This window comes from Thamnophis sirtalis, unplaced genomic scaffold (assembly GCF_051295495.1).
Source record: "Thamnophis sirtalis isolate CommonGarterSnake01/CBP01778 unplaced genomic scaffold, rThaSir2_p1.2 scaffold_13, whole genome shotgun sequence".
NCBI lineage: Eukaryota > Metazoa > Chordata > Lepidosauria > Squamata > Natricidae > Thamnophis > Thamnophis sirtalis.
Genome location: NW_028261393.1, coordinates 55,983,726 through 56,126,104, shown reverse-complemented (window position 1 = coordinate 56,126,104; position 142,379 = coordinate 55,983,726). Strand labels below are relative to the sequence as shown.

Sequence of the window (142,379 nt, the reverse complement as noted above, 5' to 3'; positions counted from 1 at the left end):
TTGCTAATATTCTTCTAAGTAATAAGACAGAGCATGCCCAACTCAGAGAAAGATTGTCATAGGTGTGAATCCCACGTCAGGTATTTAAAAAAACAAAAACTCCAGTGCTTAAGACGCCGTAAGGAGAAGCAAAATGTTAAGCATGGGAAATAATTGTGGTCCCCTACATTTTGTCCTTCCAAGAATATATCTATTTCTTTCCTGAAAAGTTCAGCCGGCTCTTGCCAATTAAAGCCACTATATCCACCAGGTCAAACTCTCCAAATTAGCAGATCTTCCCTTGTTCGAAGCTTCACGAGGGAGGCAGTTTTTAATTTGCAGTTTTGAAGAGGGACATTATGAAACACAAGGAAACATTTCATCACTTGGAGCTTTGAATGGCCAAAAAAAGATAAAAATAAAATAAAATATGGACTCTGATCTAAATAGTAGGTTCTGGCGGGCAGATAATCCAAGCTTAGGTATCAAATCTTTTTTTTTTTTTTAAGATTGCAGAAGAGGAATCAATTGGAGGAGGAGGAGGAGGATAGAAATCGTGATTCAATGTATTATTTGAATGACCTGAGGCTATTTTATACTGGGGGGGGTGGAGTGGGAAGGAAAGAGGACATTTCTTTTTTTTTTAAATTGAAAATTTTGAAAAAAAACCTTTTACAAATATTTACCTCCCTCCCCCTCCCCTCCCCATCCAACCCCCCCCCCCAACCTTCCCCCCCCCCCAGCTTCCCAGAACCAATACAGGGTATAAATCTTTAACAAAGATATTCTAAAATAAACTTGAAAAAAAGTTAGTATCATCTTTCATTTGAGCTTTAACTCCTCTTTGCTAGGCTAGCTCTAAACAGATTATATCATTCCTTGTTTCTTCAGTCATAAACTATCTCGAATTTCTTAGTCCCATATTTATTTTGAGTACAGTCAATCCATCTTCTCCACTCCAGTTTATATCTCTCGTTTGAGTGGTCCTTGAGATATGCTGATATTTTAGCCATCTCTGCTAGGTTTGTGACTTTTAATGTCCATTCTTGAATAGTAGACAAATCTTCCTTCTTCCAGTATTGCGCTGGAAAGAGGACATTTCTGATCAATTTCTCCTTGCCAACACCCCAACCAGATATTTTCCTCAGGCCAAAATTCTCTCAATGTAAGGGCCTTATTTCACTGGAATATTTTGGGGGTCGTTTGTGAGTGTTTTGGGGGGAGATTGAGGCACAGAGGGCAATCTGGTTGTGATGTACTTGAGCTACACACAGCCTTTTTAATCTGGATTTCAAAGTGGAAAAAAAATCAGTGTAGGATGCCCCATACTGTATGTGAGGGAACACGAGAAGACAATTCTTCAAAAATATCTCCTACCTTACTATCTCAAGCAAGAATATTTCTACTTCTCTCCCTTCTCCAGGAAAGGAGAAATATCTGTGATTAGAAATCACAGATATAGCCGAGTTTTATTTCATTTTTTTTTGCTATGGCTAGCAGATGCATCGAGACACCTGCAAAGAATTAGGTAGCTGTGAGGCCCAGATCTCCTTCTTCTCACCCGGCTTAATTAGAGGTTGCAAGGGAAAACTTTTCTTTCTCCTTCTTTCTTTTTTTAAAAGACAAGCAATACCATACATATATATATAAAATCAACACTGCCTATCTCAACCGATCAATCATTTCTTTGCCGTTTTTAAAAAAATAAACATGCTGGGACTTTCTCCCTCGCTTTTCCATTTCCCCCACCACCACCACCACCAGAAATGATTAACACAGATACCCACTGTTGGGGTCTTAATCCATCTGCATCGTATTTAAGAGCTATTCTGCTTAGAGAATTTGCAACCTGGCCCCGTTTACAACGGTGGGGCTCTCTACATTTCTCATTTTCCGTCGCAAAAAATTGGAATATCTTTCCTTTTCTGGACGCCACCCTAACGTGTTCCAAATGCATCCCACACAGACGGTGTCTGCCTCTCTTGTTTACAATGGGTTCGGCCCGTTCCAGGAGCAGTTTAATAAATAACAGAACCACTATTTTCAGGTTATCTCTAGATTTGTAAAATAAGAACTAGTATTCTAACACTTCTTGTGCCATTTTTAAGCTTTTCGCTGCACGTGGGATCACATCCATTTCTACTTTCATATTACTTATTGAATTGTTGTAACCATTTTCACCTTCCCAGTTCTTTGTAGTTGCTGATGGCAAAAGTGTTGGTTTTACAAATGTTTAAAACAGTCCCAGTCATGTTTCTACAACATAAGAAGCAAAGGAATGGGGGAAGGATAGATTTGGAATGGAATCTGATCAGATATTTTTAACAGCGAAGCAAGACATTAAGATCTAAGGACATTTTGCTTTCCCCAGGTGAAACAAACTAAAAAATTCATTCCAACTGTCTGGCCTCATTTATAAGCTTGTTATATTCCAGAAAATAATCAAAAGACCACTTCTCAATTTCTCTACACTTGTAGGACATAGGGAGACATAACTTAAGTTTTACAGCCAGAAATGCTTTTTAAAAAAAACACCTTAAAAGCTCAGTTGGCCAGCTAGAATTTCTCCAACAGTTCAAACCAGAAAGAGATTTATAGTTCTTTGCCAAGTGGGGCTTTTTCACAGCAAATCTTATCTGAGAAAATAGCACAAAAGTCCTCCAGAATTTCACTACGTCTATTTAAGATCTGTAGATCTGTAGCGTCTTTTTATATCTCGCCTTCGATAGCTTAAAAGAGAAACGATGCAATCGGATTTTTCTTCCTGCGGGATTTGGATGAAATTTTCTTCCATATCAAAGGATTTTACAATCCTACTCATCAGATCGTGCCCTGAATTATTTGTAAGACAAGAGATTTAGGTGGGTAGCAAAGACATTTGCAGGGTGTGGGCCAAACAAATTCAAGATGGAGGCCAACAAGAACGTGGAAAATATGGAAAAGGTGGCATAACTTTGGTCACTCCGTGGTGGGCCCTATCTGTTTTGGATCATGCCCTGCAGATGCTCCCCATAAATAGGGAGATAGTTAAATATACAGTTAAGGGAGACGACAGAATTATGTCAGGTTTACACACCCCTTTAAATACTCTCCAGGAGGGTATATGATAGGTTTGATTTCTACAAAGCGATAAGGGGAAGGTGCATCCTGTTTTACCAGTGTAAGCAAAAATCTTTGGCTAAATTCAGGGTGGATAAAGGACAATTCAATATCATCTATCCTTTAAACTGCATTAAAACAGGCCCCGGATGCTACTCTTTGTGGGAGTATTTGCGTGAGAGGAGAGGTTTGAAATAATGAACCCATCATCTCCCATGGTTATAAAAAAAAAGAGGTTAGATTTAAAACAATGTTGCACTCTGAATCTGGCACCCTTTAATTCTTTAATAGTTTTTCAAACTATTTGTGCAAAGCAAAACTCCATAAGTGAAAACAGTAGACATACACATGCACACAGTCTCACACACATACAGAGAGTCCGAATGCTTTCTCTCCAAAGAAACGGATTTTTCGTAGTTCCTTACAAATATGAATTAAATGAATCTTACATTCACCTCCTGCAAAACACAATAGATTCCAGGATCAAAGAGAATGGGCATCCTCCTCCTGATGTTTTATGCCAAATGTCCAGCCAATCATGATTTATAACAGACTAGCTTGGTATATTCAAAGATTAAGACCAACAAACATTGTGTCTCTACGGTCTGGGTTTTATTTGAACTTTTGAATTTGGAATTCTTTGGAGTTGAGAATTGTTTTGAATTGTTGATCAATTGATCTTGCAGCCCTCTGTGATCAATCCTAACATACTCAGAAGTCTCAAATCGGTGATCCTAAGTCCCATTTTCCAAGATGGGTAGAGATCCCAAGATAATATTTAGAAAAAACAATTTCAGTAGCTTTCAGCTTTTTCCCCCCCCAGCTGGTTAACAATCTATAAGTATTTAGAATAAGGTGGAGCATAACAGAGAAATTAGCTTAAACACGTAATAATTATTTTTTTATGCCAACGGCACTTATATGAAATCAAAATTATTTAGCAATTATTTGCAAAGACATGACTTTCTGAAGCTACCTCAGAGAGCAGAATCAAAACATAACCTTTCCCTATTTTACACAAGTTTTAAAACAATCCATATTTTAAAAAAACATTTACTCGTTTCCTTCAAATAAGCAGATATAAATCATGAATCCCTTGAAAGCTATTCATTAACAGTTAACATTTTAAATATCAGAAACTATTTAATTGATACCCGGGTGAAACCAAACCAATAGCTACCTAAAATTAGCTGCTGTTATAAATAAAATAAGAAAAGAGCAAAGATTTCAATATTAAACAGTGAGCGAGAATATATATCATCAAACATATTTCGAAACCGTGTCTTATTTTGCAACTGAAATAAAAATACAAAGGGGAATGAGATCATGATTTTTGTGTGTGTGTGTGTCCAGATACAGAAAATCAGACAAAAAACACAGTTACAAAACCAGCTGCTTTTTTTTTAAAAAAAAGACCCTTTGATTCACAGTTAAAGCCAAAACACTTGTTTTAAAAATGGGGCTGAAATGAAGCTACAAGCGAGAACCAAATCTTTGCATCCATTAACAAAAGCCAGAGAGAGAGGGGGGAAATCCTTCGGAGGCCCTTCAGTGAAAGATTTCTTGCAAGTTTCAAATGAAGACATTGCCAAATAAAAAAAAGAAAGAAAGAAAGAATTCCCTAGGCCGGCTGCTTAAAATAGAAACAGGGTGCAAAATATTTCTGATGTTATCTAATGCTTGACTTGGAATAAGAGCTTCTAAGAGAGAGATGCCACAAGCATTTTGTATGTGAATTCGGGTGTATACCTAAGCAGAAACAAAATTTCTTCGGCAATCAATATTTTGTATTCAGGTGGCAGACAGAGCCCAAAATTGTCCATCTGGGCTTATCGTTCTGCTTCGAAACAAGAAATTACAAGCAATGGCACCTCTTTTTAAGAAGATGCTAATTCTTAAAAGAGAATTAAACAAACACACACAGACACACAGACACACAAAGAATCCCAAAGACACAGGCCCAGGGGAAAAAAAAGAAGGCTGGTCTTGCACAATTATGCATTTCTTGAAACTTTTACCAAGAAGGGCATTTCAAAGACCTTTTTATGGATTTCTGTTTATCCTTCCTTGAAGGTTAAATCAAGCCAAGACTTTCTGAACTTGTAACAAATGAAGACAATCACACAATAAAGCCACGTGTTTCCATCAAACGGGCTACTTCCAATCAGCCAGTTGTTTTGAACCAGGTATCTTTTTAATTTTCTAGAGATTTGTCTCCATTTCTACTTGTCATTCTTCAGTCAACCTCTTTTATAACTCGGCAAAAGAAACGAAAAGGCACAAATGAAATTTTAATTTCCCAGATTCACCACAAAGCAGTTAAGTTTCCTTCTTTCTTTCTTTCTTTCTTTCTTTTTTTCTCAATATCCTTCTGCCCCCTTTTGGTATGAAGACTTCAAGTCATTTCCTATATTTTTTTTAAAAAAAAATTAATAACATACAGTAGCATTTAATTGATGAAGTCTTAATTTAGGCTATTAGGGACTCGACTGTCCATTGCTGCCAGCTTTAAAGAAATCTGCCTTTAGCTCATCTTCAAGTTCAAAGAAAAAAAATCCCTTTTAGTGATTTTTTTTTTAAACTTTGCAAGAACAGGAATCCGTTCAGCCAAATTGGTAGAATCAAGCCTCCAAAACACCAGCCCAGCACATTTTGAAAACACCCTCCAATGCCACAAATACACACTTACACCCAGAAAAAATTAACACATCGTTTTCCTTTTCTGTTTTGTTGTTGTTGTTATTATTATTATTATTACTATTATTATTATTATTATTATTATTTTTACCTTGACTACAGTTCATTGCACAGGCCCCTTCTTGTTTCCCAGCGATCAGGTGTGGACATCCTCCAATTTACATGGAAGAAAGAGGGGAAGAAGAAAGGGGAAAAAAAACCCCAAACTTTTAAAAGTTTAAAGAAACCTTTCAAAGGTTGCCACGCTGAAACTTTAGCCAGTCTTGATGGGGCTGATGTTGGAAAAAGCAAATTTTAGCAAGTTAACGGGGGAGAAGAGGGAAGGAGGGGGTGGGGTGAGGGGGGGGGATGTCCCTGTGGGTAAGGCCAGAAAGAGGGGCTCCTCTAAACTTGAAACTCCGTCTTTTAAAGAACTGATAATTATGTCCACATCGAGTTACAAGCTCTTTCCACGTTCAACACCACCGCTGTTCGGAGGGGCAGAGAGAGACGTTACGTCCTGCGGGGTCTTTGAGCTGGGGACCCAATCAAGTGTGAAGTACAGTATAGTTTTAGCCTGGGCTGAATGGAAACGAGGGGCTTTGAGCATAGCAACTTTTATGGATTAGTTCAGATCCTATTCTGTTCCGCTGAATGGCCATCACAGCATGAAGAAAGTTTTCTGCACTCTACATTTAAAAAGCAGAGCAGCTGACTCAAAGCTTGCTTTTGGTCTCTATAGAAACAGGCCGGCCAAAATTTCAAGTTTTTCGGCTGCCTTGGCTTTGCCTTTCAGGAAAAAAAAAAAGAGAGAGAGATTCCATCCTGGATTTGAGAAAGGGCTGGGGGGGGGGTGTTTGGGGGAGGGTGGGGGAGCAGATCAAACATCTCTGTTTTGGTGGGGGGCAGCCGGTTTGTTGTCCTTGCTACCAGATTCTGAGTGAGTGGACGCCACTCGCCACCGAGCAGGAGGAAAAAAGGGGAGAGGATGTGTTTAGAAGTAGCAAAAATCAACAAGAGCAGAAAAACCACTGACTTCACCCAGGGAAGGACAGAAAGTAGGCCTTTTCGACTGAGTTCCCCCGAACGAACAACACAAGAGAAGAAGAAAACAGAATCCAAAAGCGAAGCTCTTCTGCAGCTTCCAAGATGCTACGCTTAAATAAAATAGCAGAATAAGCCCCATGAAGAATTGCAAATCTTTCCCTTGGCCCCTGCAGATCCCTGGCCCTACTTTGAGGCAACTATTTTTTTGATAGAGATAGATAGATAGATAGATAGATAGATAGATAGATAGATAGATAGATAGATAGATAGATAGATAGATAGATAGATAGATAGATAGATAGATAGATCGATCGATAGATCGATAGATAGATAGATAGATATGGTAGATAGATAGATATGGTAGATAGATAGATAGATAGATAGATAGATAGATAGATAGATAGATAGATAGATAGATAGATAGATAGATATGGTAGATAGATAGATATGGTAGATAGATAGATAGATAGATAGATAGATAGATAGATAGATAGATAGATAGATAGATGATAGATAGATAGATAGATAGATAGATAGATAGATAGATAGATAGATAGATAGATAGATAGATATAGATAGATATGGTAGATAGATAGATATGGTAGATAGATAGATAGATAGATAGATAGATAGATAGATAGATAGATAGATAGATAGATAGATAGATGATAGATAGATAGATAGATAGATAGATAGATAGATAGATAGATAGATAGATAGATATGGTAGATAGATAGATAGATAGATAGATAGATAGATAGATAGATAGATAGATAGATAGATAGATAGATAGATAGATAGATAGATAGGTAGATAGATAGATACATACATACATAGATAGATACATAGATACATAGATAGATAGATAGAGATAGATATGGATGATAGATAGATAGATAGATAGATAGATAGATAGATAGATAGATAGATAGATACATAGATACATAGATACATAGATACATAGATAGAGATAGATATGGATGATAGATAGATAGATAGATAGATAGATAGATAGATAGATAGATAGATAGATAGATAAATAGATACATACATAGATACATAGATACATAGATACATAGATACATAGATACATAGATACATAGATACATAGATACATAGATACATAGATACATAGATACATAGATACATAGATACATAGATACATAGATACATAGATACATAGATACATAGATACATAGATACATAGATACATAGATAGAGATAGATATGGATGATAGAGAGATAGATAGATAGATAGATAGATAGATAGATAGATAGATAGATAGATAGATAGATAGATAGATAGATAGATAGATAGATACATAGATACATAGATACATAGATACATAGATAGAGATAGATATGGATGATAGATAGAGATAGATAGATAGATAGATAGATAGATAGATAGATAGATAGATAGATAGATAGATAGATAGATAGATAGATAGATAGATAGATAGATATGGTAGATAGATAGATATGGATGATAGATAGATATGGATGATAGATAGATAGATAGATAGATGGATGGATGGATGGATGGACGGACGGACGGACGGACAGACAGACAGACAGACAGTGTTTGCTGAGGAATTCAAATGCTGGCTGGGGAATTCTGGGAATTGAAGTCCGGACATCTTCAAGTTGCCAAGGTTGAGAAACACTGGCCCAAATCCTTGACCAGTTTATTTATTTATTCATTCATTCTTTCGTTCATCGTATTTATATAGCTTCCCACCTCATAAGACCTGCCTCTACGTGGCATATATTATGATGTGATTTCTCACCTATCCTAAACCCAAGGAGCTGGATGGATGGATGGCCCCTCCCAGAGGAAATAAAAGAGGAGTGAAAGGGGAGTGGAGTTTGCAGGAGACAATTAGTTCGCTTCATTGGTTCGTGTCTCTGAGACTCCTTGCCAAGTTTTGCAAATATCAGCCCGTCAGATCTCTAAGCCAGATAAGGTCTGTGACCGTAAATCCTCCCTTGAAAGACTTTGCTGGGTGTGAAGGAGCGGAATTCACAGGAAATTAATAAAAGGTTTTTTTGTCGGGACAAGGAGTTTGCTTCAGGCTCTGGGGAAGCCTCAGCCAGAACAGAATGAATCATTTCTTCTGCGTTAGAATGGCGACTTTGAAGAGTGTTTGAAGGTCAGTAGGAAGAGTGTTTTTGAACTTCCATGTTGGAAAAGACTGCTGAATATTTGAATATGGTCATTGACGTCTCAAGGTTGGGTAGATTTTGGGTTGATTGTTCAGGATGTTGGACGATCTTCTCTAAGAAGACAGCCAAGAGAACAACACCGATGGATTTTGAAGAAATCAACCCACTGAACAATCAAATCAATGCAACTGGAGACAGAAACGATCATATTCCAAGGATCCTATTTGAGACACATTTGAAGGCTCAGCATTCTTCAGAAGGTGGTGATTCCAGAAAAGATGGGAGGAGGAGGACCACCGCCAGCCAAGGGGAAGGTCTCTCGGTTACAGTGGTGATAAGTTGGGAGACTTAAAAGAACAGGCTTAGGGAAAGATTCACCTGTAGAAAATCTACCTTGATGGTGAAGGTAGATTTCTAGATGACCTAGAAGTCAAAATCAAGGTGCTTTTTTCAAGAGGCTACTGGACTTTCTGTTTTTTTTTCCTTTGAAGAAGTTTTGCTTCTCATCCAAGATGCTTCTTTAGTTCTGAATAATCAGAACTTCAGAAACTTCGTGGATGAGAAGCAAAACATCTTTCAAGGGATCCAAAAGACCCCTGTTGTCTTTTGAAAAAAAGCATCTTTGAGACTGACAGAGAAATGTTCGGATTTCTCAACTTACATGTGAGGGAAATGGCTTTCTGATGCTAATATCCTTCACAGAACTACAGCTTGGACTCCAGATTTTCTGGCTGTTTTAATTTACGCGAGGGGGGGAATCAGAATATGGCCGGTCCTGCGTGGGTGAGATAAGCCGCCACTACCACACACATAAACACACAGACACACAAGCCGCCTTGATCCAGAATGCTACTTTTCTGGGTGGAAGGAACTGCCTCCCTGGGCCGCAGAAATATCTGTATCAACGCGGCTTGTAGAATAGTTAATTACAATTAGCCCGGAGGAAAGATATTGAACAGATAACATGATAGACACCTTCACACCCTGGAGAAAAGGGCTTGATAAATGGGGGGGGAAAAACATAAATGGGAGGAGATGGAAGAGTTGGTGTGAAGCCATCAGATAGTTCTTCTGCTATTAGGGGCCTCCTCACCCAACCATGGTGTAATTCATTCTCCCCATGAACACGTCAATGTTACTCCCCGGTTCCACTTTCGTCCTATTTGCGTGGGGTTTTTCTGAGTAGTCTTCCTCTCCTCTGGGCACAGCATGGGCCGAAAAGAAAGGCCGGGACGACCCAGCAAGAGGTTTCCTCTACGGCTGGAGTGCTTCCACCTTCATCGATCCAATCTCCAGGCCACCACAGTGGCATCAGACTCCCCCCCCCCAAAAAAAAATCCCTCGAGCTTCCCTTTGTTCTCCCACAAAAGCCCACCTGGCAAAAAAAAACCCTATTTTCGCTCTCGGAGACAAAGGGAGCCCCGTTTCCAGGAGTTGGATTCAGCCAATTCGGACGAACCGGTTGTTAAATTGCTGGCTGGCCTCGCCCCAACCCTCCAGGCCCCGCCCCTTCCAGGAGTCGTCTCCCCCCAATGCCTCGTTTTGTCTCCCAGGGAAATGCAGGGAGGACCACGAGGCCCAAAATGGGGCACGGGGGAGGAGGCACGCCTCCCCTCCACCACCACAGCCCATTTTCACTCCTGGGGGGGGGTGCAGGAGGCGGAGTGCTTCCTGGCCATGCCCATAATGGCCACGCCCCCCCAGCCGGTCATGAGGGCAGAGAACCGGTTGTTAAATTATTTGAATCCCACCCTTTCCATCTGAAGGGCATGAAGAGATGTCCTTTCTCTGATGGTTGATTGGAAGGATGTTGGGTTGATTGCACTGGTCTCCAGAACTTCATTCCTCCTGGTCAAATATCTGGAGACATTGGAGAATTTAAGAATTGGGGGGGCGGGGGTGAAGTGGGACATCTTTGCTTGTCTCTGACTCCTAAAATTAGAGCAGAGCATTTCACAAGAGGTCTCCACCCATCGTATTCAGAGGAGATTCTTTATTTTTTATTTTTTTTTATTTTTATTACATAAACAACACATACACACAAAAATAAAAAAAAACAAAAAGGAAAAAGGAAAAAAAAAAAGAACACACACAAAAGAAAAGAGAAAAAACCCATCATCGCATACAGCATGTCGTTTAGTTACAGGTATTTTAACATTTATCATTCTTGTACATTTATTATTTCATTTAATAGGTTATAATATACAGTTTGGGTTGCTTTGATTACCATCCCTTCCTTATTCTCCCTTTCTTTTCTCCCTCCCTCCCTTCTCTACTTTCTTCCTTCCTCCTCTCCTTTCCCTTCCTTCTTCCTGTACCTTTCTCCTACTCCTGCTCTTCCTCTTCCCCTTCCTACCCTCTCTCCTCCTCTTTCTCTCCTTTCCATCCTCCTCTCCTTACCTCTTTCTTTCCACCCTCTCTCCCTTCTCTACTTTCTTCCTTCCTCCTCTCCTTCCTCTTCCTTCTTCCCTTACCTCTCCTTTGCTCCTGCTCTTCCTCTTTCCCTTCCTACCCTCTCTCCTTCCTTTTCTCTCCCTTCCATCTTCCTTTCCTTTCCCTTTCCTTTCTCCCTCCCTCCCTTCTCTACTTTCCTCCTTCCTCCTCTCCTTTCCCTTCCTTCTTCCTGTACCTTTCTCCTACTCCTGCTCTTCCTCTTCCCCTTCCTACCCTCTTTCCTTCTCTTTCTCTCCTTTCCATCCTCCTCTCCTTACCTCTTTCTTTCCACCCTCTCTCCCTTCTCTGCTTCCTTCCTTCCTCCAGAGGAGATTCTTGAGATTTACACTACAGTAGTCCTCAGCTTACAACAGTCCATTTAGTGCCCATTCAAAGTTACAAACGGCACTGAAGAAAAGTGACTTATGACCGTTTTCAGAGTTGTGACCTTTGCTGCACCCCTGTGATCATGTGATCGGGGTTCAGAAGCGTGACAACTGACTCATATTTATTTATGACGGTTGCTGTGTCCCAAGGTCATGTGATCCTCTTTTTAGCGGCCTTCTGACAAGCCAGATTCATTTAACAACTGGAACAACTAACTTATGCAATGATTCACTTTCCTTCTTTCCTCTTCTTTTTTCCTTCTTTATTTTTTCTTTCTTTCTTCTTCTTTTCCTTCCTTTTCTTACTCTCTTCCTTCCTTCCCCTTCCTTCCTTTCTCCCTCCCCTTTTTCATTCCTTTTCTTACTCTCTCTTCCTTCCTTCCCCTTTATTCCTTTCTCCCTACCTTTTTTCCTTCCTTCCTTCCTCCTTCCCTTCTTTTTTTCCTTCCTTTTCTTTCTTTCTCTCTTCCTTCCTTTTCTTTCTCTCTTCCCTCCTTCCTTTTCTTCCCTTTCTTTCTCTCCTTCCCACAAAAGACAAGTGTAGAACAACTGAGTCACCCTTCCAAAATAAAAAACAACAACAAGAAGACGCAACTTTCTTTTTGAATGCACTACACACACTTGTAACATTCTCCCCAGCCCGGTCCATGAAGATATGTATATATTATTTATCTTTTGAAGTTGTCATCGGCCAACTGGCTCCCCGCTGGGCAGCAAGATTCTCTTGCTACTTAAGGGAGAATTACGTGATTAAATTGAGACTTGAAAAATCTCGCCCTTCTGAAGGCCCGTAATGAAGAGGGCCCAAGTCCTCCTTCGGCATCAACTAAGCCATAGTTTGTTTTCACTCTGGTTAATCACCCACCAAGGCTTCCGTGCGGACCACCAGTTTCCAATAAGCGATAAAAGGCAGATCGGGGGAAGTATTGTGCTTTTTCTACAGAGCTTAGCGCGGAGCAGATGAATGAGACCTGTTCAAAGTCAGGCCGGTCAAGGAGATGGGGAAGGGGGCCGCAGAACAAGGCAGAGGCAGAGGGACGGAGGGCAGGATCCTGAAAAGTAAATTAATGTCTTTGGACACAATTGATGGCAGGGCCAACAAAAAAGCCAGAGCTCATGCTGTCCTTGGAAATTAAAATATTGGCTACTGCAAGTCTTGGAGACAATCCAGGCAATGCCGAACAAGGCTGTGAATTCCTGAACAAGCTTTGCTTAAAGAGGCTGTTGTTGTTGTTTTTTGGGGGGGGCAAGGAAGAGTCTCCCAACCTCCCTACCCAACTTGTGAAAGAACAAGCCCAGAAACCACCATCCACGTCCTAGATTTGTTAATGTCTCGGTTAGTGTAGCAATAGCAATATAGCAATAGCAGTTAGACTTATATACCGCTTCATAGGGCTTTCAGCCCTCTCTAAGCGGTTTACAGAGTAGTAGTAGTAGTTTATTGGTCTTGTATGCCACCCACTCCCGAAGGACTCCGGGCGCCTTACAGGATTGCAAAGGCCAGCTCCTCACTTTGCCTCGTGCCAACACGAAGGAGTTCTGTGCGTGCAAATGTTTTCCTTTGATCTTAGAACTTTTAGAATAACTTTAATTCTCCCTTTGAATGTTCGCTAATCGGCATATGTCGAGATGAGATTTCATTGCAGCCAGCTCTCAAAGGGCCTCAAATATACACTGGCCAGCCTAGACCGCATACTAAAAAACAGAGACATCCCCCTGCCAACAAAAGTGTGTCTAGTCAAGGCTGTGGTTTTCCCAGTTGCAATGGATGGCTGTGAAAGTTGGACCATAAGGAAGGCTGAGCGCCAAAGAATGGAGGCCTTTGAACTCAGGTGCTGGAGAAGAAGACTCCTGCATTGAGTCCGTTGGACTGCAAGGCCATCCAACCGGTCAGCCCTAGAGGAGATCAACCCTGACTACCCTTTAGAAAGCCAGATCCTGAAGAGGAAACTCAAGTGCTTTGGTCACCTAATGAGAAGGAAGGAAGCCAAAGAATGGAGGTCTATGAGCTCAGGTGCTGGAGAAGACTCCTGCATTGAGTCCCTTGGACTGCAAGGCCATCCAACTGGCCAGTCCTAGAGGAGATCAACCCTGGCTGCTCTTTAGAAGGCCAGATCCTGAAGAGGAAACTCTTAAGATTTTGGCCACCTAATGAGAAGGAAGGAAGCCAAAGAATGGAGGCCTTTGAACTCTGGTGCTGGAGAAGAAGACTCCTGCATTGAGTCCCTTGGACTGCAAGGCCATCCAACCAGTCAGTCCTAGAGGAGATCAACCCTGGCTGCTCTTTAGAAGGCCGGATCCTGAAGAGGAAACTCAAAGCCTTTGACCACCTAAGGAGAAGGAAGGACTCCCTGGAGAAGAGCCTCATGCTGGGAACGATGGAGGGCAAAAGAAGAAGAAGGGGACGGCAGAGAAGGAGGTGGCTGGATGGAGACACGGAAGCAGCCTGGATGAGCTTCAATGGACTCCAGAGGATGGTAGAGGACAGGAAGGCCTGGAGGAACATGGTCCAAGAGGTCGTGATGGGTCGGGCACGACTTCTCAACTAACAACAACAAAACATGACAGAACAAATAAATAAATATAACATTACGCTTTTATCCACATATACGACATGGCAAAACAGCCTCATCCAGTTCGAATGTAATTCTTGTGTTCTTCCATTCACTTTTGGATCTTGGTCCTCCGTCTTGCACAACTTGAGTGCCAAAAGTTGGGAGTGCGACTCGTCCACGGAAATCTCTCCCGATTCAAGAGCCCGAGGAGATTCCCAACTCTGCTCTCTAGCTCTCTTTCCTCCCCACACCAGATTCTCCTCCCCCGCAGGTTTTCCCTTCTCCTTTTTCTTTTTGTTCTCACGAAAACATCAATTCCCTCGAAGACGTCCTTAATCCCACGTTCTCCAGCAACAATTGCCGGCTCGGACAGATTAAGAAGTGGGATGATGCGGCTGTCTTGTTTAATTCGACCCTATTCAGGTAACCGCCGTCGCTCGGGCTTTGTAGTGCCGGGTTCAAAACTTTCAGAGGGAGACCTTCTGGTATGGGGGCTGTCCTGGGGCGCCCACTTTGAATTAGGCCAGGCGGACAATCACTTAAGTCTTTGAGCTTGTCTTGGAGGCTTTGGGGGAGCTCTCTCTCTTCTTTTTCTCTTTCTTTTTCTCTCTTCTGTTCTTTTCTCTTTCCTTTCTTTCTTTCCTTTCTCTTTGTTCTTTCCTTTTTCTTTTCACTTTCCTTTCCTTTTTCTGTCTTATTCCTCCACCTTTTCTCTCTCTCTTTTTTTGCTTTTGCTTTTCCTTTTTTCCTTTCCTTTCTTATTTCTGTCTTATTCCTCTTCCACCGCCAACTCTTTTCTTTTTTGTTCCTTTCCTTTTTTTCTTCCCTTTCCTCTTTCCTTTTCTCTTTCCTTTTTTTCTTTCCTTTTTCCTTTCCTTTTCCTTTCCTTTTTCTGTCTTATTCCTCCACCTTTTCTCTCTCTTTTTTTTTGCTTTTCCTTTTCCTTTTTTCCTTTCCTTTCTTATTTCTGTCTTATTCCTCCTCCACCGCCAACTCTTTTCTTTTTTGTTCCTTTCCTTTTTTCTTCCCTTTCCTCTTTCCTTTCTTCTTTCCTTTTTTTCTTTCCTCTTTTTCTTTCCTTTTTCCTTTCCTTTTCCTTTCCTTTTTCTGTCTTATTCCTCCACCTTTTCTCTCTCTTTTTTTGCTTTTCCTTTTCCTTTCCTTTCTTATTTCTTTCTCATTCCTCCTCCACCGCCACCTCTTTTCTTCTTTTTCGTTCCTTTCCTTTTTTCCTTTCCTCTCTCCTCTTTCCTTTTCTCTTTTTTTCTTTCCTTTCCTTTTCCTTCTTATTCCTCCTTCGTTTTCCTTTTTTTATTCCTCTTTCAAAAAGCTATTTGAAAAAAACCCTTCATCTTGGGTAACACCAACTCACCACAAATCAAAGGCGAAAACAAAATGAAAGGAACGATGAAGTTGAGGTGCAGAAATGACTGGAGATGGTGGTGGTGGTGGTGGTGGGGTGTGTGTGTGTGTGTGTGTGTGTGTGTGTGTGTGTGTGTGTGTATCAGTGGTGGGTTCCGGCTGATACGGCCGGGTAGGGCCATACCGGTAGTAGCCGGGAGCTGTGGCCACCGTACCAGTACAGTGACTTATTTGGCTCACCCACCTGCCTGTGTTCCATACCTGTTTATAATGGGACCGGCCAATTGTGCATGCGTGCACGACTAGGACACCCGGCCCCATGCGCAGAGTACCGGTAGCAACGGGGAGCGGAATCCCCCACTGATATGTATGTATGTATACATACATACATACATATGTAGGTCTTTGGTTATTCAGGTTTTCTCCCGAGTAAAATTGGAGGTGTCTTGGCGACATATACATGAACATGTACATACACATGTACATACACATACACATACACATACACATACACATACACATACACATACACATACACATACACATACATACATACATACATATTAGATTTTTTACAACCCCCGGTATGCCCAAATATGGGAGGAAGATCACACTTCCATTCTCTGTCCTTCGGCTCGTCACAAGAGACCATCCAGGCAGAAACCCAATATTTTTTACTGTTGCCTTTTTGTTACATTTTGTTGTATTTGTGCTGATAAATAAATAAAGGGAGACTAGTATAGATCTATTTCAAGCTATTTAGCTCTCATCAGCTAGCCATAGCCAGGTTCAAATCCCAGTAAGGGTATGGCTAGCTGATGAGAGCTAAATAGCTTGAAATAGATCTATACTAGTCTCCCTTTATTTATTTATCAGCACATACAACAAAATACATACATATACATATACATATACATATACATATACATATACATATACATACACATACACATACACATACACATACATACACATACACTTACACATACAGATACACAGACACACAGACACACAGACACACACATACTTAAAAGTCCAATCTCTTCCCCCCACCCCACCCCACGCAACCAAAACAATCTTCGTAGTGGAGAACCTGTGAAAAAAAAATCCAGCCCTGTAGTATCTCCATGGCAACCAAAGATTAAGTTCATAGGGGCCTGGTGGGAGGGCGGGAGATGGTGGTGGGGGGTTTAAGATAAATGCCAAAATCATCCGCGATTTTATTTGGAGGGAGGACTTGATGGAAACAGATGGGGCGAGAGATGTTTGCGGGGGGAAATCTGTCAAATGCTTTGCAGCTCCAGGAAAGCAGAGGATGCTTCCTCAAAGCCTTGGTGGGTCACTTCTTCACTTTACGGCCAATTTCTTTTTTGGGGGGGGGGGGAGATTTCAAGCTTAGAAATGCTGCTTGGGACAAAGCATCCCAAAACTCAACCAACCGGCCAGTTGTAACTCAACACAACCACCTCTGAGATGTTCTTCAGCCAAGTCCTGAACCTCCACTTGACGTTGACCCAACTTGCGTCCTTCGTCAACATTCTCTGGCGCAATTTGTTTGGTTAAACCCTTCGGCTTTTTTCCCCCCCTTGGGTGATCAAAGTTGTTGTTGTTTCATTCGGCCGCAAACCCCCTTCGACTCCTTCCCTCTTCCTTGTTCTTAATTGCCCCGGCCCCCCTTCCATAATGACCAACATGGCCCCCCAAAAAAAAGAATGAATGGGGGAAAAAAGAAATCTAAATAACTGCGGAAGGCGACTCCGCCAAAGACTCTCCGACGACAACGTGTCCCACTCTTGTGCCTTTTCTGTGTCTCGAAAAGAAAGGGAACAAAAGCTGCCCCATTGAAAAAACCGGCCGGAGGGACAAACAACAGGGGCAGAAACGGCTCCCTCATCCGTGTCCGAGGTTAGGATGAAAGGACCCTGGTTCTTTTTCTTTCTTTTTCTGAGAAACAGGACATCACAAAAGAGACAGGAGGGCTGACAAAACTCTTCTCTTTCACGCCTTTCATGGAAGAGGAAAAGGGGAAGCCGTGGAGGAGAAAAAAGGATGACAGTGGCCGCGGGATGGCATCGGCCGTTGGGTTAATATTATAACATTATTATTCCAGGGATTCTGATCATTCCTGGGGGGCGCGTCATGGCGACGCGACGGGGCAGTTGAATCGAGAAGTGGCTGGTCTGAATCCCATCCACCCCGTCAGGTCAGAAGGTTAGAAGGGACCTTGGAGGTCTTCTAGTCCAACCCACTGCTCAAGCAGGTGGTTAAATGCAGCACTGCAGGCCACTTCAGCTGACTGCAGTTCTGCAGTTCGGCTGTTCAAATCTCACCGGCTCAGGGTTGACTCAGCCTTCCATCCTTCCGAGGTGGGTAAAATGAGAACCCGGATTGTTGTTGGGGGCAATATGCTGACTCTGTAAACCGCTTAGAGAGGGCTGAAAGCCCTAGGAAGCGGTATATAAGTCTAACTGCTATTGCTATAGTTCGATTCTCACCAGGCTCAGGGTTGACTCAGCCTTCCATCCTTCAGAGGTGGGTGAAATGAGGACCCGGATTGTTGTCGGGGGCGATATGCTGACTCTGTAAACTGCTTAGAGAGGGCTGAAAGCCCTATGAAGCGGTATATAAGTCTAACTGCTATTGCTATTGCTACCCTGTATTATTCCAAACCAATCTCTTCTTAAAAACCTCAAGGGATGGAGCATCCATAACTTCTGGAGGCAACTGGTTCTACTGATTAATTGTCCTTGCTGTCAGGAAATTTCTGCTTATTTCTAAGTTGCTTCTCTCCTTGATTGGTTTCCACCCATTGCTTCTTGTCCTGCCTTCAGGTGCTTTGTTTCAGTTTCAGTTTCAGTTTCACTTTATTTGTATGCCGCCCTTTTCCCTGGGGGGACTCAGGGCGGCTCACAGTTCAAAAGGGGGGGGGGAAAGGACAAACAATTTACAACATAAAAGCACTACATCATTTAAGAACTCAACAATCATACAATTCGAGTAGGGGTTAGAGTCTTTAACCCCAGGCCAGCCGGGATAGCCAGGTTTTAAGGGCTTTGTGGAAGGCCTGGAGGGTGGTGAGGGTTCGAATCTCCACGGGGAGTTCGTTCCAGAGGGTCGGAGCAGCCACCGAGAAGGCTCTCCTCCGGGTAGTCGCCAGTCGACACTGGCTGGCTGATGGGATTCGGAGGAGGCCTAATCTATGCGATCTTATCGGTCTAGTGGAGGTAATTGGAAAACAGGTTGGCCTACTCTTCGTTGTGACTGTTGATATTGGAAGACTTCGTTGTGACTGTTCGTTGATATTGGAAGACTGCTATCATGTCACCCCGTTCTTCTCTTCATTAGATTAGAGGCAATTCATGCAACTGTACTTCGAATGTTCTAGCTTCCAGATCCCTAATCCTCTTAGTTGTTCTTCTCTGCCCCCTTTCCCCCCCCCCAAAGTCTCAACATCTTTTTTGTAATGTGTTTTGCAAATTGCTGAGGCCTCTTGTGCTCGAGACCTCTGTGGAGAAAGGAAAGAGGCAAACAAGCCGTAGACCTAATTTTTCCTCTCTCCTTTCCATGCATGGATGGCCAACCTTCTCTACCAGAGATAAAACTCAGCCGAGTCCCATAACGGATCGGCAACCGGAGAATCAATATTTCAGCAACTTCAGGAGATCACAGGGGCCCTGGGGGACCTGACCAAGAGTAAGCAAATTGATTTTTCTTTCGAGGGGAAATTGCTCGGCAAAAAAAAAATAAGGGGAAGAAAAAGCATCTCTTCCGCCCCCTTTGAAGCAAGGGACCTCTTGGAGTTGTGTCATCCTGGGAGTCCCAACAGCTGTTCTGAGGAAAACAACAAAAATTAGGATGGCGTCGGAAAGTTTCAGGAGTTTATTGTGGCGTAAAAGTTTTGGGGCCCCCAGAATTTACTCAATCCAAGGTCTCAGCCCAGAGGTGGGTTCCTACCAGTTTGCACCCATTCGGTAGAACCGGTTCGTCAAATCTACTGAACCGGTTAGAAGAGGTTCCACCAGTGGACCCGGAAAGCAGGCCACACCTACAGAAGAGGCTCCAAAAGTTTTTTGAAACCCACCACTGGTCCTTGGATATGATTATCCTACACTATCATGCTCATGTTTATAAAACTCAGTGCCTCTGTGAAAGGTAAGGATGACTACTGCGTTTGTGGTGCAATCAGAACATTGTGTGTGTTGAAATTGTTTTAGTGCAAACCAAAGATGCCTTTTAAAAAACAAGTTGACATCATATTCTTATGCATGCCAGTGCTGTGTGAGAGGTAATTTAAGGTGGTTCTGACAAGTGTCGTCGGCATCTTCATATCCGGTCACATGGGCGGCAAGCCACTCCCATCCGGTCACATGGGTGGCAAGCCACTCCCACAAAGGAGGCCACACCCACAGGGTAGGTTCGAACAATGTTTGAAACCCACCACTGGTCTCAGCTATGAACGCTCTATTTTCCCAGTATGCTCCCCAGTTGGGCGTGGCCTGAAGGAACTCAACCCAATTTGAATTGTGCAAAGAATCAGGACTGTATGTTAAGCTGGAATTCGAAGATGGGTTGTCCAAGCCTATACACAAGAAATCTAGTCAACTAGATAAAGGTCAATGGGATTCAGGAGGGTCGGATTTGGACCATGGATATCAACAGAACAATGACACACTTAACTCCACCTCCAGCTCCACCTGTTCTTCTATAAATGGTCAGAAAATGCACACTCTTCAATTGTGGCATACCGAAGAAAATGCAAATATGGAGAAGCAGGTGACTGGCCTGTCCACCTTCGTAGCTCTCTCCTCCTTATTTAATGCCTGCACCAGCCTTTTTGGAGAATCCACCAAAGATGGACCAATGATTTTATTTCATTCACATTTCCACCAAGGCAGATTCATTGGAAATATGCTTCTTGTCCCCTGTGTGCGTCCTCATGTTCATTTTTTGGAATATCCTAGTTCAGGTGTTGAATTTATACCCTGCCTTTTCCCCCAAGGTTGTTCAGAATCAGATATTAAATATCCCTTCCTCTCTTATCTCCCCTCCCCAACAACAATTTTGTGAAGTAGGGAGGGCTGGGAGGCAGGCTAAGACCCCCGCCCCAGCGAGCTTCCTTGGTTAAGGCGAGATTTGAACCCAAATCTTCCTGATCCAAATCTGTTATTCTATCCATTGCCACACCTTGCTGTCAAAATTGCAACATATGCTCTACAATTCATTGAGATTGACCCCGTTTGGGTTGTTCGAACGGATCCAATTTTTTTAAAGAATCGGGTTTGATTCCACTGAGGTGTCTGAATCATCTCACAGCCTCGATTCAATCGAAGTTTTTGGGGATCAAGGGTGGAAAAACATCTTTTGGTGAGCCTGAAGAAAAGAAAGCATCCTCCATTCTGCTTTGTTCCTTCAAGGCTCTTAGCTTGCTTGCTTTGATTTGGAAGTTCAATGCCATCATGTCGAATTAGATCACCCAACGTATCTCATTATCTTCGCCTTCATCTTGGATGTGGGTTGTGTTATTAGTGGGAAGCAAATGGGTCACGTTAACTCGTCAGTTGCACCCGGTGGTAATTTCAAGAAGCACGCACATGTTCCGAGCGACACCTGCCTCATATTTGCTCGGAAAGCATCACTTGATCGGGGACAGGTGCAGTTCGATATTTGGGAGGAAAGGGAAAAAGAGGGACACGGGACTCCGATATTCCTTGAGAGCAACCGAGGGCCCGTTTGAAGGCCTGATCCATGAGCACGCCAATTCTGCTTGCATAAATTCTTCATCCTTTCATATGGATTGATTCAATGTCCATCTCAATTTTTTTTCTTTTGGCCTTTCCACTTAACTTTTACTGGATTGTGGTCCGCCCATATATTCGATTCTTTTTCTATCTCTGGTACATTTGCTCTTAATTACGGCAACATCTATATCACATCTATTCTCGACCATGATTGGTGTGTATTTGAATAAAATGTCTATTGATTTTTCTTGGGGTTTCTTCAGTGTTGAAATTCAATTTTTTTACTACCAGTTCTGTGGGCATGGCGTGGTGGGCGTGGTGTAGCTTATTGGGTGTGGCAGGGGAAGGATACTGCAAAATCTCCATTCCCATCCCACTCTAGGGGAAGGATACTGCAAAATCTCCATTCCCATACCACTCTAGGGGAAGGATACTGCAAAATCTCCATTCCCATCCCACTCTAGGGGAAGGATACTGCAAAATCTCCATTCCCACCTCACTCTAGGGGAAGGATACTGCAAAATCTCCATTCCCATCCCACTCTAGGGGAAGGATACTGCAAAATCTCCATTCTCATCCCACTCTAGGGGAAGGATACTGCAAAATCTCCATTCCCACCTCACTCTAGGGGAAGGATACTGCAAAATCTCCATTCCCATCCCACTCTAGGGGAAGGATACTGCAAAATCTCCATTCCCATCCCACTCTAGGGGAAGGATACTGCAAAATCTCCATTCCCATCCCACTCTAGGGGAAGGATACTGCAAAATCTCCATTCCCATCCCACTCTAGGGGAAGGATACTGCAAAATCTCCATTCCCACCCCACTGTAGGGGAAAGATACTGCAAAATCTCCATTCCCATCCCACTCTGGGGCCAGCCAGAGGTGGCATTTGCTGGGTCTCCAAACTACTCAAAATTTCCACTACCGTTTCTCCAGAACCTGGCAGAACCTGCTGGATTTCACCCCTGGGCTTATTTCTTCCCACGTATCTTGAATACACGCTTCTTCTGCCCTTTTAAAGAAACAGATACTTTGGGTAGCGATACGTGCACCAAATCATAAACAAGAAGACTTTTTACGAAAAAACGACGTAAGAATATTATAGAAATGGGCTACGAAAACATTTGCGTGGTAGGTGATTAATGGGGTAGGTGATTGCAATGCAATTGTAGGCGCAAAATGTGATTATAGAAGTGGTAAAATAAGCGAAAAGACAAGAAATCGTCCCCCCACGCCACCGCCAATTCTGGTGTGGTTGGAAACTGAACGAAACGTCTGGTTCCAAACCAAGGCCAGAGAAAGGTCAGCCGATGCCCCAGATGGCTTCTGCGCGTTTCCATTCCTGTCTCCTCCGGTGCTCTGAAGCTGGTGCCCACAAAGAGAAAGTCAATTGTCCGTTTGAATCAAATCCCCACCTGAATTTGCAGCACGGCATGCAGAGGCCTCGACAAGCTCCCAGCCCTTCCAAATGGGCTCGTGCAGATGTCTGCATTTGTCTCCATGCCCCAGCCAGGGGGGTGGGGGGGTGGCGGAGGAGTTGGGGTGGAAAACACAACCATGAAACGGTGAACGAGAAGGTCAACGGCACTCAAACAGCACTTGAACTCAGCTGTAACTCTTTTTTGCAGGAGGTAACGTAGCAAAATAAATTCCACAGGCTGGTGGTACCCTGAGAATCTCACTGAAACACACCACGAGTGGCTTGGTGTCTTCAGTAGCTCCAAAGAGGCCGCGTGTCAACCCTGAAGCTGACCTGGCCAAAGCCGTCTTGGCACTTCGTTGTTGCCACGCCGGAGCTGAGGGATAGGGAGGGAGGGACGAGAGATAGCTGGGGCCGTGTAGTCAAAATGAAATACTTTCCCCTGGGAACCAAGGACGTTCTCACTCCTGGGTGGAGAAAGGAGGAGCAATGTCATCAGACCAGTGGACGCTGCATTGATTGGACCATGTGACTGATTGTTTGGGACTGGGGGGGAAACTTTTACTTTTAATTAGGTGACAACCAAGGGGTCCTTCAGATTCGGTTTTCACCAGATCTGTGCCAATGTGATATTTCCAATAAAGCTGTTCTTTCAGGAATCCACCTGCCTCGGAGTTCTTGCTTGCAATAGATCTATTACTTGGAACCCTGAAATCTCGACCAGATCAGTCTTACCTGCCCCAAAACCACCTTGGAGGAACATTGGTCAATAAACATGCAGGTTTTATAGCATGTAAGTATAACAATTAGACATGTAAGGGAGAGATAGACAATATATTCCCGGATACGGTGGTGCAAAATGCTTCTTTGCTTTTGAATAGCTTCCAGGAAGTTGCGTGTCTTGAAGTAAATAGATTCACAACAAAGGCATGGGTGGATCAAACAGAAAGGAACTTTTATCTAAAATTACCTTAAATGAAATAGAAGTTAATGCGGTTTCCTCCATTCCTTACACTTCCTATTTCCCACCTTCTGTTCTAAGAAAAGCTTGCCTTTTCTTGCAATCTTGAAAGACCTCTTTTGGCCAAGATCTTCAAATATTGTATTCCTGTCCCAGGATCTCCAGGCAGGTTCCTTCGGCACCTTGAGAGTCAAATTGTCAGGTAAGGCACAGGTAAAAAGAGTTGGTTTGCAGTTTAGCATGGGGTACAAACTCACGTCAGTGAGGTTGGAGATCTAGCATAGGGAATGAACGCTAGCCAGATAGGGCTGAGCCGATGCAAATATAACTTAAGATGGTGTAAAATGCCAGCCAGGAGAACACTAGAGTGAAATTAAATAGCAACTCTTCAGAGGTTAATGTTGTGAGGTTTAAATCAGGAACTAAGAATAACGAAGTTGGAAGGGAGCTTGAAGGCCTTCAAATCCAACCTCCTGCTCAGACAGGAGACTCTGTTACAGTGGTCTCCAACCTTGACAACTTTAAGACCTGTGGACTTCAACTCCTAGAGTTCCTCAGCCAGCAAAGCTGGCTGAGGAACTCTAGAAGTTGAAATCCACAAGTCTTAAAGTTGCCAAGGTTGGAGACCACTGCTCTATAACATTTCAGACAAATGGCTGTCCAATCTCTTCTTAAACACCTCAAGTGATGGAGCACTCACAATTTTTGGAGGCAAGTTGTTCTACTGGTTATCCTCACGATCAGGAAATATCTCCTTAGTTCTAGTTGCTTTTCTCCTTGATTAATTTCCATCCATTGCTTGTTGTCCTGCCTTCAGGTGCTTTGGAGAATAGTTTGACTCCCTCTTCTTTGTGGCAGCCCCTGAGATATTGGAATACTGCTATCATGTCTCCCCTAGTCCTTCTTTTCATCGAACGAGACATATTCATATCCATCTGAGGAAATGAGATGATACTTCATATTCTTGATCGCCTCAAAAGCAATCTTACGAAGATGCTTGGTGTTACAAATGGGCTCTCACATTTAATCTCTTCTTCTTGAATCGGGTCTTCAAGGAAATGTTGCATGAATTATTGGCAAGGCCGTTGATTTTCTGGGTCCCCATCCTGCTTTTAAATCTGCCTTTATGTCCTGCGCTATCTTTCTTGATGCTTTCCAAAGAAAAGTGCACATTGTTGACCTTAATAACTTATTTACTATAATATTTATTATTATGCAGGCTTCGGCAGTTCAAATCCCATCTGGCTCAAGGTTGACTCGGTCTTCCATCCTTCTGAGGTTAGTAAATAAGGACCCTAATTGTTGAGGGCCATTGTTTACAGCCCTAAGTAAACCACTTAGAGAGGGCTGTAAAGCACTGTGAAGTGGCATATAAGTGTGATTGCTATTGAGTTATTTTCCTGCAGCTGAAGAGTGTAACCGAGCAAGGAATTTTCAATCCAAAAGATCCAATGTTTATTCCTACGATGGCCCTTGAGGCTCTCTTGCTAATCCATTGATAAAGGGGGTTGATGGATGGACATTTAACATAATTACGCTGGAAAGATCATAGCTTTTATAGCGGTTCCTCGCTTTTTGTTATCCTCTCCGCCCCCTCCCGCACAAATCTTCAAAATTAAAACATGTGTTTCTCTTTTCCACCACCCCCTCCCTCCAAAAACATCTGTCTCGGGGAGTGAGTGTGCCCGATTAAGCTTTCTTCTTAGCCAAAGCTGTCATGAGTTTATGGGTATTCATTAAAATCCCGTCCTAATTGCTCCCTCATCAGCTATGAATTTTAAGAAGCTTAGTTACTAAGTGTTTAAAGTCCATTTATTGACAGAAAACAGAAAATTCGCTAATGACTGCAGGGTGATGTCAGCATTGTCGCGCTGGAAGGCTTGTTTTACACAGCCGTACAAAGGAGGCCAGCTTCAAGATTTCACCCTTTCGGATGAAAGCCATCCCTCGTGGGAAGTCAGCGGGGCGCAGAAGGGACCCAGACTGTTTTCGCAGAGAGAGAGAGAGAGAGAGCAGACGGCGGCCGTTTCTGAAGCCTGAAAAGACTTTTTTGAAAGGGAGCAAGTCGGAATTAGCCGCGAGGGTGACCCTCTACTCTATCTAGAGTTGGTCACCTCCTTCAGAGACAGCACCGAGTTCTGGAGACCCCATTTCAAGAAGACTTGCGTCAACCAGGACAGGTCAAAGGAGACCAGGAAGAGGATGAAGGGTCAAGCTCAAACTTGGGGGAAGTAAAAAAAACAACAACAACAGGGAAATGTTAAGGAAAAGTTGCCCCCCCCCCAAAAAAAAGGCAACTGGATTTTCTGGGTTTTTTTTTCCTTGAAAACATTTCACTTTTCATCCAAGATCTGTCATGCCTGCAAACTATCGTTTCTTTTGGGACTTCAGACCCACCACTCTTTCTACCGTGGGAAAATGGCAGGGGGGGGGATTATATGGAGTTGGGTGATATGTAGGCATAACAACCTTCTTCTTAGAAAGCCAAGGTCATCTTTGTCTCTGCACCTGGCCGGATCTGGATGGGAGGAATCTGTCTTCGTGGCAGTGGGAAATTGGACCGTGTGATGAACTAGGGCAGGATTTTGAACTTTCAACTGGGTGGGAAAACCTGGAAGCTTTCTCCCAGATGTGCCAACATGGCTTTTTTTTTTTAATAAATTGGAACTTTGAGGAATCTCTTGCCTTGGCACTGATTAAATGATAGAAACAGCAGCTCTGCTGTTTGCAAACCTACCCACTTGAACCAACTGCTTTCGTTGGGAGAAACGTGGATTGTAGCTTTCATTAAACGAGGCAAAAAAGAACAACCACACAACAACACATCTCCGGCTGAATTTGTGCACGATTCTGAGCCAGGCGTGGTCGAGTTACATGACGCATTTATGGAGCAGCGACTTCCAAAAATATGAGCTACGAGAGGCCATCAATCTCTTTTGCATGCTGACCCTTTCGTTCTTCCTGAGTCAATGAAATATCTAAAGAGATGTGCAAAGTTGGTTTGGCTCATTTTTTTAAAAAAAAAATTGTGCCTGCTGAAGTTCTCCCAAAAGATGCATTTTATTTGAACATGTTTATGGAAGCTGGATCCATGCGCCGATAGCCTCAAAGCAGTGGTGAGGAATTTGGCTTTTTAAGCGACACGGAATACGTCATCGTGACAAGGCTGCATCACGCAGGAATCCAATTCTCACCCCAGATTCAAGTGGGGACAATGCCTTCTAGACTAGGGGGTCCCCAAACTTGGCAACTTTTAAGACTTGTGGATTTCTACTCCCAGAATTCTCCCAGCATGGCTGGCTGGGGAGTGAGTGTGCCCGATTAAGCTTTCTCCCAGCACAGCTGGCTGGAGAATTCTGGGAGTTGAAGTCCACAAGTCTTAAAGTTGCCAAGTTTGAAGACCTCTGTTCTAGATTCTTTAGATATTTAAAATGGGCATCCTTTACTCCAAAGAAATTCCCAGAAGTGTGGAGAAGAATTACACTGAAGTTTTTTCTTTCTGGACTTTCCCCCCCTCCCCAAAAAAGCTCTGAAACTTCTCCGGTTTGGACATTTTGACACCAGAAGGTGGATCAGGTTGTATCAGAATATACAAAATTGCAAGATTTCAAAATCTTTGTTGCTGCAACGGAATAATGTTATTTCTCCATCAAGATAATTTCTGTTTTTAAAACACAAGGAGCGCCCCCTGCTGGAAAAGAAAAGAAAAAAAACCCCACCAAATCCTTCAAGATTTTTATATATTGTGCCAGGAGACTTTCGAAGAAATCTGTCATTTTCACAAAGGTGGCCAGTTTAGAACTCCTCTCCTACACGGAAGATAAAGAAATAAATTGCTTATAGCTGTTGGTTTAAGCAAGCTCCACCACCCTTGGATTTCTACAGGGCCCTGAAATCCAACAGGTAGAGATGCCCTGAGTGAGAGGCAGGCAGGCAGGCGTTAATGGAGGAAGATTTGGACCAATTGTCTATTTCAGTTTTCTGCAGATCAACCGTTGCAAAATTTTATCGTAGACCAATGTTATCCAACCGTGGCAACTTTTAAGATAGACAGACCTCAACTCCCAGAATTCGCCAGCAAGCATGGGTGAATATCCCAACGAACTGTGGCCGAGGGAGCCCTTCCGTTCTCATTTTTGAGTGCGCTGGCTGTCTTTTCACATCTCACAGCCAACCAACCACAAATTCCTTATGTGGCGGAGCTACCATGGGTCAGAACACTGGAAAAACAGAGTTGGGGGGAACCTTGGAGGTCTCCTAGTCCAACCCCCTACTCAAGCAGGAGCCGAGGTGGCGCAGTGGTTAGAGAGCAGTACTGCAGGCCACTTCAGCTGACTGTTATCTGCAGTTCGGCGGTTCAAATCTCACCGGCTCAAGGTTGACTCAGCCTTCCATCCTTCCGAGGTGGGTGAAATGAGGACCCAGACTGTGGGGGCGATATGCTGGCTCTGTAAACCGCTTAGAAAGGGCTGAAAGCCCTATGAAGCGGTATATAAGTCTAATTGCTATTGCTATTGCTAAATTTTCTCTCCTTGAAAACCTTCAGTGTTGGACTATTTGCAACTTCTGAAAGCAAGTTGTTCTACTGATTAATAGTTCCCACTGTCAGGAAATTTCTCCTTAATTCTAGGTTGCTTCTCTCCTTCATTGGTTTTCATCCATTGCTTCTTCCTCTGTCTTCAGGTGCTTCGGGAAATAGCTTGACTCCGTCTTCTTCGGGGCAGCCCCTCAAATGCTGGAACGCTGACATCATGTCACCCCTAATTCTTTTCACTAGAGCTACCCAATTCCTGTAACCGTTTCTTTGTGTCGTAGCCTTCAGGCCCCCCCAAATCTGATGCTTTTCTCCATAATGTCTTTTTCCAACCTTAGGCTACCCAAGCAGAATCAAATCTTATCTAACCTGGTTTTTTTTTTCCTCCAGTTGCCCTCTATAAAAGGCGACGTAACCTGACCTGAACCCAGAGGCATGTATGGAAGGAGTCTTGTTATGGTAGTGGCCTTCTTGCAGTGAGATTTAGATCACTATGATTAGCCAGCAAAGGCTGAGTAATCTTCTTATGGGATCGCCCTGCCCTCTGCTAGTCATTAATTTTCAGAAAGCACCATGTTCAAAGAGCTGCGGATTCAGATCTACAGAGGAATGATGGGAGTCTGTCCTCTGCACCTCCGTAACTGTCTGGTTCGGCTCTGCAACCCAACAAGACAGACACGGACTTCAGAGGATAATCAGAACAGCAGAAAAAACAAGGGATGCCAACCTGCCTTCCATGGAGGACCTGTAACACTGCACGAGTCAAAAAGAGGGCTGTGAAAATATCTACAGACCCCTCGCATCCTGGACATAAATTGTTTCAACTTCTTACCCTCAAAACAATGGTATAGATAGAGCATTGCACACCAGAACAACTAGACACAAGGACAGTTTTTCCCCCCAAATGCCATCACTCCGCTAAACAACTATAGCAATAGCAATAGCAGTTAGACTTATATACCGCTTCATAGGGCTTTCAGCCCTCTCTAAGCGGTTTACAGAGTCAGCATATCGCCCCCACAGTCTGGGTCCTCATTTTACCCACCTCGGAAGGATGGAAGGCTGAGTCAACCCTGAGCCAGTGAGATTTGAACAGCCGAACTGCAGAACTGCAGTCAGCTGAAGTAGCCTGTAGTGTTGCATTTAACCACTGCACCACCTCGGCTCCTTCCCACGACACTCAATAATTTACTAAGACTGCGTTACTGTTATTCTTCTCATCCTTCCTAGTACTTATCTCTTCCCACTTACTCATCACCATGCTGCTTGTATCTTTACAATTTATAGTTTTTTCCTCTTGTGATTTGATTGCTTATTAGTAACCTATGACTATCACCAAGTGTTGTTATCTTACGATTCTTGATGGATGTATTCTATTTTATTTTTTTCTTTATGTACACTGAGAGCATCTGCACCAAAGACAAATTCCTTGTGTGTCCAACCATACTTGGCCAATAAAGAATTCTATTCTATTCCTTTCATTCTTATTTCCCTTCCCTTCAGTATTCTATTCTATTCTATTCTATTCTAATCATTTCCAGAAAGGATCCTGTTTCCAGCTGCAAGACTTAAAAGAGCTTTCCTCATCTTGCAACCCTTTTTGACAGAGAACTTCACGGATACCAGCCTCAAGACTCCCATTTCGCCTACCCACCCCCCAAAATGCAAAAAAAATATTTTTTGAGAGTTTGTTGTTCCCAGGAGAAGCCAAGATTTGAACTCGCAAAGGATTGCGATGGCATGAGCTCTATTAGGGAAACATTACAGTGAGAAATGGAACTCAACGGAGCGATCCCAAAGGTGCCTTTCCTGGAAGATGTTTCACTTCTCATCCAAAAAGCTTCTTCAGTTCTAAAGAAGTGGAGCTTCCTCGGTTCTTCCATTCATCTGCAAATGAACAAATGAAGCTTCTCGGATGAGAAGTGAAACGTCTTCAAGGGAAAGAGGGGGGGGGAAAGCATCCAGAAAGTCCAGCTGCCTTTTAAAAAATGTTTTTTAAAGCACCTTTGAGACAGCCATGACCTGGATGGCAGAGAATCCCCATGGATGTGAAACCCAGCAATGTAAATCTTGCTTGCTTTGCAAGAGAAGTTTTATACTCTCCATTTTTTTAAAATGCTTTATTCCTAACTTTTATGCCACTCTATAAATAATTCTCTCCGATGGGCGGAAAAGGATTTTTTTTTTTAAAAAAAAAAAGCGGAATGGAACACTTATTTTCAAATGAAAAAAAAAATGCCTGTAATTTGTGGATTCCCTTTGCTATTACGACAATATTTGCATTTCAATGAAAGCTTTTTTTCCCCTCCACAATCCCATTTCACCTTGACCCCCAACGCCGTAATCACTCTTTCTTTCTTTTTCTTTCTTTCTTTCTTTCCTTTTTTCTTTCTTTTTTTTCTTTCTCGCCTTGCTGAAAACACAGCAGGCCTGCCGCACAAAAGTATTGCAAATCCAACTGCTTGCAGGTGAAAACATGAAGCCGAATTCTGCCCTTGGTTTTTCCCTTTTCCCTTGTTAAGTCTTCATCAGAATTAAGACATTTTATTAGTTCCCGTTGAAAAAGAGAGGATTTGGGAGGGGAAAAGGCAGTGGGGATAAAGTGGAGGTTTGTTTTCTGCCTCTGGGAATGATATTGTTACGTCTCCAAAGTTTCCTTTCCAAAAAGAGGTGGCAGGAATTGGAAAACATTGAGCGGCGCTGTTCTGACCCAATCTTCCTTAAAAAGCAAGAAGCAGAGTCTTGGTCCAAGCAAAACCCCTTTTATTTACACGACTGTGAATTCCTTTCATTCACAGTCAGCAAGGCTTGGCAAACATTCTTTCAAAGGAATGTTTATCCATACGAACCTTATCTCGCTTGGAGAGCTGCCAGATAACTAGTTTCTGAACGCAGGGCAAGGCAAAACTTGACACAGAGTCTCTTATAGTCACAAACAGAACTTTCCACTCTTGAAATGATTGAAGGAACAAATTGTTTCCTGCAAAAGCCCCCTCCCCATTCGCTCCTCTTTTGTTTCCTCGGGGAGGGGCCAATCCCCTCCAAGGTGTGGCTTTTCTCCTAAGTCAATCTTTTCTTAGTTGTTCCATTCATTCACATTCCCCAAGGCCTGGCAAACAGTCCTTCAAAGGAATATTTATGACCACAGACCTTATCTATCCTGGAAAGCTGCCATATCAATATTTTCCAAATGAGGTGCTGTGCAAGGAAAGGCTGGGCACAGAGTCTCTGAGATTCACGGACAGATCTTCACACTCCTGGAATGAATCTAACGACCGAATGAACTAATTGTTTCCTGCAAAAGCCCCCTCCCCTTTCGCTCCTCTTTTAATTCTTATAGGTGGGGCCAATCACCTTCCACCTGTGGCTTTACTCCCAAGTCAACCCTGCTTTCTTAGTTGTTCTTGTCTTCTGGCAGCTCTGCGCATGTGCACACTGGGAACAGGCTCCAGCTGTTCCTCTGCCTCACTGCTGTCTAGCTCCCTCTCTGCCTCCGACGCAGAGCCCTCGTCTGAGCTTTCCTCGGCCCCCAGGACTGTCCCATGTTCCTCCCCAACCTCCTCAATGTCCAACTCTGCTGCCAGTTCCACTGGTCGCCGGCAGGCCACAACAAGTGCCAAGGTTTTTGGCAACACCTGAAATTTATTGTTGTTAAATAAATTATTTCTGGATCTGGGCATTTACATTACCCGAAGGTTTGATCCTTGAATACAAATCCTGCAGGCTTGTTCGGATGAACGATGGGAGACATACTGGAGGGTGCTTGAAAAACAATCTCGAATTGTGCTCGCTGTGCAAATTGTGTTGACTAATTGGGTAGAGTTACACGTTTGCACCAATAACACTGCAAATTTTGGGCCAGAGTAATCCAATCTTGCCAGAGTATCAGAATAATAGCCGTTGGAAGGGCAGATTTTCTGATCAAACAAGACTCCTCGCTTCCACATCTAGAACTGCGGGCTGTTGGAAACCGAATACAGGGAGATTCACACCTACAACTGCAGCTGATCCCAAAATCTCCGTTGCTAAGCAAGACACTCATTCAGTGAATTTTACGATCCGTTCTCGCCACCGCTGTTCCGTGAATCGTTCCTGTTCAGTTCGTAACCCGGTTGTTAAGCGAATCTGTCTTCCTCAGCGACTTTGCTTTCAAGAAAGTGGCCGTGTGCAACCATGGGATACTGCAACCGTCATTAATACGAAACCGGTTGCCACACCTGAAGATTTTGACCACAGGACCAGGTGGGGGTCGCACGTGTGAAAACAATCCAAGGTCACCTTTTTTTTCAGTGCTCTTGTTAACTTCAAAAAGTTACTAAATAAACAGTTGTAAGGTTGAAATTGATATTCAATTCATTGATATCCACCTACGGGTAAAATCCGACAATTGTTTTTTAAGCTTAAAAAAAAATAAAGGAAACGTTTACTTGTATATTAATAGGAACCGAAGTTTTGGCCAGTTTTGGCCATCTTAAGGAGCAGCCACATTCCTTCCTGACCATCTCAGGTGACAGTTGGAAGGCTTTCTGAAGTTGTGAAACATGACGGAGGCCGTTTTTCTGCGCAGCCGGTGCCAGAACTCTGTAGTAACAACATAATTTACTATCTGTTTGTAACCGGAGGAAAAACACTTAAGACGTTCTGGCTCGCCACATTGCAAACTTCCAAGATTTATAAGCCTCGGGGAAGGGCAGAGAGGCCCTCAGGTGGCTCTTTTCTTGCCGTAAAACCGCAAGATTAATCCGTTGTGCGCGCTGGCCATATTTTTGTGTTTTGTTTTACTTTTCCCTCTTGTGTTGCCTGTCGACAGGCCTCCTGATATATTGAGAGCCCGTGGAGCCATTGTTAAAATGCCTTGCGCTATATGGTGCAGAAATGGTATCCCTACTTATTTTTTTTTTAACCTCTCGGGAACAGCAAATAATAAGCAGATAAACTCATAAATGCAGTCCAAGGGCTGACTAAAATGGCATTTTTTTTTAAAATCACCTTAAAGTTGTAGAAAATGACACCATCAAAGCTAAAGCTGGTAATTTATGGACTGTAGCCCTCACATCGTCTTAAGGCAGGGCTGCCCAACCTTGGCAACTTTTTAAAGACCTGTGGGTTTCGACTCCCAGAATTTCCCAGCCGGCTTGGCAACATTAGGAATTCCACAAGTTTTAAAAGAGAAAAGCCACAAAGATGATTAAAGGAAGCTAAAACATACAAAAAAATGTTTGCAGGAATTCGGTGTCAGGCGTGCAATTATATTCCTTTTAGAATTTTGGCCTGCCACACTTTCTCTTATTTCATTAGGCTGTTTCATTAGTATAGTTGATGGGAGGGGGGAATAGACAGGAGTAGGATTGTGGAATGTATTGTTGTCATTCTTTTCTAGAAGCCAAGGTCATCTTTTGTCTCCGCACTTTTACACCTGACCGGAAGCAGCTGGGTGGAGACGCCAGCGTGGAAGAAGATTGGACCATGTGATGGATTGTGGGTGTGGGGACAAGATCATGAACTTTTAACTGGGTGGAATTCTGATGTCATTTCCAGAATTGGGATTCACACACATGTGCTAAGATGTCTGCTTTATTAAATTGGGACTTTTAAGGATCGTTTTGCCTTGGACTCTGATTTAACTCTACATGACACTTGGAATGCTGACATTCGGTATGTCTCGTTTAATGAAATGAAGGACTGTGGAGGTGGGGGGCATGATAGCTGTGCTCCGATATTGGAGGGGCTGCCACAGGAATTTACTTGGCAATGTGGAGGAAGGACTTGAGACTTTCTTTTCCAAATATACCATCCTTACACTTACCCAGAATATTATCTATTGTTAAGATCATATTCTCACTTCAACTGAGCAGTAATTTCTGGTGTTATTTCTTGAAAAAATAATAACTATCCGAGAACGCATGAAAATCTTAGCATGGATTTTGCTCTAACATTACGATGAGTTCAAAAAGAGGTGATTTTCAACAGAATTTTAATGAAATAGTAAAAATAAGGGCTCGGGTTAAAAGAGAATGTCCGGAGACCCTAATGGGGCATCACTATATTCAATATACAATTCTGCTCACAGCTTGTACTATCTGCCCATCCACTCAAAAACAGCTAAACATAAGAAACACAAGTTTGCCAAGTATAAATAGCAACAAAACTCCCTCACTCAAGGCTGACCATCTGCGGTCCAACATTCACCATGTGTTGGGACCAAAGTTTGTGCTGAAACAGTTATTATTTAGAACTATTTAAAGAACTAAAACCGGCTAGTGAGAAAATCTCCCGGAATGGGATCCGGCACGAGGCCAAAACCTCCAGTCTCGGGGACCGACCCAAATTGGATCATGCAACATTATTATCCTGGGATGTGTAGATTCGCTTTTATTTGTGAATTAAAAGTCCCTCTTTCACCTGGAGGCAAGGAAGCACGTGCAAAACTCAAATGCAATATGGTGGGCTGCGCCTGGTTCGCACTGGTTCAGGCAAACCGGCAGTTAAGGTTCTGCACAGTTCAGCGAACCGACAAATCCCACCACTGGCTGCCCCCCCCCCCCCCCTTGTTTTCTGGGCTATTTTTTTGGCTGTTTTGGCCCCCAAAAATGGCCTGGAAAATGGGCCGAAAAACCGACAGGGGCAGGGCGAGCCAGTGGTGGCGGGGCTGGGGTGTGATGAGTGATATCACCCACCCAGTCATATAACCAACCGGCTACGCCTATCCAGCCAGAGAACCGGTTGTTAAGTTATTCAAGTCCCACCACCGAATACGGGTCACGGTGCCTCAACTTGGGACCGCAATGATTTACGGCTATAATTCCAGGCTGTGTTTTGGTCGTAAGCCGAGGACTACGGTACTACTCAGAAACGCTCTTTCTACGTTACATAAACGACTTTGGTGATTGTATTATAAGCAGCCGCGTCCTCTTTGCCGACGATGTAAATCTATTTAACACCCCAGGCAATTCCACGACTCTACAGAACGACCTAGATTACGCATCTGAATGGTCAAACAATTGGCAACTCCAAATCTCTGCTAACAAATGCTGGGCGGAAACGATCTAAAAGGTGAGCCACACTCTGTTAAAGACCTCATTTAGAATTTTGTTAGTTCCTCCAACCTCCATGCCTTTGACCTTAAGCTGTCTACCGTGGACTTTATGCGGTCCCTAAGAGGGCGTGCATAAGCGCACCAGCGTGCCTACCATCCCTGTCCTACTGGTCCCCATTGATATGCACTCTTTTTATAGCAATAGCAATAGCAGTTAGACTTATATACCGCTTCATAGGGCTTTCAGCCCTCTCTAAGCGGTTTACAGTCAGCATATTTGCCCCCAACAACAATCCGGGTCCTCATTTTACCCACCTCGGAAGGATGGAAGGCTGAGTCAACCTTTGAGCCAGTGAGATTTGAACAGCCGAACTGCAGAACTGCAGTCAGCTGAAGTAGCCTGCAGTGCTGCATTTAACCACTGTGCCACCTCGGCTCTACATAGCAATAGCAGTTAGACTTATATACTGCTTCATAGGGCTTTTAGCCCTCTCTAAGTGGTTTACAGAGTCAGCATATTGCCCCCAACAACAATCCGGGTCCTCATTTCACCCACCTCGGAAGGATGGAAGGCTGAGTCAACCTTGAGCCGGTGAGATTTGAACAGCCGAACTGCAGAACTGCAGTCAGCTGAAGTAGCCTGCAGTGCTGCATTTAACCACTGTGCCACCTCGGCTCTACATAGCAATAGCAGTTAGACTTATATACTGCTTCATAGGGCTTTTAGCACTCTCTAAGTGGTTTACAGAGTCAGCATATTGCCCCCAACAATCCGGGTCCTCATTTTACCCACCTCGGAAGGATGGAAGACTGAGTCAACCTTTGAGCCGGTGAGATTTGAACAGCCGAACTGCAGAACTGCAGTCAGCTGAAGTAGCCTGCAGTGCTGCACCCTAACCACTGAGTCACCTCGGCTCTAATAATGTGTTCATGGCTACGTTTCGCTTATTTATATCCATTTATTTGTGCCATTTTTTTCATGTGTTTTTCATATTTGTTTCCTTGTGCCTGTTGAGAAATAAAATAAAATAAACTACGTGCCTTCCGTGAACGGGGGAAAAAAAATCCAAAAAGCTGTGTTAAACAGCAGAGCCAATAGCGGACGGGAATAGCCAAATTCAAGGCCTTCCCCGTGTCTTGAATTTGACGCTATCAATCACCAATGGATGAAAGAGAAACACGCCAAGGGTGCTGGAATCGGGTCGTTTTATTTAAAACAAGAGGAAAATGTTGGGGGTTTTTTCCTCCCACCCCTCAGAAATCTGCACAAGACATTGAACGGATGTCCTCTTGAATCAGGTGACAACCAACGGCGAAAAGAGACCCAACATTGATTTTAAACGTCACTTTTTGTTGTTGTTGTAAACCGGACAGCCCTCTTCCATGACAGAATAATCAGTTAACCATGTAGAAAACAAAAGATTTACGAGAATTCTCCACCGGGAGAGCCGAGTGACGGTCGAACATAATGCGTTTGGCTTTTGTTATTAAATCGGGTGTTGCAACCAACCAACCAAAAGGGGGGGAAAAAAATCATCTGGATGAAATGGTGTGTTTTTTTTTTTTTTGGAGGGGGGGAAAGCAAGTCAGGTTTTTCAGAAGGATCCTCGCTACTTACGTCCAATCCATTTAAAACCTGCCTTTTTGGTGCCAAGATAGAAGCTCTGGGTATATCTGAACTGTTTGAAGATGAAATTGCTTTTTGTGACTTTTGTACACGGTTTAACGCCTCGGGTCTCCGGCAACTCGAGACGCGCGTTCAAAAGGAAGACCCCGGGTTCCTTCAGTCTACTTTCACAACGCTGTAAATCTTACTGACGAACCAGAAGCAAGCGAAGAAACCGATTGTTCCTGCAAAACACGAATAAATCTTTTTTTTTAAAGACATGAAGAGGGTTAAACATTGAATGGGTCCCAGCCAGTGTAGAGAACAGAGAACAAGTAAATTGAATCTGGGTTTCTTTTTCTCTCCCCGGAAGTGAATACTTAGCAATAGCAATAGCAGTTAGACATATACCGCTTCATAGGGCTTTCATCCCTCTCTAAGCGGTTTACAGAGTCAGCATATCGCCCCCACAGTCTGGGTCCTCATTTCACCCACCTCGGAAAGATGGAAGGCTGAGTCAACCTTGAGCCGGTGAGATTTGAACCGCTGAACTGCAGATAACAGTCAGCTGAAGTGGCCTGCAGTGCTGCACCCTAACCACTGCGCCACCTCGGCTCCATTGCGCCATCTCTTGACTAAGAGAAAGTTTTGTTCTTAGCCTGAATGCACAAGATAACGCAAATACAGGCTTTTAACGGTTCACTTAGTGACCGTTTGAAGTCACAATGACCGCTTTTTTATGGTGGTTGCACCACGACCCATGGTCATGTGATCAAGATTCAGAGGCTTGGGAACTGGCATGCACTTACGACGGTTGCAGTTCTTTTGGGACTTTCTGACAAGCAAAGGCAAGGGGGGAAAGCCAGGTTTCACTTAACAACCGTGTGGCTAACTGAACAACCGCCATGGCAAGAAAGGACGTAAAACGGGGCAAAACTCGCTTAACGAATGTCTCGCTGGGCTCCACTTTGGTTGCCAGCCCATCTGTACGAAGGACAGCTGGATCAAACTTGGCCGCTTTTCCAGAGGTGTGGACTTCAAACTGTGGCCATAAAGTGAGGGACACCTGTAGCGTGGATGAATTACTAGCTTCTCCAGATGTTCCCCCATTTAAGGAAGAGAAGAAAACCGCAGCTTGGTTAAGCACCTAATTCCCCTCCCCCCCCCCCGCAGTCTGGGGAAAGTGATTATTCAATAGAACATTAATCAGGGGAAGATGTGCCCCAAGGCATTTACACAACGATCTCACACGTTATCCTGGTGATGCAAATAGCAGTGGCATCAAGGGACTGGTCTCGACAAAGAGAAAATCCTCATTTCTAAGGAATATATTTACAGAAGCTGCTTCTCTAATTACAGCCGGTCTGGGAAGCCATCGGCACATCTGATATACTGGATTTTAAAGCAATTTATCGACTGGGTTCAAAGGAGTTTTTGTTTCCTTGGGAAAGAAAGAAAGGAAGGAAGGAAGGAAGGAAGGAAGGAAGGAAGGAAGGAAGGAAGGAAGGAAGGAAGGAAGGAAGGAAGGAAATGTAGATAGAGAGATGTAGATAGACAGACATAATAGATAGGGATGAAAGAAGGAAAGAAAGAGATAGATCAGACAGGGTAGATAAGGATGATAGAAAGAGAGAGATGTAGATAGACAGACATGGTAGATAGATAGGGATGAAAGAAAGAAAGAAAGAAAGAAAGAAAGAAAGAAAGAAAGAAAGAAAGAAAGAAAGAAAGAAAGAAATGTAAATAAAGAGATGTAGATAGACAGACATAATAGATAGGGATGAAAGAAGGAAAGAAAGAAATAGATAGATCAGACAGGGTAGATAAGGATGATAGAAAGAGAGAGATGTAGATACACAGACATGGTAGATAGATAGGGATGAAAGAAAGAAAGAAAGAAAGAAAGAAAGAAAGAAAGAAAGAAAGAAAGAAAGAAAGAAAGAAAGAAAGAAATGTAGATAGATGTAGATAGAGAGTTGTAGCTTGACAGAAATAATAGATAGGGATGAAAGAAGGAAAGAAATAGATAGATCAGACAGGGTGGATAAGGATGATAGAAAGAGAGAGATGTAGATACACAGACATGGTAGATAGATAGGGATGAAAGAAAGAAAGAAAGAAAGAAAGAAAGAAAGAAAGAAAGAAAGAAAGAAAGAAATGTAGATAGATGTAGATAGAGAGTTGTAGCTTGACAGAAATAATAGATAGGGATGAAAGAAGGAAAGAAATAGATAGATCAGACAGGGTGGATAAGGATGATAGAAAGAGAGAGATGTAGATAGACAGACATGGTAGATAGATAGGGATGAAAGAAAGAAAGAAAGAAAGAAAGAAAGAAAGAAAGAAAGAAAGAAAGAAATGTAAATAAAGAGATGTAGATAGACAGACATAATAGATAGGGATGAAAGAAGGAAAGAAAGAAATAGATAGATCAGACAGGGTAGATAAGGATGATAGAAAGAGAGAGATGTAGATAGACAGACATGGTAGATAGATAGGGATGAAAGAAAGAAAGAAAGAAAGAAAGAAAGAAAGAAAGAAAGAAAGAAAGAAAGAAAGAAAGGCCATAACAAATCTCGATAGAAGAGCAAACTCTTGTCTTATTATTATTGTTGGGGTTATTCCCCCCCCCAGACAGGAGTGGCTTGGGTAACGTCGGAATGAACTCACCTGTGAAGAGGAAGAAAATCAAGACCATGATCATAGTATACCCGAAGTACAGGATGGTGCTAGCAATGCCAGTAATCTGGAGTTTGGAGAAGAAATAATGGATGGCGTAGATGAAGAGATAAACGGCGGTGAAGCTGCTGGTCAGGAAGGATCTCCACCACCAGTGATAATCCTAGGAACACAAACAGAGAAGCTGAAGGACAAAGAGCAAATACTGTATTTTTCGGAGTATAAGACGCACCTTTTCCCCTCAAAGAGGAGGGTGGAAATCTGGGTGCGTCTTATACACTGAATACAGCATTTTTGGCCTCCCGAAATCCCGCCCCCTTTGCAAAAATGGCTGTTTTTTGCTCATTTTTGCCCCCACCCCCAGGAGCACTCTACAAGCCTCCTAAAGGCTAGGCATGCCCTTTTTTTTTTGACAAAAAACAGGCCCGTTTTTGGGAGGTCTGCAGAGTGCAAAAACTTTTTTTTTTTTTAATTTGCCTCTTCAAAATCTTGGTGCGTCTTTTACTCCGGTGCATCTTATACTCCAAAAAATACGGTACATACGAGGCAGGGGGGAAAATTCCCCGATGTTAAGAGCCAGAAAGGAGATGGTTGTTTTGAATTAGAACTCCAAAGTCCACCAACTGGGGCCTGACGCAAAATGAGAAAAGGAAGCTAATTATTTTAAGAGTTTCTTGCACCAACATCTGGTTACATCTGGGGAACGTTTGCAAAAATTTGTCCCCAGAAAACCTAACCGTCTTCTGCTGCCTCTCTGACAGGCCTCCGTGTGTCTCAGGAGTGAATTTTGCACTATGGGGATATAATTGACCCAAACTCTGATCGAGAGATTTCCTGATTTCCAGGTTAATCCTGGCACATTCCCTAAATCTTTGCGTTCTTTCTCTCTTTCTTTTTTCTTCTCCTGCAAAAAAAGGGATAAAAACGCAATCGTGCACCACGCTTTTTTAATTCCTTTAACTCTCTGCAATTAGGACTGGCATGTCGGCTCCACGTTTTAATAGGGTTGTTTATTTAGCTGGGCATAAAACTCCCCAAAAAAACATTCTAGGAAATGCACTTTGGGGGAGCAGCCCTGCTTTTTATGCTCCATCTGGCTGGCAGATGCATTTTTTTTTTTAATGACGGGACGCCGAGAAGGCCAGCTGGGCACTGGGAACGGTCGCGGGCTCTGGGGCTGGCAAGAGCGAATAGAAAAACATTCCGTTTTTTCCTTCCCTTGGCCTTTTGCCACCATGTGTAAGTATTTTCCTTTATTGCCACTCTTAAAACAGTTGCAGATCCCCAGATGCTTATTATGGGGAAGGGACTCCTGGAGTTGCAGACAATGTGTCACCAGCGTCTCTTTCCAGGCAACGGCGCCTCACCCACCAGCAGCCCAGACACCCAGGAATCCCTCTGACACAGCTCCGTGCAGGAGAAGCCAGAAGCCACCAGTATTACCAGTTACTACTGGTCTGCTCTAACAATCCAGAGAGCCAGTTAGTGGTTAAGGCACTGGGCTAGAAAGCAGAGGCCGGGAGTTCCACTCCTGCCTTACCCATGAAAACCGGCTGCGTGACACTGGGCCAATCACCAGGAGATGGTGAGTTCTAGTCTCGCTTTAGGCATGAAAGCCAGCTGGGTGACTTTAGGCCAATTACCCAGGAGATGGTGAGTTCTAGTCTCATCTTAGGCATGAAAGCCAGCTGGGTGACAGTGGGCCAATCACTAGGAGACAGTGAGTTCTAGTCTCATCTTAGGCATGAAAGCCAGCTGGGTGACTTTAGGCCAATCACCAGGAGATGGTGAGTTCTAGTCCCACCTTAGGCATGAAAATTGGCTGGGGGGACTTTGAGCCAATCACCAGGAGATGGTGAGTTCTAGTATCACTTTAGGCATGAAAGTCAGCTGGATGACATTGGGCCAATCACCAGGAGATGGTGAGTTCTAGTCTCACCTTAGGCATGAAAGTCAGCTGGGTGACTTTGCGCCAATCACCAGGAGATGGTGAGTTCTAGTCCCACCTTAGGCATGAAAATTCGCTGGGGTTCTTTGAGCCAATCACTAGGAGACAGTGAGTTCTAGTCCAACTTTAGGCATGAAAGTCAGCTGGGTGACATTAGGCCAATCACTAGGAGACAGTGAGTTCTAGTCCCACTTTAGTGACTTTGGACCAGTCTGTCTCTCTGTGTCTGTCTCTCTGTCTGTCTCTCTCTCTCTCTCTCTCTCAACAAACCTCATAGGTTTGTTGTTGTGGGGGAAATAAGAAGAAGGTGTGTTAGATATGTTTACCCCCTTGAGTTATTTTCAACATAACAAAAGGCGGGATGCAACTTATTACAGTAAATAAGCAATAAACACATCTGGGTCTCAAACCGATTCCCCTGCTTACCTCAGCACACAGGTGAAAGTAACACAGCAGGACGGTGGCCTCCGAACAGGTAATCAGGAGAATGATGAAGACTAAGAACAAGAAGCCAAACATGTAGTACATTTGGTGAGACCTGAGATGGGGAGAAGAAAAAGGGGGAGAAAGAAAAAGGGCATTTGGGTCAGCCTAGAACCACAGCGATTCTCCTTCTTAAGGGCAGGTTTGGAGCACGGAAAATGGGGAACGGGGAACGGGGGGGGGGGGGGAAACCTCACCAAATGCTGTTCAGGATGAAAAAGAGCTGGATGAAGATGCACCCGAAGGGCAGGATGCCACCCATGATGATGCCCGGCAGAGGCTTGGTGAAAAAGGATTGCTCGGGGATCTGGCGAGGAATCTGATTCGTCCGGACGGGGTACTCGATGGGCTAACAAAAAGCAATTCAGGCAGTTAGAGCAGGGCTCACATTAACTATCACGCCTGGCGATGGGAAGATTCTTAAGGTGTGCATTGTCCGTGTGGGGGTTGCAAAGGGAGGTCTTTGCAACCCACTGATGGGTTGCCGATCAGTCTCCGGATACGCTTCAAAGTGCTAGTCGTAACTTATAAAGCCCTTCATGGTATTGGACCTGGGTACTTGAGAGACCGCCTGCTGCCAATTACCTCCCAAAGACCCATTAGATCTCACAGGGTTGGCCTCCTCCAGATGCCATCTACCAGCCAATGCCACCTGGCTATTACCCGGGGGGAGGGCCTTCTCTGTGGCAGCTCCGGCCCTCTGGAACGAACTCCCCGCAGGGATTCGGACCCTCACCTCTCTCCAGGCCTTCCGAAAAGCCGTCAAAACCTGGCTTTGCCGGCAGGCCTGGGGGTGATGAGTTCCCTCCCCTCTCGACATGTACGGTTGTGCGACTGTTGTCCACTTTTATTATTTGTATTTTGTCTTTTATGTTCCCCCTTTTTTCCCCTTTGAATTGTTCGCCGCCCTGAGTCCTCCCGGAGAAGGGCGGCATACAAATAATAAAATACCAATACCAATACCAAGGTCTGAGCCATCTCAACGGTGCCACGTTAGGGGAAAGCCAAGGGGCAAAGGAGGACAGCTTTACAACCTGCGGACTTTCAACTCCCAGGATCCCTGAGGCAGCATGGGATTCTGGGAGTTGAGGTCCACAGGGGGGGGGTAAAGTCTAGAGCTGCCCATCCTAATGCAGACAAACACAACTAAGAAAAACCGAAAAGCAGTGAGAAAATGCCAAAAAAAAAAAAGGTGTGAAAAAAAATACTGATTTGTTCGTAAGAAGTGCAAATGAAATATTCCGCCTAGCACGGAAAGAGCCATTCCTAACACAAAGGGAAAATGTGCCTGGCTGAAAATCCCCCCCCCCAAAAAAAACCACATGAATTCCAAGCCCCTAATTTGGAAGAGCCGTTTGCAAAATCCCTGAATAATCGGCTGGAATTTGAGATTTGCTTTTTTTCCACTGCTCTATGGAAATATTGTAAGAGCCGTGGTGGCGCAGTGGTTAGAGTGCAGTACTGCAGGCTACTTCTGCTGCCTGCAATTTGGCAGTTCGAGCCTGACCGGCTCAAGGTTGCCTCAGCCTTCCATCCTTCCGGGGTGGGTAAAATGAGGACCCCGATTGTTGGGGGGGCAAGAGGCTGACTCTGTAAACCGCTTAGAGAGGGCTGGAAAGCACTGTGAAGGCGGCATATAAGTCTAAGTGCTGTTGCTAACTCTGCCCGCTGCCAGGAGTTCAATTCTCACCGAATCAGTCTTCCATCCTTCCAAGATGGATAAAACAAGGACCCAGATTGTTGGGGGCAATTGGCTGACTCTGTAAACCGCTTGGAGAGGGCTGTAAAGCATTGTGAAGCGGTATATAAGTCTAAATGTTATTGCTATATTTCTCTTCTCCTTTTCCCAGCTCAGGACCCCCAAAAACAGGAGAGCTCCAGGTTGAAAATGGATGCTGAGATAACACCTCACCCCCAAAATAGGGTTGCATTAAGCAGCCTATGACCACACACAGAAACATTCCTCCCAAATTCTCTGGACTCAAATCAAATGTTCTAAATTCAGGGAAAAAAAAGACCGAAAGACTAAAATAGCATCTCTTGTTCCTCACTTACCTTCTCCTTGAACCCAAAATAGGCACCAACGAAGGTGAGAGGGACGGATATGCCGAACCACATGGCCAAGATGGCCACCAGGGTCCCGAAAGGTATCGCAGCTGAAGATCCCTTCACCCAGAGGATAAGGTTCATAATGAAGAAGTCGGCAAAGACGATTCTGGGGAGGGAGCAGGAGGAGAAGACACCCCAAGGAGGGCCAGGGTTAGCACAAAATGTTGGGGTTCAGATCAGGAGCATCTTCTGAGGATCTAGAGAATTCTCAGGAAAAAAACAGTCTGGGTATTCACAATGGTGAGTACCAAACCCTACCCTATAAAAGTAAAAGTTCCCCTTGCCCACATGTGCTAGTGGTTCCTGACTCTAGAGGGCGATGCTCATCTCCATTTCAAAGCCAAAGAGCCAGCGCTTTCCAAAGATGTCTCCGTGGTCATGTGGCCAGCATGACTCAACGCCAAAGGCGCACGGAACGCTGTTCCCTTCCCATCAAAGGTGGTTCCTATTTTTCTACTTGCATTTTTTACCTGCTTTCGAACTGCTATGTTGGCAGAAGCTGGGACAAGGAACGGGAGCTCACTCCATTAGTCGGCGCTAGGGATTCGAACCGCCAAACTGCCGACCTTTCTGATCGACAAGCTCAGCATCTTAGCCATTGAGTTCCCGCGTCCCTACTCTATGGAGATTTTCAATCATCCAAGACATGATTGTCCCGAAGGTGCTTTTTCCAAAAAGCAACTGGATTTTCTTGTTTTTTTTTCTGAAGAAGCTTCGGAAGAAGAACTGAAGAAGCTTTTTGGATGGGAAGTGAAACATTTTCAAGGGGGAAAAACCCCAAGTAAGTCCAGTTTTTGGAAAAAGCAGCTTTTGGGACTCCTCCAGCTACACAGATCCACAGGCCACCAAAGAGGGTTGATGCTACGCAAAAAATAACCTTCCGCTGGTTGCAAAGAGACAATCTTTTCTCTGAGTTGCATGTCACCCTTCTGATTTGGGGACCCATCATGCTAGATATTTTTTTTCTTTTCTTTTCAAAGAATTTTTTATTTTTTTATTATCTTAAATACCCCTTTAAGTATACATTCACATAATTGTTATTCTTCTTTACATTTGTCATTCTTATACATTTGTTATTTCATTTAATAGGTTATAATGTAGAGTTTGGGTTGCTTTATTTACCATCCCTTCCGCCTGTTGCAACACCACTTTATTTTCCCTTTCTTTTCTCCCTCCCTCCCTTCTCTACTTCCTTCCTCCTCTCCTTCCCTTCCTTCTTCCCTTTTCTTTCCTCTACTCCTACTCTTCCCCTTCCTACCCTCTTTCCTTCTCTTTCTCTCCCTTCCATCCTCCTCTCCTTCCCCTTCCTTCTTCCCTTCCTTTTCATCTATTCCTACTATTCCTCTTCTCCTTCCTACCCTCTCTCCTTCTCTTTCTCTCCCTTCCATCCTCCTCTCTTTCCCCTTCCTTCTTCCCTTCCTTTTCATCTATTCCTACTATTCCTCTTCTCCTTCCTACCCTCTCTCCTTCTCAAGAGCCAAGGTGGCGCAGTGGTTAAAAGCAGCACTGCAGGCTACTGCTAGATCAGCAGGTCAGCGGTTCAAATCTCACCGGCTCAGGGTTGACTCAGCCTTCCATCCTTCCGAGGTGGGTAAAATGAGGACCCAGATTGTTGGGGGCAATATGCTGACTCTCTGTAAACCGCTTAGAGAGGCCTGAAAGGCCTATGAAGCGGTATATAAGTCTACTGCTATTGCTATTGCTATCTTTCTCTCCCTTCCATCCTCCTCTCCTTCCCCTTCCTTCTTCCCTTCCTTTTCATCTATTCCTACTATTCCTCTTCCCCTTCCTACCTTCTCTCCTTCTCTTTCTCTCCCTTCCTTCCTCCTCTCCTTCCCTTCCTTCTTCCCTTTTCTTTCCTCTACTCCTACTCTTCCCCTTCCTACCCTCTTCAGTCCTGCTGTGGCTGCAACAGCCACGTGAAATCAATTGAATTTGGGAACCGTAAGCTGACCGTGTTCCTATAGCCCTTTTGCTCAGTAATGCGTGTGCAAAGTGGAAAAATATATTCTATTTATCAAAAAGGGGTGTGTGGTTACTAACCCAGGGCAGAAGAGAGCCGTCAGCAACACATTGGTCTTCCATTTTTCACCCCTAAAGGCTAAGAAAGAAAAGAAAGGAGGCAATTTAGCATTTCTGCATCATGCATCTCTGGAGATTCTCCCTCATCCAGGTCATGGTTGTCCCCAAGGTGCTTTCTTTGGAGGCACCTGGACTTTCTTTCTTTGTTCTTTGAAGGAGTTTCGCTTCTCATCCAAGAAGCTTCCTAGCTTCTTCACCTTCTCTCAGCACGGAAGCAGCTTCTTGGGTGAGAAGCGGAACGCCTTCAGAGAAAAACAAAGAAAGTCCGGTTGGAGGGAGAAAAAAAGCACCTTTGGGATATATCATTCTTCATTTATCATCTCTGGAAAATTAAAACCAACTTTGATTCGCTTAACGCCAGCCCGTTTTTAGTTTAATGAAATTTAGTTTAGTTTTAATGAAATTTGTATGCCCCCCACTCCCATTGGGACTCTGGGCGGCTCACAAGCAAGATAAAACCATTTTTAAGAATTTTAAAATAAGAAATACAATATTAAAATTAACACAACATCCATTCTGTCAGTAACACCAGGTTTACAGAAAGAAAGCAAATCACTTATCCAAGTGCCTCTCACAAACAAACCACGACCGATGAACGATGAACCATGAACGAACGACAAACGTTGACTTCTGCAACCAGGGTGTGGCACTATCAGTCCTTTTATCTCCAGAAAACAACACTAATGAGCCCCAGCTGCATTGTTATTCCTGCATCCCGACTCAACTCACAGCAAACTTCTGCAGAGTCACAACACAACAAGATACTCACTTTTGTACATTCGAGCTGATACGTAGCCCGCCGGGGTCCCCAGCAAAACCCAGAGCACCACAGCACATGTCATCAAAGCCCCCCGGTTGGCTGGTGAGAGGAAACCGAGGCAGGCGAGGACTGGAAGGAAGACAAAGAAGGAAGTGTCGGGAGAAGTGAGATCCCACGTCATTCAGGCACCCTTTTTCTTCCAGAACGAAACAAGGATCTGAGATCCCAGGTCTCTTTCCGGCTTTGGGTCAACCGCACCGATTGGAAAAAAAAACATTTTTCAGCGTTTCAAGAGGTCTATCCTAGCCTGGGGTAGGGAATTCTGGGAGTTGAAGTCCACAAGTCTTAAAAGTTGCCCAGGCTGGACATCCCTGCATTAAAGGCCTGCGTCTCCTACACCGACTCAGAATAATCTTCCCCCACCCTTCCCAAAGAAGCTGAGGGTTTCATTCCCGAGCTTTGGAGTAAAGCTGCCAAAACTTTCTCAAGATTCAGCAACCAACTTTGCAACTACCGTATTTTCCGGAGTATAAGATGCACCTTTTTCCCTCAAAAAAGAGGCTGAAAATCTGGGTGTGTCTTATACACTGAATACAGCATTTTTGGTCTCCCGAAGCCCCTTCCCCTTCACCAAAATGGCAGTGGATACCCTTATGGAGGCTTTCAGAGAACTCCTGGGGGCTGGGGAGGGCAGAAATGAGCAAAAAATGGGCCGATATTTGCTCAATTATCCCCCCCCTCCAATCCCCAGGAGCACTCTATAAGCTTCCTAAAGGCTATCTATGTCCTTTTTTAAAATGAAAAACGGGGGCGTTTTTGCTCATTTTTGCCCACCCCACCCCTCCAGGAGCACTCTGCAAGCTCCCTAAAAGCTATTCATGCCTTTGGGGGGAGGGGAAATGGGCCTGTTTTTGCGAAAAACAGGCCGTTTTGGGGAGGTTTGCAAAGTGCAAAAATCTTTTTTTTTTTAATTTGCCTCTTCAAAACCTTGGTGCGTCTTATACTCCGAAAAATACGGTATTTCTGATTTTCGATTTATTTGTTGTTGTTTGATTCTGATTATTATTTGATTTAACCTGAGAGAGCAATGTGGTGGCCTAGAGGTGGAACTCTTGCCTCCAGGTCAGTGATGGCAAACCTTTTCGGCACCGAGTGCCCAAATTAGAATGTGTGTTGTGTGCGTGTGTGCTTGCATGTGTGCGCGCTGGAGCATTGGAAACCCAAACACCAGATGGCTGGCGCATGCATGCCTATTTTTTGGCTGGTTTGGGGGCCGGTTTTTGGGCTGTTTTCAGGCCATTTTCCGGCGCTCTGGCATCCGCAAAGACCAGCTGTTTGGCACGCATATGCGCACCGGAAACCAAAAGAGCAGCTGGTAATGGCACGCATGCCCACAGAGAGGGCTCTGCGGGCCATAGGTTCGCCATCATGGCTCTAGGTTGTGAGTTCGATCCTAGGTAAAGCAGCAAATATTTCTCTCTCTGGGCGCAAAGGGGGAAAAAAAATCTGCTGTGAACTGCATGTAGGCGTCAGGAAGGGTATCCGGCCAGCAAATGCTCAGCTCCTTTCAGTCACCCTGATTTCCCCCCGCACCGATGCAAGGAATTGCAGGGTTATTAAAAGGGGGAAAAAATGGTTTAATCAAGCTAGGCTGTTCCACCTGCAGATGGCACCCTTCTAGAAAACCCTTGTCAAATATTTTTGCCAGCATCGCAACATTCCACCCCCCCTCCCCAATTTTAGCCCCTCAAGCGACACTTACATAAAGTAATGAACGTCATGATAAAAATCTGCGTCCCTTGGCCGAGGAAGACGGAGAGCAGCATGCCTTTCCGGGGCGGCCTGAACACGTCTCCATGGACCAGCTTCCACCCGAACTCCTCCTGCGCGTCTTCCTGTAATAACATCTTGATTAGAGGAGCCCCACGCAACAGGGAATTAGCACACGCCAGACGTGGAAGTTGCCTTGCCTGCCTGATTATCTTTCGCGGGGGGCGGGGGGGGTGTCGTTACTAAAAGGGTCTAATTTCATCGGCATCGTTAACATGCCGATTTTACAACTCCCCAAAGGCGAACCGAGAAGGGAGGGAAGGGGGGGGAGAGACACATAGAAAACACAGATTTATTAAGGCTCGCTTACGTTCGGAACGAGAAACAAGCATTAACAGACTTAGCTCAAAGGCTAAGAATTGTGGTTAATGTAAGCTATGCACAAGAGCAGCGTTTAATGTAATTTATCCTTGTCTTTTATTATCCAAATCATTTCAGATCTGAAGATATACTTGTGGGCCGTATTTTCCTGCTCTCCCCCCACATTAAAAGCAACGGAATGCTATTCACTAAATGGAAAACACAATTTCAAGTCCAGATGCTAAATGCCACTTAGCCTGTGCAGCTATCTCCCGAGTAACCCTGCCTCTATTTTACGAATGGTTTTGTCCCCAGCATCTTGATGGTGATGCAGTTCGATTCTTCCGAATTATTTTCCCTCTCCCTCTCTCTCCCCCCCTCTCTCTCCCGCCCCTCCTCTCCCTCTCTCTCTCTCTCTACCTACCTACCCACCTACCTACCTACCTACCTAGCAGAAATAGGATGCTTCACCAGAGCATTTTCATAGCCAGGTATGTAGTGAGGACACGAACATCAATGACACAGGAGAAAGCGGTGACTCCAGAACCTACATTTTCCTAGCGCCCCACCTACTCAGTCTGCAGATAACAGGATAACAGAGTTGGATGGGACCTTGGAGGTCTTCTAATCCAACCCCTCTGCTCAAGCAGGGGGCGCTATACCATTATAGACAAATGGCTGTCCGAGCTCTTCTTAAAACTCATCCAGTGGTTAAGTTGTGGTGGCGCAATGTTTAGAGTGCAGCATTGCACGGGAACTCTGCCCACTGCCAGGACTTCGATCCTGACCCGGCTCAAAAGCTGACTCAGCCTTCCAACCATCCGAGGTCATTAAAATGAGGACCCAGATGGTTGGGAGGCAATAAGCGGACACTGTAAACTGCTCGGAGTGCGCTGTAAAGCATTATGAAACGGTATATAAGTCTAAGCGCTATTGCTACCCCCCGTTTCAATGCAGCTCAACTGCCTGGTTTATTGAGGTAGTGATTCTTAGAGAGCTATATGCAACGAAATTTCACTTTAATATATACCTATTAGTGTACATTCAAAGTGACAGTAAAGTTATTGTTCTATTGTATTCTATTTTATTGTATTGTATTCTATTCTCTCCTATATCTATTCTATTCTATTCTCTCCTACATCTATTCTATTCTATTCTCTCCTACATCTATTCTATTCTATTCTCTCCTACATCTATTCTATTCTATTTTCTCCTATTCTATTTTATTCTATTAGCAAAAAAAAAAAAAAAGAAGCTTCTGTTTTTCCTAGCAATTGGAAGCTACATTCTAGCCTGCACTGGAAATGTGGCTGTACTAGGGAGGGAGGAAAGAAATCAAACTGTTAACTACAGCAGAGCTTTTGATTTCTTTCATATGAAGCCAGGCACTCTCCAATTTAAGGAAGCAGGGTTTCTACCAGCTTACTCATTACCTCCAAATGACCATTGATGGAAACCCGGCTTTTTTTGTTGTTTTTTTTGCAGACTTTCATTTTAATTAGTTAAGTAAATATGGACTATTGGGTTTCAGTTTTAACAGTTCTTCACTAAATCAGCCGCGGGAACTGTTTTCACAAGCGGACCACCTGGGGGGGGGGGGGGGGAGAGAGGAGAGATTCACCAAGCAAAGGGTCAGGACTGGAAATACAGATTTTACGTCCACTAGGCAGTGGGGGGCTGGTTTGAGTGTGAACCCAGCCAGCCGGTTTTAATCGTGGATTAGTGTCAAAGGACAAGCCAGGTATCTGAAGGAGCATGAGAACAACAATTGTAGATGGGCCGGGTACTCTGTCTTCTCTCTGTTCATTAGAAAGAAGCCAACCTTTTAATTAATGGAGGCTGCTCCCTTTCCAACATCCATCAAGGTTCTGAAGCCGTTAATTTCACCCGTGAAGAGCCGAGGTGGCGCAGTGGTTAGAGTGCAGTACTGCAGGCCACTTCAGCTGACTGCTATCTGCAGTTCAGCGGTTCTAATCTCACCGGCTCAAGGTTGACTCAGCCTTCCATCCTTCCGAGGTGGGTGAAATGAGGACCCAGACTGTGGGGGCGATATGCTGACTCTGTAAACCGCTTAGAGAGGGCTGAAAGCCCCATGAAGCGGTATATAAGTCTAACTGCTATTGCTATTTGGGTGGAAAATTAAAGATAATTTCTCTTTTAAATTTTGAGAGCTCCAAGGGCTCGGGATGACTCACCGAAGAATCGATCTTGTTGTATCTCGCGATATCTTTATGCAGGGTCCTTAGGAGAATCATGGCCACCATCCCGGATAAGAAAAGGACAATCACAAGGGAATTCATGATGCTGCGGATTAAAGAGGGAAAACAAGACTTCAAAATCGGTTCCAGGCCCTGGCACAGCATTTAAAGATGGCAAGAAGTAAATGGCTCAGGAGGGACCGGAGTCTGTTGTGGCCTGCCAGCGGCCATGCAGCGGGCGGCAGATTCGGACAGTGAGGAGGTTGGGGAGGAACCTGGGCCAGGCCTGGAGTCTGGGGAAGGCTCTGATGAAGGCAGAGAGGGGGCCAGAGATGTATGCCAGTTATCGGCTGCCTTCGGAGTCAGACATCAGTGAGGCAGACGAACAGGTGGAGCCTGTTCCCAGTGTGCGCATGTGCAGAGTGGCCAGACGAAGGGAACAGCTAAAGAACAGGGGTCGACTTGGGAGTAAGGCCCCTCCCAGAAGAAATAAGAGGAGCAAAAGGGGAGTGGAGTTTGCAGGAGACAATTAGTTCACTTCATTGGCTTGTGACTCTCCTTGCCAAGTTCTGCAGAATATCGGCCTGGCAGCTCTCCAAGCCAGATAAGGTCTGTGACTGTAAATCCTCCCTTGAAAGACTTTGCTGGATGCAAATGAGCAGAATTCACAGCAAATTAATAAAAGGGGTTTTTTGTCGGGACAAGGAGTTGGCTTCAGGCTCTTGGGAAGCCTCGGTCATAACACAGTCCTCAAAATGTCAGAGATTGTACGAGGAGTCCTCGATTTATGGCCATCCACTCAACAACGGTTCGAACAACACTAAGAAAAGTGACTTCTGATGATTCACCATCCCCCTGGTTACGGGATCAAAGTTTCGGCGATTGGCAACTGACTTGTGTTTATGACAGTTGCAGCATCCCTCAGTCATGTGATCGCAGCGGCGCCCATCCCAGCTGATTTCTAACAAAGTCAACCAGGAGGGGGGGAGCCGGATTCTTTTAATGATGGTTAGATTCGCTTAACGACAGTGAGATTCACTTAACAATGGCGGCAGAAAAGGTTTATAAAATTTGGGGCGATTCACAATACACCGTTGCTTAGCAGGGGAAACTGTAATCCCAACGGCAGTCTTAACTCAAGGACAATCTGTATAAAACCAAGAGGACAATACTATGAGAGGGGGGAAACACAACAACACCCAGCCTCAGGAATTTCAGGGTGGAATCTGCACCTTTGGGCTGAAATTCTTTGGGGAGTGCAAGAAACTCAAAATATTATTGTTGTTTTTTTGGAGGAATTCATCTTTGTCCCACATCTGTCGACAGCATTTTAAACGCTTTTAAAAGAATTTGCAGCCCAACCTGAATGATTTTGAACGCATCTGCTTTCAAAGCAGAGTCGAAGAAGCAAGAGGATTCCACGTTTTCTTTCTCCCCCATATTAGCCGTTCTATCTTTTCTACGGAGTGGAGAGTTGGGTCTCCAACAGAAAGCCACTTGAGGAGACCAGAAGCATTTGAAAGATGGATTGACAGGAGGCTGTTACGTATCAGCTGGGTTGACAAAATCAGAAAGGAGGAAGGGGATAAGAGGCCTGGGAAAGCCAAGGGAGATCATCAAAACCATTAAAAAAAGCTAAAAGTTAGGATATTTCGGACCTGGGATGCGAAGCCCAGAAAAATGCAGCATCCTTCACTTAAATCCTCCAAGGAAAAACTGAAGGCAAACGAGATCCAAACAGAAGAAGAAGATTGTGGCTTCAAAATCCGAGGGACCAGTTTGGACAAAACTCAGCCGTGCTTTTTCCCCCGCGTCTGTTGACAAAACTAGGATTGCCAACATAATCGCCAGCGTCTGATGACGGATCTGGCGCAGGAAGAAGATTGGCTGCATTTCGTCTTCAACAGCGAAAGGATGCTACTAAACAAGTCGTGCGGCTTTTTCTTTCTTTCTTTAAAAGAATGCTGGTCAACCGTCACATCTCAGAAAGCCTCGTAAAGAAAGCACAATAAAGGCGAGTCTGTTTCCTTCAAAAGGCGCATTCTTGAGTGAAACTGAACACCCAAGAGGAATTCCCAAGGGGGACAAAACTGGGCTCAGGCTCCACAGAAGTAAACATGGAATGTCCCCACTTTAAAAAAAAAAAAAAGGTTGTTTTTCATTAGAATCCCTCAAATAAACGCAGGCAGATCTCGAGTTATGACCCCGACACTTCTGTTGTTAAGTGACACCTTGGTTGAGGGAGTTTTGCCTTTCTTTCCACAGTTGCTAAGGGAATCACCGCATTTGTTGAGCTGGTAACATGTCGCTAAGTGAATCGGGATTGCCACTGACTTGTCAGAAGGTCGCAAGAGGGGATCACAAGGACCTTGGGGAACGCAGCAACGGTCGTAAGTATGAGGCAGATGCCAAGTGTCCGGATTTTGATCACGGGGATGCTGCAAAGGCCGTGAAAAAGGGTCAATTTTTTTCAGGGCCATTGAGACTTTTGAAACTGTTGTTGAGTTGAGGACTACCTGCATAATGTGAGCTCACTCCACTCTTTCGGCATTTATTTCAGAAGTCCATGTTCCCTTACTAAGATGCAACATGTAAGAGAGCCGCGGTGGCACAGTGGTTAGAGTGCGGTACTGCAGGCTACTTCTGCTGACTGCCGGCTGCCTGCAATTTGGCAGTTCGAGTCTCACCGGCTCAAGGTTGACTCAGCCTTCCATCCTTCCGAGGTGGGTAAAACAAGGACCCAGATTGTTTGGGGGCAAGAGGCTGACCCTGTGAAACCGCTTAGAGAGGGATGTAGAAGCTCTGTGAAGCGGTAATAAAGTCTAAAGCAGTGAAGCAGTGAAGGATCCAAACTGTAACCTGAAATATCTTATCTTGTATGACACTTACTGGACTTCTGAAGCAGACAGGAAGGTGAAGGAGCTGGAAAAAATGAGGACTGACTTTCAAGTGGTTACATGAGTGGGGAAACTTGGCTGGGACCGTTTCTTGTCTTCTGTTGATCTTTGTTGTATAAACCAAGTTACTAGCCCAGTGATATTTTTTTTAAAATTTCAGAGTTATGGGCATGATGTGATGTACCCAAAAATTCCATTCCATGTTAGGAATATGATAAAATGCTGAGGTAAGTTCTGGAGAAAGCTTTTAGTTCTACGTCAAATTAAAATATATATGTAAAACCAGGTTGGTGGGCTTTTTAACCATTCGGGGGAAAAAAGAGAAAAGAAGAGTAGAACAAAGTAAAATAAATCTCTGGCCCACTATCATAAAGCAATAATGTAGATTGTGTTAATTTTTTTTCCAGTGTAGGAAATAGAATTGTTTAGATAAGATTAATTCACAAGATCGCTCACTTTGATAACCAACAAAATGCAGTTATATCCTATTTTCTGCTGACAGTATAAATGATCTTCTCTCTCTCAGCCTATGTAGCTTTATTAAAAAATAAAGTTTGTTTTTTTAAAAAAATGTCTAAGGGCTATTGCTCTTCCTCCCTTCCTGTTAGAACGCAGTACTGCAGGCTAATTCTACCCACTGCCAGCAATTCGATCCTGACCAGTTCAAGGATGACTCAGCCTTCCATCCTTCCGAGGTTAGTCAAATGAGGACCCGGATTGTTGGGGGGGCAAGATGTTGGCGCTGTATAAACGTTGGAGGGGGGGGGCTGCTGTCTTACCTGAACCACTGAATGTTGGTGTGAGGCATGGATTTCAAGATGTAGTCCCATCGGGATGCCCATTTTATATTGTTGTTCTCCTGTGCGGGGGGCGGAAAAATTGGAGCGGGATCACAAATGTCGCTTCCCAAAGAACAAATTTTACGTGACTGCGAGACTTCAAATGTCAGATCATCTCTGCTGCGGTGACCCCCCCAATGGAACAGGGTGCCGTGTTTTTCCCACAGCGTGTCAGAGACAAACATGATTTATACACAGACGGTAAACAAACCACTTTCTTGACCTCTTAAGAAAAAAAAAACCCTCAACCTTAGCGTGGGGTTGACACGTGATGGATGTATGTTGGGAGGGGGGGAGGGAATGTGGTTTAATGTTTCAAGAAGTTGTATAATGGCAACAGAGAGAAATGCTCAATTTTTATGTGTGAGGGCACTGGAAGAATTGCGCAACACACAGTACATAACCCAATTGTGAAAAATGCATTTGAGAAAATATGAATAATATTCATAGGGTGTGCCTTTTGGTAATACTGTTATTATTAGCACAATAACTTCCCAAAATACACACACATATACACACACAAACACATACACACACTCACATATATACATACACTTAAAAAGCTTATTGTGAGGTTCAGTACATACTATCAGCCCATTAACCACCAATATCGGAAAACCTGAATCATTGAAACAGATGCAGTTGTACATCTACAAGTTATACTTACTTCAAATTTCACAGAGTATGTATAGATCACATCCAGCTTGCTGTTAAATTCTGCAGGAATTTCCATAGGGGGACCCTTACAGGATAAATTGTTTACATCTGTATGCTTGTAGCTGCAAAGATAAATATACACATATTTGCAGATGACCTAGAAACCTTCCTTCAAATGTGTTCCAGTTTTTAAAAATCAAAACCTCTACTTAAGATCTAGGACTACTTCATATAATACTCATGTAATGTACCGAGTTTTTTTTGTAGTCAGGAAGCTTATAATAATCATAAACAGATTGTTAAGCCAAAACACTGACTGGATTATGAGTTTCAAGATAATGGAAAAATCATAGACCGGCATTTTATAGATTACATTCTATTCTAAGCGATCGATGTACTGTAGCCCAGCCTGGAGAATTTTATTATTATTTAGGAGCCGAGGTGGCACAGTGGTTAGGGTGCAGTACTGCAGGCCACTTCAGCTGACTGTTATCTGCAGTTCAGCGGTTCAAATCTCACCGGCTCAAGGTTGACTCAGCCTTCCGTCCTGACGAGGTGGGTAAAATGAGGACCCAGATTGTTGTTGGGGGCAATATGCTGACTCTGTAAACCGCTTAGAGAGGGCTGAAAGCGAGCCAAGGTGGCGCAGTGGTTAAATGCAGCACTGCAGGCTACTGCTAGATCAGCAGGTCAGCGGTTCAAATCTCACCAGCTCAGGGTTGACTCAGCCTTCCATCCTTCCGAGGTGGGTAAAATGAGGACCCAGATTGTTGGGGGCAATATGCTGACTCTCTGTAAACCGCTTAGAGAGGCCTGAAAGGCCTATGAAGCGGTATATAAGTCTACTGCTATTGCTATTGCTATTGCTATGAAGCGGTATATAAGTCTAACTGCTATTGCTATTATTCTAAGATTCAAAGGAGGAAAATATACACTTCAAACAGGTAAGAAACAGAAGATTATTCTGCAATATATTCATAAAGAATAATGCTAGTGAATGAAGTGTTGGAAAATACTCAAATAGTCGCATTCCTAAGGATAGCTAACCAGGGAGTAGGACTGTATTATCCTTCTCATCTTTCCTATCACCTACTCCTATTGGTATCGAATGACTATCATTTTGTTGATCATATCTTACGATGTATCACTTTTTGTATGTATACTGAGAGCTTATGCACCGGAGACAAATTCCTTGTGTGCCAAATCACACTTGGCCAATGAAGAATGTTCTGTTCTATCTTCTAGTTTTGATTAGCCCAAGAACCCAGCCATCAATAACACAAGGGTGCACCTTTATAACAGAGCAACAGAGTTGGAAGGGACCTTGGGGGTCTTCTAGCCCAACCCCCTGCTCTAGCAGGAGACGCTATACCATTCCTGACAAGCGGCCTGTTCCGTCTCTTCTTTGAAAGCCTCCAGGGATGAAGCACCCACGACTTCTGAAGGCAAGTTTCTTTACGAAACTTTTGTGGTGGAAGTCAAACTCGGGACAACCAGCTGTAATAAAACCACAACAACACACCCTCTTCTCTTTCCATTACAAAATGTGATTTTATTCAAGCATTTCTGGGCCACCACCACCACCCTGCCAAAAAAGGTTGAAGCAATCACAACAGAGAGCATTCCCCCCCACCACTCCCAATTCTCAAATCATCTCAGATTATTCTCTTGTAGTATCTTCGGGCTTTGGAATGTATTTTTTTTATGGGGGGGGAGGGACAGGAAAAAAAGGAGTTGGTAAACATGTGGATGACAAAGCGTCAATTAGATGGCCTCCTCCTCCTCCAGCAAAGGAACAAGAGATGGGTGGAACACCGACAGGAAAGGCATTCAAAGGACTTGACCATGCTTACTCCGCCCTCTTGTGGAGCACACAATCTCTCTCTCTCACACACACACACACACAAAAAAGCCAATTGTGCGCTGGTTGACTTTGTTCCTGCCCAAGGCGGCTCGATAAATTGACTAGCTAAATAAATCGAGCAAATCTACCCCGGACTTCAAGGGTCACCGGTTAAGGTCAGGAACGCTGATCAGTTTCACTTGCCACCTTTAAAGGCTTCCGATCAGTCGATGCCCTGGCTTCAACACACACACACACACACACACACACACAGTCTGGAGGGTTGTCAGTTTGGAAGAAAACGGCACACCCAGAGGTTTTTAAGAAAGTGCTAAGAACTGGTTTGCCTTTCACTTTCTTCTCTCCAATATGGAATGAGTGGATTATTATTTTTTTTTAAAAATAGTAAAAGGAATGCTATTAGAATAGAATTAAAAGCATTAGAATTAGAATTAGAATAGAATTAGAATAGAACATAATTAGAATTAGAAACATTAGAATTAGAATATAATATTAGATTAGAATAAGAATTAGAACATAATTAGAATTAGAAACATTAGAATTAGAATATAATATTAGATTAGAATAAGAATAGAATTAGAACATAATTAGAATTAGAAACAGAAGAATTAGAGGATAGAGAATAGAGAATAGGATAGAATAAAATTCTTTATTGGTCATGTGTGATTGGACACACAAGGAATTTGTCTTTGGTGTATAAGCTCTCGGTGTACATAAAAGCTGTAAGTGATAATCATCACTTATAGTTACTTAGTTATTTAGTACCTACTACGATTAGCAAGTGAGCAGTTTACCCTGGTGGCCCAGTGATTAGAATGCAGTATTGCAGGCTAATTTTTTTTGACTGCCTGCCGTCTGCCATCAGTTCGAGTCTCATCCTCTCAAGGCTGACTCGGCCTTCAATCCTTCCAAGGTCAGTAAAATGAGGACCCAAATTGTTGGGGGCAAAGAGGCTGACTTTGTAAACTGCCCAGATAATGCCATAAACTAAAGCACTGTGAAGCGGTATATAAGTCCAAGTGCTATTGCTATTACCTCTTGGGCTCCAGCTGAGCTGCCACGAGCCTTGCTCCGGGCCAGTTCTCATCTTTGCCACTATGGTAGGTGATTGTAATATCTACGTGATTGAAGAGGTAGAAGGTGTTCTTCTTGTTGAACTCATCCTGAAAGATATTAAGATGCCATGAAATATCTCTAAACCTGGAGGGGGGGGAAGAGAGCAACAGGCACAGCCAATTCTATTGGCCATACCAAATTTATGTCGTAAACAAAGGGACGGACCCAGATACACTAAAAAAAAATAATGCTGATTTACAAAGAGTAAGGATTACATAAATTTCCAACCAGTTTTCCAGATGGAGCCCATTCCCGAAGAACAAAGAATTGGACGAAACAAAGATGGATAGGACTGTTTGGGGCTCATGTAAGTTTGCGATAGCTCATCCGTGCATATATCTGTATGCATTTACTTTGGGAGGGGGGAATAAAAATCCACTTTCGAATATGGTATGTCATCCTTCCCCTTGCGATTTGCAAATAACTTGTTTTAAAACTTGCCTTTCTGCATGCCCGTTTGTTGGCTACAGAACTGCATCCGAATATTCCCAAAATGCCCTGCGTTGAAGGATTGTTTGTTTTCTGAAATGAATTCAAGCTTGGGTAGCCTTTCTCAACCTTGACCCTTTTTAAACTTCAACTCCCAGAATTCTACTACCACCACCATGCATATAAATTTCATTCCACGACACGGGATCTTGGTAAGCATCTGTCTAACATACGACACCTGCCTTGCGGCATCGGCAACAGCCCCTTGGAAATCTGCTAGGCCAAGGGGTCGGCAACCTGCGGCTCTGGAGCCGCATGTGGCTCTTTCATCCTTGAGAGATGAAAGTACTTGAGGCACTTGAGAGACCGCCTGCTGCCAATTACCTCCAACAGACCTATTAGATCCCACAGACTAGGCCTCCTCCGAATTCCATCTACCGGCCAATGCCGATTGGCTACCACCCGGAGGAGGGCCTTCTCTGTGGCTGCTCCGGCCCTCTGGAACGGGCTCCCCGTGGAGATTCGGACCCTCACCACCCTTCAGGCTTTCCGCAAAGCCCTTAAAACCTGGCTGTTCCGACAGGCCTGAGGCTGACGAGTTCCCGTCCCCGCTCGAATTGTGTGGTTGTTGATTGTTTTTAAATTGTTGTAGTTGTTAGTTCTGTTTGTATCCCCCCCCCTTACTTTGTGAGCCGCCCTGAGTCCCTCTGGGAATAGGGCGGCATAGAAATGCAATAAATCAAATCAAATCAAATCCCTCTGCTGCGGCTCCCCAATTGACTCCACAATTGATAGGACTTTTGGTTAGGAGAGGTAGAGGAAAAAGGATGCCGCGCTAGGAAGAGACTCTATGGTGGGGGGAACCGGACTTCCAGTCATCAGGGGAAAAAGAACATTGCACTAGGAGGAGACTCTATGGTGGGGGAACTGGATTTCCGATCAGCTCCAGAATTGAATGGGGGCTTCGGGTTAGGATTTTTGTGGCTCCTTCAGTGTTTAAGATTGCCAACCGCTGTGCTAGGCCTAGGAGGAATTGTGACCCACACAGATTGCTAGTTTAGACAGTATGGTTGGCTGGGGGATTCTGGGAGCTGAAGTCCACAGCGTCTTAAAAGTTGCCAAGATTGGACAGTCCTGATATAGATTTTCATCGCAATTACTGAATAAACTGGAATTTGTTAGGATTACTAATATTCCAAGCCCAAACAATGCACAAAGCCACTGCTTGTACCCGTTTCTGATTGTTCTTCAGATCAATTTAGGAGAAATATACCCATGATCACTTACACTCATTATACAGAAATCTTTTATCCGGCCATCTGATGCAATGTAACACCCAACAGGAAATCCAGGATTACAGTATTTAAGGCTGTCTTCCACATTGTAACACCAGGTCACGGGCATGTTGTCTATAATCCTGAACAAGAAAAACATTTGTATAATTCTATATTTATAAACATCATGGCATTTATAGGCTTTTAAAATGGTCTTCAAACATTTGCGCTCTTAATGCAATTAATGCTAACACCGCTTCTTCTTTCTATTTTTAGAACACTTAATTCTTCCATGCACAGATCAGTGATTTTTAGAGAACACGTTCTCCTCACCAGTGATGCTGGTAATTCAACTGCATTCCCTTCTTCAAAAAATCCAGTCTGTTTTTGTCTTCTGGCTTCTGAGGGTCATAAGATTTCACGCAAACTTTCTTGCACTCTTCATCTTTTTTAAATGTAAACTGGCATAAAGACAAAAGACACGTAAATGTTTCGATCCACGCCATTAAAACGATTCAGCTCGCACTCATTCAAGACTGTATTTGAAATAATCATTTTGTCCAGCCAGAGGTTAAAAGGTGTCCTTTAATACTTCCTTATCTAAAAACTCCCCAGGATTTTATTTTCTGCTCAGTGCTCTTTTATCTTCTTTCTCTTTCTCTTCCCCTCTCTCTCTCTCTGTCTCTTTCTGACACTTAAAATATATTGCTTAGAACGGCAAGGTAAAAATAAAGGTTCCCCTCACACATATGTGCTAGTCGTTCCCGACTCTAGGGGGCAGTGCTCATCTCCGTTTCAAAGCCGAAGAGCCAGCACTGTCTGAAGACGTCTCCGTGGTCATGTGGCTGGCATGACTCAACGCCAAAGGTGCACGGAACGCTGTTCCCTTCCCACCAAAGGCAGTTCCTATTTTTCTACTTGCATTTTTACGTGCTTTCGAACTGCTAGGGTGGCAGAAGCTGGGACAATAATGGGAGCTCACTCTGTTATGCAGCGCTAGGGATTCGAACCGCCAAACTGCCGACCTTTCTGATCGACAAGCTCAGTGTCTTAGCCTCTGAGCCACTGCATCCCGTTTAGAAAGGTACGGGCAGACAATTTGGCATCATCCGGGAGACAGACATAAGGCAAGCTTCTTGTCCTCATAAAATCAACTAACGACAAATGAATTAAAAGCTGGAAGTAAGAATGCCTGGAAATTCGAGACCATATCATTTTCCCTCTGCCCCACAAATTTATCAACGAGTGTTTTATTTCCAGCGATAGCAGCCGCCGCCAGCCATATGCCCTTAGGAAACTCACATAGGAGCAATAGTGATTCTGCAATAATTATATCTTCTTTCTAGCCTGCTTCTGGAAATTCTTTTCAGCTGACCAAGAGTCAGCTCTATTCAGAAAGAAACCGAGCTGGCCTACAATTTCTAAATAGTCCTTTTATGTTCTGTATAAACACGTCCTCCTAACAGCCATGCAGCATCTGTGTCCCCCCCAAATGATTTCTGTGAAGCTTTTGTCAAAAGCAGCAGGTCCACCAAAGAATCTCACAACACAAAAACAACCTTTTCCAAAAAGATTTGGAAGTCTGTGATTCACCTCGTAAGGGGAAGAAGCTATTCTCTCGCCAAACAGAACTTGCCCGAGGTTTTCTGAAGGCCTCTCTTCCGTTTGGTCTTTGCAAAAATCAAAACTGTGCAGGAAAGAAAAAAAGGTCGAATCTTCACGTTATCGTGCTTAGGGGTATGACCCTTTTATCTATACCCTTCATGGTATTGGACCGCCTGCTGCCAATTACCTCCAATAGACCGATTAGACCCCACAGATTAGGCCTCCTCCGAATTCCATCCACCGGCCAATGCCGCCTGGCGACTACCCGGAGGAGGGCCTTCTCTGTGGCTGCTCCGACCCTCTGGAACGAGCTCCCCGTGGAGATTCGAACCCTCACCACCCTCCAGGCCTTCCGCACAGCCCTTAAAACCTGGCTCTTCCGACAGGCCTGGGGCTAAAGAGCTTTTGCCCCCCCCCCTCGAATGGTATGGTTGTTGTGTGCTTTTAAATTGTGTATTGTTTTGTTTGTCTTTTTATCCCTTATCTGTATCCCCTTCCCTGACTTGGATTGTGAGCCGCCCTGAGTCCCCTCCGGGGGGAAAAGGGCGGCATATAAGTGCAATAAATTCAATTCAATTCAATTATTTTCTCAGCTGGAAAAGCCGTACCCAGCCCCATTCCAGAAGCAAGGTGTACTTACGCATCATATTCATACGGCAAAACAGATTCTACCGAGTCCAGCCTGTTTACAAACAGCTCAATTTTGGGCTAGGATTAAAAAGAGACATTGTTTTAAATAGTTGGCAACATAGCTTAAGTTCTCTTGAACTCCTCCCCAGCAATAAAGGGGAGGGGGAGGGATTTTAACAGATTCAACAGAGTTGGAAGGGACCTCATAAGTCATTTAGTCCGACTCCCCAGCCCAAGCAGGATTTGTTGCCTTTTTGCACAAAATTAAAAAAAAAGGTTCAAAAAAAGGGACTGAGATTTTGCAGGTAGCAGTTAGCAATAGCAGTTAGACTTATATACCGCTTCATAGGGCTTTCAGCCCTCTCTAAGCGGTTTACAGAGTCAGCATATTGCCCCCAACAATAATCCGGGTCCTCATTTTACCCACCTCGGAAGGATGGAAGGCTGAGTCAACCCTGAGCCTGGTGAGATTTGAACCGCCGAACTGCAGATAGCAGTCAGCTGAAGTGGCCTGCAGTGCTGCACTCTACCCACTGCGCCACCTCGGTCCCTCTGATTTCTCACCTGCAAATTAATGGCTATGGGAGGGGGGGGAAACCTTTTATGGGTCACCACTGACCATTCCTCCCAAAAGAGGCCTAATTAGATGATTAGACTAATTAGACCCAGAATTTGTTAATTTATTTATTTTGGAAATTTTACATTGCCGCCCACGGGCACCTCAAGGCAGCTTGCAGGAATGAAAAAAGCACCGCCTAAAAATGAAAAGTAGTAAAAGAAAATAATAATAAATGAATAATTAATTAATTTCCTTCCCCCCCCCTCCAACGCTTCAAGGGTTCCCATGGATGGCTGGGAGGGGTTCGTGTGAATGCGAGACACGTGTTCTCCCTCGAGGAAGCGTGTCCTGTAAAAACACACACACACACACACAAACACACCTGCCCACCCCCCAGCTTGCCCACCCAGGGAACTACAACTCCCAGGGCCGCGCAGAGGATGCTGGGAGGTGTAGTCCCGGCTCCTCAGGAGGATACTCCGATCCCCCCCCACTCCCGCATCCCATCCCGCTCGGCGTCCCACCGAACAACCGGCGGAGCCCTCCTGCTTGGTGTCCGAGGGCTCGCAGAAGCTGACGGGCGCCAAGCCGGGCAGGTAGAAGGCGGCGCCGAGGCCTGCGCGGCCTCCCAAAACCAGCAGTAGCAGTAGCAGCGGGACGGAGAGGCGGCTAGGCCGCGGCCTCCCCATCGTGGCGCTTTCCTGGCTCGCGGCAACGGAGGGGGGCTCTCTGCGGGTCGGAGGGAGCTCCAAGGGCGGCGGCGGCGTCACAATCGCCCGGCAGGAGCGGCGGCAGCGGCGGCCTCACACTGAGGAAGCGCGGCCCGGGCCTGGGTGGAGCGCTTCGCCTCAGCCACCCACGTGACCCGAGCGCGCCGCCGCCATCTTGCGTCAGGGCAGCCTCGAGGGCCCGTTCAGATTCGGCGGGTCGGCGCTCGATCCGGGCCGAGCGGCGCCGGCCGCGCCATTTTGTCTAAGGGCAGCGGTCCCTTCCTGCATCCCAGCAGTTGGGTGCGTGAAGCCAACATAGAACAAGGGTAGAATAATAATATCCGTAATAACGTGGAACGTTTCAAAGAGTAGAATAGAATAGAATAGAATAGAATAGAATAGGAAAGGAAAGAATGGAATGGAATAGAATGGAAAGAATAAGAAAATAAAGAATGGAATGCAATAGAATAGAATAAGAAAGTAAAGAATGGAAAAGAATAGAATAAGAAAGTAAAGAATGGAATGCAATAGAATAGAATAAGAAAAGAATGGAATGCAATAGAATAGAATAAGAAAGTAAATAATGGAATGGAATAGAATAGAATGGAATGGAATGGAATAGAATAAGAAAATAAAGAATGAAATGCAATAGAATAGAATAAGAAAATAAAGAATGGAATAGAATAAAATAGAATAGAATATGAAAGTAAAGAATGGAATGGAATAGAATAGAATAAGAAAGTAAGGAATGGAATAGAATAAGGAATAGAATAGGAATGGAATAGAATAAGAAAATAAAGAATGGAATGCAATAGAATAGAATAAGAAAGTAAAGAATGGAATAGAATAGAATAGAATATGGAATGAAATAAAAAGCAGAAATGCTACAGTGGTGAATATCTGTAGATCAGGTGTAGGATGAGGGCACAGTTTCAGTCTCCGACCTTGTGGGTTGGTTCCGAACGTTTCGTTACCATTCAAGGTAACATCTTCAGCGGAGTTTGAAGATGTTACCTAGCCTGCTAACGAAACATTCGGAAACCAACGTGCAAGCTTGGAGAACGAACCTTTACCCTCAAAAAAACAGAAAGTTCCAGTTGCCTCTTGAAAAAGTATTTTTGGGGCAACCATGACCTGGAAGACGGAGAATCTCCATAGACGTAGAGAATAATAGACTTGGAAGCGACCTTGGAGGTCTTCTAGTCCAACCCCCTACTCAAGAGACTCTATACCAAGGGTCCTCAAACTTTTTGAACAGGGGGCTGATTGATGGTCCAATACACTGTTGTGGGGGCTGGACCGGCTGGATGGGCGTAGCTAGGTGGTCATGTGACTGGGTGGACATGGCCAGTTTAAGTCCATTTTGCTGTACTTGCTCAACCCAAGGAATCTATTTACTTCTAGTCCAAAGATGTGCTGATATGTATGTATATATCTGTATACATGGTTGTACATCACATTCTTCAATGACACACCTGGACGCCTTGATATGCGCACATCCATGCTTTTTAACGTATTGCAAAATTGCATGCTTGTAAGAGGACCACAAAGAAGAGGGTGGGCAAATCTCGATCGAAAGCATCCCAGGCTGAAATGCAATCAACAAATCTACACTCCCCAAGGCGTATTTATTTATTGATTGCCTATAATTTTATTCCAAGCTCCCTCCTCATATTCACGCCCTTATGGGAGAAGAGGCTCGCGCATGCGCAGGCGCCCCCGTCCGCCGTTACCCGGGCCCATTTCTCCGCTCTTCTAAACCCTGGCCACGCCTCCTCCCTTTCGCCATGCTTTCATCCGGGCTTCTCAGCTCCGTTCGAACGCGCTGACGTCACTTATATAAAGGCCCTCAGTCCCTTTGTTCCTCTTCAGTGCGTCGTCGCAGGCCGGCAGGGAGGAGGTAAGGATGCGAGGTAGCGGCTGAGGGAGGCTTCCTTTTTTTTTTTTAATAAGGCCTTTTTGATATAATACGTATGCTTTTATTTTGTCTCACGCACACCGGTTAGCGGGGCCCCAAGGCCGTTATTTATTTCGCTTCCCATCCCCACACACACCCCTCAACGGTTTTCACCCTTCCCGCTTCTCCTCATGGGGGGTGGCTGAGGCGCCATTTTAAAGCTTGGGAAGTTAGGTGGGTGGCGGGAAGTGCTGGTTCTTTCCCCCCCCCCCCGCCGCCCACTCGCTCCCCCCAAAACGCGGGCTCCTCAGGGAGGGTCTCTGGAGCCGCCATTTTGCGGCCGCCTTTAGAGGCGCCTCGATGCTTCGCACGCCCCCGCCCCCTTCTTCAAGGCGCGTGGGACGGCGGGGGGGGGGAAGGGCGACGGGAGTGCGCACGCGCTGCTCTTTCGAGAGGCCCTTTCTTTGCGGAGGGCGCATGCGCTCCGCGCAGTCCGTTCGGCCGGCGCGCGTGCGCGGTTTGCACAAAGGCTCCGGCCTTTGTTGCTTGCTATAATCGAACGTGCGAATTGCTTTTCCTAAAGGTTGAGTGACATTATTATTATTATTGCTATTATTATTGCTGCTATTACTATTATTATTTCTGGCTAAATTCGAAAACTGAATTCCTTGGAAATTTGCCCGGGTTCCTCAGCTAGGGGAGTTTTTATCTTTTCTACCTCTCGCTTTGAACTTAAACCGTCCATTTATATTTTGGCAGAATGGAATGACCGATGTGGTTGTGCCTTCAGCAGTCTAGATGCTTTATTAGGTTGCTTGTTTGTTTGTTAAAGACAAACTGGGTATTCTCCATCAGTTTGTTCTTTTGGAACAGGAAAATAATGAATATTCAGGGAACTATTAAAAACGGTCAGAAGAGAGTTGGATGCAGCTTTCATTCAATAAAAAGTGCCCAGAAATATTTTAATAGTTGCTGAATTTCACAATACTGTAGCTGGTATTTAGATTTGGGGATTCTATATGTCTGAAGGGAATGGTTTGGACAGGCCAAGTCAGAAATTAAACTCATTTCAATTGTATTAGGACGGTTGAGCAATATTTGTAAAAAAAGGGCTGATACTTCAAGAAAAACAATTAAGGAATGAGGCTTAAAAGGGACTATTATGAGGAAATGTGGTTTGTAATTGGCCATTCTTGGTTGCTGAAACTAGAAGAAACTTAGTTTACCATGTCATATTGGAGTTTTTCCCCCCCTTCTTTATTGTAGCAAGAGGTTGGGCCACTTGTACTTTTTATAAAGTACATTTTAGTGCAGCAGTAGGAATGAAGTAATTGACTAGTAATGAAAATGGGATGTTATTAGAGTTGTCTTTTATATTCAGGAAATCCCAAGAATCATATTGCAGTTGTGTGTGGCTATATTTTTTTATGGTTTCTGAAAGTTGGTTGTATTGTTCTAGATTTCAAAATCTTCAAAATGGTTGAAGCGGATCGGCCTGGGAAGCTGTTCGTTGGTGGATTGAACATTGAAACGAATGAGAAGGCTCTTGAATCTGTCTTTGGCAAATATGGCCGTATTGTAGAAGGTAAGGGCAAGGCATCTTGGTGGGGTTTTCAGTTCTGCTGTGATGAACTCAGCTTTTTTGATCGGCTGAAGTGATAGAACTTACCTATCCTCTAAGAAGTTCTGAGCAGGCTTCCGTGAATCCTGGGTTGCACCCCTGTGAGATCAGCAAACAAAATAATGCTTGTATCTCTCTCAGTTCTCCTTATGAAAGATCGTGAAACCAACAAGTCCAGAGGCTTTGCTTTTGTCACCTTTGAGAGCCCAGCAGATGCTAAGGATGCAGCAAGAGATATGAATGGAAAGGTAAGATTTAATGTCTGGTTTTTATTGTGGTAAAACAAAGGAAGAGTACTGAAACAGTTTCAAAGGATCATGTCTGTTGATTTTCTAAGGGATACTTTAAGAAAATCTGTTGCTTTCAAATTGGATAGCAAAGGTTGCTTTCCACCACTTCTTAAAGCGGGAAAAATCCCTAGTATAAGATGTTTTTTTTCAGTGGTAACAGTGCCATAAGAAACATGCCAGATATATGCCAAATGCTTGTTGGATGCTCCTCAAAAGACAAGAGGAAAAGATGTCTGGTATAAACAGGACAGCCACGTGTTTACTTCTAAAGTGTTAGTATTGCAATTTGGAGTTAAAAAGACATGACTTAAAACATTGTAGTAATGTATTTGCAAATCCTACTTAATATTCTCTGGTTTATGCAAATGCAATGACATAACCTTGCTAACTAACCAGCAGTCAATAAACAGCATTAGCATTCTGAGTCCTCTGTGTGCACTAACCAGCTAGAATTGGATGCTGATAATATTCTAAAAGTCAAAAAAAATGTAATAAGCCTAAAGGCAGGTGTTATTCACAAAGATTGAATTAGATGCCTTTGTTCAGTCTTTAGATGGAAAATCCATTAAAGTTGAACAAGCTACCAAGCCCACCTTTGAAACTGGTAGACGTGGGCCCCTCCCAAGGAGCAGAGGACCCCCAAGAGGCCTTAGAGGTGGAAGAGGCAGCAGTGGAACCCGGGGGCCTCCTTCAAGAGGCAGTCATTTAGGTATGTTTAAGTTCCTGTGTATTGACGGCACACAAGACGTAGAGAAGTTGAATGGAAAGAAGGAAAATAGCTGGACAGAAGGTAAATAAAAGTGCTGTGAGCAAGAATTATTAAACTTCGAAATGCAAAAATACCCCAGTCACAGTCCAAGTAGCGCTTTGAAGTATCCATGCGCTCTTGTTCTTAGAAGAGATTGGTGGTCTTTAAAGTCTGGCTTGCCTGAACTTGTATTTTGAAAGCAGGTTCAGAGTAAATATCTAGAAGGCACCATACCTTCTATTTCTGCAGATTCCTGCCTTAATATGCAAAAAAAATGTCAGTTTCATATTGATAATCAACAGGTAATTTTTTGAATCAGAAACAAGCTGGAACGTTAGCCATTGTTTCCTCAAGGAGCATGTTTCTTGATTTTAAGCTGATGCTGATCAGGCCATTGGTAGCTCCTGATCTGGATGGCTATTTGCTATCTCTCAGCGCTCATCTTAAACTGTAAGCAAGCTTCAACAACCAACAGACAGGGCATGCCTCTGGAACAGAGCTGTCATCCTAAGTATGCTTGATTGGCAACGATTGAATGCCTGCTGACCTGCATTCTCACCTGTGCTCTGAGTTTACAACAAGAACAAAGAGGCTCTACAGTTAGAAGATGGGTGTAGGTTACCAGTTTTAGCTGCTTGCTGCTTTTCTCTACCTTGTTTTGTTAATGGCCAGGGCCATACAGATAAAATAGGTTTGTGCATAAATTGTTATATAGGTCATGCCGGTTTCTATGTAGAGGCCTTGATCCAGAGGGTTGACTGTTTCTCAGGACAAAGGGAAACCTGAACATTCTCTCTCTTAACCCTTTTTCACTTCTGGTGCCTCTCAGCATCGTGATGATGTTTCTGAAGCTGTCCTATGCTGTCTTCTAGGTTCCTCTAGAGGCCCTCTCCCAATGAAAAGGGGTCCGCCTCCCCGTAGTGGGGGCCCACCACCCAAAAGACCTGCGCCATCTGGACCTGTACGCAGCAGTAGCGGGATGGGTGGTAGAGGTAAGCCTTGTACAAAAGCTGCTTTAGTTCGCTCATAAAGTTTTAACTTGAGGGCTAAGGCACATTCAGAATGTGGGGCTTTAAAATTCTTGGTGCTGCTTGTGAGGTTCTTTGCTTTCCAGGCACTGGATACACCACAGAATAGCAAATCTGTACAAAATACTTTTATTGCAACATGCACCTTACCCAGCAAGCTGTTGCTCTGGGTCAACTCTGCTCTTCTAGGCTTTGCAAGAGGCTACAGCCATGTAAATGTGTCTAATGTTCAGTTGCAACTAAAATCTCTTATGAGTAACATGCAACCTTTGCCTTCTTCCAAATGTTCTTGCACAGGTTGCAATGAGGTTGTGCTTAATGCACAGTTCTTCTAATTGCCATTGAAGAATTTGTACAATTGTGCACAGATTTTTGCCTTCAATAAAAAACAGTGTAACATTTCTCCAACTCAGAGTGGGGACAAATGCCTTCTCACTGCCTTCTTTCCAAACACTTTAGGGTTTGTTTGTTTTTTTAATTTTAGCGCCCCTGTCACGTGGCAGAGACAGCTATGGGGGGCCTCCACGAAGAGACCCCTTGCCATCACGAAGAGATGTCTACTTATCCCCCAGGGATGATGGTTACAGTACTAAAGACAGGTAAAATAATGTTTGTTACAACATTGAAGCAGATGTCCTCGGACTTTGTGCTATTTTGCCTGTCAGTAATCAAAAAGTAACTTGATTTTTAATTTCTGTAGTTACTCAAGCCGAGATTATCCAAGTTCCAGAGATACCAGAGATTATGCCCCTCCACCAAGGGATTATGCCTATCGTGATTATGGACATTCCAGTTCACGTGATGAGTATCCCTCAAGAGGTTACAGGTACCTAGAGTTCCGTTGTATGTGTTGGTCTCTTAATGTTCTATAGAGTTAATATTTGTTGGCTCTCCGTAAGAATGTCTAGAAAATTGAAAAGCCCAAAATTAATCCATTCCTTAAGTCATCTCCTCATCTGTAACAAGGAGGGACTGGGGTTGGTTACCAGTAACCCTCTCCCTATGAATGACCATTTGTCCTTTTGAAGTTAAAATAGCCCTGAACCAAATGGGGGCTTCAGAGAGGCCTTGGAGGTCAGCCTCGCAGGATTGTGGTCTTCGGCCTCCTCTAACAACATAACCAAATCATTGATTGCAGGTGTTGCCAACACTAGGTGAGGGGGCCACACTTCAGGGCCGCCTCATTTGGCGGCGATGGTAATCCCAATCAAATTGCCATTGCAAGTCTGGAAATTCCAGTACTTGGTGATCAATACGTTTTTTGAATTAAATATTGATGGCAGGCTTGGCTCTGATACCCTTTTAAAGACCTCAGAGTGCAGACCCTACATAACTTAGTGTGTACGTCTGCATACCCTGGTGGCGAAGTGGTTGAACTGCAGTATTGCAGGCAAACTGCCTAGAGTTTGATCCTGGCGGGGCTCATGGTTGGCTCAGCCTTACAATCCTTCTGGTGTCTGTAAAATAAGGACCAGGATTGTTGGAGGCAAGGTGCAAGTAGTGATTTTATAATGTAAACTGGCCGGAGAGTGTTAGAAAGCACTATGGGGCGGTATATAAGCCTAAATGCTATATATAGTATATATACTATATACCTATACCTATAGGTATAGTTGCTATACCTCCTGATTCGTAGAGAAGAGATGGAGAAAGTGTTAACACCGTTTAGAAATGCAGAGAAAAGGAAATCAATGAGAGCCCAAGAATAAAGGAAACTTTTCTATCACTCTGGACGTTCAGTACTAAACCCTAGTAGTTATTCCTCCTACAGCGATCGGGATGGCTACGGAGGGCGTGACCGGGATTACTCGGACCATCCCAGTGGAGGCTCTTACAGAGATTCCTATGAGAGTTACGGTAAGTGCTGACTTTGAGGGCTTGTAAGGAATGTCTTAGGCTTCTTCTTTGACTCACTAGAGTGTTGCTCCTGGGGGGGGCGGGTGGGGGGGGATTAACACGGGTTTTTCTGATGCAGTGGAAGAAAAAAAAAGTAGAAAAATGTTTTTATTTTAACAACAATTGAATTGCAGTTCCCTTAACCTATCGAAGCAAAGTTCAACAATTCTGAAATTGCATCTCTCTCACTGGAAAAACAATGGCTGAGTTTCTTCTATAAAAATAGCAAGCAGTTCTGGAATAATCCCAAAAAAAGAGCTACTTTGTGAAAAAACCAGCATCTTCAAAAACAGCCTGTTTATTTCCTTCTCTGCCCGATCCTTTCCCCGCCAAATATAATGTGAGATTATATTTAAACTACTCCTCAGTTTAAAAATCCAAAAAAAAAAAAAAAGAAGAAGCCATTGATGCATTTCTTTTAAAAAAACTCAGATGTAAAATTGTGATATGATTTATAGTGTTGCCCTATTACCTGACCATTAAACCTGCAGGTAACTCCCGTAGCGCTCCCCCTGCACGCGGGCCCCCTCCATCATATGGTGGAAGCAGTCGCTATGACGATTACGGAAGCACCCGTGATGGGTATGGTGGAAGCCGAGAGAGTTACTCAAGCAGCAGAAGCGAGGTCTACTCAAGTGGCCGAGACCATGTGGGCAGACAAGACAGAGGCCTTCCCCCTTCTATGGAACGGGGCTACCCTCCGCCACGCGATTCTTACAGCAGCTCGAGCCGCGGAGCACCCCGAGGTGGCGGCCGGGGAGGGAGCCGCTCGGATAGAGGTGGAGGCAGAAGCCGATACTAAAAAAACCTTTGAAACTCATGGACCAAATCAAGTTTTTTCCTCCTCCTCCTCCTCCTCCTCCCAACACAAGGAATGTGGAAGTTTTGTCTCGTTCCCAACCAGAGGACTACCGAAACGATGTTTTTAAACTTTTTTTTTAAATTGTTGCTTGTTAAGTTCCCCTTCATTACTGATGTTTTTTGTGAGGAAAACAGTAAAAACTTGTTTTAATTTCATTTCAAAATTGTTAATAATTTCTCTCAAAAAGCAGATGTTAATGTATGCCATTTTGAGCCTGTGTACTAGTGTTGTAACCTTTTCAAAGTAAACGTTAACCCTGAAATGCCACACTTTTTCACTTCGTCAATGCAACGGCCAGCCTAAGGCACACCCCATGCTCCTAAAATGGCCATGGATCGTTCCGCGCATGCAAGCATATGCCTTCTCTCTCGAGGCAAGACGTATGATTTGTTGGAAGGGAGGGTGGGGATGGATGCCAACCCCTAAAGTATTAAGTGTCCTCTGAAATGCAAAGATGCTCCCAAATAATGACCACTCTTCCGTCCTGTGTAAAAATTCAGGATATACCATTCAGCCTTTTTAAGTCAAAACCACCAATGGATAAAGCTGAATGTACATTGCGCCATTCTACGCATTTCCTTAGGCAATTTGCAAGAACCTCACCCCCCCTCAGTGATAGATTTAACCTGTAGCAAAGCCAGCTACGGAGTTCTGTAAATGTAAGGAGAAAAAAAAAAAGTGGTTTGGCCCATCCCATCCAAGAAGCTGCAGAACGTACTTGCTCTTGACTGTTTCAAATTTTTGCCATCCTGTAGTGTCTCATTTTTAAAGGAACATCTTTGACTCCAAAGGCAAAATGGAGAAAAGTAAGATAAGCACAGAAGTCTCTTTCAGCAGCCTCTGAAAAGCTTATGGCTTCCCATAAACAAGTGAAAACTTTCAGCCGCCCACAACAGCTTTAAAGCATCAAATGTGCCCGTGAAAACAGCAAAAGATGGTAAGCAAAGCAAAAAACTAAGTTTTTCGGTCTAAGTCAAAACGTGAAACCAAAGCTATCGTCCTTTTTAGTACAGTAGGACATTCCGTGCGTCATGGCAGTGGAAGCTTTTCTAGCTTTTAAAGAAAGCGCCAGATGGAGGAAAAAAATAAATACCTGTGCTGGGAAGCCTTCTAAATTCGTCATAACCTTGTCTTGGATGAAAATGTGTATGGCACAAAGCTTTTGAAAATGATGCTTAAGAAAGCAACTTGTAAAACAAACGTGTCCCCATAAGGGCTTGGGTTGGGACTTGCTTTTTTGGCCCAGTATGTTTCAATGAAGATATTTAAAAAAAAGAAAGCTACTTGTATTTCTTAAATTTAAGAAATGTAAAAACCGTAATACAGTCAGAACTTGGCTTAAATGGCCAAAATCTGTGGTTAACAGCTTGGGAAATGTCAAGCAAGCCATGATTACGAACTTGATGTTTTAGTTGGATGCCTGACCTCTTTTCTTTATACTGTAGTCTTTGTTTGGGAGTTTTGGTACCTAGGCCGAGTTGCCATGAGCCAGGTGTGCGGCCAGGAAGTTCAAAAGATGCTGTTGAAATGTAGTAAGACCTGAAGACCTCCAGCTAAAGTGCCTCCTCTAAATCTTCCAAACACATATATTGCCAGTCAAATGGACTTACCATGAAAAAAAGCACCATTGGAAAGAAAAATCAGAATCCATAAAGCCATGCGACTTTTTCACTAAGCCATTCCAGTTCATTCCAGTCCAATGAACCTTCCACCTCTCAAAAATGTGTAAAAAAATGTTAGATCGTGACAGGCTAATCGGCAAGCCCAGGTTGTTGGTTTTCTGGGGGTGTTTTTTTTTCCCTCCCCCTCTTTCTGGGGTGGGGTTGTGGGCTTGGGCGGCTGGGCCCACCGGAATCTTTACCCCGTCTGTAATTGTTGCAGGCTGAACGCTCCTTCCTTTTAAGATGAGACCCAGGAAGCAGTGCGTGTGTTGTTGGAAATGAAGGTCACGATTGTGAGCTGGAAGCAGGTAACCTTGTGGAGGTAAGGGAGGCCTTCAAAAATGGCTTGTTTCAGGTATCTTTCCAATTTTTACCCCATCCCTGGTTTGTAGGATTAGCTGACATTTTTAATTCTACGGTTCAGCTTGAACAGGCTGATAGCACCTCCCATTTCACGAGAACCTTGCTTCTGCAAGCAAATGGGAACAAATACTTTTATTATTAAAGTCAAAAATAAATACTCTTATCCAATATGATGTGTTAAAAACTTCTAAAAAGGAAGGTTACCTATGAAACATAGGATGAAGAATATTCAGTAGAAACCTTCCAAAATAGAACTTGGAAATATGTTGGTTTTTTCCCCAGTGGACATTATGGCTCACCTAGGTTTTCTGTACCTAGTTTCTTAAATCCCTTTTTTCTTTTTAAAATGGACATATAAACAGTTAAACAGCTGGAGAGCTGATATGCTTGTGGGCTAATAGCTCCATTGACCTTAACAGGGGTTAGCAGACAGCTCTTAAGCTTTTGCTGAAAGCTGTTTTATCGTTGAGGCTCAGCATTTCATAAGAGATGATCCGTCACTTGAGAAGGTGTTAAGAGAGAGGAGTTGTGGGCATTTACGGCATTTACTTGTTCAGAAACTGCAAGCAGCCAGGTGTGTTTAAGGGCAACCAAGTAAAGGTCCTGAAATTATTCTTTTTTGTGCTATGCGGCTGTTTCATTTTGCCAACGGCATTGGCCAGTCTAGAGTAACAATCATATGTCTTGACAGCCTTTCTGTTCTGACACTCTCCTAATGTTTATATTCCAGGTACAGAATTGTGTGGAGGCCTCCAAAGAAAGAAGCAGTTTCTCAAACTATGGATGTAAAGTTTAAAAAAGGCAATTTGCAGGAAAGTCATTCCCTAAAGGCCATTGTCTGTTGTGACTACAGACAAGGGTCGTATGTGAGATGAAGAGAGTTCTCAAATGTCAGGTGGAAAATTATTTCTGTCCTCTTAAATGCGATGGAAATCCTGGCAGGAAGGCATCCAGCAAAAGCCGTGGCTTGTGATTTAAGGGGGAGTCACATCCCTGATTTAGACAAGTGTACGCCTGTCTCATAACTCTCAAAAGAGATTAGACTGCACTGCAGGAAGCGGATTTTCAAAATGTGGTCAGTTGCAATACTGACCTTTTCCCCAAGAAGAACTCTTCTTAAATTCTCGTGTTCAACATGATGTTTAAGCCAGGAGTTGAACAACGATTTGATTTCACAAGAATGCCACGGCCATCTATAAATGGTTTGGGGAAAATCTACAAATGAGAGAGCATAAAACTCCCATGTAGTTGCCAATGCCCTTTTCATGAAATACGATTGTGAAAAGGAGGTAGTGCCATAAATTTTAGAAACAGGTAAAGTTTTGGTCAAATGCTCCATGGAAGGCGCTCAACGGCTGAAGCTTTGGATCCTTGTATTCATTAAACTGTCTAATAAAGTGTTGGATTTCCTCCTGAGGTCTTCATTGCTCTAAAATGGTCTCTGGTAACAGTTCCGGCTTCCGGAACGAAGTGTAGCACAGGAGTGGCGAAAGACTACTTAGATATTTATCGGATTTGATATTACTGACTAGATAACCAGCTTTTCTGTCAGGCCTTTATGATACAGGTAGATTTGAATGGGTTGACAAGGGTAGAATAGAATTCTTTATTGGCCAAGTGTGATTGGACACACAAGGAATTTGCCTCTGGTGTATATGCTCCGTACATAAGGAGGATAAAATACATCAAGAATAAAAAGATAACTAGTGGTAGTCAAGGATATTAAGCTATCAAATCGTACTAGGAAACAAAAAAGCCCTTCATGGTATTGGACTAGGGTTAGGGTACTTGAGAGACCGCCTGCTGCCAATTACCTCCCATATCCCCGTTAGATCTCACAGGGTTGGCCGCCTCCGGGTTCCATCCACCAGCCAATGCCATCTGGCTACCACCCGGGGGAGGGCCTTCTCTGTAGCAGCTCCGGCCCTCTGGAATGAACTCCCCGCAGAGATTCAGACCCCCACCTCTCTCCAGGCCTTCCGAAAAGCCGTCAAAACCTGGCTGTGCCGGCAGGCCTGGGGTTGATGAGTTCCCCTCCCCTCTCGACTGGTATGGTTGTATGACTCTTGTGTATTTTAATTACATGTATTGTGTTTGTATCCCCTTTTCCCCTTTTGAGTTGTTTGCTGCCCTGAGTTTGTCCCGGAGAAGGGCGGCATACAAATAAACTAAATCTTAAATCTTAAAAACTATAAATTGAAAGGAGCAACATGTTATATAGTAAGTTGGAAGAGATACTTAGCTTTGATACACTGATGGAGATAGGACTGCACTATAGGGACAAAGCAAAGGCCTTTTGCTTTTAAACAGTCCTAATAACTCGGACAAGAGCAGTCCAACCCACAATGTGCCTGGCAGTACTTTGCAGTGGAGGTAGCTGGGTGCTTAATAACCCAGTTAAAAAGAAAGATGAGGGGGAAAAAAACAGGAAGAGAAAGATACTGTTGTGTTAGCTCTGGCCCATTGCAAAGTACTCAAAATGCACAAGGACAGATGGGGGCAGAGAAACTGATGGGAAAACGTTCTGGAACTTCTGTATGATTATGCCGCTTACGGAGTACTGTTTTGTCACCTTAAGACTGTCACTGGGCTTCTGTGTCTAAAAACACTGCATTTTGGAGTCAGACTCCACCCAATTACTGTATTGGTAAACTTGTGTCTGGTCACAATCCTTTGCTTTAAATGATGCAAATTCACAGAATGATTCCACATGCACACAAGAAAAAGCTGCCAATAAATATGGAGGGGGGGGAAGCCATTGTTCCATTTTGAAAGGGAAGAACTTGGAGCAAAAATGAAAAAGATGGCTTAACTTTTGTGGAGTGCAAAACAAGAATTGTCAGTAGAGGGCGACCGGAGCCTATGGGGAAAGATGCGTAGGGCTCACGGCCAACTCTCTGCCCCACAATTATGTGGGTGAGAGGGACGAGCCTCGCTCTGCCAGTTGGCCGGCATGCCCAGAAAGGGGGGCATTCTTGGCGAAATGGCTACAGGTCTGCTTTATTCATGCATCCTATGCTGTGGGATCCACCATCCTGGACACCTGGCTTCCATTAAAACATTTTATGCCACCCTCTTTTGAGTTAACAGTATTGCACGGAGGGAAAGGGCTATTCAATGTGCTTTTTTTTAATAAAAAGGCCCAACAACCCTGAACGTGAAATGTGTAGAGAGCTTCAAACCCTGCCCGGTTTTCAGTTCTTGCCATGCTCTGCAGCATCTGGTGCAGCTCATGAGCTCCGAGGGGGGGGGGGGTGCAGCCTGGCACAAAACCACAAACCAGAAATAGACAACCTGAAGCTTCAGCGCAGCTGCCTCTTGGGTGGCTCAAGTGGCAGTTTTAAGACAGGAAGGAGGGTGAGGGATAAAGGTGCTTCCTTTTTTTTTCTTTTTACAAAAGGCAACTATCCACCAACACAAACTCAAAAGCCCCGGATTTTTTTATCACTGCGTCCCTTGCAAACAGCCCTCCAAAAAAAAAAAAGAGATTGAGCACGATTCCCAGAAAGCAAGAGTTAGCCCTTTATGGCCCCCAAAACCACAAGATGCCACTGTTTGGATGGGAACTTCTAGCTGTATCCCTGAATTCTCCATTTCTCCCCCCCCCCCTTTTTTAAAGTTATGTGCTTGTGATTGTTTTACGTACACAACGGCAGCCCGTGTGGAAAGAGGGCTTTTCATAACACTGAAAGAGTTCATCTCTCATATTTATTTATTTTTAATTTTATTTTTTCCATTTTCATAAGATACAATCACATGTATACTATACATAGCCAGTATCCTATAGTATTAAATAGTAATTACTATTTAATACTATAAGGCTGCAAGAGGAATTACAGTTCCTCTTGTCATCAACGCCCCAAAAAATAAAAACCCATTATTAGCTCTTCTGCTCTCCATACACCTCTTTCTTCCCCCTCTCTCCTTCCCCTTTCTACATCCTTTCCTCCCTCCATCATTTTCTACTCTACTTCCCCTTCCTTTCTCCTTCTCTCTCCCCTTACCACTCCTCCTTGTACACCTCATCTTCCCCCTTCACCCTCTCTCCTGTCCCTCTCTTCCTATCTTTCTTCTCTCCTCTGCTTCCGACTCTTCTACATCCTTTCCTCCCTCCATCATTTTCTACTCTACTTCCCCTTCCTTTCTCCTTCTCCTCTCTCCCCTTACCACTCCTCCTTATACACCTCATCTTCCCCCTTCACCCTCTCTCCTGTCCCTCTCTTCCTATCTTTCTTCTCTCCTCTGCTTCCCACTCTTCTACATCCTGTCTTCCCTCCATCATCCTTTCCTACTCTACTTCCCCTTCCTTTCTCCTTCTCCTCTCTCTTCATTCCACTCCTCCTTATCCTCCTCATCTTCCCCCCTTACCCTCTCTCCTATCCCTCTCTTCCCATCTTTCTTCTCCCTTCTATTTCCCACTCTTCCCCTCCTTGGTGTATTTCCGCTTCCATATCAATATACTTAACATCTCCTAGTTTTAAAGAAAAAATAAGAGAAGACAGTATACATGTGGAATCAATTTACATTAAAATCTAACACCTCTCGTCAAACCTAATATATATCCCTTCCTCCCCCCTAACCCCCCCAACCTTCCCTCCCCCCGACTTCCCAGAACCCATACGTGGTATAAATCTTTAACAAAAACAGTCTAAAATATATTGGAAAAAAGAATAAAACATTGATAACATCTTTACATTGAATTTAGCTCCTCCTTGCTAAGCTAGCTTTAAACAATTTATATCATTCCTGATCTTAATCATAAGCTATCTGGAATTTCTTAGTCCCGTATTTATTTTGTATATAATCAATCCATTTCTTCATCTCTCATATTTAAAGATGTAAACCTTTTAAAATATCTAACCTTGATTTGAGTTACGTGGCCGTTATGTGGATTGATGCCTTAACAGATTCTTGACTGAATCCTCATCGGTCCTGGTCTGTGTGTGTGTTGTCACAGATTGTACAGTCTGAAGGTGAACGATGGCAACTAAAATAATGGATAATTCCCTTCCCCACCCCACTAAAAAACAACCCACTTTTTAGAAATGCATCTTTTGGAGATATCTTGACTTTTACAGCTCAGTAAAAATCTTTTGTACATTTAAAACTATCCCTGCAAGTAGAAAAATCACCAAGATTTAAACGAAGCCACAACACTGTTTCCCTCTGGTAGATTCTTTAATTTTCCTCGCAGGGAGATTTTTTTTTTACCTATCCATTTTCTCGCCCTTCCTATCTGCTCGCCCCATCACAGAATTAGAGAAATTTACTATTTATTGCAAACTTTGCAGGCTGTTTTTTTTATCTCAAGCTTGGCAACTTCAGGAATTCAGGATTTAAACGAAGCCACAACACTTTTTCCCTCTAGTAGATTCTTAAATTTTCTTCACAGGGAATTTTTTTTTTACCTATCCGTTTTCTCACCCTTCCTATCCGCTCGCCCCATCACAGAATTAGAGAAATTTACTATTGCAAACTTTGCAGGCTGTTTTTTTTCTCTCAAGCTTGGCAACTTCAGGAATTCTGGGAGTTGAAGTCCATGGTTAAATTGAAACGCTTTCCTTTGCGACAACAGTGGTGATGGTGGTGGTGCGGAATGTTTTGTTCTTCCGCAGAAGTAATTGCATAAGGCGATCGATAGAAATGCAACAATCTCGTTCCTCCAGTCCAAGCCAGTCCAAGATGATGCTTTCTTGCTTGGGGTTTTTTTTTTGTAAGTATTCAACTGGTTCGTCCTTTTATAGGTGGAGGGTAATAGGGGAAGCACTCTAACTGCCTTTTCGCCCACCTCATAAGAAGCCGGAAGATGCAGCCACGGATGTGGGTTTGGCTCCACCGTTGCACAAAAGAAACATCTAAGAGCAGAACAGCCTTCAGTCATGAATCCAGAGGAGCGAATGGTGACTTGGTTGATTTCCATGGGGGCTTTAAATTCCCCCAAAATGATGGTTGAGGACCCCAAGAAATTCCTCAAGACATCCCTCAGAGACGGGGTTGTCCTTTGCAAACTCCTCCTACGACTTCTGCCTGGCTCTATCGAAAAGGTATGACCGGTGAGGATTCGCTTGCTTTAGAAAAAGGTGGGTAGATAAGAGATGGACTTTTTGGAGGCCAGCTAGAACAGGTTCTGCACAATTTTTGCTCTTCAGCGTCGTCGAAGGGTAAATTTTAATTGCACGTAGTGGTGATGGGGGAAAACAACAGAGATACAAGGGGTCCTTTTAGAGAGGGAAGAAGAGAGAGAATGGCAAAATACCATTAATTTTCTCAAGGACAGCTCTCAATTCAAGGCAGACGAGACCCTAAAAATTATTTCAGTCCTTTCTTTTCTCCTTCCACTCCTGTTTCCAGACTCATTCATTTCAAAGGAGGGAAGAGCCAAGGTGGCGCAGTGGTTAAATGCAGCACTGCAGGCTACTTCAGCTGACTGCTAGATCAGCAGTTCAGCGGTTCAAATCTCACCGGCTCAGGGTTGACTCAGCCTTCCATCCTTCCGAGGTGGGTAAAATGAGGACCCGGACTGTTGTTGGGGGCGATATGCTGACTCTGTAAACCGCTTAGAGAGGGCTGAAAGCCCTATGAAGCGGTATATAAGTCTAACTGCTATTGCTATGACTCAAGTAGAGAATATTCACATGGCTTTAGAAATCCAGGCGTCAAAAAAAAGAGAAGCCCTGAGGCAGAAGTGGAAGAATGGTGAACTTTTACATCCCCCCAAGAAGCGCATTTGGAAAGTGCAAGAGGCAGATGAAAAACACCAACAAGAAAGAAAGAGGAAGAAATAAAACCATGTTGTCTCTTCGCGTTGCCTTGGAAGTTCCTTTCTTTCTCTTGAAAAAGGAAGCATTTCTGCGCGGACGCCTCCCTCTCTGAATTTAGAAGGTTTAGAGGTAGGGATCTAGAAGGATTTAGAGTAGCAATCTCCAAACCTGGCGACTTTTAAGTTTTGTGGACTTCAGTTCCCAGAATTCCTCGTGCTGGCTGAGGAATTCTGGGAGTTGAAGTCCACAAGGCTTAAACGTTTGTCACGTTTGAGGATCCCTGGTGTAGAAGACTCCTTCAACCAGCTGAATTTCTTTCCCCTACCACTCTGAATGAGCCAATCCTGTAGGGAAAGGTAGAAGAAAGAAGAAGAAAGAAGGAAGCGAAGGAGGAAGAGGAGGAGGAGGAGGAGGAAGAAGAGGAAGAAGAAGAAAAAGCAGCAGCAAAAGAAGAAGAAGAAGAAGAAGAAGAAGAAAAGGGAGAAAAAGGAGAAGAAGGAAGAAGAAGGAGGAGAAGAAGAAGGAGAAAAGGGAGAAGAAGGAGAAGAAGAAGAAGAAGAAGAAGAAGAAAAGGGAGAAGGAGGAGAAGGAGAAGAAGGAGAAGGAGAAGGAGAAAAGGGAGAAGGAGGAGGAGGAGGAGGAGAAGAAGAAGGAGGAGGAGGTGGAGGAGGAGGAGAAGAAGGAGAAGAAGGAGAAAAGGGAGAAGGAGGAGGAGAAGAAAGAAGAAGAAGGAGAAGAAGGAGGAGGAGAAGGAGAAGAAGGAGAAGAAGGAGAAGAAGGAGGAGAAGAAGAAAAGGGAGAAAAAGGAGAAGAAGGAAGGAGAAGGAGAAGAAGAAGGAGAAAAGGGAGAAGAAGGAGAAGAAGAAGAAGGAGGAGGAGGAGAAGAAAGAAGAAGAAGAAGGAGAAAAGGGAGAAGGAGGAGGAGGAGAAGAAAGAAGAAGAAAAAGAAGAAGAAGAAGAAGAAGAAGAAGAAGAAGAAGAAGAAGAAGAAGAAGAAGAAGAAGAAGAAGAAGAAGAAGGAGAAGAAGAGCTGTAGTGTTATTGGCTTGGGTTTATAAACAAAACAGATTCTTCCAAAATCTGACCCTCTGCTGCTTCAAATCCACTGCTGTACTTCAGCCGTATCCTGTCCACATGACTCTTAACCTCAGCCCCTGCTTCATTAGATCAGAAGATCTGCTGATGTTGCTTCTTATGGGGCAGAGAAGCCCACAGGCAGGAAGTGCATAATGGGGGCCTTGTACCCGTGGCCTGGAATTTGAGGAATCACAACCAGGCAGCTGCTTTTACAGACTTGATGCAAAAACGTTATTTTTCCTCCCCCAAAAAAGATAAAAGATATAATGGACTTCACAGCGCACATAGTTGGTTGTATTTTGATTACACTTTTTATTTGCGCAGCTCAGGTCAGTTCAATCTTCCCTGTGGCCATTAGAACCGGCATAAGAAGGGTGGAATATAAACAATCATTTTAAAAGCTTTAAAAAAAACAAGAGGATGAAACGCAGAGAAGGACGCTTCCTTCCCCTTCTGTCTCCTCCTCTCTGCGCTTCACAAGCCCTTTCTTACCTTGAGCTCTGCTCAAAACCAGGAACTATGATGTGAGAATCCAACATCCTTGGCCCTGCAGTCCTGAAGGGCTCCAGGCCTCCTGAAAGGCAGAGTCCCTTTCCTTTGGATGTGCTGAACCGGAGTAAAAAATCTTTTATTTTTAGCCGAAGCTCGGTGTTTAGAGGGAGCCATTTGTTTGCAAAACGCTGACTCAGGAGGCCAGCTGCAAATCCATACCTCTTCTTCACGTTTGCCCTTTTAAACTGCTGTGTTTCAATCCAAGTCTCTGCATGTGAATCTATAGAAATTATGGGTTAGCCATCCTGGGAAGTCCCCTGTGACTTGTAAACAGTGACTTGAGTTTTAGGCCCGGATCTGCCAGCAAAAGGGGGGTTTTATCCAACCAGCTGCATTTTAAACCCACAGTGATACAACTGGATGTGATCAGCTTCTCTGCCCGGGTGATTGACTGGGTGGTCTGAAGCCCAGCATAAAAACAGTGGAGAGTTGTGAAAATTGGAGTCTAATAACAAACTCCATACCTGGAGTTTGGACAGATCAATATGCAAGCTAAGCCAATACAACGGCTAGATAGAAACATTTATTTGTTTCTGAAACCGTCTTAATCCATCCTATCCATCTTTGGGGAAAAATCTAATAAACCACGACTGTTTCAGCCAGGGACAAGTCCATCATTCGTGCTTAATCAGCCAAGCAGGAATTCCTAAGAACAGCAACAAAATGAAAGAATTGAAAATCACCTCTCCATAAACGTGAAGTTTTGATACCACTTTATAAGGCCTTGGTTAACGCCACACTGGAAATACTGCATCCAGTTTTGGTCGTCACGATGTCAAAAAAAAAGATGTTGAGACTTTGGAAAGAGTGCAGAGAAGAGCAACCAAGAGGATTAGGGGACTGAAGGCTAAGACATATAAAGAACGGTTGCAGGAACTGGGCATGGCTAGTTTGATAAAAAGAAGGACTTGGGGAGACATGATAGCACTGGTCCAATATCTCAGGGGCTGCCCCAAAGAGGAGGGAGTCAAGCTGTTCTCCAAGGCACCTGAGGGCAGAACAAGAAGCAATGGGTGAAAACTAATCAAGGAGAGAAGCAACTTAGAACTAAGGAGGAAATTTCTGATGGTTAGAACAATTCACCAGTGGAGCAACTTACTTCCAGAAGTTGTGAATGCTCCAACACTGGAAATTTTAAAGAAGATGTTGGATAATCATTTGTCTGAAGTGGTATAGGGTTTCCTGCCTAAGCAGGGGGTTGGACTAGAAGACCTCCAAGATCCAACTCTGTTATTCTATTCTATTCTAAATGAAACAGCCTTCACTGAACCTCATTTTTCCCCCCCTGTCGTGCTGCTTCTTCAGAAATGCCTTTCCAAAACGGTATCTTAGCAAGGAAAACACAATGTTTTTCAGGTTCTGAGGTCCTCAGAAGACAGTTTCAGATGATTTATTCCAGTTGTTGTTATGCACATTTTCTTCCCTCCTCTTCGAAGGACTTCCCCATTTCTCAAGAAAGGAAAAAGAAAGAAAGAAAAAGAAATCCACCAGAGCAACAAAACCAGAAAGACCAGAATTATAATTAGAAGGTTGGCCAACGCTAGTCCAAATTCAGCGGTAACTGTTTTAAGGATCAAATTTGCATGGGAGCAAGTCTTTGAAATACAAGACTCCACACCTGGCTTTAAAGGTTGCCATTATCACCTGAAATTAGGCTAACAAACAGCCTGGTGCAGCAAAGCCTCTTGTGTAGTATCTCCTATCCAACTGGCTTTCCAACTGAATCAACCAAGCAGGCCAGAAGCCACCTAAGAAATGGCTTTTTTCCCTTGCTCCCATCTTTCTCCTTCTTCTTGAAGAAGTTGCACCTTCTCACGTCTTGCAAGCTAGCTAGCTAGCTCTTGCAGAAGACCTTCTAAAGATAGGAGAGATAGATTAGCAGAGTTGGAAGGGACCTTGTAGGTCATCTAGTCAAGCCCAAGGAGGGGAGACCCTACACCCTTTCTGACAGAGGGCAGTCCTGTCTCTTCTTGAAAGCCTCCAGGGATGAAGCTCCCACAACTTCCGAAGGCAACTTCTGTTCCATGGGTTGATGGCTCTCACGGTCAGAAAATGTCTCCTTATTTCTAGGCTGAATCCACTTGGTCCATCACCCATACAGATTCCCAGAATTGGATCTCTTCTCCCAGTTCACAGGTCTTTCATCTCCAACAATCTTTCTCTTCCTACCCTAGCAGAGGGCATCTTATGGGGCCAGCATTCGGCGTCAAGTCCTAAGCTCTGGGTGGCTTTGGGTTCATTTGCTCCACCATGGTTCTTCCTGAGCTGACAGCTTGTCTTCCCCCCCCCCTTCGCCCCCACCCACCCACCCACAGCCCATCTTCTTGTGAAAATCCAGTGAGCACCAAGCTGTCTTGTTCCTTCCTACGAACAGGCAGGGTAATGTTCTTTGAGAACAAAAGTGAGCCAGCTGACAGGAGTTGTCACAAGCTCCCAAATCTGTTTGACTGTCGGATTTTGGTTCTTTTTCAGTATTGCCTGGAGCCCAGGACCGAAGCCGACTGCCTTGGCAATATCCAACAGTTTTTAAACGGGTGTGCAGCGCTGAAAGTGGAGGTAAGCAGCAACAGATAACAGCGCCGGGAAGGGTCTGTGGATGGATAGGCGGTGGGCGGCAGGGGTGGTGGTAAGGAAGAGCCGCTACAACCGGATGCGCTGACCCAATGGGACCCCTTGAGGGTGTCTTCCGTGGGTTGAAGAAGGACTGAGGATTGTGTGTGTGTGGCTGCTGTAGAGGGCCACCGTGCTCTGTCCCCCATTCTGCAAAATAATATCAGTCCGTTTTGGTTCACGAAAGGGTTTATTCCCATTATATACCGCTTCATAGGCCTTTCAGGCCTCTCTAAGCGGTTTACAGAGAGTCAGCATATTGCCCCCAACAATCTGGGTCCTCATTTTACCCACCTCGGAAGGATGGAAGGCTGAGTCAACCCTGAGCCGGTGAGATTTGAACCGCTGACCTGCTGATCTAGCAGTAGCCTGCAGTGCTGCATTTAACCACTGCGCCACCTTGGCTCAGAGATGGATGAATAGATATACATAGATAGATAGATAGATAGATAGATAGATAGATAGATAGATAGATAGATAGATAGATAGATAGATAGATAGATATAGATATAGATATAGATATGGATGGATGGATGGATGGATGGATGGATGGATGGATGGATGGATGGATGGATGGATGGATAGATAGATAGATAGATAGATAGATAGATAGATAGATAGATAGATAGATAGATAGATAGATAGATACATGAGAAAGGGAGGGAGGATAGATAATGATGGGTGGATAGACAGACAGACAGATATGGATGGGTGGATGGATGGATGGATGGATGGATGGATGGATGGATGGATAGATGATAGATAGATAAGGGAGGGAGGGAGGGAGGGAGGAATAGATAATGATGGGTGGACAGACAGAGATGGATGAATGGATGGATGGATGGATGGATAGATAGATAGATAGATAGATAGATAGATAGATAGATAGATAGAGGAGAAAGGGAGGGAGAATAGATAATGATGGGTGGGTAGACTGACAGGCAGAGATGGATGGATGGATTGAAGGCTGAACAAGAGAGAGCTGGGACAGGGGAGGATTTCAAAGGGGGCTTCCAGCCCCAGAAGCAGCTCCTCAATCCTGTGACTCTCTTGTAGCAAGGCCAGTTCAGACGTTCTCGGGGGTTTTTCCTTCCCTGCCGTCGCCTCAATGCGAGACTTCTCCGGAGTCCAGCTAATGCAAGAACCAGAATGTCCGGTTTTAGGCTTCCCGAGAGCGAACCGCCTTTCCCCAGCCTTCTCTCCTTCGGTCTCCCTTATCTTTAGGAAGGCTGGGGGGGGGGTATTTTTCCCCTGCCTCCCCCCCCCGTCCCCGCTCCGCTTCCAGGGTTTACAGACACATCTGGGGGGTGGGAGGGGGGAGACGGGGGGGTAGGTTGGAGGGTGGGGGAGGGCGTGGAAGAGAAGAAATAGAAAAATCGGTGCTTGCAACTCCCACCAAGTGTCATATGTGAGTCTGGGGAGGGGGAATCCCCTCCCCTTTTGCAGCCCACTCCCATTGTTCCCCGGCGGCGGCAGATTGTGTCTGGGGAATGATTCAGTTCCTGCCCCAGAGAAAGGAGAGGCAAAGCCGAAGCAGATGTCTGGATTCGATCTGGTTGTCATTAAGTCGGGGCTTCGGGCAAGATAATTGTGGGGGATGAGAAAAATACCAGCTTCCAGGGGGCACCGCCTCTATCCCACCCACCCACCTACCCAGTTGCTTTCCTTCCAACAAGGCTGCCAAGTAGATCCTAAACCCCCCCACGCCCCCACCCCTGCCATGGGACCCCGGGCTGGGCAGCAGGCAGGCGAGTCGAGTGGCAGGGAGTTCCAAAGGAGACCCATCCACCCACCCAGTTGCTCTTCTGCCAACAAGGCTGCCCAATAGATCCACAGACAGACAGACAGACAGACAGACAGACAGACAGACACACAGACACGTGTGTGTGGCTCTGATGGGCTACCAGGCTGGGCAACAGACAGGGAGTCGAGTGGCAGGGAGTTCCAAGGGAGACACACCCCAACCCCCCCGAAAAATTCGCTTCTGCCGGATTGGGCACCTCCTGGGCTAACGCGAAATGACATTTTTTTTTGTCACGCCGGGGCCGCTCCCCTCTGCAATCCGAAACCGCGGCCGAAACTACCGTTTCGTCCGAAACCAGCTGTTCATTGCAGCCTGGCTCACATCCCCCTCCCTCGCTCCCCCCCCCCGGCTCTTCGTGCTTGCAGATCCGGGGCAACGACCGCTTGGAAGACTGGTCGCCAAGGGTGGGAGGGAGGATCGTGGCGCCCTGCTTGTCCTACACAGCGAGGTTGTTGCAAAAGAGGTTTGCGCGGTGGCAGACCGGCGAGGACTTGGGATGGGGGGGGGCGCGCATCTTTCCCCTCCGAGCCCCGCAGACATCATCACACACACACACACCCCGCCCGGGCTCTGGGGAGCTGAGCGGGATCCCCCTCCCCGGGGAGACCCTTTGCCCGCGGTGCGCCTTGACGCAGAGGGGAGCGGCAAGGCAAGAAGGCAAGGGCGCTCCCCGGGAGCCGAAGCAGGCAGGCAGGCGGCGCGGAGGGGGCGCTCCGGAGCATCGCCCCTGCCTGCCTGGCTGGCTGGCTGCCTCCCGCTCCCGCCGCCTGTCACTTCCCCTGCTTTGCGCCGCCCGCCCGCGATCCAGCTCCGGGTCAGCGCCGTCCCTGCCCAACGGGGCTCCGAGATCGCAGGCAGGCAGGCAGGCAAGCAGCAGCAGCCGGGCAGAGGGAGCGCAGGGCTTGAGCCCCCCGTCGGACGGGCGAGCCAGCTGCGGAGTCTTCCTCTTCTTCTTCGCCCTCCTCCTCCTCCTCCTCCTCCTCCTCCTCCTCCTCCTCCTCCTCCTCCTCCTCCTCCTCCTCCTCCTCCTCCTCCTCCTCCTCCTCCTCCTCCTCCTCCTCTTCCTCCTCCTCCTCCTCCTCCATCTCCGCGGTCCCCTCCGCATCCCCTCCGCGCCTCTCGCGACCCGCGCAGGGGCTCCCCGGGACGCCCCCGACCCTGCTCCGTTCCTTCCCGGGGCCTGCAAGGTTTCCCCGCAAAGCTTCCAGCGCAGGTAAGTCGCTTCCTCCTTCCTTGATAAGTTTCTCCCCGGAGCCTCCTTCGGCCCCCGGTTTTCGGGGCGCCCCGAGGATCCCCGTGAACAACAACAAAAAAAAACCCGGCTCCGTCCTTTCTCTCCTCCTAACGGCCCTGGGTCTTCTTGCGACGCCCTCCAGATGTTGCGAGGTGAGCCCCCTCCCCCGCAGCCCGAAGAAGGACAGCCGCGGCGCCCCCCCTTCCACATCTGGAGGGCGTCCTCTTGCAGGATGCGGCTGTGCCGAAGCCCTGGGTGTCTCCAGATCCAATTTGCGGGGGGTGGGGAAGAGGGGGTTGGACATCCAGGCCCATCGTCCACTTATGGCCTTTGCTCTCCATCCATCAAGGAGGTGGGGGGCAGCTTCCAACTGGAAGGGGGCCTTGTCCCGCTTGATGAGCTGCCACCCGTCCCTGTCAATCTGTACTCTTAGAGGTCAAGTTGGGAATTCTGCTGTCGGCCCAGAAACAGATTAATGATTTCTCCGGCCTTAACGGAGTTGCTTTTCTGGAGCAAAGAGGCGACTACTCGGGGGAGGTGTTTCTCTGTTGCTGCCCGGGCCCTGTGGAATGATCTACCCGCAGAGATCCGGACCCTTCCCACTCTCCCGGCCTTCTGGAAAGCCATTAAAACCTGGCTGTTCCGGCAGGCCTGGGGCTGTTGACCCCCAAATACCGTCCAGCCCCATTTAGAACGGAGTGCATGGTGTGCTGTTTTTAAATCTATCTTTTCTTTCCTTCTATTTTTTTTTCTTGATTTATTCTGTACTGTAAGCCGCCCAGAGTGCGGCATATAAATGTTATTAAACTTATAAACTTATATAAGTGACAAGGGGGTGAACAGAGGGGAGAGGCTGTGGGGGGGCGCTAGATCTCTCCTTAAGAGCAGGCAAGGTGATTGGCAATTGAAAGTCCGGGACCCTTGAAGGGTGAAAAAAAACTGGAACAGTTGCACAATGCCTTTCCTTGTGGGAGGGGGGGGGAGGGTTGCACGGAGAGGAACTATCCAAAGCCCAAACTTTGAAGACTTATGGACTTCAACACCAGAGGTGGGTTCCTACCAGTTCGCACCTATTCGGTAGAACCAGTTCGTCAAATCTACCGAATCGGTTAGAAGAGGTTCCACCAGTGGACCCGGAAAGCAGGCCACACCTACAGAAGAGGTTCCAATTTTTTTTGAAACCCACCACTGACACACACACACACACACACACACAGACAGACAGACAGACTGACTGACTGACTGACTGACACAGAGAGAGAGAGAAAGAGAAAGAAAGGAAGACATAAATAAATAAAAAAAGAAGAAAGAAAGAAAGAGTGGGAGCGAGATGAAAGAAAAAAAGAAAAAAGGGACAGAGAGACAAAAGGAAGGAGAGAGAGAGGGGGGGAGGGAGAGAAAACACATGGCTGCCAAGCCACCCCCACCAGGTCACATGGCCAGCAAGCCACTCCCACAAAGGAGGCCACACCCACAGAGTAGGTTCCAAATTTTTTTGAAACCCACCACTGTTCAACACCCACAATTCTCCAGCCAGCCAAGTCTTAAAATTGACAAAGTTTGGAAACACCCCACCTCCTGCTCTAGACTCTAAACCAGGAGGGCCTTGTTTAAGAGGGGCAGGGGGCTGTGGGGAGACCCACCCACTCGGTGTGGAAGATCCACCATGGTGTCAGTCCTTCCCTACCTGCGCTTGATTGATTGACTTGCAAGTTCTGGAGAACATCAGAAGACCTTCCTCCAAGGTGGGACTGGGTTGAGGCCTCCTTCGGTGAGGTTCTTCCTTCTGATCCCAATCTGCCACTCTTCCCATCTTGCTTTCCATCCAAGGATAGCACGGCTATTCCCCACCCACCCCCACCCACCCACCCCTGGACTGTCTAATCCTGTGATGGCAATGATCAGTCCGTCAAAGGGAGAAATTGGTTTTAAGGGAATTTGGCTGCTTATGCAAACAGATAAACCGGTGAAATGTCCTTAGATCCATAGCAAGGATTTTTCTGACCATAAACTCATTCAGGAATTCTGGATTAGCTTGGATGGGATGGGGGGGGGGGTCTGTCTTGGATGTGGACGTGATACCATTTATAACCTGACCGTGATTAAATCTCCTGTAGAGGCCGTGATGCTTCCATAAATATAGGCTACCAATAATATGTTGTTTTTTTTAAAAAAGGGGGAATTTTCCAATTGTGCACACGGTGGAATGCCTCTTACGAAATGATGCATGCCATTCTGGCTGCCACAGATGGTGTCCCTTCCTCTCCCCCCCCCTTTTTTTTTTTAAAAAAGGACGCAAGGTTCCCCCCCACCCTCTTCAAGGGCCTTTCATTAGTCATTTCTACTGCTGATGCACATTCTGTCCCGATCCGTCTTAACGGGAGAAATCATAGAATAGAGCTGGAAGGGACCTTGGAGGTCTTCTAGTCCAACCCCCCCCCCCCCTGCTCAAGCAAGAGATCCTAAACTATTCTGGACAAATGACTCTCCGATCTCTTCTTAAAAACCTCCAGTGTTGGATCATCCACAACTTCCGGAAACAAGTCGTTCCACTGATTTAAGTGTTCTCATTCTCGGGAAAGTTCTCCTTAATTCCAGGCTTGCTTCTCGATTAGTTTCCATCCATTGCTTCTTGTCCTGCCTTCTGGTGCTTTGGAAAATAAGCTGATTCCCCCCCCCCTTCTTCTTTGTGGCAGCCCCTCAAATACCAGAATACTCGTATGTGAATACTGCTAAGAGCCGAGGTGGCACAGTGGTTAAATGCAGCACTGCAGGCTACTTCAGCTGACTGCAGTTCAGCAGTTTGGCTGTTCAAATCCCACCAGGCTCAGGGTTGACTCAGCCTTCCATCCTTCCGAGGTGGGTAAAATGAGGACCCGGATTGTTGTTGGGGGCGATATGCTGACTCTCTAAACCGCTTAGAGAGGGCTGAAAGCCCTATGAAGCGGTATATAAGCCTAACTATTGCTATTGCTATTGCTATGTGATTATTTCAAATACTGGCATGTGATTTTGTTTCTTGTCTAGCCTAATATATACCCCTCCCACCCTCCACCCCAACCCCCTCCTCCTTCCCCCCCCCCAACTTCCCAGAACCCGTACACGGTATGGATTTCTAACAAACGCAGTCTAAAATCTATTGAGAAAAAAAGAAATAAAGAAATTAATGACATCTCTACATTGACCTTAGCTTCTTCTTGCTGAACTAACTTTGAACAATTTAAATCATTCCTGATCTTAAGCATAGGCTAACTGGAGTTTCTTGGTCCCGTATTTATTCTGTATATAGTCAATCCATTTTTTCCAGTCTCGTTTATATCTCTCATTTGAGTGATCTTTAAGATATGCCGATATTTTAGCCATCTCGGCTAAGTTTGTGACTTTCAGTGTCCATTCTTGAGTTGTTTCTGATTGCATCGGTATCTGGGTGCGTATTTTATTGGGTAGATAATAATCTTGGGGAAATGGACTATATTTGTTTGCAAGAAAAAAAATGTTTGTTTGTTTGTTTGTTTTATTAACATTTATAGGCCACCCTTTTCCCTAAGGGGACTCAGGGCGGCTTACATTTCATAGGAGGGGGAGTGTGAGACAGGACACAAAAGAAATGTGAATAAAGAAAAAAATAATCAGTAAAACACAACATTCATTCAACATTCGGGCGGGGCGAGATTGGGTTCCAACACATAGTTCCCTCCCAGACCATGCACTCACTGATTCTGCCATAAATTGGCCATAATTGTGGTACTCAAACTGCCCGAGACGATACGGAATACACAATCCAGAATCATGGAGTGGCACAGATGATAGTTTGGCCTTAGCGCCGCGTAACAGAGTGAGCTCCCATGACTTGTCCCAGCTTCTGCCAACCTACCAAGCATGCAAAAATTGCAAGTAGAAAAATAGGGACCACCTTTGGTGGGAAGGGAACAGCGTTTTGTGCTCCTTCAGTGTTTAATCATGCCGGCCACATGACCACGGAGACGTCTTCGGACAGCGCTGGCTCTTCGGCTTTGAAGCAGAGATGAGCACCATTCCCCCTAGAATTAGGAATGGCTAGCCCATATGTGCGAGGGAAAGCTTTATCTTTACTCCTAAATTAAGGCCCCCAGATTCCTCTGGTACTCAAACTGCCCGAGACGATACGGACCACAATCCAGAATCGTGGAGTGGCACAGATGATAGTTTGGCCTTGCAAACCGTTGTTCAAATAAACAAAAATCCTGTTCCCTTCTTTAGAAACTCAAAATTATAGTCCTCAGGCCACAGAATAGCCCTTGGGTTGGCTGGTATGTAAAGAAAACCAGAGAAGCTTAGCGTTTTTTTGGGGGGGGGGGTGTTCAGTTGCAAAAACAGCTGACGTAAAGGAAAAAAGTTACTTTTAAAATTTAACCCGCTTTGGTAAAAACAGTCTTTCTTGAAGATGGTGGCACTGCCCTTTGGTGGAATGAACTCTGCATACCTCTGTTTTAAGGAGCAAAAATGCAGCCAAAACAACCGGTGGCTACCAGAAGGAGGGGAGGAAATGCCAGGGAGGGGGGAATCCAAACAAATCTATACCCCACCCCATCCCAAATGGAAGCCAGAATGATGCTGTGTTAAAAGTATTGGGATTGGATGATTGGCGTGTTTTGTGTTTGTTTGTTTTTTTAGAAAATCCCAGCATTCTCCCCTCCTGTGGTCGAGAATTCTGGGAATCGAACTCTGCACATCTGGAGGGTTGGGAAAGCTGGGTTGATAATTGGAAAGTGAAGGTTTGGGGTGGCCCATCAGCCCCGTGTTGCTAGCCACTATCTCTAGGAAGCTCACCAAGGGGGTTCTTTCTGTAGCCTCCAGCCTTAGCAACAGGTATTGTGAGGTAGACTGCTCCTAAACATGGAGCTTTGCATACTCACAGCAACTGAGAGTGCTCTAAATGTTTGGATTGCATTTCCTCAATTACATTAGTAAATTTTGTTTACTAAAACTGTGTTACTATTACTCTTCTCATCCTTCCTATTACCTCCTCCTACTTGTGACTATAACCTGGTGGCTTGTATCTTTACAATGCATATTGTTTTATTTAGTTTCCTAGTGTGATTTATGTTGATTGCATATTTAGTATTATATGACTATCCGTAAGTGTCGTATCTTATGATTCTGGATGAATGTATTTTTATGCACACTGACAGCATCTGCACCAAGGACAAATTCCTTGTGTGTCCAATCACACTTGGCCAATAAAGAATTCTGTTCTGTTCTGTTCTGTTCTGTTCTGCTCTGCTCTGCTCTGCTCTATTCTATTCTATTCTATTCTATTCTATTCTATTCTATTCTATTCTTCATTATTCTATTGTGTTCTGTTCTATTCTATTCTATCCTTTTCTATTCTATTCTATTCTTCATTATTCTGTTCTATTCTATTCTATACTTTTCTTTTCTATTCTATTCTTTTCTATTCTATTCTATTCTATTCTATTCTATTCTTCATTATTCTATTCTGTTCTGTTCTATTCTATACTTTTCTATTCTATTCTTCATTATTCTATTCTGTTCTGTTCTATTCTATTCTATCCCTTTCTATTCTATTCTATTCTTCATTATTCTATTGTGTTCTGTTCTATTCTATTCTATCCTTTTCTATTCTATTCTATTCTATTCTTCATTATTCTGTTCTATTCTATACTTTTCTTTTCTATTCTATTCTTTTCTATTCTTCATTATTCTATTCTGTTCTGTTCTATTCTATTCTATCCCTTTCTATTCTATTCTATTCTTCATTATTCTATTGTGTTCTGTTCTATTCTATTCTATCCTTTTCTATTCTATTCTATTCTTCATTATTCTGTTCTATTCTATACTTTTCTATTCTATTCTATTCTATTCTATTCTATTCTATTCTATTCTTCATTATTCTATTCTGTTCTGTTCTATTCTATTCTATCCCTTTCTATTCTATTCTATTCTTCATTATTCTATTCTGTTCTGTTCTATTCTATCCTTTTCTATTCTATTCTATACTTTTCTATTCTATTCTATTCTTCATTGTTCTGCTCTATCCTATCCTATCCTATCCTATTCTATTCTATACTTCATTATTCTATTGTGTTCTGTTCTATTCTATTCTATTCTATTCCATTCTATTCTTCATTATTCTGTTCTGTTCTATTCTATCCTATCCTTTTCTATTCTATTCTATTCTTCATTATTCTGTTCTGTTCTATTCTGTTCTATTCTATTCTATTCTATTCTATTCTATTCTATTCTATTCTATTCTATTCTATTCTATTCTACCCTTTTCTATTCTATTCTACTCTATTCTATTCTAAAGGCTGCAAAGGTTGCCATGACCTTTCTTCCTTTCATTTTTTCGTCTTTTCCCCAGCAGTTTGATGCCCACGATCTCTACTCCGGAGAAAACTTCTCCAAGGTACTGACTGCCCTCTTGTCTCTCAACAAAGCCACGGAAGGTAAGGCAGGAAAAAAAAAGGGGGGGGGAATGTCACAATATTTTCCTGCAAACGTCTCTCGCCTTCGTCTCCCTGCTTTGCTCCGAGCTCCAGGGATATTTCTGCAGACGGGGCAGGGGGGGGCAGGCAGCTCGCTAAAGCCAACCGTGGCTAGTTTCAAAAAAGGCTCAGCCGGGTTTGCAAGCGACCGCAATATCTCGGGGCTGTAGGCCAGCTCTGGGAGGTGGTGGTGGTGGGGGAGAAGCGTTGACAGAAGACAGAGGCAAACTTTCCATGTCGTTGCTAAATAAAAGCCAAGGATGTGTCCACAGAGGACTCACGAGTCAAGCTAGGCTTGAAAGAGGCTTTATCTTGACAATGTGGGGCATCTACACACACACAAACACACACACAGCCCCATCTATTTGCAGAAGAACAATAGAATAAAAAATTGGCTGTTCCTATAGAAACTGCTGCTTATTCCTTTTCAAAGACGAAAGTATGTTCCAGTTTAGTTTTCCCCCCGTATCCTATTTATTTTCTTTCTTCTTTCCTTCCTCAAAGTTAATATTTCTTTTTTCTTTCCCTCTTTCCTTCCATGTCCATCCTTCCCTCCTTCCTCAAAATGAATCTCCTTCCCTCCTTCCTTGAAATGAAACTTCCTTCCTTCCACCTATCCTTCCTCCCTTCCTCCATCACTTCTTCTTCCTTCCCCCTTCCTTCCTTCCTTCTTTCTTTCCTCAAAATTAATATTTCTTTTTTCTTTCCCTCCTTCCTTCCATGTCTATCCTTCCTTCCTTCCTCAAAATGAATCTCCTTCCTTCCTCCATCACTTCTTCTTCCTTCCTCCTTCCTTCCTTCTTTCTTTCCTCAAAATTAATATTTCTTTTTTCTTTCCCTCTTTCCTTCCATGTCTATCCTTCCTTCCTTCCTCAAAATGAATCTCCTTCCTTCCTCCATCACTTCTTCTTCCTTCCTCCTTCCTTCCTTCCTTCTTTCTTTCCTCAAAATTAATATTTCTTTTTTCTTTCCCTCCTTCCTTCCATGTCTATCCTTCCTTCCTCAAAATGAATCTCCTTCTTTCCTTCCCTCCTCAAAATGAACCTTCCTTCCTTCCTTCCTTCCTTCCTTCCTTCCTTCCTTCCTTCCTTCCTTTCTTTCTTTCTTTCTTTCTTTCTTTCTTTCTCAGTGTTGGACTGCTAATAGAGTAAAATGCACGTGTCAGTATTTTCTCTACTATTTCTTTACTGTTTTGATCATTCTTGGAGGATTTGGCAAGGATCCGCTTAACATGATATGGTCGGGCTGGTAATGCGCAATGAAATCTTTATTTAAAGCTAAAAGCTTTAGGAGATGCAAACAGTGGAATCTTGCTGAACAGATTGTAGATTTTAACAAGATTCAGAGCGAGCTGAAGAATATAGAAAAGGATTGAGGCTTCCTAAGCACATCAGAATAGATTTTATCTTGTCCTGCTTGGTGTGAAACAGATGGCAGACCTTCCAGAGGGTCCCATCCTGTCCCACCAGTGGAGATTTATATATTTGTATCTGTGGGGGTGGCAAGAATACCTGTGACACTGGATGGGGAATGTTGAAGGCTATCATTTGATACCTGAAAAGAGATACTGATTTATTTCTTGGCCACTGTGTTCTGATGTTCATTTCTTGGATGAATGGATGGATGAATTGATGGATGGATGGACAGACATATAACATGGATGGGTAGAGGGAGTGAGACAGATAGACACAGATATAGTATGGATGGATGGACAGACAGATAGATATCATGGAAGGATGATTTGATGGATGAACAGACTTATAACATGGATGGGTGGAAAGAGGGAGACAGATAGACACAGACATAGCATGGATGGATGAATGAATGGATGGATGGATAGGTAGATGGATGGATTGATGGACAGACAGACAGATATATAACATGTTTTTGTTTGTTTTTTGTTTGTTTGTTTTATTTTTATTAACAAACACGCACACAAAAATACACACACACAAAAAAATAGGCGTACACCACATTTATACAATACAGTACGAACAGGAACTTCCTGTTTTTTATAATATCAATCATCAATCGATATAGCTCATCTTAGATTATTTCCCCTTCTATTGTATTTCATTTGGATTTCACCATTCTAAACCCTCTTATTTTACTCATAACTATTTTGAGTTTTGTTATATATATTCTTTCATTGATTTTTGTTTCTTTCCTCCATCCACCTATACCAGTTATCCCACAGATATATAACATGGATGGATGGATGGATAGATGGATAGAGAAACGTATAACATGGATGGGTGGATGGGTGGATGGGTGGATGGGTGGATGGGTGGATGGGTGGATGAATGGATGGATGGATGGATAGATGGATAGATGGAGAAACGTATAACATGGATGGATGAATTGATGGATGGATAGATGGATGGATGGAGAAACGTATAACATGGATGGGTGGATGAGTGGATGGGTGGATGGATGGATGAATTGATGGATGGATGGGTAGATGGAGAAATGTATAACATGGATGGATGAATTGATGGATGGATAGATGGATGGATGGAGAAACGTATAACATGGATGGGTGGATGGGTGGATGGGTGGATGGATGGATGGATGAATTGATGGATGGATAGATGGATGGATGGAGAAACATATAACATGGATGGGTGGATGGGTGGATGGATGGATGGATGGATGGATGAATTGATGGATAGATAGATGGATGGATGGAGAACCATATAACATGGATGGGTGGAGGGAGGGAGAGAGAGACACACACAAATAGAGCATGGATGGATGGATGGATGGATGGATGGATGGATGGATGAATTGATGGATGGATAGATGGATGGATGGAGAAACATATAACATGGATGGGTGGATGGGTGGATGGATGGATGGATGGATGGATGGATGAATTGATGGATAGATAGATGGATGGATGGAGAAACGTATAACATGGACAGGTGGAGGGAGGGAGGGAGAGAGAGAGAGACACAAATAGAGCATGGATGGAGGGCCCACCCATCTTAAAATAGTTAAAATTGAGAAAGACTGTCTTAATGAATTCCTGCCTGGAACAGGGCTGGACTAGATACCTCTCCAACTCACACAATCTGTGACACCAGCTGGTTGACAGAGAGGATGGCGCATGGATGCCACACTAATAATCCACCCACACTTCCCTCCTTCCGAAATGGCTCGCCATATGAGGCTGAAAGCTGTTTCACTTAGCAACACCCTTTTTTTTCTTCCGAAGGCTGGGCGGGGAGAGGCTTCTTTTAAGTCCTGGTGTTGTGAGCCAGGTCATGTAAGAGGGGATTTCGCCCCACACTTTCCTGAAGGCGGCTGTACATAAAAATGGATAACGAGTAGCGAGATTATGAACGCAAGATAGAAATGTATAGAAGGGAAAACACTAACTGCAAAGAAACCGATTCGGAACTGCGGTATGATATACGATGGAACTTATTGTTCCTATGTTGTTTTTAAGTCATGTGTTTGTTTCTGTTGATGTGCTTATGTGTTTAAAATTAAAAAAAATTGTCATTAAAAAAAAATAAAATGGTTAAAATTGAGAAACGCTCAGGGGGTTTTCAGTTGGGGTGCAAAGGACGCAGGCTTCCTTCGACCCATTAGAGATCTCAGCCCAGCAAGCGTTATTTCCTTCCGTTTTTTGACCTCTTCTCCTTTTTAACAGATCCAGGAAGTTCTACCAGGAAGCCATGTTCTCAGCTGCCTTCTCCGTCCCCCGGTGACTGCCAGCCCCTCACCCGAGCCGCCTCCGCTCGGCTATCCAGAGTGTTGCAGAGACAGTCAAGAGTTGGGGTATGTTTTCAACGCGATCCCACCCAGAACCAGGAATGCCCCATTCGCAGCTTCCTTCACCACCCGTGGGAGTGTGGCCTTCTCAAGTCCATTCTGCCCCTTTCTGCCATCTCAGAAGATGGGGACCTATGTACAAAAAACAGCTTAGCGATTGGACTTAATTAAGGCAACGTTGTTTTAGTTGAAATTCGTGGTCGTTTAGGTTTGAGTTGGCTTTCTCTATCCTCTGCTTGTTTGTTTTTTTAAAATCTTTTTTCTTCTCCTGGCCTATTCCTTTGGAGAGGCTGGCATAGCAGCCCAAGTCAAGGATAATACGCCATCCTTAAAATACGTTGGATTGTCACAGGAAGTAGCAGGCAGGGGTTCAAGGCCTGGTGTTAACCTGGCGCAGCAGAAGACTTTTACAGCTGAATGGTGAAGCAGGAATTTCCTCCTTCCAATCCAACTTTTTTGGAGAAGGTGTCAGCTTCATAGTTTCAGCCCGTCCTGACATCGGTTGGACAACAAAGCATCTCTCTTCTGCTTCTTCCTAACAAAGCTTTCCTGTTTGCTATTCAGGCAGAGTTGGAAGGGACCTTGAAGGTCTTCTAGTCCAACCCCTTGCTTAGGCAGGAAACCCGATACCATTTCAGTCAAACGGTTGTCCAATCTCCAGTGTTGGAGCATTCACAACTTCTGGAGGCAACTTCTGTTCCACTGATTAATTGTTCTCACTGTCAGGAAATTCCTCCTTAGTTCTAAGTTGCTTCTCTCCTTGATTAGTTTCCATCTGTTGCTTCTCGTCCTGCCTTTGGGTGCGTTGGAGAATAGCTTGACTCCCTCTTCTTCTTCGGAGCAGCTTCTGAGATATCGGAAGACTGCTATCATGTCTCTCCTGGTCCTCCTTTTTAATTAAACATTAAACATTCATTAAGCTGTCTGGATGTCAGGATTCCAAACAGTATCCAAAATCAAATCAGAGTTCCAATTTATTAAGAGAGCCATGTTGGCACATCTGGGAAAACTCGAATCTGAAAGCTTCCTGGTTTTTCCCACACCCACAAGTCCATCCCATGGTCCAATCTTGCATTGCCATGCTGGCAGTTCCACCCACCCAGTTCCGGTTAATAGCAATAGCAATAGCAGTTAGACTTATATACCGCTTCATAGGGCTTTCAGTCCTCTCTAAGTGGTTTACAGAGTCAGCATATCGCCCCCAACAATTTAGGTCCTCATTTCACCCACCTCGGAAGGATGGAAGGCCGAGTCAACCTTGAGCCGGTGAGATTAGAACCACTGAACTGCAGATAACAGTCAGCTGAAGTGGCACCCTAGTACTGCACCCTAAGCACTGCGCCACCTCGGCTCAAGTGCAGAGGTGCAAAAATAAAGGATGACCTTTGCTTTCTAGAAAGAATGTTGTTATGGCTACATAGCATCTAACTCCGTACAATCCCCCTCCCGTTTTCCCACAGTAGAAAATGCATAGTAAGACAATAGAAAGTGTGGCAGGCCAAAGATCCACAAGAAAAAAATGGCTGTAGGCCTGACACGGGATGGTTCCCTTTCTCGCTTCTTCTTTCGTCTTTCTCTTCCGTAACCAACCGTCTCCTCTTGACCTTGCTTTAGGAGATGACCGAAAACGGCAGTCACCAACTGGTGGTCAAGGCCCGTTTCCAGTTTAAGCAGACCAACGAAGATGAGCTGACCATCAACAAGGGGGACCTCATTTACGTCACCCGCACGGAGGAAGGGGGCTGGTGGGAAGGGACCCTGAACGGGAAGACGGGGTGGTTCCCCAGCAACTACGTCCGAGAAATTAAATCCACCGGTAAGAGGCATCTGTTGTGATCGTTCCTATCGTTGTTGGCGTTTACATTCGTGTGTTGTTGTGATGCCGTCTGCTTGGATATGTTTGATTTGCATGCCCAGAGACATGGGTGAGGTCCCTTAAAGTACAGAGCAGCCTATATATGGGGCTGCTTACGCTTTAACAGGGTGTGGTTTCCATAGTTAGCTTTAGGTGGTCTACATTATTTCTGTGTTTGTGAAAAAATCCTTCTCCACTTTAGCCTCATCCCCTTACTCCTCCTCCTCTTCCTCCTCCTCTTCCTTCTCTTTTTCTCCTTCCTATTTTCTCCTTCTCCTTCTCCTTTTCTTTCATTTTTTCCTCATCCTTCCTATCTTCTCATTTTCTTTCTCCTCCTCTTCTTTCTCCTCCTCCTTTTCTTTCTCCTCTTCTTTCTCCTTTTCTTTCTCCTTCCTATCTTTTCATTTTCCTTCTCCTCCTCTTCTTTCTCCTTTTCTTTCTTCTTTTCTTTCTCCTTTTCTTTCTCCTTCCTATCGCCCCTTTTTCCTTCTCCTCCTCTTCTTTCTCCTCCTCCTCTTCTTTCTCCTTTTCTTTCTCCTTTTCTTTCTCCTTTTCTTCTTCCTTCCTATCATCTCGTTTTCCTTCTCCTCTTCTTTCTCCTCCTCCTCTTCTTTCTCCTTTTTTTCTCCTTTTCTTCTTCCTTCCTATCATCTCGTTTTCCTTCTCCTCTTCTTTCTCCTTTTCTTCTTCCTTCCTATCATCTCATTTTCCTTCTCCTCTTCTTCTCCTCCTCCTCTTCTTTCTCCTTTTCTTTCTCCTTTTCTTCCTCCTTCCTATCATCTCATTTTCCTTCTCCTCCTCTTCTTTCTCCTCCTCCTCTTCTTTCTCCTTTTCTTTCTCCTTCCTATCTTCTTGTTTTCCTCCTCTTCTTTCTCTCCTCCCTTTCTTTCTCCTTCCTATCTTCTCATTTCCCTCCTCCTCCTCCTCCTTTTCTTTCTTGTTTTATTTCACTTCATAACCTACTGTTTCTCCTCCAGATAAACTGCTCTCTCCCAAGGCTTTGAAAGGAGCCGAAAGTCCTCAACTTACGAAGAACTACTATGCTGTGGTAAGCCTGTAGAAGTCTCTATCACCCCTGGATTTTTCTAACGGAAAGGATGCCTGTAAATCTACCTTTGTGAGCTATTAAAGAAAAGCTGCAACATCACACAAAGTCATTAAAAAAAATCAAGCCAAGCTTAAGCGAAACTCATGCTTTGCAAGGGGGCTACACAATCTGGTTATGCTGATTGTCTGAATATTACGCAGCTCTTCTCCATTTCAGTTTTCTAAGCTAAGGGAGAAGCAACTTCTCTTCAGCACCATAGCTGAGTCTCCTGCAACATGACTTCAACCAACTAAAAAAAATGCTTTTTAGTTTATGTTCTGACCGAGGCTTCCCGAGAGCAGGAAGCAACTCCTGGTCCCGACAAAAAACCCCTTTTATTAATTTATTGTGAATTCTGTTCATTGACATCCAGCAAAGTCTTTCAAGGGAGGATTTATAGTCACAGACCTTATCTGGCTGGGAGAGCTGCCAGGCCGATCTCTGCAGAACTTGGCCAGGAGCCTCGGAGAGTCACGAACCAATGAAGGGAACTAATTGTCTCCTGCAAACTCCACTCCCCTTTCGCTCCTCTTTTATTCCCTCTGGGAGGGGCCATTCATCATCCACCTGTGGCCTTTCTCCCAAGTCGACCCCTGTTCTTTAGCTGTTCCCTTCATCTGGCAGTTCTGTGCATGTGCACACTGGGAACAGGCTCCAGCTGTTCTTCTGCCTCACTGATGTCTGACTCTGAAGGCAGCTGATAACTGTCAGATGGCCCTGGGCCCCTCTCTGCCTCCAACACAGAGCCCTCATCAGAGCCTTCCCCAGACTCCAGGAATGGCCCATGTTCCTCCCCAACCTCCTCACTGTCCGAATCTGCTGCAACCTCCGTTGGCCGCTGCTGGGCCACAACAGCTTATTGAAGTCATGTTGCAGTTGAGAGCACAACACGCATTGGCCTTTCCAAGAAGCGCCTCTTCTAAGGCTGACTTCCATTTGGAGGGGACACGGTCCACTTTCAATGGAAATGGAGATTTCTGTTTTATATCCCCAAGACTTCCTTCTTTGAAGTTAGGACCCTGGCATGTGGGTGTTTGTGCCAACAGTGATGTCAGAGGTTAAAGGCATTCCTGCAGGGTATTATTAGGAAAGGACTTATTATTAGCAACGAGGGGGAAAAACATCTCAAGAAAAGCTTCCTCTTGCAATCTTAACATTCTAGAATTTTGGGGTCTTTTTTTGTCAGAGTGGGAAAAAAGTCAACTCTTCTGCCATTTTTAATCAAGTTAGGCCAAAGAATTCTCCTGCCTCTTTTTTTATTTTTGGCTGGGTCTTATTTACTTTGCTTTACAAATCTTTTTTATTTCCATTTCATTCTATACAATCACATGTTTACTGTGCAACCGAGGCATATAACATTGGGTAATAAACACAGCCCTCACTTTTATAGAAAATGCCCCCTGCAATACAAACCCAATATACCACCTTGACTCACCATACACCCTCTTTCAACCCCCTCCAACTTTCATTCTTCCTTCTCTCATACCCCTCTACCCCTACTTCCCCTCCCCCTCTATCTAACCCTAACCCTATCACTCCCTCTCTTAATCCATTCCCTCCCTTCCTTCTCCTCCTCCTCTCTCTCACTCTCTCCACCCTCCTTCTTCTTTCACTCAGCTCCTCCCTTCGGTATACTTCTATTACCTTCCAATATATTCGGTTTGTTCTGTTTTGACACTAACATTAAAAAAACCACAGTATACAAGTGCAATCATGTACTTTAGAATTTAACACATATATTTCCCCCCTCCCCCCTCCCCCTAGATCCCCACCTCCCTTCCCTCCCCCCGACTTCCCAGAGCCCATACATGGTATAACTTTTTGACAATCACAGTCTAAAATATCTCTACATTGAACTCAGCTTCTTGCTGGGTCTTATTTACTTTGGTAGAAGAGATAAGCAGCCTTCAAATGTTCTTCCAAAGAAGAAAACAGCGATGACTTATTTCTGGGATAGAAATAACATTTTCTTGTACTTATCTTTTGTCCTCTCTTAACACAGGTGGGTTCCGGATTATTAAGGACAGAGGTCCACAATTAGGGGGGGGGGAATCTGATTCCGGTGATTAAACCTGGAACATGGAAAGCCCTCAGAGCTATCAAACATGAACCCTGGGGCTTCACTCTTTATCAGTATTTCCCAACCACCAACATTTTAATATAGCAATAGTTAGACTTATATAGCAATAGTTAGACTTATATACCACTTCATAGGGCTTTCAGCCCTCTCTAAGCGGTTTACAGAGTCAGCATATCGCCCCCAACAACAATCTGGGTCCTCATTTCACCCACCTCGGAAGGATTGAAGGCTGAGTCAACCTTGAGCCAGTGAGATTTGAACAGCCAAACTGCTGAACTGCAGTCAGCTGAAGTAGCCTGCAGTGCTGCATTTAACCACTGCGCCACCTCGGCTCTTGATATATTTCTCCTGTCCATAAATATCCTGGGAAACAACAATACGATTGCCCAGGAAAGAGCAAAAGTTGACCTCAACTCAACTTTGCTTTCCAAAAGCTAAGCCCAACCAAAGCTGGATATGGTCCATGCTTGAATATCAGACTCAAGATCGTAGGCTAAACCTTGAGTTGTTGAAACCATATCTTGGAAGCATGAAATGATAAACCACTTCTACCTGTTGCCAAGAAACCGCACAGATATTTATATGAAGTCACCAGCAGCTGAGCCGACTCGAGGGAGACTTTATTTTTGGCACCATGTCCGTAAACACTTGATGAGAAGGATTTCAATGCTTGTCAGCCTACTAGCCATGTTGATAAACCTACAGTCTGTTCATGGATGCCAACATCCATGGAGGCAAGATCTACTCGGATCGTTCCTAACATCCTTCGTTTATCTCCTGCTTATCTTCAGGTGCTTCAGAACATTTTGGAAACGGAGCGCGAGTACGCCAAGGAGCTGCAGTCCCTTCTAGGAACGTACTTGAAGTCTCTCCAGTCCTATGACAAGTAAGTAAGATTATTTGAGGGGATCTCCATTCATGGGGAGGAGGACAGGTGCAACTTCTCAAAAATGATCCTTGATGGCTTCCATCTCTCCTGGCCCGTCTTTGGATACCTTGAATGCCTTTTTTGATTGATGAGGTCTTTTGCTTTCCTTCTCTAAGGGAAAGATCCAAACTTGAGGGCATAACAGTAGTTGGGGCAACGAAGGAATGGATGGTTTGTGATGAGAACATGAGAATGGTCATTATAATGGCGTGAAGACCAATTTCACAACCTTCAATGTGTCTCCAAAGGTGCTTTTTCAAGAGGCAACTGGGCTTTCTGGTTTTCATTTTATTTATTTATTTTATTGGCTTGCCAAAGATGTACAAGATAACAAGGATAGGTCTGGTCATAAACATGAACACAGGAAGTAAATATAGATAAATGGGGACAGTAGGACGGGGACGGAAGGCACACTGGTGCGCGAATGGGGTGAGGTCCAAGGTAGACAGTTTGAGGTTGAAGCTATGAGAGTTTGAGGATGTAACCATAGAGTCAGGTAGAGCATTCCAGGCGTTGAGTCCTTGGGAGAAGGGCGGCATATAAATCGAATAAACCTAAATCGACCACTCTGTTGCTGAAGCCGTATTTCCTGCAATCGAGTTTGTAGCGGTTCACCTTGAGTTTGCACCGATTCTTTTCCCGTTGTAGTGTACCGGGGCTGAAACCCACTACTGACGGAGAATCACTGTAGATCAGTGTTTCTCAACCTTGGCGACTTTAAGTCCTGTGGACTTCAACTCCCAGAATCCCCCAGCCAGCACAGCTGGCTGGGGGATTCTGGGAGTTGAAGTCCACAGGACTTAAAGTCGCCAAGGTTGAGAAACACTGCTGTAGATATTTAACCTTCGCCGTGCCTCTTAAGGCGAGATTCTCTTTCCCCGCTGAGCGGCTCTCTTTCCACGATGCGTATATTTCTAGGCTGAGCACTACAGACATATCCGCTCTGCTTGGAAACGTGGAGGAGATCTGCAACTTCCAACAGACGCTCAACCAGACGCTGGAAGAATGCGCCAGGTCAGTCCGGGAGAGGTTTCCTTCTTTAAAATCTTCTCGGAGGGTCCAGGGGAAAGCAGGTCCAGCAGTAGTGAAGTCTAAATTTTTTTTTTGCCCCCCACCGGTTCTGTGGGCGTGGCTTGGGGTGTGTGTGTGTGTGTGTCATGTGACTGGGTGGGCGTGGCCAACTTTTTTCACTTTTTAAAGCATTTCTGTGCGCCTTCGGGGGAGTTGAGTCATGCCGGCCACACGACCACGGAGACGTCTTCGGACAGCGCTGGCTCTTCGGCTTTGAAGCGGAGATGAGCAGCGCCCCCTAGAGTCAGGAATGACCGGCACATATGTGCGAGGGGAACCTTTACCTTTAAGTCAAGGACCTTTAAGAGTACCTGTACAGACTGGGACTGAATAGACATTTCCAAATAAATGGCAGGGAAGTTATTTGATTGATTGATTGATTGATTGATTGATTGATTGATTACATTTGTATGCCGCCCTTTTCCCCGAAGGGGACTCAGGGCGGCTCACAATTCAATCAGGGAACGGGGTACAGACAAGGGAATAAAAAAGACGAGACATAACAATACAAAATTTAAAAAACACACAGCAACCATACCATTCGAGAAGGGGGGCAAAAACTCTTTAGCCCCAGGCCTGTCGGAAGAGCCGAGGTGGCGCAGTGGTTAAATGCAGCACTGCAGGCTACTGCTAGATCAGCAGTTCGGCGGTTCAAATCTCACCGGCTCAGGGTTGACTCAGCCTTCCATCCTTCCGAGGTGGGTAAAATGAGGACCCGGATTGTTGTTGGGGGCAATATGCTGACTCTCTGTAAACCGCTTAGAGAGGGCTGAAAGCCCTATGAAGCGGTATATAAGTCTACTGCTATTGCTATTGCTATTAAGGGCTTTGCGGAAGGCCTGGAGGGTGGTGAGGGTTCGAATCTCCACGGGGAGCTCGTTCCAGAGGGTCAGAGCAGCCACAGAGAACAGTTTCTGTTCTTCTTGGCTCAGATAAAGCTAACGGTTTTAAATGCCAACCTACATCTTCATTTCCCCGACATTTGACCTGCGTGTGTCTCTTACAGACTCCCCGAACACCAGCAAAGAGTGGGAGGTTGTTTCCTAAGCCTGATGCCGCAATTTGCGTCTCTGTACCTCACTTATTGCACTAACCACCCCTCTGCGGTCAACGTCTTGACCCATCACAGGTAAAAATAAGAACATCCCCCCCCCAAGCCCTGCCCCAGGGGGAAGAGAAGACACATCCAGTGGGCTGGTCTGCTTCTCTCTCATCACGGATGCTTCTCTTCCAGCGATGAATTGGAGAAGTTCATGGAGAACCAAGGGACGAGCTCCTCTGGGCTATTGACCTTGACCACAAGTCTCAGCAAACCGTTCACACGGCTGGACAAATACATTGCCCTTCTGCAGGAACTTGAGAGACACATGGAGGTGAGCTTTTATGGAAGACTAGTCATCCATCTCGGTTGGTTCCACCATTGTCCCAATGGTTGGCTCTTCTTGTAAGGGTTAGTGTTTGGCTTTTCCCCGTGATTCTCTCGGTGGTCACCAAGGTTCTTCCTGGGTCTACATCCTAGTAGGTGGGTTCCTGGAAGGAGCCTCTTTCTCTAGCCCCCTTCTTGGACCCATTGCGCCAAAGAATGGAGGCCTTTGAACTCTGGTGCTGGAGAAGAAGACTCCTGCATTGAGTCCCTTGGACTGCAAGGCCATCCAACCGGTCAGTCCTAGAGGAGATCAACCCTGAGTGCCCTTTAGAAGGCCAGATCCTGAAGGGAAACTCAAAGACTTTGGCCACCTAATGAGAAGGAAGGAAGCCAAAGAATGGAGGCCTTTGAACTCTGGTGCTGGAGAAGACTCCTGCCTTGAGTCCCTTGGACTGCAAGGCCATCCAACCAGTCAGTCCTAGAGGAGATCAACCCTGACTGCCCTTTAGAAGGTCAGATCCTGAAGGTGAAACTCAAAGACTTTGGCCACTAATGAGAAGGAAGAAGGACTCCCTGGAGAAGAGCCTCATGCTGGGAACGATGGAGGGCAAAAGAAGAAGGGGACGACAGAGAAGGAGGTGGCTGGATGGAGTCACCGAAGCAGAAGGCATGAGCCTAAATGGACTTCAGAGGATGGTAGAGGACAGGAAGTCCTGGAGGAACATTGTCCATGGGGTCGCAATGGGTCGGACACAACTTCGCAACTAACAGCAACCTCACTTATTGCAATAACACATCTTTCTAACCACCACTCCTTCTGGTTCTAGTATTTTGAGAAGGGGGGGGGGAAGGTTTCTCTTCATCTAATTTATCTACCTTTCCCTCCCCAGGAAGCCCATCCTGATCATGACGACGTTTTGAAAGCCATAGGAACCTTCAAATCTCTCGTGGTAGGTCTCCGAGCAGCCCTTAAATACTCTCCAGGGGGCGCTGTTGTCCCAAGCAAGATTCCAAGTGTGATTTTTGATTTTTGATGGTTATTTTAGTTGAGAAAGTGGTTTTGTTTTTATTTCCTGTTGTTTCCCCTCGTAAGGCCCAAGGGACAATCATCAGCTTTTGGTTTTCCTCCGTTAAGGGAGGGAGATTTTGGGGGCAAGAGAGGAAGAACGGAGGCCAAGAAAGGAGGGAGGGGAAAAATATATATATATTTGTCAAAGCAAGATGAAGAATCATTGAAATGGAAGCATTGAGGAAGCTCTAGCTCAGTGTTTCTCAACCTTGGCAACTTGAAGATGTCTGGACTTCAACTCCCAGAATTCCCCAGCCATTTATGCATGGAGAGGCAGATATTTCTCTCTCTGGGCAGAATGAGAATATATCTGCTGAATGAAACACTCTGTATTGGCAACAGGGAAGGGCATCCGGCCAGTAAACACTCAGCTCATTTGGCTGCCCAGATTCCACCCCGCAAGGGATTATGGGGCCATTAAAAGACGATAATGATTCATTGTCTTCTATGCTATAAGATAGCAGTCCTTTCTCCAAGGCACGAACAACTTGGCCTGATCTATGATCCCCCTTGTAACCCAACCTTTGTTGACAGTCCCAGTGTCAAGAGATGAGGAAGAGGAAGCAACTCGAACTGCAGATCCTTTCAGAAACCATCCAAGGTTGGGAAGGAGAAGACATCCGGTCCATGGGCAACGTCCTTTATATGTCCCAAGCCATGGTCCAATATGGAGGGAATGAGGTGAGAAGAAGACGGAACCACGATGCTTTTTCCATGGTGCTCCACTGTCCTCTTCTTGGTTCAACCAACATGGAGCCTGAAGAAGCTCCATCTGAAGAAGTTCCCAGTCCCGGTTATCAGACACATAGTGATGTAACGAGCATCAAGAGACGGGGAGGGATTGCAGAGATGGTGTTTTCCACAATTGTTCACGCATGGTACCTCTCTCCCTTGATCCCAGGAGAAAGAAGAAAGATACCTCATGCTGTTTCCAAGCGTTCTGTTGATGCTCTCAGCCAGTCCTTGCATGAGTGGATTCGTGTACAAGGTGAGGCGGGATGTATCTCCTCCTCCTCCTCCTCCTCCTCCTCCTCCTCCTCCTCCTCCTCCTCCTCCTCCTCCTCCTCCTCCTCCTTCACCTCCTCCTCTTCCTCCTCCTCCTCCACCTCCTCCTTCTCCTTCTCCTTCACCTCCTCCTCCTCCTCCTTCACCTCCTCCTCCTTCTCCTCCTCCTCCTCCTCCGTCACCTCATCCTCCTCCTTCTCCTCCACCTCCTCCTCCTTCACCTCCTCCTCCTCCTTCTCCTTCACCTCCTCCTCCTTCTCCTTCACGTCATCCTCCTCCTTCTCCTCCACCTCCTCCTCCGTCACCTCCTCCTCCTCCTTCTCCTTCACCTCCTCCTCCTTCTCCTTCACGTCATCCTCCTCCTTCTCCTCCTCCTCCTCCTCCTTCACCTCCTCCTCCTCCTTCTCCTTCACCTCCTCCTCCTTCTCCTTCACGTCATCCTCCTCCTTCTCCTCCACCTCCTCCTCCGTCACCTCCTCCTCCTCCTTCTCCTTCACCTCGTCCTCCTCCTTCACCTCCTCCTCCTCCTCCTTCTCCTTCACCTCCTTCACCGCCTCCTCCTCCTCCTTCACCTCCTCCTTCTCCTCCTCCTCCTCCTTATCCTCCTCCTCCTCCGTCACCTCCTCCTCCTCCTTCTCCTTCACCTCGTCCTCCTCCTTCACCTCCTCCTTCTCCTTCACCACCACCTCCTCCTCCACCTCCTCCTTCTCCTCCACCTCTTCCTCTTCCTTCACCTCCTCCTCCTCTTTCTCCTTCTCCACCTCCTCTTCCTCCTCCTTCACCCCCTCCTTCTCCTTCACTTCCTCCTCCTCCTCCTTCTTCCATATCCATCATCGGACATTGGTGATCATTTTGGCCATCCTACTTTTATCAACAGCAGCACGAAAAAACGCTGCTGAGTTTGGTCCAAACCGGTCCCTTAGATTTTGAAGCCACGATCTTCTCCTTCTCCTGGGACCTCCTTTGCCTTCAATCTTTCCCTGAAATATGGCATATTTTTTCCCAGGTGTCGCATCACGTGTCCGAAATATTCCAACTTTTGCTTTTTTAATGGCTTCGGTGATTTCCTTTGGCGTACCACCTCCTCGTTTCTGATTTTGACAAGCCAGCTTTATCCATAAACAGCCGCTTGTAAATCCACATTTCAGACTGATTAGGGATGTCTCTCTCCCCTGATTGTGAAAATATCCTGTCTGAAATCAAGCGAAGGAGATTTCTTCCTTTGCCGTTTCTAGTTTGGGGATGTGATGCAGGTTTAAGCTACAAATCACGATTTTATTTTATTTTTTTGAATCGGCCAATCGGCCTGTCGTTTTCACATTTGATCACGATTGCTTAGAATAACTGTCATATCTTTTTCCGCCCCCACCTCCTTCTGGGGGAGCAGGGGAGACTCCCGTTAATAGGAATGCTGGTGACCAAATCAGAAGATCTGGAAGGAAACAGTCACACTTTTGAAATCTCAGGTCAGTGTTCTTAGATTCTCCTTCTCGTGCCTCGTCCTCCGATCATGTTCTTAGATTAATTCTATCCAAAGATAAGGGTATCATCCCACATTGGGTACAAACTTTCAAACTAAGATTAGAAATCGATGAGTGTCCAAGAGACTGTATTAATAATCGATCATATTTATAAATAAATGTTATTAGTCCCCTATTAAAGTTTCATTAGGCCGTCTTTAAAATGCTGGGATTGATTGAGCTTGGTAAGCAATTGATGAAGGAGAAAAAAGCTACAGAGGACACAGCTGTGCCAGGCCAGCCAACCATGTTTTTCCTATCTTAGCAAACTCTAACAAGTCTGCCCTTTCAATTCCCAGAATCCCCCAGGCAGCTGTACCAGAAGGGGAATTCTGGGAGTTGAAGTCCATATGTCTTAGAATTTGCCAAGATTGAGAATAACTGATTTATGGAGTCATGGTTGATGTGGGGTTGATTCTGATCAAAGTCCTTTCTAGGCCAGAATTATTGGGCAATTGGATACCTTAGAGAAAGTCCCCAATCAGGACGTGAAGATAACATTAGCCCACCTTTGTGGCTTCACAGAAAGCTGGCTCTCAGCAGTGAATTGCTTCCACTCTTGGAGGTGGCATCTGAACACCTTGAGATCCTTCTGGATTGATCCTCCTGGATTTATCTAATAACGTCTTCCTTAACCTGGTCCCTGTTCAATGACCCACGGCTATAATTTTGAGGATTTCTAGAGGCCCTGAGGGCTGGCAATTCAGGGAAATAAAATCTAAACCAGAGGTCACCAACTGAGAAAATTTTGGTGGTCCGCAGAAAAATTATTTGCATTTTTTATATTGCACTAAATCAGGGATCCTCAAACTACGGCCCCTGGGACGGATACGTGCAATGAACGCTTGTGTTGCTGCAGAGAGTCTCCCCCTTTGGGGTCTTTTTATGGGGGGCAGAGAGGGGGCAGAAATCCCAACTTAGGTCTGCTTCTGCCTCCTGGTGGGGGGGCTTTGGGTGAAGGCTGGAGGGAAGCACCGCTGGTGGCAAAGAGCCGGAGGGCCTCGTTCCAGTGGGACTGCATCATGGCCTGGAACTGGCTGACCATCTCAGTCTGCTGAGCCTCCAGGCGCCGGCACCTGGCCTTGCACTCCCACAGGTCTTCCCTCTGTTTGGAAAAGCCCATGCTCCTAGTCCTCAGTGAGGTGCTTCTGCTGAGCCTCCTTCTCGGCCAGATCCAATTTGAACTGAGCTGTTTTGCCAACTCTTTCTCCTGGTGGCTGCTTAGCTCCAGCAACTGCCTCCTGTTGGGGCCCTCAGGAGCCCGGAGGGCAGGCGAGGAATGGCTGGGAGGGGAGGGGCGAGTAGCAGCCGGCGAGGCGCCCCTTGACTTGAGTGACATTGAGTTGGCCACGCCCACCCAGTCACATGACCATCTAGCCATGCCCACCCAGCCAATATCATTAAGCAGGTGATATTAGTGGTCCGTTAGACTTAAAATTATGAACTCAGTGGTCCCTGAGGTCCGAAAGATTGGGGACCCCTGATTTAAACCATCTGGAACATTTGAAGATTGGTGAAGGGTGGGCTTCCTCATGGCAGGAAGCCCACCTATATCTGCACTCACCCCAGGTTGCCCTTCTCCCTGTCCCAGTAACCTGGTTCGTCTTCTTCTCGCAGGGAGCATGGGAGACCGTCTGACGGTACATTGCAGTAGCGGCCAAGATTTGCACGAATGGCTTGACCACCTCCAAAGGCTGACCAGAGGAACCACTTTCAGTGGCACCCTCTCGAAAACCCAATCTTGGGGGTCCCATTCGGTGAGTAACTCCACGCCTAAATCATGCGGAGAGTCCAAACACAGGTGGAAAGTTCTTTCTCTGCAGGCCGTGCCCATATCTACCTCGAGCCTAATCTTAGGGGACAATTGGAGAAAAAAATAATGTCCTGTTTTCTTCTTTTCCTTCCTTTCAGCGGGCTCAGCTACGTCTCTAGGGCAGGGATGGCTAACATTTTTTGTCGTTGCGTGCCGAAAAAACAATGCAATGCGCACGTGTGCCTCCCACGCCCCCCCCTGTCCATGCGCACGTGATCCCCTGAACTCACCCCCACGCACGCACATGCAACCCTCTCCCCCATGCCACGTTTTGAGCCTGGTAGGGCTCCCTGCAATCTTCCTGGGAGCAGAAACGCCACTCCCACCCCGTTCACATCTGTGTGCACCCCTCCCCCCCCCGCACATGCGCCAGCATCTCCTGCATTCCCCCTCCCCCCGCACATGCGCATCAGAGGACCCGAAAATCAGCTGGCCGGCGGGAGGTGTCCGTGCGGTGAAGCTGAGCTGGGGCGACAGCTTGCATGCTCGCAGAGAGGACTCTGTACCACGTGTGGCACCCATGGCCTAGGTTTGCCATGTTCGTTCTGGGCCACACCATTCCCTCCTTCCCAGCTGGAACCCTCCAAGGGCCTTCTTCTCCCATTCCCATCCGTCTTTTGAGAGGGGGGGGGGAATTAGAATGTTTCCCTGCCCTTTTGCAGTGGTCTGATCCAAAGGTGCTTGGAAGCCTGATATATGAATGTAGATAACAAAAAAATTTAACTAAGTTTTAGTTAGTTGGGGGTTGATGAGTTCCCCTCCCCTCTCGACTTGTGTGGCTGTATGACTCTTGTGTATTTTAATTACGTGTATTGTGTTTGTATCCCCTTTTCCCCTCTTGAGTTGTTCGCCGCCCTGAGTCCCTCCCGGAGAAGGGCGGCATACAAATAAACTAAATCTCAAATCTCAATCTTAATCTTTTATAATTAGTAAGTAGTAATTTAGTAACTTATAGATGGTTATGTTAAAAAAATAATTGACAAGGGCAATAAGGTATATATATATATGTTGGTTTGATGAGAAGAAAATAGATATAACAGTAAAGGATTTTTTTGTTAACCAATATTAATTGGTTAATTGGTCAAGAGCCGAGGTGGCGCAGTGGTTAGGGTGCAGTACTGCAGGCTACTTCAGCCGACTGCAGTTCTGCAGTTCGGCTGTTCAAATCTCACCGGCTCAAGGTTGACTCAGCCTTCCATCCTTCCGAGGTGGGTAAAATGAGGACCCAGATTGTTGTTGGGGGCGACATGCTGACTCTGTAAACCGCTTAGAGAGGGCTGAAAGCCCTATGAAGCGGTATATAAGTCTAACTGCTATTGCTAATTGTAACCACTAACAATGGAATGATAAGGATAAGGGATACAGTTAATGATACATATACGTACCACCATAACAAAAGGAACATGGACACAAATTGTAAACAGTGATTTTGGGGGGGAGAAACGGGCTTAGATATTTTGTCAACTAATTTTTGTTTAGAATTATGTTATAAAGGTTTAAGGCTAATGGATGACTGTAAAAATTAATGAAATGCCATTAGGTGGTTGTGTTTTTTCAACTATGGATTATTCTAGGCAGAAGGACGTTAAAACAATTTCAGTTAAATGAGAACTAGGATATGTTGAAAGTTAAGACTCATCAAGGACTTTGATATTTGATATGAATATAGGTAATGACTCTGGAAGAGATGCACGAAAGCCAATTGTAAGCAATTGACACACTTTCTGCAAGGTGTAATGTAAGATGATTATCTTTGTGTGTGTTCTTTGTTTAGTAAAAATTTAAAAAAAAATGTTTAGAAAAAAAAAATGGTGCTTGGAAGCCACCAGTGGAGATTCCACATGGCTGGCTGGAAACCACAAGCTGAATGTTCCTCTCCTCTTCTAAGGGATGAGGAGCTTTGAGATGAAAACAAGGAATTCAGTGGAGTGTTTTTTTTTCTTTTTAAATCAGACTTTTAGCTCTACCGGACAATTCCGTGGACCACTGGAACCCCCCCAGATCCTCAAACCTTGGACCTTGAGTTGTCTCCGCCCAGCCCCTCCTCTCAGGCCCTCCATGGCTCTCAGCTACAAAGAGGTAAATCTCGTGTGACCTTCGCATGAGAGTCTTTCTTGGGCTTCCTCGTGACAGTTTGATGTCATGGTCCTTAATTTCCAGTTTGAGCAGCGGGACTCCATGTGGGTGGAAACGTAGCCCACGCGGAACCACAATTTCCCACAGAGCTGGATGGAATTTAGGGAGTTAGACTTAGCTTGCAAGCTTTGGCGCTCCTTGCCAGAGGAAACCGCGTTTACTCCACCGTGGTGGTCCTCCTCTCCTTCCACCAAACCCATGCTCACTTAGAAATAGATTCTGCAGATAGGTTGGGAAATGAATTGTCTTGTTCAATTGACAGACTTAAGAATTAACTCTGAGTTGAATTAGGAATTAATCACATTAATTCTGGTGAGAATTTTCCTATGGCAAATCTAGACAGCATCCTAAAAAGCAGAGACCTCACCCTGCCAACAAAAGTGCGTATAGCCAAGGTGATGGTTTTCCCAGTTGCAATGGATAGCTGTGAAGGTTGGACCACAAGAAAGGCTGAGCGCCAAAGGATGGAGGCCTCTGAACTCTGGTGCTGGAGAAGACTCCTGCATTGAGTCCCTTGGACTGCAAGGCCATCCAACTGGTCAGTCCTAGAGCAGATCAATCCTGATTGCTCTTTAGAAGGCCAGATCCTGAAGAGTAAACTCAAGTGCTTTGGCCACCTGATGAGAAGGAAGAAGGACTCCCTGGAGAAGAGCCTCATGCTGGGAACGATGGAGGGCAAAAGAAGAAGAAGAGGACGGCAGAGAAGGAGGTGGCTGGATGGAGTCACCGAAGCAGCCGGCGTGAGCTTAAATGGACTCCAGAGGATGGTAGAGGACAGGAAGGCCTGGAGGAACATGGTCCAAGGGGTCGCAATGGGTCAGAAACGACTTTGCAAATAACAACAACAAATTTCCTCGTGTTTTATTTTCTGGGGAGGCAGAGGTTAGAAGTTCAATAAAGATTCTTTTCTGTTCCAGAGTTGTAGGAGAGAAAGATTTTTCAAACACGCTGCTAATTTCCCAGCCCCATCCAAGCTCCCTCAACGTTGCAATTTTGCTCATTTGAACTCCCCCGTGGTTTCAAATCTTCCATCAACATCTTTTGACCTGTTTTTTCTTTAATCCCATAAAACCTGGGATCCCTGTCAGTAAAACCGCTTTCAAAACTTCTGCTCCGGGAAGGTAGATTTATTTATGGAGCCAGCCCATCTCTTCCATTGAATTGTCATCAATCCATGCCTTGTCAAAACACAACACTATGCAAATTTAGGCCCACAGGAAACGGCGGGGAGCAGTTAATTTGCATCAGCGAGGAAACTTGTATCACACACCCCAAACTCCGTAATTTTAAACCAAATCACTCATTCTTTTTCTTTGCTTTTCTGACTCACTTTCTGCGCAAATCAAATCAAGATGAGATTTACTTCTCTGCTATCGCAAGAGGTTTGGCCTCTCGTTTTCACCTGATGCGTATCAGGGGAAGGGGGAAAATACCTTTATCCCACCACCCTACTGACATTTCTCACGCTCAACTATTTTAGTCCTGGTCCTGGGTGGATTTCTGGAGACGATCTTCTCAAGAAGGTCTATCTCTGAAAGAAGTCAACCAGAAGAATGTTGGAACGCATGAAAGTTGCTTAAATGTTAGGTTAGGCAAGATTGTTGTAAGAGATGAGAACTTCCCAGAAGGATCCTGAAGGGCAGTTTACAAATCTGATCCTAGCCCACTGCTCCCCACAAAAACCCACGTGGGGAAGAGGCAGTGTCAGGGTTCCAAAAAACACCCCCAACGAAATAAAACTCCGAGGCGTGAGGATCCTCAAAGTTCCACTTTATTAGAGATGTCATGCTGGCACATCTGGGGAAACACGAATCTGAAAGCTTCCCGGTTTTCCCCACCCGGTTGAAAGTTCAAGATCCTGCCTCAAAACACCCACAAGTCCATCCCATGGTCCAATCTCCCACTGCCACAAAGATAGATCCCACCCATCCAGTTCCGTCCAGGTGCAGAGACAAAGATGACCTTGGCTTTCTAAGAAGAATGTTGTTATGGCTACACATCATCCAACCTCCATATAATCCCATTTTCCCACATTAGAAAGTGTGGCAGAAAGAAAAAAATGGCTTCTTGCAGGCATGGCAAGCAGATTCTGATAATCAATGTGACAAAATTTGGATTAGTTATCTAACCATTCAAGAATAGGAGACCCCAGACCCATTACCTCACACAGAACAATGCAAGCGACTTATAACAGTTCATTTAACGACCGTTCAAAGCTTACAACGGCGCTGAAAAAAAGTGACGTGTGATTCTCCCCATGGTTATGTGATCAAAATTCGGACACTTGGCAACTGGTTCCTATTTATGACGTTTGAAGTGTCCCGGGGTCCCCCTTTTGCGACCGTCTGACAAGCAACATCTATGGAGGAAGCCGGATTCAAAAGAACCACGTCACTAATTGAAGAACTGCCGTGATTCCCCTTAACCACTGTAGCAAGGTCGGTCATAAAACGGGTCAAATTTCACTCAGCGATTGTCTCACTTAACAACAGAAATTTGGGCCTCAATTGTGGTCATAAGTCGAGGCCTACTTGTGTAGTTAGAATATTCTTGTTGGGGTTCAAAAGCTAGAGGAGAATAAATCCTAAATCTCCTGTGGTTTATTTCTAGTAGGAATGTCGTAAGTTTTAAAGCGGGTTCTTTATGGAGGTAGTTTGATGGCTAAATTCCTCTTTTCATGCTCACTTTTTCTTTCTTTCATGCTCCTTCCCAGAGGATGTCCTACATCTTAAAGGTAAGGCAAGAAACCTCTCCACCACATGTTCCCTTGCAACTTACCAACATGTTTTCATGCACAAACAGGGTTTCCCCCCCCAGTTTCTGCGCTGGGTTTGAGGTCACATTTCCCCAAAGCTCATTTCCAGCGCTGTTTTGTTTGCGCAATCTGGCTACCCGCACATCGAGAGTAGTCAAGCAGAGATGTGCTTTCAGGCAGCCTCTGATTCAAGGCTTATTTATTCCGGGCAACCGATTCTCACGCTTGTTCAAAACCAAACACGAAACAATTCCTCGTATCTTAAGGGGAGGCGTTCTGTAAAGGGATTTAGAGAGGATTTGGAGAAGGTAGGAGTGAGCCACCGTGCGGGGGGGAGAATTTGGCACAAGGAGAAGAGATTATGGAATCTAGAAGTTGAAGGAAGTGTGAGAAAGAAACTCAAAGAGAGAGAGACAGAGAGACAGAGAGACAGACAGAGAAATTTTAACCATAAGATGGGACAGTGAAAAACTGGGACAGGTTTTCAAGATTTCTGAACTTCCACCTATACTATAAAGAGGGTTTCCTAGAATTCTTACAGTGTCCCTTTCTTGACCTGATCTTTGAAGTCTGTCCCAGTTTCTCTCTTTGTCCTGTTTTATACTAAAACAACATCAAGAGTGTCTTTCTCACGTGTCTTTCTATCTCTAGAGGGTGTACAGTAAGCTCTCTGTTGTGGCCTGTCGGCTGCCATCCCCTCCAGCAGCCAAATCAGAGGAGGCGGAGGAAGTGTGGGATCAGCATCAAGGCAACCTGAGAACTCCGAGGAGGAAGAGGGAATGGAGCTGGCAAAGAGAGAGAGACAGAGACAGAGAGATGGAGAGAGAGAGATGGAGAAAGAGAGAGAGACAGAGACAGAGAGACGGAGAGAGACAGAGACAGAGACGGAGAGAGAGAGACAGTCAGAGACAGAGACACAGAGAGAGAGAGAGAGAGATGGAGAGATGGAGAGAGAGAGAGACAGAGACAGAGAGATGGAGAGAGATGGAGAGAGAGACAGAGACAGAGACAGAGAGACGGAGAGACAGAGAGAGACAGAGACAGAGAGATGGAGAGACAGAGAGAGAGACAGAGAGATGGAGAGAGAGAGAGACAGATGGAGAGAGAGAGAGAGAGAGATGGAGAGAGAGAGACGGAGAGAGAGAGAGAGAGACGGAGAGATGGAGAGACAGAGACAGAGACAGAGAGATGGAGAGACAGAGACAGAGAGATGGAGAGAAAGAGAGAGACAGAGAGATGAAGAGAGAGAGACAGAGAGATGGAGAGAGAGAAAGAAAGGGGCAGAGCCTGGGTCGTCCATCAGCTCTCAGATGGAGAGTTAACAGCCCCCAGCTCTGGAGGTGGCTGATGAGGAAGAGGAAGAACAGCTGGGTCCAGTGCCTGATGTGCTGATGTGCAGAAGGCAGAGGAGAGGAGAGCAGTGGAAATCTATAGGCTGGTTCTTCAGAAAGAAGAGCCACGGCTTCTAACAAAGCCCCATCCTAGCTCTGGGGATCAAAGGCAGGCGGCGGAGATGAGTAGATGTGGCCGACAACTATTCCATCTTCCAGATGGACAGACTTGTTAGCCTGCAGTGAGAGAGAAGCTTTTTCCCGGGGCTGCCGGCACTCCTAAGAAAGAAATCTTGGAGTTAACTTCAGAAGGTTTGTTGTGTTTGAGGAGTTGGGTCAGGACATTCTCATCTAAATCCCTCCTGAATGGTTGACTCACAAGGCCAGCTCTAAATCCTTTCACAGCTATTTGCATGCCGGATCTTCCATGCTAGAATTCAAGGCATTGCATTTATGGGATGGTCAATCGTCGAACCGCCGCACATGGAAAAGAGGCAACAATCCCTATTGTTGGTAGCTGGGCCAATGGCTCAGAAGAAAAAGGGCATTGTGTGTTGTGGGCTAAGCACAGTTTATGACTACCAGATTAGCCCAATCTCCCTTTGTGCCGTGCTCCCAAACATGTCACCCCCTCAATACAATGGCTCGTCCCTCGTGTATTTACTCCGCAAACTCACAAATATTTGAGTCCGGTCCTCGGTGAAGCAATGGAAGTTCAGATGCACCACGAGTGGAGATTTTGTTTTTCCACTTGGGACCTAATCCTAATCCAGGGGTGTCCAAACTTGGGAACTTTAAGACTTGCGGAATTCAACTCCCAGGCTGGCTGGGGAATTCTGCGTGACCCGTCAAAACCGCGGTCCACTAAAGCGCGCCCGATCAAAGCGCGTACGTGACGTCATCAGCAGCGTAACAAATAAAATTAAAAATAAATTAAATTAAAATAAAATTAAAGCAAGCCGATTCACATAAAGGTAAGGGTTAGGGTTAGGGTTAGGGTTAGGTTAAGGGTTAGGATTAGGTTTAGGGTTACGTTAAGCGTTAGGTTTAGGGTTAGGTTAAGGGTTATGCTTAGGGTTAGGTTTAGGGTTAGGTTTGGGGGGGTTAGGGTAAGGTTTTCGCATTAATTTTAAATTTACCGCTCACAGCGTGCCGTTTTCGTCGCGCTGTGATGACGTCACATACGCGCTTTCATCAAGCGTGCTTTAGTCTACTGCGGATTTGTGGTGGAACCGAATTCTGGGAGTTGAAGTCCACAAGTCTTAAAGTTGCCAAGTTTGAGGACCCCCGGTCTTAACCGACGGTTCTATCTCGACAGGATGCCAGCAAGAGTCCCAAGACGATGAAGAAGTTCCTGCCCAAAAGGAAAACGGAGAGAAAGCCATCGGATGAAGAATTTGTCATTAGAAAAAGTAAGATGGCGGCATGGATTCTTTGTGTAATTCCAGAATTATAATTAATTTTCTTAATGATGTAGGGACGCAATGGCTCAGTGGCCAAGACGCTGAGCTTGTCGATCAGAAAGGTCGGCAGTTCGGCGGTTCGAATCCCTAGCGCCACGTAACAGAGCGAGCCCCCGTTACTTGTCCCAGCTTCTGCCAACCTAGCACTTCGAAAGCACGTAAAAAAATGCAAGTAGAAAAATAGGAACCCCCTTTGGTGGGAAGGGAACAGCATTCCATGCGCCTTCGGTGTTGAGTCATGCCGGCCACATAACCATGGAGACGTCTTCGGACAGCGCTGGCTCTTTGGCTTTGAAACGGAGATGAGCACCGTCCCCTAGGAAAGACATTCCCTGAAGAGTTTATTTCAATTTCTACATCAGGAGAATTAATATTTCCGGTCTATCTTCTATTAGTCAGGCCTCTTAGTATCACTGCCCCACCACGGCTCATACCATCAAAGGTCTCGCCTTCACCCTTCCAAAAAGAATGTGAAGGAGACCCCCAAGATCTGTTGTGGAGAAAGGACAGAGGACACCAGATGACAATGAGACACAGTGAAGGTTATCGATAGATAATAACCATTCCCTGATCAATGATTAACTAGTGGCCGGTTGCCTCACCATACATCTGATAAGGCTTGAAGGACTCAAGACTTAAAAAACAGGCTAAGGTGGTCTTCCTCCTCCTACAAAAATTGAAGATGGAGAGCAGAGGTCTCCAAACTGGGCAACTTTAAGACTTGTGGACTTCAACTCCACGCTGCCTGAGGGATTCTGGGAGTTGAAGTCCACATGCCTTAAGGTTGCCCACTTTGGAGACCCTTGTTCTACAGTAAATCCAGAGCCTCTCCTTAACACTCATTTGATTTTTCAGGCACGGTTGCCTTAGAAGAAGATGCTCAGATCCTGAAGGTGATTGAGGCCTACTGCGCAGGAGCGAGTTTGCAGCAGAATGTCACTTCAGGTGAGTGTTTTGAAGCAGTGGTGGGATTCAAATAATTTAACCAGGGGTGAAATTCAGCAGGTTCTGACAGGTTCTGGAGAACTGGTAGCGGAAATTTTGAGTAGTTCAGAGAACCGGTAGCGGAAATTTTGAGTAGTTCAGAGAACCAGTAGCGGAAATTTTGAGTAGTTCGGAGAACCGGTAGCGGAAATTTTAAGTAGTTCGGAGAACTGGTAGCGGAAATTTTGAGTAGTTCGGAGAACCGGCAAATACCACCTCTGGTTGGTCCCCAGAGTCGGGAGGGAATGGGGATTTTGCAGTATCCTTCCCCTGCCACGCACAACAAGCCACACCCACAGAACCAGTAGTGGGGAAAAATTGAATTTCACCACTGAATTTAACAACTAGTTCTCTGCCTTAATGACCATCTGGATAGGCGGGGCTCGGTGGTCATGTGACTGGGTGGGTGTGGCCAACTTAGCATCACTCATGTCGATGGGCGCTTCGCCTTAGCTGTTACTATGGAATAAGGGTTAACCGGAGAGGCAGTTTCTGTAGGCAGGTCAATAAAGATGAGGCTAGAAACAACACCAGAATGTTTCCTTCCTGCCTTCCTTACAGGATTAGCCCTGTAAAGTGGGGGAAAAACAAAAGAAGATTTCTTCCAACAACCGGTTCTCCGAACTGCTTAGAAAGTTACCAACCGGTTCTCCCGGACAGGTGCGAACCGGCTGAATCCCACCACTGGTTTGAAGCCAAACCAGGTTTGCTCACAGGGGTTCAAGATCACGGCCGATGTTTCATGTGTCAGGTTAAACATAGGACGCACCTACCTGGTGCCTGAATTCAGAGAAAGCTGGGATTTTGTTCACCACTTACTCCAGAGCTGCGCTGGCTGGGGAATTATGGGTACTGAAGTCCACCCATCTTAAAGTCTGTAGCGATTCTTAGTCAACCAGGTCGTGGATGTCCCAAAAGGTGCTTTTTCAGGAGGCAACTGGACTTTCTTTGAAGATGTTTTGCTTCTTGTTGCTCTCAGAGAAGGGTTTGTTTTCTTGCAGGCATTTCACGACCCAACTAAGCAACGCCATCAGTGCTGGGAGGGAGGGAGGATGAGGAGGACTGGGGAGTCATTGGTGCTTTCTGAGATTAGTTGTTGTCTTGCAGGCATATTTCATGCGCCAAACCTAGATAACAACATCAATTAACCCTCTTTCTCTCAGGCACTGAGCAATAGCCATAGCCCACAGATTTCTATACTGGCCCATAATTATTTACAGCACTGTGGGTGGGTTACAGAGTCAGCCTATTTCCCCCCACCCTCCAAACAATCTGGGTCCTCGTTTTTCGACCTCGGGAGGAACCTGTCAAGATCGAACTGCAGGTATCGGGAGAGAGGTGTGGTAGAGGGGGAGAGGAAGTAGGGTAGAGAGGAATGATGGAGGGAAGATGGAAAGTTGGAGGGGGGCGAAAGAAAGGGTGTATGGAGGGCCGAAGAGGTACATTGGGTTTCTATTTTGGGGGGTATTATTGACAAGAGGAATGGCTGTGTTTATTGTTTAATAGCAGTAGCAATAGCAGTAGACTTATATACCGCTTCATAGGGCTTTCAGCCCTCTCTAAGCGGTTTACAGAGAGTCAGCATATTGCCCCCAACAATCCGGGTCCTCATTTTACCCACCTCGGAAGGATGGAAGGCTGAGTCAACCCTGAGCCGGTGAGATTTGAACCGCTGAACTGCTGATCTAGCAGTAGCCTGCAGTGCTGCATTTAACCACTGCGCCACCTCGGCTCTTAAAGTTATAAGGCCCCGGTTCTGCACAGTATATATGCGACTGTACGAAAATGAAAATGGAAAATAAAAGCACATTTACATTAAGATCGAACTGCAGGCTGTGGGCAGAGTCGACCTGTCATACTGGATTCTAACCCCCCTTTCTCCTCGCTGTGTCTTTGATCCAATGTCAATTGCATTTTCCCCACCAAAATTAATATCCCAGGTGGGGGAAAAAAGGCCTTTTCCCGAAGCTGAATGTAAAGCCACCTCCCATCGGATCGTTTCTAACGCAGGTAGCCCTCGACGTACAACATTTCATTAAGGGACCGTTCGAACTGTCCCTGGAAACAGTGATTTGTGGCCCTTTTACACACTTACATCCCTGTGGTCGTGCAACCAAAATTTAGACACTCGGCAACTGATTCGTATTTATGACGGTTGCGGCATCCCGGGGGTCAGGCGATTCCCTTTTTGTGACCTCCCGCCAAGCCAGGTTCACTGAACGACCGTGTTGCTCCTTTCCCAACCGCAGGGATTCGCTTCGCGAAGGTGGCGAGGTGGGGGGGGGCTGTAAAACGGGGGCGGAACTCCCTGAACAAATGTCTCACTTAGCAACGTGAGGGTGGGCTGGATGGTGGTCGTAAGTCGGGGACCAGCCGTTGTGCTCTTTCTCCTCTCGAAAAGGAGTAGAGAAATCTCGCCCGGAGTGTGAGTCAAAGGCTTTTGAAATAACGCTGACTTTTTGAGATAGCGAGATGAAAGGAAAGGAAACCGTGAGAAGTTTGCAGCGAGATGCGTTTGTCCTCGATTCTTTCTTACCCCTCCCGGCCTCCCGAGATGCTAATCTCCCAAGGCTCCCGTCACTCTGGGGCTTTTATCGTTCAATCTGCTGCGCGTTTCAGAAAAGATTCAGCCGGGTGGTTTTCTATAAATATACGTTGTATTTCGCTTCTTCTGAAGCCACAAATAGAAACGCGAGTCTCGTTATCGGTGGCACTGAGCTGGCAGCGGTAAATCAGTGCCTCTTGGAGATGTTGATTCGGGCTTCGCTCAGCCCGGGGGGGGGGTGAGGTTGCAGGTTATCTGTGACATTTTTATTTTATTTTATTTTATTGCACTTCGTTATATCCCGGTTTTTATTACTTTTACAATGACTCAAGGCGGGAAATGTATCCTGCGAGCTTTTGTCCTCCTGTTTTCTCCACAACAACGGTTCCTGTGAAGTGGGTTTGGGTTGAGGGAAAAGGGCAGGCCCAAAGTCACCCAGTTGGCTTTCATGGCTAAGATTGAGACTAGAACTCACAGTCTCCTGGTGATGGGCCCAAAGTCACCCAGGAGCCTTTTGTGCCTAAGGTGGGACTAGAACTCACCATCTCCTGGTGATTGGCCCAAGGTCAGCCAGCCCTCTCTGATGCCTTAAGGTGGGACTACAACTCCCAAAGTCACCCAGTTGGCTTTCATGTTAAGGCAGGATTAGAACTCACCGTCTCCTGGTGATTGGCCCAAAGACATTCAACAGTCTCTTGTGCCTAAGGTGGGACTAGAACTCCCAGTCTCCTGGTGATTGGCCCAAAGACATTCAACAGTCTCTTGTGCCTAAGGTGGGACTAGAACTCACAGTCTCCTGGTGATTGGCCCAAAGACATTCAACAGTCTCTTTTGTCTGAGATGGGACTAGAATTCCCAGTCACTTAGCTAGTTTTCATGTTAAAGCAGGATTAGAACTCACCGTCTCCTGGTGATTGGCCCAAAGACATTCAACAGTCTCTTGTGCCTAAGGTGGGACTAGAACTCACAGTCTCCTGGTGATTGGCCCAAAGACATTCAACAGTCTCTTTTGTCTGAGATGGGACTAGAATTCCCAGTCACTTAGCTAGTTTTCATGTTAAGGCAGGATTAGAACTCACCGTCTCCTGGTGATTGGCCCAAAGACATTCAACAGTCTCTTGTGCCTAAGGTGGGACTAGAACTCACTGTCTCCTGGTGATTGGCCCAAAGACATTCAACAGTCTCTTGTGCCTAAGGTGGGACTAGAACTCACCATCTCCTGGTGATTGGCCCAAAGACATTCAACAGTCTCTTGTGCCTAAGGTGGGACTAAAACTCACTGTCTCCTGGTGATTGGCCCAAAGACATTCAAAAGTCTCTTGTGTCTGAGATGGGACTAGAATTCCCAGTCACTTAGCTAGTTTTCATGCTAAGCCAGGATTAGAATTCATCTCTCCTGGTGATTGGTCCAAGGCCAGTTAGCCCTCTATGATGCCTTAAGGTGGAACTACAACTCCCAAAGTCAACCAGCTGGCTTTCATGCTAAGGCAGGATTAGCACTCATCATCTCCCGGGGATTTGGGCCCAAAGTCACCCAACCATCTTTTATGCCGAAGATGAAACTAGAACTCACCCTCTCCTAGTGAATGGCCCATAGTCACCCAGCCAGTTTTCACGCCTACGCTGAGACTAGAACTCACCATCTCCCAGTTTCTAGCTTGGCGTCCTCACCACTCGACTAAATTGGCGTCAGCCTCATGGAGGCAAAATTGCATCGCAACCTTCTCGGTTCTCGGGCGCACCAAACAAAGCCCCTTCCCTGACTTGTCCCCTCTCGTCCTCAGGGTGCCGCAAAGATTCAGTGCCCCAGGTTCTACTTCCGGAAGAGGAGAAACTAATCATCGAGGAAGTGAGGAGCAATGGGCAGACGGTGGCCGAGGAGAAGTGAGTGAGACCCCGAGCCGAACCCACGAAAAAGCTGCAGCAAAACCAAGTGGGGGAAAAATCTCCATTCCTCCTTGAGGACTTCCTTCCCTCGTATGGAGTCTTCTGCTGACGACCCAATTATTAATAATAATTAAATAATTGAATGTTTTATATATACATTATTCATTAAACATGAAACTCAGCCAACTGAAAATTCAAAAATGCATCACAAATACCAGTGACTGGTGCTAATGGTTGATACGGTTTGCTGCCAGCGTCCTAGGTATCAACCAAGGACCTTCTTAAAATATAAGATGTTCCGAGTAGCACAGTTTTTTTGCAGTTCTGCTGGTGTGATTGCAGGAAGCTGCAATTTGTTGATGTGTTCTGACCCCCCTCATTCCACACCAAAGCACACTCCGAGCCAAAGATAAGTTACGACACTTAATTAACAGACAGGTCCTTGGCAGCAAACCGGCACAGACAAGCTTGGGCAGCAATCCAGCACAGATAAGCCGTGGCAGCAATCCAGCCTGGCAAGCTCACAATCATGTTCTCCGACATTAATTCCTGCGTTGACTTCTGCAAAAGGGACGTGTGCACAAGCAGTCCTTTTTATAGTCTGGAGAGGAGCCGAATGACCACCAGCTGAGTACAATCACCTCCTGTAATTGCATAATTGTTCCTAACGCCTAGTAACTCTTCGATGGCATGCATCCAGGAACAACTCACTGCTGGCATCCGGATCACTCTCCCTTGTCTCCTCCCCACTGGTCCAAGGCTCAGGCGCCTCCTGGTGGCCAACCAGCCTCTCTGCGCTCTGCTCGGAGTCAGAACCCTGTCCAGGGACCTCCACATCCTCCAGAGCCGACTCAGAGGGGCCCTCGCTGTCGGAGTCTGGTGGCAGCTTCAACGGCTCCTGCTGGGCCACAACATTGACGTAGCTTGTAAAAATGTAAAAATAAATGATGATGATGATGATGATGATGATGATGATGATGATGATAATGATGATGCCTTTTTCTGCTGTTTCCTAGGAGCCTGGTGGATACTGTCTATGCGCTAAAAGATGAAGTCAAAGAACTGAAACAGGTAATCCAAAATGATTGCATCAGCTTTTATAAACAGTTCTGCAAAAAAAAAAGAAGAAGATGATTGCAGATTACAGTTGCAGGCTCCGTAATCCAGTCTACTGTTTTCGTTTTTGGTTTTAAAAGATGGTTGAACTTAGAATAACTTAATCGCCACTTTGAATGCACCCGAATCGGCACACATGAAAATGAAATTTCATTGCATGCCGCTCTCAGAGGATCGCCACCTCCTTCAGACACTACACACACACGACAAAAATAAATGCATACAAAATTATGCATACACCCACCTATATTATACGACACAGAGAAACAAGACAGTCTAGTTCGGATGCATGCAAGTACAAAGCGAGAAAAACTAATCTTGCGAGGTTTTGGGTTGGGTTTCTAGTCCTCATGGCAGCCATGAAAACGCGCCATCGGTTAATTGTTGCGTGATGGAAACAGCCTGGGGTCTGGCTCGGGTGCAGATTCTTCTTCAGCCGTGGATTCGGCTACTTCTTGGGTTGGTCTAAAATTGCAGTGGTGTTGATTCAGATTCGGATTCAGATTCAAATTTAGTTTATTTGTATGCCGCCCTTCGACTCAGGGCGGCGAACAACTCGGAGGGGGAAAAGGGAACATAAAACACAATACACATGGTTAAAATAAACAAGAATCATACAGCCATACAGGTCGAGAGGGGAGGGGACTCATCAACCCCAGGCCTGCCGGCACAGCCAGGTTTTGACGGCTTTCCGGAAGGCCTGGAGAGAGGTGAGGGTCCGAATCTCCGCGGGGAGTTTGTTCCAAAGGGCCGGAGCTGCCACAGAGAAGACCCTCCCACGGGTGGTAGCCAGATGGCATTGGCTGGTGGACGGAACCCGGAGGAGGCCGACCCTGTGTGATCTAACGGGTCTTTGGGAGGTAATTGGCAGCTGAGAAGTTGAGAAGTTTAAAGTGTGAGGAAGTGCAACTATATGGAGGATGTTGGGGGTTGATTTCTGGGAAGCTCCCTGTTTCAGGAAGGGGGTCTTCAGCCTGGTAAGGGGGAGGGACAGGGGGGGGTTCCTGCCTAAAACCAGCAGCTGCAAAACCGGTTCCCATAACTTTCCACCGTCAAGTGGGCGTCATTCCTACCAGATACAGGCAATCCTCAACTCACAGCCATCCGTTTAGCGAATTCAAAATGACAACAGCGCTGGAAAAGCTAACTTAAGGCAGTTATTCATGCGTACAACTGTTACCGTGTCCCCATGCTCACCTGATCAGAATTTGGGTGTGTAGCAACTGGTTTGTATTTACTGCCATTGCACCGTCCCAAGGTTTCAGGGTGGGTTGTTCCCGGCATTACTGCCGGTTCGGTTTGCTCCGCTTAGCTCGCGTACATGGAGTGTGCCCTTTTGCACAAAAATAGATATTGTGCATGCACAAAACGTTAAAAGAAAAGGGAAAAAAATTAAATTTGTGCAATTACAATTCTGCGCATGCGCAGAACGGGAAATCAAGATGGCGGCCCCGTAGGAGAACTAGTTCAGGGGGCGTGGCAGGCCTGGCTCCTTTGTGTAATTACAGAATTATAATTGATTTTCTTAATGATGTAGGGATGCTCAGTGGCTCAGTGGCCAAGACGCTGAGCTTGTCGATCAGAAAGGTCGGCAGTTTGGCGGTTCGAATCCCTAACACTGCCTAACGGAGTGAGTTCCAGAGACCCGGGCCACCAAATCACTACCGGTTCTGGGATCACCCTTGTGCTAAGGTTATGTTTACTCATAAATAAAATAAATCAAATGTTTAACCTTCCCAGCTGCCTTAGGAAAAGCCAAGGGGGTGGGGTAAACTGACCGACTCAGATTCACTTAAGGACTGCATTATTATTATACAATTGTATCACAGCGGCCAGTTGTTTCGCCAGATTTGGCACTGGTTACTAGTCGGGCCCCACCCAGGGGCCTAGAACGTCATAACGTATTTTCATAATATGCATGCAGATCCAAGCAGTGCGGCTTTTTGCATTTGACTAATGGTGATTTTGTCAATTTTTAACTGTTTTAAATGTAATTCCAGTGCTTTTGGAATAGCACCCAGTGTGCCAATTACCACTGGAATTACCACTGCTGGTTTGTGCCATAGTCGTTGAATTTCGTTTTTTAACTCCTGGTATCTTGCGATTTTTTCATGTTCCTTCTCGTCGACCCTGCTATCACCTGGTATTGCGATGTCTATGATTGTGACCTTATTTTTCTCAACCAGTGTGATGTCTGGTGTATTATGCGCCAGTATTTTGTCTGTTTCTATACGGAAATCCCACAAGATCTTGACCATCTGATTTTCGGTGACTTTTTCAGGCTGATGTTCCCACCAGTTTGTTGCTGTTTTAATATTATAATTTTTGCACAAATTCCAATGGATCATTTGTGCTACTGAATTGTGCCGCAATTTATAATCAGTCTGCGCGATTTTTTTACAGCAGCTGAGTATGTGATCAACAGTTTCATCAGCTTCTTTGCAAAGTCATTATTTATTATTATTATTATTATTATTATTTTATTTTATTTTATTTAATTAATTTGTATGCCGCCCACTCTCAAAGAGACTCAGGATTTCCTTAATAATGGCTGTGAGTCATTTAACAACCGTAGAAAAAATGTCCGTCAAACCCTTAACCACTGCGGAAATTTGAGACTCAATTGCAGTCCTTAGGTGAGGACTGCCTGTACCCCGAAAACAGTTTACAGAAGGAGAATTGGAGGTGTTTTCATGAAGTGCGCACACGGCTGTCCTTTTTCTCTTCCCCCCGCTGCAGGAGAACAAACGAATGAAGCAGTGTCTGGAAGAAGAGCTGAAATCCAGGAAAGATTTAGAAAAATTGGTCCGGAGGTTATTGAAGCAAACGGACGAAAGTCTCCGGGAAGAGATGGGCCGCCGTTCCTCCGTACTGGCCTGAACCCTCAAAACCCCACTCAGGAAAGTTTTCAGCCGCATCTCTCGTGCTTCCTCGCTCTTTTGTTTGGGGGGGGGGAGGAGAATCACGCCTCTTTCGCTTCTCCCTTGCAGGAAAGAAAAGATGTTAAAAAATAGCCCAGCTATATATTTCTCCCCCTCCTCGTTCAAAAAGACTATTTTGCATGCTGCTCGTGGCCCTCGAAGATTTGCTCCAAAACGGACGTCAGAAAAGTCGAAGAAACTTCTCCGGGACTTCTAATATTGCTCCCACCTATCCACCCACCCATCTCATCCTAAGATTATACGCTCCTGGCAAGGGATGGGTCACCACCCAGCGTGAAGAAGGTTCCTGAGTGCGAAACCCAGTTGAGAGAGGAAATGCAAGAGGGGGAAAAACCAAAAACGCCCGTACCTCCTTCCATTCTCGTTTTGCTTTTAAAGCGTGTTTCTTTATTTATTGAGTGGGAGGGGAAAAAGCAGATTCGGGTTTCTTGAATTGCAAGCAAGCGAGAATGGCCAAACGATCATTTGCACTTCTATTTCTTTCTTTCTTTCTTTCTTTCTTTCTTTCTTTCTTTCTTTCTTTCTTTCTTTCTTTCTTTCTTTCTTTCTTTCTTTCTTTCTTTCTTTCTTTCTTTCTTGGAATCGGGGGAAAACGAGTGTTGAGGATTGCCGCCTTCTCCTTTGAGGATTGTGAGAATTCCTCTCTGTGGCCTTTCCGTAGGAGATATTTATGCAAAGGATCTCAGATTTCAGAGGATTTTCGATTCCTCTGGATTCACACCTTTCAGCTCTCCTGCGAATTAGCACGGGATCCCTCAGGAAGGGTGTAGAAACGAAGAGAAAGCAGCCAATGGCATGCTTGCCTCTTCTCGCTAGTATAGGGTCCCCTGCTTGAGCTGGGGAGAGGGGGGGTTGGACTAGAAGACCTCCGAGGTCCCTTCCGTCTCTGTTCTTCTGGTTTTATGATTAACCGAGTCGGCCTGATTACAGGATCCATCCTCCCCTTACAATAGCTCATTCGCTTACCATTCAAAGTTACGAAGGCATGGGTGAAAAAACGACCGATGAACATTTTTTTCAAGTTGCCCAGCGCCCACATTTTAATAGCGGAACCCTGGGGCTGTTGCAGCGGTCGTAAGTGCGAGGAACGGTTGTAAGGTTTTTTTTAAAAAAAATGCAATGCTTCCGTAGCTTTGAACAGCCACTAGACAAAAGGTTGCAAGTCGAGTTACCTGTGCCCTGAGGTGGGAGAGGAGATTATTTTTTGATTGCCTCCCTTTAGCAAGAGTGGAGCTGACTCCGAAAAAGTCCAGTTGGAGATCGCCTTTGCATTCCAGCTGTTAGCTGCTGGATGGGGGAAAGTTGCAACTACAAGCTCTCTCGCTGCAACAGCGGATGCGTTGCGACGCAGCCAGGAAGGGCCCAAAGGCAAGCAGATTGCAAGATAAAGCTGAAAAATGTGAAGAGACAAAACGCACGCAAATTGAGCGAAGGGACGCGCCCTTGGGTTGGCTGAGTTGGTGTGGAAGCTTGTTGCAAAGAGACAGAATGGAGATGTTGCCCTAGAAGATCTCCCTCAAGTCTGCAGCTCCTCAGCATCTTTCGTGAATGATCTTCTGGGAACTGGGTGCTTTGTTCTTTTCTTCCTGGCCACAGAAGGCATATGGTTTGCCCATTTCGACCCACAGGGATTCCCCTGGCCAGGAATTAGAAGTAGACAGAACACAGAATACAAAGATGAGGAGGAGGAGGAGGAGGAGGAGGAGGGGAAGGAAGAAGAAGAAGAAGAAGAAGAAGAAGAAGAAGAAGAAGAAGAAGAAGAAGAAGAAGAAGAAGAAGAAGAAAGAAGAAAGAAGAAAGAAGTGTTTAATGTTTATTAGGACTTGTATGCCGCCCACTCTCGAGAGACTCAGGGCGGCTTATAAATAAAGCAGGAAGGGGGGAACATATAAAAATTAAAAAACAGACATTAAAATTCACAACATTCATAGCTCAGAATGGGGCTGGATAAATCAACAACCCCAGGCCTGCCAGAACAGCCAGGTCTTAAACGCTTTGCGGAAGGCCGGAAGAGTAGTAAGGGTCCGGATCTCCACGGGGAAGAAGAAGGAAGAAGAGGAAGAAGAAGAAGAAGAAGAAGAAGAGGAGGAGGAGGAGGAGGAGGAGGAGGAGGAGGAGGAGGAGGAGGAGGAGGAGGAGGAAGAAGAAATGTAATAATTGCCATTTTTGAGATTGTGAAGTCCTGTTTCCCCTGCTTTGCCACTAAAATGAAGGAAGTGCATGAGATGAATGCTAATGCTTTCCAGTTCTTATCTCGACCCTTCCTAGTAGGCCTTCTTTTTTTAAACAAAAAAAGAAAAAGTATGATAGATTTTTCAAGTTCAGTTGTTATCTTATGAAGGAAAGTCTTGAAAGGGGTCAACCCAGCTAGACCAGGGATGTCCAATCTTGGCAACTTTTAAGATCCGTGGACTTCCAACTCCTAGCTATGCATAGCTGGGGAATCCTGGGAGTTGAAGTCCATGGGTCTTAAAGTTGCCAAGGTTGGACGATCGCTTCTCTCTTTGGGGGAGCGATGGAGTTGAAGGTTGCTTTGGTGGCCAGCCACACCGCACTGGGCATTGCCAACTTCTGAGGACATACCCGGAGACACCTCTCCTCAAACCTTCCTAAATTCAGCCGTGGGGAGGAAGGACATCTCTCTGAGCTGAATGCGGAGATGGTCCTCTGATGCCTCCTGAGGCCCACTTATTTCTGTGCTTCCTTAGTACTCCCAGCCAGGTGCTTCCAAAAACATGGATCCAGATGTGTCTTAAGCCATTCCAAAACTGTATCTGGAGCATGACAGGGGGTGGGTTGGAATAAATATCCACAAATCCACCAAGTTTGAGGTGCCCCCCCCCCTACCCGCCAGGAACAAAGCAGTTCCAACATGGTCCAGGGGAAGAATATTAACGCTGATCAATTCTTGGCAATCAAGGAAACCGTCAAATCTCTGGGCACACGGTAGGAAAAATCTCAAAGTTGGAATGTAAGAAAGAGATCATTGCCAGGAGATGGGGAAAAAAATCTTGATTTCTCAAGGATTGTTAATTTCTTCAGAAAACAACTATTACTACCACTTCCTTGGTAAGCATAAATTCCATCTCTCCTTGGTCATGTTTCCTCTAGCCAAGGAAATTACTGTGTCCAGGCCTCCAAAATTTAGGAAGTGCTGGCCTTATTCTCTGAATTCAACCTTTGTTTCCACTATATGCACCAGATGTTGTAATATGTTTGTGTGTGTGTTGCTATTCTAAGGACAATTAAGGCTGCACAAATTCCATGTTTTTCAGAGAAGTCCATGGAATTCAGTAAAAATGCATAGGATCGGGCTGTTAAAAAAAGCAAAACAAAAGGAAGAATATACAATTGTACTAAAGGAATAGAAGCCATGTGAACCTGATTGGATAATATGCATATACATATATAAATACATATAAATATATATTTACAGTTTTATGTAAATAGGTTTCTGTTAAGACCTCATCTTATTTGTCTGTTTCTTTTGCTTCTCGGTTCTTCTCTTGTTACGTTTTTTTTTAAATTTCTGGCCCCACCCGCGACTGATGCAATCAAACTCCCTCTTTTTTTTTTTTCTAAAAAATATTTTTATTTTGAGAAAATTTTTAAATTTTGGTTTTCAAGGAAATAAAAGAGGATTTTTAAAAAGAAAACAAGGCTGTGGCTTTGACAAGGGTGCGCCGTCGTCTTTCGCGATAGGTTATTTCTCCTCGGAGTAGTATAGTTCTGGCTAAAAACGAAAGGAGGTCGTTGCAAAAAAGGCTCCCTTAACAACAACAACCTCCGGATGTTTAAGCGGAAAATATCAGAAAATGTTTTGTTTCGACCGTTTTGGGCTGGCTGTTTAAGAACAGGAGGAGTTGGGACACTCTCTTCTCTTTTCATCGTGCACAGGTTCATTTCCGTCAACTCTGCTAAACTCCCATATTTATCATTCCTTAGAGCTGGTTTCCTAAACTAGGAGTTTCCAACCTTGGCAACTTTAAGACTTGTGGACTTCAACTCCCAGAGTTGAAGTCCACAAGTCTTAAAGTTGCCAAGGTTGGAGACTCCTGGCCTTAAACCATAGGGGACTTGCTTAACACATACGGATAAGGTGTTGTCCTCTTTGATACTACACAACAGCACTTTGGCAATTGGCAATTTGGCAATTTAATAAATTTGTATGCCGCCCAATCCCTGGGCGGCTTACAGCAAGATAAAAATAAGAATTAAAAAATAACATAATTAAAAAAACAGCACACCATACATTCCATTAAGTGGGACTGGACCTTGTTCAACAGCCCCAGGCCTGCCGGAACAGCCAGGTTTTAGTGGCTGTTCGGAAGGCCGAGAGAGTGGGAAGGGTCCGGATCTCTACAGGTAGATCGTTCCACAGGGCTAGAGCAGCTACAGAGAAGGCCCTCCCCCGAGGAGCCGCCAGCCAGAACTTTGAGCTTTTCAAAGTTCAGTTTGGGAAAACATTTGAGCCAGAGGTGGTACTCAGCCAGTTCTGCACAGGTTCTGGAGAACCGGTAGCAGAAAATTTGAGTAGTTCGAAGAACTGGCAAATAGGCTGGCCATGCCCCCTCTGCTTCCCATCCTCCCATCTGATCTTCTTTTGTTGCCCTGAACAGGAGAAGGGAGCTGGAAAGCAGGTTAGTGGGTTGAGGAGGGAATGGGGATTTTGCAGTATCCTTCCCCCTGCCACGCCCACAAAGCCACGCCCACAGAATCGGTAGCAAAAAAAATTTGAATCCCACCACCGATTTGAGCCAAGATTTCATCACTTCGTGGCTACTTCAACAGGGAAGTTCACCTTACAGGACTTAAGTTTTTTCCCCCTTGGGTCAAGCATACTAAGAACGGTTGCAGGAATTGGATATGTCTAGTTTAATGAAAAGAAGGACTGGGGGGGGTGACATGATAGCCACGTTCCGATATTGGAGGGGTTGCCACAAAGAAGAGGGAGTCAAGCTATTTTCCAAAGCACATGAGGGCAGGACAAGAAGCAATGGGTGGAAACTAATCAAGGAGAGAAGCAACATGGAATGAAGGAGAAACTTCCTAACAGTTGAGGAACAACTTGCCTCCAGAACTTGTGGGGGCTTCATCACTGGAAGTTTTTAGGAAAAGACTATTTGTCTGAAATGGGTATAGGGTCTCCTGCTTGAGCAGGAGGATGGACTAAAAGGGTTCCACCACAAAACCGCGGACGACAAAATCACGGTCGACGAAAGCGCGTATGTGACATCATCACAGCGCGACGAAAAAGATCGAAAAATGTAAAAATAAAGCGAAAACCTTACCTTAACCCCCCCAAACCTAACCCTAAACCTAACCCTAAACCTAACCCTAAACCTAACCCTTAACCTAACCCTAAACCTAACCCTAAACCTAACCCTTAACCTAACGAAAAACCTAACGCTAACCCTTAACCTAACGCTAAACGTAACGCTAACGCTCTAACCCTAACCCTAACCCTTAACCTAACCCTAACCCTAAACCTAACCCTTAACCTAACCCTAAACCTAACCCTAAACCTAACCCTTAACCTAACGAAAAACCTAACGCTAACCCTTAACCTAACGCTAAACGTAACGCTAATGCTCTAACCCTAACCCTAACCCTTAACCTAACCCTAACCCTAACCCTTAACCTAACGCTTACCTTTATGTGAATCGGCTTGCTGTAATTTAATTTTTATTTCAATTTTTCGATCTTTTTCGTCGCGCTGTGATGACGTCACATGCGCGATTTCGTCGACCGCGCTTCTGTGGAACGCGGTTTTGATGGGTCACGGACTAAAAGACCTCAAAAGTCCCTTCCAACTCTGCTATTCCCTTAAACACGTTAGTCTTTTACAAAACATACTAATATACAATCATAGGAGGGTTGTTATGCTTGTGCAAAGCTGGCCAGGTTGACTAAGCATGTTTGCAGTTGGCATCTCAGCACACCTGAAAAACATCAGATTGGGGAGCGTTGGTTGATGGTGAGGAGCAAGCAGTTCTTCCTTAGTCCTCTTTGGAGGTAACTGGGACCTGGGGTGGGCCTCCAGGATGAAGCAGCAGATGCTTCCCCACCGGGATATTGTCCATCCTTGAGTTCTACTAGCAAAGCACGCATGGGATTGAGATGTGCACCGCTTTCTCCTCCAGCGACAGTCCTGGAAGCCACCTGAGATGCTGTCTTGAAAGCGGCAACTTTCAGCTTTCCAAGTTGGAGCAAACCACAGCTATCCTCTCTCATATTAAGGGCCGCCTGTCTTTGATAACCTTCGGAATTGAACCATTCGCCCTCCCCTCCTTTAATTAATAAATTAAATAAAATATATCTATAAAAGAAATGGAACCAAAGAGTTCATAAATATGGTTGGAGGGCAGAGGAAGGGATCAGGGCGGGCCGCAAAACCTTTTTCTAGGAGAGCTGAATGAGGCCCAGGTAGGTATGCCCATGGGCGTAATCTACCCTGGAGAGGTCCGTTACGTTGACGAAGATGGTATGGCCAGACCGGAGCTCCACAACCCTGCCCACGTGGATGGACTGCAGGCCACAGAGGTCCTCTGAAGTGCTGTACGTCCCCACCCCCTTCAGTAGCAGTTGATCTGTCTCCGACGGCAGGTTGAGATAGACACGGACGTTGAACGGGGCATGCAGCTCTGGCTTGCTGCAGAAGGTGACTTGGGCGTAAATGTAATACCGCCCGTCTTTGCTAACTGTGATTTTTCCATCCTGGTTGGAGAACGCATCGTCCTTCGGGGCGTAGATCGTATTCTTCCAGTGTAGGACTGTAGGGAGGAAGAGGAGAGGTTTCATTAACTCCGCGTCAACTCAATAAGGTAAGACCAGATTAAAAAAAAAAACAATGCCCTCGAAGTCCACTTTTATTTGGGGGGGGGGGGTAAGCTACAACTACATGCTAACTTGGGCATCCTGGGAGTTGAAAGTCCACGCATTGTAAAGCTGCCCAGTTTGAAAAGCTTTGAGGGTTGAGGGTTTCTTCAACTGAGGGGGGATGACTGTCAACCCTGAAGCTGACCTGGAGGTGGCCGCTTTCTTTTCTGTAGCTTTTTCTGTGGGGATTTTTTCTTCACATGGCTTCAGGCTTGACACAGCCAGGAGCTCTGTGTGTGTGTGTGTGTGTGTGTGTGTGTGTGTGTGTGTGTGTGTGTGCGTGCGCGCGCGCAGAGATAACGGGGTTTTGTAGCCAAAACAAAACAGTTTTCTAACGAGTCAAGGACATTCCAACTGCTGGGTGGCCGGAGGAGGAGGAGGAGGAGAAAAGTAACCAGGCAACCAGCCGGCAACCAGATTGGACGATGTGAACTTACTGTTTGAGAGAACAGGAAACTTTCACTTTTTAATGAGACGGACAGCGCGGGAACTCTCAGAGTTGATTTCCCACCCGGCTGTGCCAAGATGATCTCTCCAAATAAAAGGAATCAACCTGCCTCGGAGTTCCATTTGCAATGGGTGCATGAATTGGAACCCATGGTGGCTTGCCAATTTATTTTACTACTGATTCGGGCACGGAGCCTCCTGCCGACACCACTACCGGTTCGCCCAATCCGGGCCAAAATGGGAACAACCCAGAGTGTTGTATGAGCTTTCTTTTCAAGTTCCTCTCTCTTGGCCTGTGCTCAATAGCAATAGCAATAACAGACTTATATACCGCTTCATAGGGCTTTCAGCCCTCTCTAAGCGGTTTACAGAGTCAGCATATCGCCCGCAACAACAATCCGGGTCCTCATTTTACCCACCTCGGAAGGATGGAAGGCTGAGTCAACCTTGAGCCGGTGAGATTTGAACAGCCGAACTGCAGAACTGCAATCAGCTGAAGTGGCCTGCAGTGCTGCATTTAACCACTGTGCCACCTCGGCTCTACATAGCAATAGCAGTTAGACTTATATACCGCTTCATAGGGCTTTCAGCCCTCTCTAAGCGGTTTACAGAGTCAGCATATCGCCCCCAACAACAATCCGGGTCCCCATTTTACCCACCTCGGAAGGATGGAAGGCTGAGTCAACCCTGAGCCGGTGAGATTAGAACCGCTGAACTGCAGATAGCAGTCAGCTGAAGTGGCCTGCAGTACTGCACCCTAACCACTGCGCCACCTCGGCTCTTAATCCCCTCTTATCTGACTCTTGCCTTGATAGCAATTCTTTCTCCAATTCCAAATGGCCAGAAAATAATGCCACCTCTCACCTTTGGCCTGGCTGCTCACACCTGCCAAGTGTATGCTTGCCCCTCGCTTTGGGATACCTGCAATTTAAAAAACAACAACAGCGGTCATTGAAAGCGTCTGCCTTTTGATAAAAATTTGTTAGCCACGTATCATGCTATCCGACTTTTAATTCACAATTCGTGAAAAAGTTTCTCACGAGCCAGAAGAGGTGCTGCCGAACTCTTAATTTTCAACTTATTGGCTGGAATAAAGCTCCTTGCTCCATTAACTCTTCATTGAATTGAATTTATTGCATTTATATGCCGCCCTTTTCCCCGAAGGGGACTCAGGGCGGCTCACAATCCAAGTCAGGGAAAGGGGTAGAGATAAGGGTAACTCTTCATTGACGGGAAGATGGTCCAGAAAGGGGGAAAAGGCTGTAGAAACCCCAAAAGGAAGGAAGGGCTGAAAAATTCAGAAATATGACACAGCATGATGAAAATGAACTAATTTCCAAGTGAGGTTTGTGCAGCTAGGTAGTTGCTAGCATGTCGAGAAATTTTCTCCATTGCTTTAAGGCCAAGATGTCTCCAGTAACATAATCGTATACATAACCAATTTTCTGGTGCTACTTTTATGTTTTCTTTCCCTTTTCAAAACCTTTTTGTGTGTCAATGAAGTGTTAATGCGTCTTAAACCAACAGTGTGTGAAAGAGAGAGAGTTGGGGAAGAAAGAGGGAGAGAAAAAGAGAGCGGGGGAGAGAGAGAGAAATAGAGAGAGAGAGACAGACAGAGAGATACAGAAAGAGAGAGGGGGAGGGAGAGGGAGAAAGAGGAAGGGAGGAGGGAGAGAAAAAGAGAGGGAGGGAGAGAAATTTTTTTCAAAGTTGCAGAAACTTACCTGTTTGCATAGCTGGCAAAATTTGATCTGGAACCTGTAGAAGAAAAAGAAGCAGTTTTGTTGATACGATTTCTAGAGCTGCCCATTTCACACAAGCCCCTCTGTTTGAGATGCAAGGAATTAAAAACTCACACGCTCCACATTTTGAAGACCTCCCCTCCAGTATTACAGGCACAGGGAGCAATGATCTCGGTTCCATATGAAATAAAATTAAAGCGTAATCTCTCTGTGTGTGTATGTGTGTTCCAGCATAACTCTGGAACGCCTGGAGCAATTTCAACCAAACTTGCTACACAGATGACTTACTCTCTGGGAAAAAAAAACACTGTGGGGGTAAGACACCCCTAACACCCCTCGGTGTGTGTGTTCTGTTAAGATACAGCCTGTTGTGCCCTAAAATGGCTTCTACTGTACTGCTGTAAAATGGCTTCTACTGTACAGCTAAGTGGAGTTGCCATGGTAACAGCTTCGCAGTATTCCACAAGGGGGCTCCCTCTGGTAAGGGGGAAAATCCAACCTTAGAAATTACGTTTCTATTTTCCCCTCTATAAATAAATAACATTGTTGTTTAGGAATTGACATTTTCCCTCTGTAAATAAATAAATATGCCGGGTTTTTTTTTCCAGCTAATCCGAAATAAAGAACCATTTCTGGACCTGGAGCAAAGGAGGGGAGTTAATCCATCCTATTTTCCTGCCTGGGCCTTTGGGGGTCATGACCTTCCAGTTTGTAAAGATTATCTGGGGCAGCTGCTGCCGTTTAATCGATTATTCTTAAACGAATTTGGGTTTCGCACCCTGAAACTGCTGGGACAGGAAAACGGGTACATCTCAGTGCACTCTCAAAACGAATCCTTGGGTGTGACTAAAACGAGGGTGTGAAAACGCATATGCTACTTCCAAGAAGGTTCTGCGGCCTCTTTGCCATTTTCTTTGCCTCCAAATATGGCTTTTTAAAAATCTTCTTGCTTGTTCCTTTCTCCCCCCTCCCTCTTTTAGCATAAGCATCAAACTTATTTCCCACTTGCTTCCTCCCCAGATCTGGCTTACGCAACCAGCTTCTTCCAAAATGGTATTTTTCTAGATTGGCTGAATACCAAGTCCCACCTTTTCCAATGGTTAACGGAATAACAGAATAACAAGCATTGGAAGGGACCGTGGAGGTCTTCTAGTCCAGCCCACTGCTCAAGCAGGAGATCCTATACCATCACCCTAGACAAATGGCTGTCCATTTTCATTCTTAAGAACCTTCAGTGATGGAGCATCCATAACTCTTTTTTTTAAATTTTAATTTTTAATTTTATCAATTTCATATATACATTCACAATTATATGATCTCATAACTGTTATTAATAATATGTATTTATAACAATTTTTCCCTACAGTTGACAATATACTTGAAGATTGCTTTCTTACCATCCCATAGATCCATCTTATCTTACAACGGTCCTACTTCTTCTTCCCTCCCTCCCTCTTTCCTTCCCTCGTTTCTTCTCTCCTACTCCCCTTCCTTCCCTCCTTCCCTCCCTCCTTCCCCTTCCCTCCTTCTCTCCTTCCCTCCTTCCTTCCCTCCTTCCTTCCTTCTCTCCTTTCTTTTCTCCTTCTCTCCTTCCTTTCCCCCTTCCTTTCCTCCTTCCTTCCCCCCTTCCTTCTCTCCTACATTCCCTCCTTCCTTCCCTCCTTTCTTCTCTCCTTGCATCCATAACTCTTGAAGTCAAGCCTTCCCACTGGTTAATGGTTCTCACGGTCAGAAATCTTTCCTTAGTTCTAGGTTGAATCTCTCTTCGGTGATTACAGAATAACAAGAGTTGGAAGGGACCTTGGAGGTCTTCTAGTCCAACCTGCCACTCAAGCAGGGAACCCAAAGCATTTCAGAATGGACCAGGGTTGTCCATTCAGCTTCAACGCTTGGGAAGGACAAAGAAAAAGGACCCAGGAAAACAACCCAAGGATGCTTTTAGGTCAAACTCGTGGATGGACAAAACTCAATCACCTTTTGGAAAGAATTCGTCAGTTCTCGGAAGCTTTCTGAAATCTTCGCGCAATCTAAAAAGGACATCTCCTCCCCCTGCGGTTTCCGACAGCTCTGGACTCGTTTCAGGAACACGTAATCTTCGTGTAACGTCAGATCGCTGCTCATCTATCAGGGGAAACCATCACAGGTTAAAACCGTGGACGCAACGTTGAATCGGCACAAGGTTTTCATGTTTCCATGTGGAAACGCCAGTGAGAAATTTGCAGACGGAGTAAATGGCTTCCTGTTTAGCTCACGGAGAACGCAACTGAGATGCACGTTCTTAATTTAACATTTCTGCCATACGAAATATAGAATAGAATAGAATAACAGAGTTGGAAGGGACCCTGGAGGTCTTCTAGTCCAGCCCCCTGCCTAGGAAGGAAACCCTACACCATTTCAGACAAATGGTTATCCAACATCTTCTTAAAGATTTCCAGTGTTGGGGCATTCACAACTTCTGGAGGGAAGCTGTTCCACTGAGTAATTGTTCTAACAGACAGACAGACAGACAGACAGACAGACAGACAGACAGACAGACAGATAGATAGATGATAAATAGAGATAGATAGATAGATAGATAGATAAATAGATAGATGATAGACAGATAAATAGATAGATGATTAGATGATAAATAGATGGATAGATGGATAGATAGATGAGATAGATAGATAGATAGATAGATAGATAGATAGATAGATAGATAGATGATAGATAGATAGATAGATGATAAATAGAGATAGATAGATAGATAGATAGATAGATAGATAGATAGATGATAAATAGATAGATAGATAGATAGATAGATAGATAGATAGATAGATAGATAGATAGATAGATAGATGATAGATTAGATAGATGATAAATAGATGATAGATAGATGATAGATAGATGATAGACAGATAAATAGATAGATGATTAGATGATAAATAGATGGATAGATAGATAGATAGATAGATAGATAGATAGATAGATAGATACATACATACATACATACATACATACATACATACATACATACATACTGTAAATGTGGGTGGATGGATGGATGGATGGATGGATGGATGGATGGATGGATGGATGGATGGATGGATGGATGGATGGATATGGATGGGTGGGTGGGGGAGGGTGGGTGGATGGATGGATAGATAGATAGATAGATAGATAGATAGATAGATAGATAGATAGATAGATAAAACGAGGGTGTGAAAACACAAATGCTACTTCCAAGAAGACTGTTCAGCCTCTTTGCCATTTTCTTTGCCTCCAAACATGGTTTTTTTTAAAAAAAATCTTCTTGCTTGTTTCTTTTTCCCCACCCCTCTTTTAGCATAAGCATCAAATCCCCCCCCCCCTTGCTTCCTCCCCAGATCTGGCTTATGCAACCAGCTTCTTCCAAAACGGTGTTTTTCTAGATTGGCTGAATACCAAGTCCCACCTTTTCCAATGGTTAACGGAATAACAGAATAACAAGCGTTGGAAGGGACCATGGAGGTCTTCTAGTCCAACCCACTGCTCAAGCAGGAGATCCTATACCATCATCCTAGTCAAATGGCTGTCTGGTTTCTTCTGGAAGAGGAGGGGGGAGGAGGAGGAGGAGGAGGGGGAGGAGGAGAATTTTTAATCTAAGCAGCTCATCGCCATGGATCATATCACTCCCATCTTTTAATTTTTAAAAAAAGTAAAGGAAGTTTAGGACCTAAAGGGATGTTAAATCACA

General features: G+C 44.9%; 4 protein-coding genes and 1 non-coding gene across 6 annotated transcripts in view; 3 read left to right on the top strand and 2 right to left on the bottom strand.

The window, feature by feature from the left end:
• Positions 1-36,585: 36,585 nt before the first annotated feature.
• LOC106551957 (transmembrane 9 superfamily member 2) lies at positions 36,586-64,092 on the bottom strand. The gene is made up of 17 exons (XM_087728238.1): positions 63,786-64,092; positions 62,713-62,780; positions 62,061-62,154; positions 60,801-60,928; positions 60,481-60,610; positions 58,684-58,811; positions 55,795-55,906; positions 55,068-55,147; positions 51,389-51,497; positions 48,826-48,958; positions 47,073-47,192; positions 46,265-46,322; positions 44,168-44,327; positions 42,310-42,461; positions 42,056-42,167; positions 39,673-39,844; positions 36,586-37,247 (listed from the first exon to the last, which is right to left on the bottom strand). The coding sequence occupies exons 1-17, from the start codon at positions 63,948-63,950 to the stop codon at positions 37,180-37,182; spliced, it is 1,989 nt and encodes a 662-aa protein (XP_087584364.1). The 5' UTR covers positions 63,951-64,092; the 3' UTR covers positions 36,586-37,179.
• A 1,653-nt stretch (positions 64,093-65,745) lies between these two features.
• RBMX (RNA binding motif protein X-linked) lies at positions 65,746-75,753 on the top strand. Of its 2 annotated transcripts, XM_087728186.1 has the most exons (11): positions 65,746-65,871; positions 67,328-67,453; positions 67,631-67,737; positions 68,326-68,488; positions 69,400-69,519; positions 70,040-70,154; positions 70,256-70,381; positions 71,312-71,412; positions 71,943-73,250; positions 74,195-74,296; positions 75,068-75,753. In XM_087728186.1, exons 2-9 carry the CDS (start codon positions 67,345-67,347, stop codon positions 72,251-72,253), a joined length of 1,152 nt encoding a protein of 383 aa, XP_087584312.1. In that variant the 5' UTR covers positions 65,746-65,871; positions 67,328-67,344; the 3' UTR covers positions 72,254-73,250; positions 74,195-74,296; positions 75,068-75,753. The 2 variants fall into 2 exon arrangements, with proteins under 2 accessions (XP_087584312.1, XP_013925598.1); XM_014070123.2 differs by having other exon boundaries at positions 71,943-74,296.
• On the top strand, positions 67,490-67,562 carry LOC148043210 (small nucleolar RNA SNORD61). The gene has a single exon (XR_015698426.1). It is a non-coding gene; the product is annotated as a small nucleolar RNA SNORD61 (small nucleolar RNA).
• A 4,379-nt stretch (positions 75,754-80,132) lies between the features above and the next one.
• Positions 80,133-131,264, top strand: ARHGEF6 (Rac/Cdc42 guanine nucleotide exchange factor 6). Its single transcript, XM_087727963.1, has 22 exons — positions 80,133-80,381; positions 85,200-85,283; positions 94,740-94,824; positions 98,522-98,649; positions 100,258-100,459; positions 101,476-101,546; positions 104,457-104,551; positions 105,512-105,607; positions 106,671-106,793; positions 106,899-107,037; positions 107,921-107,980; positions 108,634-108,780; positions 109,001-109,087; positions 110,492-110,570; positions 112,242-112,381; positions 114,391-114,516; positions 117,287-117,307; positions 119,978-120,071; positions 120,978-121,067; positions 125,436-125,535; positions 126,555-126,609; positions 129,394-131,264. Exons 1-22 carry the CDS (start codon positions 80,217-80,219, stop codon positions 129,532-129,534), a joined length of 2,328 nt encoding a protein of 775 aa, XP_087584089.1. The 5' UTR covers positions 80,133-80,216; the 3' UTR covers positions 129,535-131,264.
• Positions 131,265-135,595: 4,331 nt separating this feature from the next.
• Positions 135,596-142,379, bottom strand: part of CD40LG (CD40 ligand) — an 11,277-nt gene continuing 4,493 nt past the window's right edge. Inside the window, exons 2-5 of the mRNA XM_087727116.1 lie at positions 140,639-140,785; positions 138,647-138,680; positions 137,787-137,843; positions 135,596-136,369 (exon numbers count right to left, since the gene is read on the bottom strand). Of these exons, the coding sequence (XP_087583242.1) occupies positions 135,999-136,369; positions 137,787-137,843; positions 138,647-138,680; positions 140,639-140,785 (609 nt within the window). The 3' untranslated portion in view covers positions 135,596-135,998. The remainder of the gene's footprint in view (positions 136,370-137,786; positions 137,844-138,646; positions 138,681-140,638; positions 140,786-142,379) is intronic.

Coding starts and splice junctions, on each gene's coding strand:
- LOC106551957 (XM_087728238.1), bottom strand. CDS start 63,950: ATGGGGAGGCCGCGGCCTAGCCGCCTCTCCGTCCCGCTGCTACTGCTA. Junction 42,462..44,167: donor ATTTTGGGTTCAAGGAGAAG/GTAAGTGAGGAA, acceptor GCTTTTTGTTAG/CCCATCGAGTACCCCGTCCG. Junction 37,248..39,672: donor GATTTTCTTCCTCTTCACAG/GTGAGTTCATTC, acceptor CGTGTTTTGCAG/GAACAATCGGTTTCTTCGCT.
- ARHGEF6 (XM_087727963.1), top strand. CDS start 80,217: ATGAATCCAGAGGAGCGAATGGTGACTTGGTTGATTTCCATGGGGGCT. Junction 80,382..85,199: donor TGCCTGGCTCTATCGAAAAG/GTATGACCGGTG, acceptor GTTCTTTTTCAG/TATTGCCTGGAGCCCAGGAC. Junction 112,382..114,390: donor AATCTTGGGGGTCCCATTCG/GTGAGTAACTCC, acceptor TTTTTAAATCAG/ACTTTTAGCTCTACCGGACA.
- RBMX (XM_087728186.1), top strand. CDS start 67,345: ATGGTTGAAGCGGATCGGCCTGGGAAGCTGTTCGTTGGTGGATTGAAC. Junction 67,454..67,630: donor ATATGGCCGTATTGTAGAAG/GTAAGGGCAAGG, acceptor TATCTCTCTCAG/TTCTCCTTATGAAAGATCGT. Junction 68,489..69,399: donor TTCAAGAGGCAGTCATTTAG/GTATGTTTAAGT, acceptor GCTGTCTTCTAG/GTTCCTCTAGAGGCCCTCTC.